Source organism: Manis javanica, chromosome Y (genome assembly GCF_040802235.1).
Source record: "Manis javanica isolate MJ-LG chromosome Y, MJ_LKY, whole genome shotgun sequence".
NCBI classification, from domain to species: Eukaryota; Metazoa; Chordata; class Mammalia; order Pholidota; family Manidae; genus Manis; species Manis javanica.
The window spans coordinates 5,171,126-5,312,500 of NC_133175.1; the positions used below are offsets into that span (position 1 = coordinate 5,171,126).

General features: G+C 38.8%; 1 long non-coding RNA gene across 1 annotated transcript; it reads right to left on the reverse strand.

Moving 5' to 3' along the window:
* Positions 1-1,786: 1,786 nt before the first annotated feature.
* On the reverse strand, positions 1,787-98,397 carry LOC140847555 (uncharacterized). Its single transcript, XR_012127618.1, has 7 exons — positions 98,110-98,397; positions 24,287-24,454; positions 23,765-23,901; positions 7,597-10,637; positions 6,280-6,433; positions 4,332-4,546; positions 1,787-3,965 (listed from the first exon to the last, which is right to left on the reverse strand). It is a non-coding gene; the product is annotated as an uncharacterized lncRNA (long non-coding RNA).
* Between the last annotated feature and the right edge of the window lie 42,978 nt (positions 98,398-141,375).

The window sequence follows — 141,375 nt, forward strand, 5'->3', positions numbered from 1 at the left end:
TCTGGTACCCCTTTTATATGAATACTGTTATGCTTAGATTGTTCACACGGTTCTCTTTCTGTGCCTCAGCTTCTCTGTTTTACTGTTCTCTAATTTCTGTTTCATTTATCATCTCCTCCACTGTATCTAATCTACTTTTAAAACCTTCCACTGTATTTTTTGTTTCTGATACTGTGTTCTGTAATGATTGGATCTCCAACCAGAATTCATTCAAGAGTTCTTGAATATTTTTCTGTACCTCCATAAACATGTTTATGATTTTCGTTTTGAATTCTTTTTATGAAAGATCGATGAGATTGCTTTCATTTGAGACTTTTTCTGGTGAACATGGGATTTTGCATTGAACCAGGATCCTTTGGTGGTTCATATTTGCAAGTGGCGCCCTCTAGTGCCCAGAAGGTCTATGCTTGGAGAAGCTCAGCCTCTGGAGCAATGTCTGGGGTCACAGGGGAGCAGTGTGGGTGCTGGGCAGTTGGAAAGAGCTGCTTCCTGCTTCCCGGCTACGATTCCTATCTCCAGTGCCAGGACCTGTGCGCTGAGCACACAGGTGTAAGCCTCTGTGCTTTGTGTTTCTGGCTGCAGTAGGCAGGGCTTCCCTCTTGTTGGCCTGATGCCAGGACAGGGTTTGCTGGTTTCGGGACCAGGTGCAGGCTGGCCTGGAGGAAGGCACAAGAGGCTGTGTATCACAGAGTGGGCCTTGGGGCTGTGTATCCAGCCAGGGAGCAGGAGAGCCTGAAGATTGTGAAAGTTCCCAACATTCTGGGCAGAGTGCCCCTGGACAATTTTGTCTACCTGTCCTTTCTCCTGAACAGTAAGCTCTGTGAAATCCTTGCCCCTTTAGCAGCCCTCTCACCATTAGGACATCTCTCAGACTGCCTGTCTTGTTTTTGTCCCAGAGCAGTGGGATATGGATCCAGTGTCCCTAAGAGGCTGGAATCTCTCTCTCCAGGTATTCTGCCTGTCTTAGCTTTCTAACTTCCCTAATCACCAAAGCATCATGCAGTATAGCTTTGTGCTCCCAGAACAGATCTCTAAGCTAGGTTTTCAGCAGTCCCAGGACTTCACTTTCTCCCCATGGTTTCTCTTCCTCATGCTGGTTTGCTGCAGTTGGGGAAAGGCTTGGGTCCTTTTGGTCATGTACTTGGAACTTCACCCTGTTCCATGAGGTCTGCTCTTTTCTCCAGGTGTATACAGTCAGGTGCAGCCTTCTTTCCTCTTCCGCTTTCAGGATAAGTTGCGTGAATTATATATTCCTATTATATGTAGTTTTAGGTGGAGGCCTCTGTCTCACCTCTCACACTGCAATCTTCAATGCCCTCTCATCTTTATGAACTGCTTTACTTAATAAAACCGTAACAAACCCCTAAGTAAACAGGGTAGAACCAAGAAACTGGAATTTTTCCTAGGGAGACACGTTGTCAATGACATGTCCCTGATAAACTTTATAATGCAATTATTTTGATGAGCAGGAATTTTAAATCGAACTTAAATTGAATCCTGAATCAATGAAGAGAAACATTTACTAAACTATATGTCTACAACAACACTTCATTCACAGTTATGAGCTCATTTGTTTTCTGACTCAGGAAAATAAAATTAAATTAGTCAAATTTCATGCTTTAAGCCTATTCTCCAAGAGTTAGAAGATGGTCACTGAGTCCCCTGATATCATTCAGGTCACACCAGAGATAATGACAGTTAGGAGTCTTTTAAACTCTAAGACATGGTAAGGTGGATTTCTCTTAACCATACACATTTCCTACCACATACACAAGTGTTGAACACATCTATGTTGAAATTTCTGTTGAGATAATTTATATGACAAAGTACTGGCTTCATACATAGGAAATATGGAAACAGAAGACTATCTCCTGCCACTGATATTATCCTGGTGTCTGAAATTCTTACCATTCAAGTGCTTCCAATATGCTTGTCATTGTCTCCAAAGGTCCCTTGTCAGAAAGCACATAATTACATGGAAAAAGTAACCATTCAGGCTCTTTGCCACCTCTAACACCACAGGACTTTAATATATTAGCTTACTCTTCTAGGCAAGTGATCATAAAGAGGGAAAGATTCAGAAAGACATACTAGATGTAATTCTAGAGTTGGGAAATCAGCATTTCTCTTTTTAAATGAATTTTTGAAGGACATACAATAAAATGAACAAATATTAATGTGTAACTTGATAAATTTTGAAATGCGCATACATATCGCATAACCATCACCAAGAGTAAGATATCATACCAGCATATCTTAATAGATCTCAGGTAATGTTAATGATGCTTGTCCCAGAATGACACTTGAGTGGCAAGGGAATACAGAATATTTAATTTAAATGTTCATTTTTAGAAAAGTGTTTTCTGTCATATTGAATGGAGAGTTCCTAAAACGCCTTTTATGACTGATAACTAGGATGTCCTGCTCCCTGGGAATCCTTACTCACTGATGGGGCACATCAAGAAAATGCTCTTATCATATGACCTGAGAACAAAGGGCATGCTGGTTTGGGTTTACTCACTTGCCCTTTAATGCAACAATGCCAATTATGCTTTTAGAATTTGACATACTGGCCACATAAGTCCACTGACATCCCTCAAGGTCCTATCTTTCTACAGTATTTAGATAACTCGACCTATCATGACCACCAACAGCCTACACTGGTCCTTGAAGGGCAGCTACACCTTAAAGGATAAAAATAGCATGTGGGCTCACCAAGGTACACCACAGATAAGCGATACTGTTTCATTCTGCAAACAACTGATGGGCTAACAATTTTATGTTTCTTAAATGGTTTTGTGTATACATGAATGATTTACTTCTCTTGATATGAAACTAAATGTGGTCTATTAATCCTAGGAAACTTTCAGCCTGTAGTTACTGTATTGTGAGAGGCTATCACTGTTGTAACGTTGAAGTCAAAGGAAGTAGTGAGATACACTTTTATGGGGTTATCATAGAAAAGGGAAGCTGATTTTTTCTGGCATAACTTCAAGGCTAGGTTTTGAATGTTAAGGGGTAGATGAGATATGATACTGTGTCTTGGATAAATTTTAGAATTGTAGGCTATCTGTAGTAGGTCTTTTGAAACCCTTCTCTTTGTTCTGGGATTTAAAAAAAGAGATTCCCATGGGATAACTAAATAGACAGGGGTTTTTGAGATTTAGTCCAGAGTTTGTTCCATTACATTCTATAAATAACCCCTCTCTAACTGCTGCTTATCTGCGCTGGGAATTCAAATAATTGGTTTAATCCAACACCTTATTCACCATCTCAGTCTCTTAGTGGTATATCCTCATCACCTCTCTTACTTCTTTAGCGATATCAAAGAGATTTTTAAAACTTGCTGTGATTTCTCCTCAAGATATGTTTTCTAAGCTATGTCAATGAATCACACTGACACGACTGAGCTGCATATTATACAGTCTATCATTTGACATAGACAACGTGTTAGATAATTTGGGGTAAACAATAGCAGACCTTGATCTTCCACTGTTTAGTTGTATACAAGTCTGTTCTTAATTGACTTACTAAGGTAATTCTTCTTTATAAACAAAGCCTAGCTTGCATAAAGATGTACTCTGTCGAATATTCAGGAGAATCAATGCTCCTCACTATTACGGAGGTTTCTATTACATCTTCCTTCAATTTATTGGAAACCTATGGCTTAAGTGTAACCTAGAGCTGTTACACAGTTTCTAAATATCCCTGCCTTGGATCTGCATCCTTAGGGCTTTTGCTGAAATACCAACTTGACATCCTGGGAAGGGTCACACTCATGTAACTAGAAATACAATGTCTCTCCATCACCATGTGCTCATTCCTCGAAACTGAGCTTAGAAAAAAATTCCTGGTGTCAGTTTATGTTCCTCAACAATGTATTCCTTCTGAAAGTTTTTGTCTCCCTTAAAGCAGACCTGGTTAAAATACCAGTAGAAAGGAGATCGGATTCACAAGTACGACATCTGAAACAAGAGAGAGTTTGACAGGGTTTTACTATTTGCTTAAACTTTTCAGCATGTTAGAGACATTTTGGCTAATGGTTTGGCTAAATCCAATAACTTGCAGCTGAATTTAATTTTTAAATATCCTTACTAAGTATACATTCTTTAGAAAAGCTAACTTTTTTTGAAGCTTAAGGTAAACTATTTATTTACTAACTGTTACCCATCATTTTGAAAAAAGTCCTATAATTGCATAGAAGAAATCCCCTTCATAAAATCTTTTCTACAGGCATAATCTTTTATCAGATTCCAATCTGGGTTATACTTTAAAAAATCTCTGCTAACAACTACACATTCTTTAGATACTATGTAACACTAAGCTCTTACCTAAGCCGTGCCTCGGTGTTGACATGGGAGTCACCACAGTCCAGCTTTTGCCAGTTGGATCAAAACATTCCATAGTATTTAAGGTTTTTAAGCTATCACTTCCTCCGTGGACACAGAGCTTACTATCAATAACTGAAACTCCAAACTGAAACCTAAGGCTACGCTACTATGTAGCCAGCTGTTGGTCCTGAGGTCATATTTTTCACTTGTAGGATCTGTTAAAACGGATATTGGACAAAGTAAAAAAACACATGGATAAAAATGTTGAATTGGCACCATTCACATTTTATTGATGTACCTAAAATTTATAGCTTAGAATCAGTGATTGCAACTCACAGTAATGTTAAGTAGGCCAGATGATTCTCCAACTTGGCAGGCAAGACAACGGGAAAATTTTTACCACTCCTCAATCCAAATTCGTGTCAGAATAAAATGGTTTATTTGCTATATATATGGCTTACATGCTCATAATGGCTTCTTTGGCTACAGTATGCTTCTGGTAATACTAACACAGGTGACAAACACAAAAAATTACCTTGGAATCTACCACTGACTTATTTACACATCCACTATGGTTTTAATTACTTAATCATTCAATATATTATACATATTATTATACCATTCTTTATATTAATTAGGGCCCTTTGAAACTTCAGCTTGGGGGTGTGTATATGCTAATCTAAAATGCAAACAACCTAAGGAACAGGAATGCAAATTCCTTTTAAATGGGTCTTTGGTGTTGATTCATAGGAAGTTTCATGATGGTGAACCTAATGATTATAATTAAGACTAAAATTATTTATTACTATTGATATTCAATATGACATTGAGTTATTACCTCCTTTATGTGTTAATAGTTAATTTTCTATTCAAGTACTGAAACACCAAGTTTTCGGCTATAGCATATTGTCATCACTGCCATAATAAATTGTCATTATGTCATAATAAGTTGTCACTTCTGTAGGCAGTACTTTTTACCAGTCATTCAGAAAGGCTGTTAAAGTGTACTAAAAGTTTCCTTTGTACAACAGGGTTGTTCCTGACTAATAACCAAGATGGAAATTGGAAAAATTATTTTTCAAATGTAAAGCATACCTAAGACAGCTTAGTGATTTCCTCTATGTTTAAAATGATCTAAAAATGAATAACTTGTCCCTTTCCATACCATCTGAGTTTATTGTTTTTAATAAATGAAAAGCTACTGATTGTGTTGTATGTACAAAAACCCAGTTTAAAAAGTTTGACTGTGATCATGCTTATGATTTTCTGATTACTTTAAATGGTAGGAGTCATATTTAGCCCCAGCCACTTGTGTGATATACATATTTAGCAACTAATTCCAAGTTACTTGCATGAGTCAGAGAGGAAATTAAAGACTGAGGAAGCACTACCTTTCCTAAACATCAGAAGGTGTAAGTACAAAAAATACCTTAAAAAGAAAGGTAATAGAAGTAACAGAGTAAGAACAGGCATATCTGCAGAAATTCTTTAAAGTTTTATGAAGGAGTGAAAATTGGTACATTCTAAAATGTAATACTCATTTATGTATATAAATGCTACCTCGGTAATATTTTTGCTATACTTAGGTATTCTCCTTTTTCCTTTTTGGTTCCTAAGTGCTCATGCCAGTTTTTCAACAGATTCTAAAACCCTCAGAGAGGGCAATCAGTTCTGCTGTTGTTGCTCTCTCTTCTGAAATAGTGGCAATATAGCAAAAAGGAACATAGGATTTGAGTGAGAATTCCATTGCTAGTCTTTCTAGGTGTTTGTCCTTGGGTTGGCTATCTAAACTGAAGAACCTTATAGTCACTTCATCTGCCAAATCAGATGATAAATCTATCTTGTAGCCTTAGTGCAAGGATTAGAAATGATGTTTGCAAAATGCAAATCAAGGATCAGATAATCAAAAAGAGTAGCTTTACTACTATATTAGTTGGCTACAACTTACCACAGGGTCTTTTATGTTTCCAGGCTGTAGGTACACAAAAAGTCTCAGAAGCTGGTTCTTGCGTCCTTCCATATAAAACTGTGGTAATGGAGTCAAGGGACGGTAGGGACACATTTTCAGAAACTGATGAGTTGTAAATACGTATTCCCATGTTCTGTAACAATAAAAAAAGAAAACAAACACAAAAACAAAACAAACACCAACAACATTTTCCACCACTCACATTGAAACGTAGGTTCTTTTTTCTAATCAGAAACTAAGAATGACTGTAACTTACATTTTCTATTTAGTACCTGTTTAATTTAAATATCAAACAAGACACCGTTCAACATACTGTTACTATTCATTCTATTCAGTAAAATGCAATAAAATAACAAGTTGTCAGACCTGAAATTAATTATAAAATTTCATTGTTTGTTGTTTTCTGAAGATTACTCGTTTTCTGAGTTTACTCTACTGCATTGGAAATAATTGTATTTGCAAGTTCTTGTTTTATAGATGTGATTAATTGGCATTAGTTCCTGTATCACCTTCAATTTCCATATTAAAGTTACAACTACACATATCAAAAGGAAGAATAAGTTCCTAGTAGCACAGAACGTTGATGTTCACATCATTTTCTACAAGGTGTCCAATGAAATTTCCACATGTGATTTGGTGACTTTTAAGTAGCTTGACTTTATTTCCTCAACAGTCAACTTCACTACAAAATCCTTGCCCCACTGTTTTGGCAAACATGGGTCTACTGAATTATATGTAAAAATATATACTGAATTATATGTAAAAAAATTATATGTAAATAGGTTCTTAGAATATTCAAAGTGATGATGGATTCAGAAATATTTCCTTATTCCCTTTGATAAAATTCTTACGTAAAATCATTACTTTATTCCAGGTTTTAACTACTGATCTTATTATCTTTACTTCAAGATCCTTTGTGACTGGCCTTTGAGTACCTAACACGAAAATGACATCAAGGTGTTGGAGGCCACTTTTCTATTTCTGACAAAAAGCTAATCTGGAGGACCTTGTCCGTTCCATTATGATAAACCTTAAATAAGTTTTCTTTGAAAAGATCTCATACTGCAGGGAAAATGCTCATATTTAAAACTTGCGCCACAAAAGTACCTGTTCAGAGAATAGCCAACACTAATAAAACATTATTTCCCATAAGGAAATTACATAAAGAAGCCTAAAATTAGGTTTAGATGCCAAGATTTTAATACAGCTTAAATACCACCCTCATAACTCAGAGGGTGTTTAGAATACATCATCTCTTTCAATTGATACTTTCAATTAATTAGCTTGTCCTGCTACCTTTCATAGGATTCATTCCTCCCACAGCATAAAGAGCTCCCACAGTGAATTTTCTAGGCATGGTCCAAGAGCTTTGCAGCATGTGCCTTCCTCTCAGGTAAGAGGTGATACTTCATAGCTTCTATCAGGGGTTTCTGGCACTCAAGTTAGCAGTAAACATGGGGCTGTCTTCAGGATCCACCAGTAACTGAAAAGCAATTATTCGCGGTATATGAAATGAGGAGCCCACTATTAGAAAGATCATATTTATTTAGAGAAATTTGGAGAAAACTCTATAGCTAATTCAAATGTAGAAATGCTGTCTTTTAATATTTTAAATTGCATAGTGACATACTTTGTGTTCACTGATGATCTGAAGTGTCTAAAGCCCTCCATGTAGTAGCTAAAGTACTCTACAGATTTGATGTATTATTCATCATTGGAATGCATACACATTCACTCTCAAGGGGTGAACGTGAAAAAGCACTCATGAAATGTGTTTCTTAAAGCATTCAAAGCGAAGGACTGTGTGCATGAACACAAAGCAAGCATCTCCCAGTCTATTGCATGTAGCTGGCTAAGTAGCCACCTGTAAGCTGGATTTAGATGAGGGAATGCAAACATGCCCAGTGAAAATGAAACAGCAGTGCCTGCAGGGTGTCACATCTTTATCATCAAATCATTTTTGTAAAGTATTCTGAAAGTAGGTGCCTTTTATCTGTACACATGTACGTGTGTACATCAGTGAAGTACATGTGTTAAGAAAAAGGCAACAGATCATCAAAAGTAGATGGCTAGTCCTTTCTGGCAAAACCATCACTGCCTGACACAGTAAGACCCTAAATGAATCGGATGTATATTAGATATAGTATTTTTCCTGAGATCAGCTGAGAAATTACATTTGTTTCAGAATTTATCAAGCATCACTTAGATTGTTCCTTGGAGTCTGGGGTTCACAGTATCACAGGACATTGAGAAGAGTATCACTTTGTTGTAATGAAGGTGCTGGTTTCACTCTCTAAAACTTACCTGAAGTTTCCTGTTCTGCACTGGTAAATCTCACCTGTTCTCACCTTACCTATAATCTCTGATGGATCCCTCTTTTCATTTGGCTGGTGAGACCCTAGGAATTTCCTAATGCATACACTGCTGAAAATAGGTCTGAAAATTGGGCTGTGTAAATTTTTTCTTCCAAAAATATTCTTCAAAAGTTTACTACCATTCTCTTCATATATTACGTTTCTAGAATATTTGTTTAAGGTCACTTTCAAAATTGCTTTGGAAAGCCTGTATTCGGTATGCCATTACCCACCACTGCCATCATCAGCAGAAGTCCCCAGGAGTCCCCATTCTAGGCTCTAAGGCCTGCTCAGTGGTGGGAGGCCAAGGTACCACTGGTTGTATGGGCTGGAAATTTACCCATCTTCTAATAATGTAAGAGAAGTCCAAACTAAGCACTTCGCTGAAAGAATGTCATATTGACTTTAAGCAGTGTAGAGTTAAATGTGTCTGAGCCTTTACACCAGTGCATCTCACATGTTTACATACCTTAGAATCATCTGGAGAACTTGCTCAAACACAAATTCCTTCTCCCTGTACCCAGGAATTGTTTCGGTATATATGTGGTGGGCGACAGAAATTTGAGTTCCTGACAAGCTTCCAGAAAAATGGCATGCAGCTGGTCCAGGGACATTTTGAGTAGCATTGCCTTAGAAAATCTATTAAATTGTATAGACCTTCTCATGAGAGTAACACACATAAGAACATTAGTGTAAAATTTCCATAGATGCTGAGCCTTGGGTCTAAGTTACATGTATATTTTAATGTTTCTCTTTTTGATGTGACTATTGCCTTGCCCCTTGAATAATTTGCTATATCCAGGAGGACAATGTTTTTTTTTCCATATGAATAGATTCTCAAGATTACTAGCATTCCATGGAATTTAACTTACACCTAAAAGTAAAAAAAAATGTAGAGTAATCATCAGCAAATCAGCATTCTTTTTCAGTATTAATATTTAATTAGTAACTTTGTTGAAAATCAATTAATTTTTGTAGTGTCTATGACACCGCTGATCCACTAGGTCCAGATAAGGTCACTCCTCCTAATGTGGATGATGTTTCAAGCCTTTAGCCAGAGGCTCTATATGAAGTGTGCAATATATTCATATGTATGATACATAAAGGATATATACTATTGATCAATTTGCAACAGAGAAAAAGTGTAGTTTTCACTAATGGTAGAATTATGTAGTGGGACTGTATTCCACCTTCCCTAAACATCACATACTAAAATTCAATATGAGACCTGTCAATCCTGAATCTCATACAAGAGTTTTTGTTTTTAGAATTATTTTTAGGGTGATCCTTCAGCATGCAAGATGAAGATGCTATTATCATGATGGTCTAGTGTATCCAACTATTACAGTATTCTTTCAATCACAGCAGCTAATTATCCATGTCAGTAGTGATCATCCAGAGTCTAACTCCTTCCTAGAGTCTCCTCTGACATGCTACTGTACCAATTATCATTGCCATGAATAGAAGGTGGGCAGAAAAAGACAGTTAACCTAGGCATTTTCCCTCGTTGTTACAAGTGCTGTCTGGTGAGAGAGGAAATGGAAGCTAATGCGTATCTTGATGTTCAGGGATTACTGGCAGAGTTTCAAAAAAAATCCTTGTTTTCTCTGTCTTCATCACAAATATTGCAAATTAAAGGCTGCATATGTCCTTCAAAAATCCTGTACACTCCAATGAAAAGAAATCCTCTGAATAAAATAAAACCAGACAACTAAGAAATGGATTAATGCCAAGTGGTAGTTCAGAACGAGAGTTTGTTCTACACGCGTAGATGTCCCTACCTGTGGTGGCAGTAAGGGCAGTCTGACGTAAGAGAGCAGCATATCCAGGTCTTGCTGCCTCCCCTGCACATCATAACCTACCCACTGCATGACAGCATTGACAATGGCTTCTTCATCAGGCACATCAATGTCATCAATGCACAGAAGATTGGACATCCCAATAGCTGGAAGCTTGGTTCTTTATTACCTTGATGAAGTGTTCCTAGAAAAGAAAGGTCTTCTACTGAAACCTTGTACTTTGGAAACTTCTTAACACAGTGAAAATATGAAAACATTTCACTTTGTTGAATTTCAGAAAAGGCCAGAGAGAGATACATATGCATTTATATTGCCTGTGACAGGAGGCATGGGCATGGGAAGGGTTGCTTGTGAGGCTGAAGAGGGATATTTACAGAATACAAGGAAAGACCGTAACTGTTTCATGGGCCACACAGTGAGCAGCTGAGTTCATTTACTTTCCTAGCTGTTGTACGTGACAACAGCCTATGACTCCAGAACTGATGTTGAGTTGGTCTCTAGTCAAAAAACCTTAAGAGAAAGGCTGAAAAATGTCAAGTTGGGTACTATGTTGAAGGCCTGGGAGGGGTAGCTCTGGCTGTGCCTTTGAGGGGAGAACATGCTGAATTCCTTTGAGATGAGGGGAAGAAATTGATGAAAAACTTTTTCCTCTATGGGAAAACATGATCTTCTATTAACCAAGGCAAAGGTTTCTTTTATAACGGACAACAATCTCTAGATTCAGGGTAATCTAAAAGTTACTCCTGTGGAATTATTTTGGGGGGACAGTGGGACTCTCAAATATTATATCTCCATTCTTCCTTCTGTCACAGTGTTACCTTGTATTTTGTCAGGTCCAAATTTCAGGCAGCTGTGTTTCATTTTGTATTTCTCAAAATACAAGTCTATTTTTTTCTGATTTATAAGATCAAACATTTTCTGTGACAGCACAATTATCATTTCCAACATGTTTCTCAGTAAGAATCTCCTTTTCAATGCGATGAAATATACTTCTGCAGTAGACATAAACATGTCTAGTTGGCAATTTATGTTGCCCACTAAATAGATATTCTGGAAGAAGCCAAAGATAGTCTCTGAATAACTGGAGGGTCTGGGTAAATCAAGACAATCAGCTCCACTCTGAGTTTGTCACTGTGCAACTGAGTTCACCTAATAGAAAAATATTTCAAGTTTGACATACCCGTTAGGAAGCTCTGATACCATTAAATCTGAGGTAACTTGCTTGTTTAGACCAAGAGCCCTTTTGTGACTGAAGCAAACAATTGACAAAGACATGATGATCTTACTGTAGCAGATGTCCCCAGAGGAAAACCCTCTCACCTATAGCAAAAGAATAGAACTGTTCCTAAAAACTCACCGTACATCACATTTGTACAGAACTGCACAATATACAGGTTTCTCTCATGAACACTGTCATCAGCAGTGGGATTTTGAGGAAGGTGGAAATCTGAGGAGAAAAAAGGCTGTGTGAACTCTTTCATCTCCTGTGTAGTGAACAGCAGGTATGGATTCAGACCTAAGCCCTCAGGTCTACTTCATTTTGTCTGATACTGAAATTGCTTTTCATAAGTGACATAATTTTTGTGAAAGGGTTAAAAAAAGATAAAGCACTGCAAACCTTGTGGTTGTAAATTACTGGTACTATATGTACACACTGAATAGTATAGTGGTGATACTATAGAAGACTCCATACTTCCTTTTCATTTGTAACCACTCTCTAATGTAATAAAAGAAAAAATGAAAGTAAATGAGATTGTGGGAGGGAGGGAGAGGAGAAAGGAAGGGAGGTGGCCAATATAGATTGTAGTACAGTCTATCCGATTGGTTCATGCATTAGAGAAAGCTAAGAAATAATTACAATGCTTTACATGAAGGGTCATATTTAGATATAACCATAAATTAGAATTTTTGATAGAATTGATTGTGGCTTCAGAGATCCTGCCTAATGAGATGGTTGAAAATTGTTTGGCAATACAGTGAATTAACCTAAATAAAACATAGTCATGAGTTGGTCTAAAATATCTATATATGGTACTGCCACACCCAGTACTATAGAGAAATATTTAGGGAGTCATGATTAATTTAAATTGCCTTATACTAGAATTATTTTGCTCCTAATTTCAAGCTAAACCCTCTCCTCCATGCCCCTTCCCAAGAGTCTTCTTTGGTATCTCTGGTTTCATATTCCTCTTTTCAAACTGACACTTAGACACTGTGGTAAAAGTTATAAAATGAATATAGCACACTTGGCTCAAGGTTTCACTGATGCTGGCTACTGCTTATATGATAATGATGCTAAATTTTATGTCCCACCTTGAGCCGTGGAGTGTCCAGACATTTGGCAAAATACTATTTTGAGTGTGTCTGTGAGGTTGTTTCTGGATAAAGCTCTCTCACATTCAGGAGGGCAATCTGGTTACTCACTACACAAATCAAGTGACTTTAATTAATTCTTGGGGTTTAACCCTTTGCTAAGACATTAAACATTTGCATTTTATACTATCAATAGTATATCACAAAAGAATTATTAAAGCAAGAACTATACTTATTTTACTAAAATAACTAGACAACAGAGATTTTTATTGGATTGAATGTGGTGGTGTGGGAGGTGAGACAGAGAACTCCTCGTAAAACCACATATATTATAAAAATACAGTTTAACAGAAGTAATATTGAAAGAGCAAAAGGAGAGAAGGCTGCACCAGAATGCATACACCTGGAGAAAAGTGTAGACCTCATGGACGAGGGTAATGTACCAAAGCTGTGATGTGGTGGGGCCCAAGCCCTTCCCATACACCAGGTCACAGGTGGGAGGAATACAGAGTGGGAGTTAGTAGAGGCCTGGGAATGCTCAACACCTAGCCCTGCGGACATGCTCTGGGATCATGAAACTACATTGCATGGTGCCCTGGTGATTTACTGAGTTCGGAAAGCAAAGACAGGTGAAATACCTGGAGAGATGGAGATTCCAGCTGCTTGTGGAAAACGGATTCATATGTGGTGGATGTAGGTGGGTAGTCTGAGAGACTTCGTAAAAGCAACAGGGCTTCTAAACGGGCAAGGATTGCAAAGAGCTTAATGCTCAGGAGGAAGAATATGTAGACAATTGTCCAGCTGCAATCTGTGAAGCAGGGTGGGAGCTTAAATGGTTTTCAGGCGCTCCAACCACCTAGCTGGCTGTGAAGATACAAGACCCACCACCAGGACATGCAGCGTGTTGTCTTCCTCCTGGCTAGCCTACACCTGACTCAGGCTTGCAAACTACCAACCCCTGCCATGGATTCAGGCCAGCTAGAAGGAAGCCCCACCTACAGCAGCTACAAACACAAAGCACAGAGGATGACACCTGTGTGCTCGGCCCACTGGTTAAGGATGTGTAGACAGGCAGAGCAACCATGGAGCAGGAAAAGCTCTTTCCTCTCCCCAGGCACAAACACCTCTACTCTGTGACCCCTGACATTGCACCAGGGACTGAGTAGCTCTGGAGAGTGGGGTTTCTGGGCACTTGAGGGCAACACAAATTATGAAATGTCAAAGGAACCTGTTTCAAAACAAAATTATGAATAAACCTGAGAAAGACTCAAATGAAATTAACTTTACGAATCTTCCTGAAAGAGATTTCAAAATAAAAATCATTAACATGCTCATGGAGGTACAGAAAAAATATTCAAGGACACAGGAACGAATTTAGGACAGAGATCCAAACTTTGAAGAACACAATGTAGGGTATTAAAAGCAGAATAGACATGGTGGAGGAGACAATATACGAGACAGAAATGAGAGAAGAGGAATACAAAGAAGCTGAGGCACAGAAAGGAAAAAGGATCTCAAAGAATGAAAGAAAACAGAACTATGTGACCAATCCAAACAGAATAATATTTGTATTATATGGGTATCAGAACAAGAGAGAGAAAGAAGAGATAGAAAGTGTCTTTGAGGAAGTAATTGTGGAAAACTTCCTCAATCTGGGGAAGGAGATAGTCTCTCCGGCCATGGAGGTCCACAGATCTCCCAAAACAAGGGACCCAAGGAAGATAACACCAAGACATATAATAATTAAAATGGCAAAGATCAAGGATAAGAAATGACAATTAAAAGCAGCCAAAGAAAGAAATCAGATCACATACAAAGTAAAATCCATCAGGATATCGTAAGACTTCTCAACAGAAAACTTACAGGACAGAAGGGAGTGACATGGTATATTTAATGCAATGAGGAGGAAGGGACTCAAACCAAGAATGCTTTTTCCAGCAAGATTATCATTTAAATTTGAAGAAGGGATTAAATCATTTCCAGATAAGCAAAAGGGGAAAGAATTTAACTCCCACAAACCATTTCTACAGTGTATTTTGGAGGAACTGCTATATGGAAGTGTTCCTAAGGTTTAATACCTGTCACCAGAGGTAAAGAAAGGAATAGACAAAGAGAACAGCATATGATACCTAATATATAAAGAATGGCACAGGGAGAAAAGGAGGGGAAAAAAGAACATTTATATCACTTTTGTAATAGCATACTAAGTGAGTTAAGTTAGTCTCTTAGATAGTACGGAAGTTACCCTTGAACCTTGGCAACCATGGATCTAAAGTCTTCAATGGCAATGAGTACATACTTCTCGGCAATCACTCTAAATGTAAATGTTCTGAATGCACCAATGAAAAGACATAAAGTAACTGAAAGGATAAAAAAATAACAAGACCCAAGAATACGCTGCCTAGAAGAGACCCACTTCAAACAGAAAGATATACAAAGATTAAAAGTGAAGGGATGGAAAAAGATATTTCACGCAACTAATGCTGAGAAAAAAGCAGGTGCTGCAGTACTTGTATAAGACAAAAAAATACTTCAAAGCAAAGAAAGTAACAAGAGACAAAGGACATTTCATAATGATAAAGGGGTCAGTCCAGCAAAAGGCTATAACCATTATACATATCTATGCACTCAATACAGGAGCACCTACCTATGTGAAACAAATACCAACAGAATTAAGAGGGGAAAGAAAATGCAATGCATTTATTCTAGCAGACTTCAACACTCCACTCACTCTGAATTCAGACAGACCAACCAGACAGAAAATAAGTAAGGAGAGAGAGGCATAGAACAACACATTAGAACTGAAGAAAATACCAGACATCTATAGAAATCTACACCCAAAAGCAGCAGGATGCATATTCTCCTAAAGTACCCATGGAACATTTTTAAGAATAGATCATATACGTGGCCACAGAAAGAGCCTCAGTAAATTTAAAAAGATTGAAATTGTACCAATAAACTTCACAGATCACAAGGGTATAAAACTAAAGATTCTTCCAAGGGTAGAAAACAAAAAGGCTCACAAACACAGGGAGGCTTAACAACATGCTCTTAAATAATCAATGGATCAATGACCAAATTAAAACAGAGATCAAGCAATATATGGAGACGAATGAAAACAACAGCATAACCCCAACCTCTGCGGGATGCAGCAAAGGACATTCTAAGAGGGAACTATAAAGCAATCCAGGGCTATTTCAAGAAGGAAGAACAATCTCAAATGAATAGTTTAAATTCACAATTATTGAAACTGCAAAAATAAGAATAAATGAACAACAAATTCAAAAGAAGGAGGGGCATAGTAAAGATCAGAGAAGAAATAAATCAGATTTAGAAGAATAAAACAATAGAAAAAAATTAATGAACCCAGGAGCTGGTTCTCTGAGAAAATAAACAAAATCATGAACCCCTAGGTAGACTTATTAAGAGAAAAAGAGAATCTGCACACATAAACAGAATCAGAAATGAGAAACAAAAAATCATGATGGACACGAGAGAAATACAAAGAATTATTAGAGAATACATTGACAATCCAAATGAAAACGAACTGGATAACCGAGAGTAAATGGACAACTTTGTAGGAAAACACAACCTTCCAAGACTGACCCAGGAAGAAAGAGAAAATCTAAACAGACAGATTACCAGTAATTAAATGGAATCTTTAAATAATAACTACACAAGAACAAAATGCCTGGACCTGACAGATTCACTGCTGAAATTTATCAGACATTTAGAGAACCCACAATATCCATTCTCCCTAAAGTTTTCCAAAAAACAGAAGAGGAGGGAATACTTCCCAATTCATTCTATGAAGATGGCATCACTGTAAAATCAAGACCATGCAAACACACCACAAACCAAGAACACTACAGACCTATATCCTTCATGAACACAGATGCAAAAATATTCAACAAAATATTAGTGAACCAAATTAAAAAATACACCGTGATCAAGTGAGCTTCATCCCAGGGGTGCAAAGTAGGTATAACGTTCGAAAGTCCACCACATCAACAAAAAGAAGGACAAAAACTACATGATCAACTGCATAGATGCTGAAAAATCATTTGATAAAATTCAACATTCATTCATTGTAAAAACTCTAAAAAATGGGTATACAGAGCAACAACCTCAACATAATCAAGGCCGTATATGACAAACCCACAGCCAACATCATACTGAACACTGAGAAGTTGAAAACTTTTCCTCTAGGATAAGGAACAAGACAAGGATGCCCACTCTCCCCACCTCTACTCAACAAAGCACTGGAGGTCATAGCCATGTCAATCAGAAAACACAAAGAAATAAAAGGCATCCATATTGGTAAGTAAGAAGGCAAACTGTCCCTGTCTGCAGAAGACATGACATTGTGCATAAAAATCTCTAAAGAATTAACTCCATAACTACCAGAACTAATATCTGAATTCAGCACACTTTCAAGACACAAAATTAATACACATAAATCTGTTGTGTTCCTATACACTAATGATGAACTATCAGAGAGAGAAATCACAAAAATAATTCCGTTCACTGCTGCATCAAAAAGAATACAATACCTAGGAATAAACCTAAACAAGAAAGTGAAAGACCTACACCCTGAAAGCTACCAGACACTTCTAAGAGAAATTAAAGAGGACACTAATAAATGGAAATTCATTCCATGCTCATGGGTAGGAAGAATTAATATTGTTAAAAATGGCATTCTACCTAAAGCAATCTATAGATCCAATGCAATCCCTATCAAAATACCAACAGCATTCTTCAATGAACTGGAACAAATAATTCTAAAAGTCATACGGAACAACAAAAGACCCCAAAGAGCCAAAGCTATCCTGAGAAGGAAGAATAATGCAGGGGGATTTTGCTTCCCAACTTCAAGGTCACGGTATTCAGTACAATCTCGTACTGATACAAGAACAGACCCATAGATAAGTTGAACAAAACAGAGAGTTCAGATATTAACCCAAGCATACATGGTCAATTTAAACATGAAACAGGAGCCAAGGCTACACAATTGGGAAATGACAGCCTCTTCCACAGCTGGTGTTGGCAAAACTGGACAGCTACATGTAAGAGAATGAAACTGGATTCCTGTCTAACCCCATACACAAAAGTAAATTCGAAATGGATCAAAGACCTGAATGTAATTTATGAAACCATAAAACTCCTAGAAGAAAATAAAGGCAAAACACTCTTGAATATAAACAGGAGCAACTTCTTCATGAGCATAGCTACAGAGGCAAGCTAAAAAGAAGCAAAAATGAATAATTGGAACTATAACTAAAAAGCTTCTGTACAGCAAATAACACAATCAGTAGAATGAAATGGCATCCTACTGTATGAAAGAATATATTCAAAAATGACATATCCGATGAAGGTTTGACATCCAAAAGATACACAAAGAGCTCATGCACCTAAATAAACAAAAATCAAATAACCCACTTAAAAAATGCGCACAGCATCTGAACAGACATTGTCCAAAGAAGAAATTCAAATGGCCAACATGCTCATGGAAAGATACTCCACACAACAAATCACCAGAGAAATGTAAAATAAAACCTCCATGAGATATCATCTCACAAAAGTTAGGATGGCCACCATCCAGAAGACAAACAACAACAGATGTTGGCAAGGATGTGGAGAAAGGGGAACTCTCCTACACTGCTGGTGGGAATATAAATTATTTAAACCATCGTGGAAAGCGGTACAGAGGTTCCTCAAAAGCTAAAGATGGAAGTACCATTTGACCCAGGAATTCTTCTCCTAGGAATTTATCCTAAGAATGCAAGATCCCAGTTTGAAAAAGACATATGCACCCCTATGTTTATTGCTGCACTATTTACAACAGCAAAGAAATGGAAGCAACCGAGGTGCTCATCAGTAGAAGAATGGATAAACAAGATGTGGAACATACACACAATGGAATATTACTCAGCCATAAGGAGAAAACAAATCCTACCATTTACAACAACATGGATGCAGCTGGAGGGTATTATGCTCAGTGAAATAAGCCAGGTGAAGAAAGACAAGCACTGAATGATTTCACTCGTCTGCAGAGTATAAGAACAAAGAAAAAACAGAAGGAACAAAACAGCAGCAGAAGCACAGAACCCAAGAATGGACTAACAGTTAACAAAGGGAAAGGGACTAGGGAGAATGGGTGCGAAGAGAAGGATGAGGGGAAAATGGGGCGTATTATGATTAGCACATGTAATGCAGAGGGAGGAACAGGGAAGGCAGTATAGCAACCACAATGTTGTTCATGTAAGTGTATATTAATAACAAAAAAAAGAAGGGGGATTTAAGGAAACCACAGTGTTGTTTCGATGCACATCCTGCACTAACACTCAGTTTCATTCATACACTATGAAAAGGAAGACAAGTTCACTTTGAGCAACAAAAATAATTCAAGCAGTTTATCAAAATTTGTTTTGTCTGCAATAGTAAGATACAAGTCTAGAAACTGTTAATACTTAGTTCAAGAATTTAGGCAATTTAACAGGGAAGTTTTCATGTTTTGTTTTTGTGTAGGATTAACCTTTGAATTATATAACTGGTGTTACTGTAGATTATATGGCATCTGTATTTAGGATACAGGAATATAAATAGCATAATTTAAAAACATGTCAAAAATGCCAGTCCAGTGTAATATGTCTCTCTACATTTCAGGAATATGTTTGAAACTTCCAAATTCTGAACAATAACCAGGGCTGGGAAGAAGAAAGAAGGTTTAGATGAAATTTTTTGAGAATTCAAATACTAGAAATTTAAACATTTTAAGGTTTTCATAAAAACTCTAGAAAATATTCTTTATTTAAATGCACCTCAAACATAAATCTGTAATGTTAAATTTATTTGTTTCTGTTTATGTGTGATTTTCTATTGTTTTCTTTATGTACTTGCCTTTTATTTTTGAATTTTAGATAACTAGCAGTGTTCTTATCTTGAAATATTTATCTTTGACTGGCTTTCACAGAAAGATCCATCTCGTGTTGTTTCCTGCTTCACAAGTTAAAACATTCGTTTCTACTTTCCTACGTATCAGGGAAATATTAGCACTAATGGTAATTTAATGTCTTTCATCCAATTTTTCTTGCCTCCCTACAGAAATCTGTATTTCATGTCACTGACATCTGAATAAACATAGCCTTATCCCATGCAAATTTCAAAGAATTAACACATAGAAATATCCAATTATTACAATTATATTAATAGTATTGAAAAAGATCGTAAGTTAGTTAAGTTAAAGGATTGAACTCAAAACTGTTTTTAACAAAAATACTTGTTTTCACTAGGATATAAGAAGCCTGTTCAATAGAACTGGCTCATTTACTAATTTTGATAGTTCTCAAGTTATTCCAGTGAATGTTGGTCCATTAATAATTGTTTTTCCTTATTGAACATTTAACTTTCATTAGCAATCAAAATTTGTGTGATTTTGTATACTAAAGTTCTAATAGTGTGAAAACATAAGGGAAACCTTATTTTCCTAATACTGTGGATTGTACTTGAAGTATGTACTTGTTTGGCAGAATTTTTGGCAGATTTTCCATTTCTCCAGGCTTTGACATTAAATTTAACCTTTTTAATTTCAAAATGAGAAACATGTTTGAGTACAGCTCAATCAAATACTTCTATATGCTATTCATTAGGTGCAGGTCATATGCAAATTATGTTTATATTGCTTTTTCATTTTATCCCAAAATAATAATCTTTACTTTAGAAAGGTTTTAGAAATATACACATATAAATTCATACATGTACAAATACACACTCACATCTATATATATGTAAACATATACACACACACATGTATATCAGTAAACAAATCAATAAGTTAGGTATTGTATTATACAAGTCAATTTGAAGCAGTTGGTTTTACCACTGTGTACTTATGGGCCACTCTCAGGAGCCCTGTGCAGCCCAGGGCATCTCCAATTGACAGAATCCCTAAGCAGTTTGAAGTATGGAGCTGCTTTATAAGAAAAGTGAGCAGACTTTAATGACTTGAGTCACCTTTAGAGAAGAAGCTGCACCCAGCAAATTTTCAATATAATATCTTCTTTCAATAGCAGAGAACCACGATATTTTGAAAAATAATGATTATAAGTCCCATGAAATAAGGCACAAATATGCTAACTAGAAATTTTTCAATTCTCTCATTAGGAGGGCTGTCTTTTCTAATGTAGAACAACCATACAGGAAATAGCTTTTTAGGCCAACATCTGCAAGGGAATGCATGTAAACATTAATAAGATGGCCGGAAGAAGCCACACTAGATTATCAAAAATAAATAGCAAATGAACAGTGAATACTGTCATTACAAAGAGCAAATTGTTATTCTTTACCATCTTAAACCTGCATCTACACCTTATTTTACAATAGTTTATAACATGACTCGCAGAGCATTATATCATATTATAAAAGGATCATACAGTTGATGAAAGGTGTAGTTGTCATTTGTGTGGAAAAACATCTTAGTAAATAAGAGCATGGAGGTTACATGTCTGTTTTTTAAAGTCTTTCTTCATTAGCTGGTAAGGACGACTCTTGTTAATATTTTGCCTGCAACTGATGCCTGGGCTGCCTCAAAAGAAAGAAAACATGCCCAGAGTCTACAAATAAACAATTCTTTATATGGTTACTTTCGTAGGTATACAAAGCATGCCTTGTTTAATAACATATGTAAAGACTATATGTAAGAATTTTAAAAAATGAGAGCAGAGCTATTTAAGCTATTTCTTTTGTAGTGATGTTCTGCAAAAAATGCATATTTATTTTTATAATAAGCAGCTATTTAAGCCATTTCCTGTGTATTCACATGCTGTATTATTTTTGGAGCAAGCACTATTGAATTATTGCAAAGATTATGTTATTTTGATAAGTTATGTTTCTGTTTGCTTTGGCTAAGCAATGTAGGTACGTTACAAAGCATGGTATTTCACATGGATTATATAAATTATAAACCCTTCCTTTATAAGATTCCCTTTAAAATGTCTTCACATAGATTCTGTATGGTTGCATAACCATAAAGAAAAGAGTAACACGTACTGCAAGATGATCTATATTTGGTTCAACCTCTAAAATAAGTTACTAGACAAATCTGTTCCATCATCACACTTTTCTGTGTTGTTTTTGTCCTGGGTTTTGAAGAGAGAGCCCTGCCCATATTTCATGAGACCCAGAGAAGTATGAACTATTCTTAAGATTCAGATCTGAAGACTCACCTGCTATAGACATTGAAACTTGGCCTAGTTACTAAGAATATTTATTGCTTAGTGGATGAAATCATAAAACTCCTATAAGAAAATAGCAAAAAAGTCCCTTAACCTTAGAATGATTTTCTGAGTAAGCTACCAAAATACAGCCAACCAAAGCTAAAACAAGTGAGGCAACATTAAACTAAAGAGCTTTTTAACACCACTGGAAATAAAAATAAATTGAAAAGAAGACCTATAAATGAGAAAAATATTTGCAGCTTAATATTCAAAATGTGTTAAGGACTAATACAAGTCAGTAGCACAAAATAAAATAATTAATTAAAAAATGGACAAAGAACCTGAATGGACATTTTCTAAAAAAGACATAGAAATAAACCAACAGGTACTTGAAAACGTGCAGGACATCACTAATCATCAGGGAAATGCAAGTCAAAACCATGAGGTGTTCTCTCACACAACTTAGGATGGCTATTATCAAAATGAGAAAAGATAAACAATGTTGGTGAAGCTTTGGAGAAAAGGGAACCGTTGAACTGAAAGTGGGAATGTAAAGTGGCATAAACATTATGGAACACAGTAGGGAGGTTCCTTAATAAAATTTGAAACAGAACTATGACATGGTCCAGCAATCCCACTCCTGGGTATATATCCAAAGGAAATGAGATCAGGCTCTTGAGATATTTTCACTGCATGTTAACTGCAGCGTTACTCACAATAGCTAAGATATGGAAATTAAATGCCCTTTGACTGACGAACGGATGAAGAAACTGGTGTGTATATGTGTGTATGTATGTGTGTGTGTGTGTGTATATATACATATGTGTGTGTGTGTGTGTGTAGATGACACACACAATGTTACATTAGTCAGTCCCGAAAAAGTTGGAAATCTCCGCATTTGTGACAACATGGATGAACCTGGAGAGCAGTGTTAGGTGAAGGAAGCCAGAAACTGAAAGACAGATAATATAGGATATCACTTGTATGTGGAATTTAATAAAAAGAGTGCCGATTTCATAGAAACACATAGATCGGTAGTTGCCAGAAGCTGGAAGGGGAAATGAAGAAATACATGTCAAAGGGTACAAACTCCAGTACAAGAATAAGTTGTGAGGATCTACTGTATAGCGGGATGTCTACAGATAATAACGTGCTATTGGTTATTGTATTCTTTAAAGTTGTTTCAGAGTATAGCTTAGCGTTCTCACCATGGAAATGAGTTAACTCTTTGCTGTTCACTACTTTTCATGATTTTCGTAAGGATTCCATAATGTATATGCATATCAAATCATTACATTGTACACTTTTAAGTATGCACAATTTTGTCAAACATTCCTCAATAAAACTGGCATGAGTGAATTAATAAAGAAATACTGTCAGCCCTAAACTCATCTTTGTTACCTTTGTTCTATAGTTTGGATAAATATGATTATTTCCAAGCAGGAGACTGACTAAAAACCTAATGTACAATTGGTATATCCCACTTTCCCTGTCATTTCTACAAATGAGAATGTACCAGCACCATGAGAGAGACATATTCTTGAATCTTTGTGTTAAAATAGTTTTATTTTCTCACAGTCAAAAATTTTTATTGCATATTATTTACTTATTTCTCTTTTATACTGCTGATTTTAAATCCTGGTTCTTCCCTTTACTACCATAGGTTACTTAACTAGTCTATCCTTCAGTTTTCTCACTGGTAGAGTAGGAATAATAGGACTGTGGGTTATATAATGCAGGGTTATTGTGAGGACTGAATCAGTTAATCATACCAAGCACTTACCTGTGTAAGCATATCGAACCTAGGAATTAAGTACATTAGGATTGATTCCTTCCATCTTGACCTCTTCTTGTCTGGCATCACACACATTGCCAGGAGACATCACAGCAAGAAAATCTGACATTGCACTGAGAAGCAACCTGGAAATAGAAATATTTCATAGGAACATAAATTAGTCCATAATTTCTTTGAAAAGCATGAAATACAGACAGCAAGCTTGTAACACTGGTAATTCTGTTTTATGCATAAATCTTTCACATTTCATTAAAGTGTTATGAAATTAGAAAGGTAAAATGAGTGGATTTTCTTTTAGAGGGTTGATGCTGTTTTTCTTCATCAATTTCTCCCTGGCTGATCTTCTAAGTATCACACAAGGCGATGGAGCAAATATGCTACTGCTTTTTCAATACAGGAAGATAAACGTCTGTTTTCCTTAGTGTTCCAATTTGTAATCAATGGACTGATTTTTGTTTATTCATACTTGGCTATACTCACCAAATGTTCTATCTGCATACAGATACTTACCGATGGGCTGGGATTCGCATGTTTCCAGCAATGAGTATCACATCACACAGTTGTTTCTATTTCAGGTAGTTCTCTATTTTATGGAGAGTTTTCTCTGCATGGTTTACAGCAATGAACTCCTCCTCAGCTCTGGTGACATTCACTTGTTCAGGATGTCGTGGATCTAATCTAGAAGGGGTGAGAGTGAGAGTATGTGAGTGCAAATGTCTGTGGAAATTTAGACACATCAACTACAAGAAATACATTGTATTAAAGTAAAACTGAAATTTGCCCTTCGATTTAAAAAAATTCACTGTGATTACTACCTAACCTTCCATCTAAGTGATATGTCATCATTAGTATTTATACCTGGAGTGGACCCATAAAGAGGTATGGTTCAGCTGCAGGGTTACTGGTAACTGCCATATGAACAAACATAAACCTCAAAATACCAGTATTTCTTTGATTTTTATTGGTATCACAGCTTTGCCATTAGGCATGAAATTGTAGGCATGATTTAAAATATTTTTCAAGTTTGAAAGGTATCAAAGTACTCATAACATATGAGCAGTATTTCTTGAAGAATCTTAAGCCTGAGAGTTTGGTTACACTACACATGTCAATCCCATTAAAAAATATACAACTTCCATCTTTTATATCTTTTTCAGCTTTAATGGGATATAATTTACATATAACACTGAATAATTTAAGGTGTACAATATGATTTGACAATGTATATATAGTAAATTGTTACAATACGTTTAGTTAGAACACCCATCACTTCACATAGTTTCTATCTTTTGTGCGGTAGGAACATGTAAGATATACTCTGTCAGCAATTTTCACCTGTCCAATACAGTATTTTTAAGTATAGTTACCATGCTGTACATTAGATCCCCAAAATTACTCATCTTCTAACTGGAAATTGTACCCTTTGACTATTTAGGCAAACCTGGTAATTATTGAATTTACAATAAGGAAGCTCTTCTTATGTCCTGTCAACATCACACAACAGCAGAACTTAAATACTAACACAAGCACACAGAGGCCTACAATCCGTAGAAACTTAAAAATTTGGTGGTTGGAGGAATACACTTAAAAATACTTTGATTATTACCTTTCTTCCAGGCATCATTTTCCATCCACCCAGTTAAGATTAATTTTAAGTTCACCCACCCCCAATTCACACTGTGTTTTTTTAAAATACAATTGGTGAGGGTGACATTTACTCTTTATTTTGTTCAAATAAATGATTCATCTCTGAATCTTCTTTGGGACTTTAAATTACTCTACTATATGAATCATCAGGATAGCATGATATGAATACCCTTAAAATCGCCTGCTACAGAATGAGCCTATTTTCATGTGTTTTGGAAAGGAACTATCCCTTGGCATCACAGACTGGAAAGCATTTAGGTTTCAGTCAACTCACTTATTGTAATCTTTACTCTGCTCACGTAATAGTTTGATTGATAATGAGTCAATCAAACATCGAATGTCTAATTATCTGAGATATCCTCACATATAGTCCACCACGTATTGGAATGGGCATATTCTAAAGGAAGAATATGTTTTGTGAAGTTCTGGCCAGGAAATAATTTTATTCTATGAATGTTCTTCAGCCTAATTTAAGGATACAAAAGTATCTTCAATTTCATCTTGTTACATAAGGAATGAAGTTAGATTTTTATTTGACATCCTTTTCCTTTCCTAATGTGAGCATTTATAACTGGAAATTATCTTCTTAGCCCTGCTTTTGCTGTATCTAGTATGTTTTGGTATGCTGAGACTTCATATTCACTGACTCAAGATATTTTCTAATTATACCTGAAATTTCATCTATGCCCTATTAATGGTTAAGCATGCCTTGTAATTTCCACATATTTGGGGATTTTCTAATTTTCCTTCTATTAATTTCTATTTTCATGCCATTGTTATCAGAAAAGGTACTTTGTATCATTTAAATTTTAATGTATTCAGTTTTGCAGTCAAAGTATGATCTAATCTTGAGACCATTCCACGTGCACTTGAGAAAAATCTGTATTTTTCTATTTGGTGGGTTGTTCTCTGTATGTCTGTTAGGTCAATTAATGTATAGTGCCGCTGAAGTCCTCTATTACTTTATTGAAGTCATGTCTGATTATCCTTTGGCTATTTTGTATTGGGTGATCAATATTACTGTAGTTTCATCTAGTATTATTGTAGCTCGTCCAATTCTCCCTACAATTCTGTCAGTGTTTGTTTCATATATTTAGGAGATCTGGCGCTTGTTGCTTCTATCTTTATAAATATGATATCTTATTGATAAATAACCCTTTTATTAGTGTAACCTCTTTTTTTTGTAATGGTTTTTTACTTATCCTATTTTTGTTTGAGATAATATGGCTACTCAGGCTCTTTTTTGGTTGCTATTTACATGAAATACATATTGCATCCTTGACATTTCTTAATCTGTAGTGAATTTCTTTTTGATAGCATAAAAGAATCTATTGAATAGCCTTTTTAAATATCTGTTATACCAATCCATGTATTTGATCAGGAAGCTTAATCCATTGATATTTAAGGTACTTACTGACAGAGAAGTTCTTAGAACTGCCATTATGTTCTTTGTTTCGTGTATCTGTTATAATAACTTTCTGCTCCTCATTCACTCCATTACTGCCTTTGTTTCTTGTTTATTTTATTATTTTTAGTAAAATGTTTTGATTCTTTCCCCATTTCCATTTGTGGTATTTTATAGGTGTTATTCTTATGGTTAACATGGAGATTACATATGAAATTTTAAAGTGATAACAATCTTGTAATCTGATGCCATCTTAATTAACTTCAGGTACATAGAGAAACTGTTATGCTCCTCCCTTTTTGTTCTAGACACCACAAATTGCATTTTAATGTATTGCATACCCATAGATTTATAACTGCTTTTATGCTCTTGACTTTTAAATACTGTAGAAGAATAAAAGGTAGAGTTACGAACCAATTTTACAATACTGTTTTTTATATTTGTCATGCATCTTCCTTTGTCTGAGAACAGTGTATTTTTGTTAGGCTTTGAGCGACTGTCCAGCATCCTTTCATTTCAACTTGAAGGACTCCATTTAACATTTCTTGTTGGACAAATCTAGTGGTAATCAAGTGTTTCAGTGTTGTTTATCTGGAAATATCTTAATTTATCCCCCACTTTTGAAGGACAGTTTTGCCAGATACAGAATTTTTAGCTGATACATTTAAACTACTGAATGGAAAAATGTGATCATCCCAGTGCTTTCTGCCCTGCAAAGTTTCTGCTGCAGGGAACCACTGATTGATGAGTCCTTGTATTGATGAGTTACTTCTTTTTTGCTGCTTTCAAGATGTTCTGTCTTTTACTTTGATGGTTTGACTACAATGTGTCTTATCTGAGTCTCTGTGTTTATCTTACTTGGAGTCATTTAGCTCCTTGCATTTTAATCCTATATCTTTCCTCAACTTTGGGTAATTTGCTGCCTTTATTTCTTCAAAGAAGCTCTATGATGCTTGTACTCTCTCTTCTCTTTCTGGGATTTCAGTTATGCATATATTGTTTTGCTTGGTGAAGCCCGATAATTCTCTAAGGATATATTAATTGTTTTTCATTATTTTTCCTTTGCATGTCTCAGATTTGATAATTTCATAAAATCTGTTCACATATTCTTCTTTTTACTGGTTCAAGTCTGTTGTTGAAGACTTCTAGTGAACTTTTCAATTCAGACTTATATTTTTCAGCTCCAGAATTTTTGTTTGCCCTCTTTTATAATTTCTATCTCTTTGTTGATATTCTTATTTTGTTTATGTATTGTTTCCCTGATTTCCTTTAGTTCTTTTCTGTGCTTTTTCCTTTAGCTCTTTGAGGATATTTAAGATAGTTGTTAAAATTCTTGATCTAAAAAGTCTGAAACCTGTGGTTCTTCAGAGTGACTTTCTGGATGTTTATTTTGCTCCTTCTTCATGAGCCCTGTTTCCACATTTCTTTGTCTGCCTGGTAAACTCTTGGAAAAATTGGGAATTGGCAAAACAGGCACATTTCCAAATCTTTACATAATGGCATTGGGTGGGAGCTCTCTTTCATTAATAAGCCCAACATGAAGGTTTAAGGACGTCTCAGGTCTTTTCTGAGTATGCGATTTTTGTGGACTTGCACGTGTGTTTTTTTATCTGTGTCTTTCATGAACATGGCTGCTTATATATGTCTTAATTTCTCTAAGTCTCACCCCTGCCTCCTGAGGCCTTAGATATTCTATTTATTCCTTTCTTCATAATCTCTTACCCCCAGGTGTCTGTAGGTCTCTGCTGCCCCTGCAGTTTCATGTGCTATGGCATCTGCCACTCCCTTCTGTGTTTTCCAACCTCAGATCCAAACTATGCTGCCATTCTCATCTAAGTTCTGAGATAGGCAATTTTGAAATCAGTTTCTTAAAGATAGCCTCGAGACAGGTCAGAATATTTCAAACCAGTTCAACTCTTGTCCTTGTATCCTGAGGGGGGAATCAAAAAAGTAAGTTGCATTCTTCCAACTATGTCATGCCACCCTGGGAAGGGGCTGGTAGAAGAGCAACACCAAGGCTATGAAACTTCCTACTGATTTGAAAGTGAATTTTTCTTGATTGGACATTTGTTTGTTTCTGCATATCTTTGCCTTGTTTCCAGAGCTCCCATAAAGCTATTTCAACCAGTCTGTAATTATTTACTTGATGTTTGCAGTGGGGAACAAGACGCTGGAGCTCCTTATTCAACCATTGTGCTGTCATAACAGAAGCTTCTCTTGCGTGTGTTTTGTTTAATTGTAAAATGTTTGAGGCTCCTTTCGGTTTTTCTGAGTAGCAGTTTTTAAAACAGACATCAGAAAAATAAACCTTTGAGACTCCATTTTCTGTAAAACTATTTTGTAACTATTTTATTATGAGAAAGAATGGAAGGCTTTATCTTCAAGAAATCAGGGTGACTGTTAATTCTGTCAGCCTATATGGAAGGCTACTTGGCAGTATACATAAAAAAATTCTGTAAAGAATTTTTGGGGAGCCTCAGAGAAGCTTCCTAGTTCAAAGCTGAAACTCTGAATATGATTATATTAGACAGTGTACCTTTTACCACAGTAAAATATTGTAGAAGTACAGAATGGGGTAGAGCTAACAGAGAGTGTATAACAATATTTAGGAATTTCTGTTCTCTTAGAGTCTCAACTCTTTTTGACATTTTTTATCAAAAGTTCATTCTATTTTTTTAAGTGAGCCATGGAGGTTAAATGGAAACTCAGCACTCTAATGGTGTGCATAAGTTTCAAAACTCATTATGGAAAGGATGATATTCTTATTGAGGGAATACAAACCTGCACCCAAAAAACTAATTTGTTTTGTTTTTGGTACATAGTGATATTTGACCATCAGAGAAACATTGCTTTCTGAAATAAAGGGTACGATCTTTTTGCTGAAATAACATTTTGTACTGACTTTTTCTTTTGCTTGATCTATGTGCTTTACTTGGAAAATACAGGCACCCAGTAAATGATGCCTGTATGATGCCTGATGAATGTATTATATTATACATTTTAATGCTACTGCAGCTTGAACTTTACTAATGAGCCATGGAAATGGACAAAATTAACCTCATAAACAAATCACAAACTTAAAAGTTTCTTCTTGCTAACATAACTGTGGTACATATCGAAAGGCTTGCCATTATGCAGATATTTTAATTCCAGGTGGCATAGATTAAGCCAACACTATGAAACCTAGAATAGAGAATTTTCTCTTAAGAAATTATGTATCTGTCCTTTTGTGTAAAATAAATATTTTAATAAATCACAGGTTATCTTATTTTAAGCTATGCTGCTATAAATGACTGAAATTATTATTTGAAAGAAATATTATATATGGTTAATATGAAGCAAGAGTACACAATGTTTCCATTCAATCCAAAGCTTATGGCCATTGATGAACGTGAGATACGGACTGTGGGTGTAAGCAGAGTAGGCTGAGGGCCTCCAGATAAAAAGCACAGCAAGATAATTACAGACAGAACAATGTAACAATATGCCAAGATGTCCCTATCGAAAGTCTGTGTTAAGCATTACACACAGTCAGAGTCAACACTCGTTCTCTAGGGTAAAGATACCAGTCTAGGAATATAGACATATTCAGTCAGATCAGTTAAAGCTCAAAAGGCCAGGAGCAATTAGGCCTAGAATGTTTGAGTGTTCTGCACATAAAGAGAAATGTCTCAGCATAACCCATGACTTCACTGTTCCAATTTTGATCATGACACTGTAAAATTTACCTTAGCCTGCTAAAAGGCCCGGCATATTTTTAATTGTACATATGTGCTGCATTTCCTTCTCTGATCCTAATTATGTAATCTGTAACCTAGTAAAAAGATGAATTTAGTAAGCAAGTGCAACTATAAACAGCCCAAGAAGTTAAGAAGTAAGTTTCTTAACATGCTTTAGCAAACAGGCAACAACCCAGCCCGCCTTGGGAGAGGGCAAGCAGTCTTAACTGACATGCTCCCAGAGGAAAACTGCTATCCTGAGAAAGAGTAAGTGCAGATAATTTCTTCTGTTACTCATCAAAATTGACCATTCTGGGACCAGTCGGCACCCCTAGCCCTTTAACCCCATTCCTAAAAATCCTAAACCACACATAAAACCCCTACACAACAAGCCAACCACGGACTCTCTTGTCTCTCCTGATGTGAGCCAGTTGGTTCGAAACTGGTGAAAGCGTTATTAGGCAGTGATCACTAAGGCTTTGTAGTTTTCAGTTGTGAGGTAAGCGAGGTATGATCCTATTCTAGAAAATACCTCGATTTTCATATAGGAAATACATTTGTAATTGTCCCCAAGATTTTTCCATTGCATACGAGTCTATTCCTATTCAAAATAATAAATTTAAGCAACCAATAAGAAATGAACAATTATAGAGTCTTCACTAATAAGTTATGAGCTCTGGTGTAATCATTTCCAAGTAATACAGCCAGGTCACTCTTTGAGTATTGGTACATGCTGGTTCAAGAGTCCTTCAGGACAGATTATCATGATTAAGGTACACTTCCCACATTTCCCATAATATACTCAATCTGCGATGTCAAGTGTTTCATTTAACATAAGCAGAATATCTGTTAATGCTTAAATAGAATGCATTGAAGTGCTTCAAATGAGAAGAGCTATTCTTGTTTGCAAAATGTTTGTAAATCGGCCGGGAATGCATGCATCTTTTTCCCTTTTTGGTATCACAGGCTATGTATTATGTGTCAAAAGACTCATTATGATATCCTCCTTTTACAAGCTTCCTTGGTATATCCTTAAAGTCGTATTAAAAAACTGAAGTTAAGGTTGATGTGTATGCAAATATGCATGTCACAGTTCTGCTCATCTTAGTGTAAGCATGCTACCATGTATTTAAGTCAATATCAAGATCAAGTCCTAGAACTAGATGTGTACCTAAAGATTAAAAAGGAAAGCATACATTCTCATTTATACCTCAAAGTAAAATCAGAGACTGTAAAAATGTATATATCTTGTGGATACATAATTAAAGATTTACATACCATCAAATAAAGACAAAAGTGTATATTTTTATGATTCTTCTCAGGAGAGTTCTGGAAAATGAAGTGTCGCTACCTAGAGTACCTTGCATTCTAAATAGTTTTTGGTCTTGCTTTCTCTTTTTAGTTTTGAAACAAAATATAATGAAAGAGATGAAGCCACAGTACAAAGCAAGCACAATTATGAGCAGTTAATTTTACTGACAATTCTGACACAAAAATGTTCATTCTCAAGTAATTGCTATTCAAGTAGTACTTGGTGCCTGCTCTCTCTTCTTTGTAAAATAGTTATTTTCTATCCATTTTATACATCTAAATGAACTACAATCAATTACTTATAGGAATAGGTTGTGTGTCATGCTAAAAAAGTTAAATGTGAGTAATGTTCAAATGTCTTCCAAATATGCGTTAAGCAAAACTAAACATCTGCAAGCTAAGTGAAGAGATTTCTTGATAAAAAGAGATTATGCTTCTGTGGGTAATATTGTAACATTTCCAGAAAATCTCGCCTGGCTTTAGTACATCTGCATATCAATGCACGTTCAGTAGTGTAAAGAACTATGGCTTTAGTGCATTTTTATAATTTCTCAGAGGTGGAGAGAGGTTCATCTCTGTATCACTGGGTAACTACCTGGGGCAAGGAGGGCTTATTTGTACCTGAGAGGTGTGAGGCAGAGGGCCAGATTAGCTTCTGCTGGAGCAGGAAAGAGAGCATGGCCTGGACGGCAGTTTGTGAGCAATGAACGCATTCAAACTTTATTTCTAACTGACTGATTTTGATTTTTACAGGTATTTTATCCCAGGATTTCCTCTCCCCAGACTTACACCTAGCCTAGTTGGCAGAATTTGTCTGAACCCAAAATCTGTTACAATGGGTGCGATCTTTGGGAGGGCCGCCCCAAGAAATGATGGGGAGAATTGGCGCTTCTGCTGAAGGACGTGTGTCTACACTCATGTGGCAGTGGAGGCCCCACCAGCACTACTGCCCACACCAATACCGGCCTGTTGCCCGAGCCTAAGGCTCCTGCTTCTGCCACTGTTGCTGCTTCTGCTGCAGCTGGAGCCTGGTCACAACTATGGAACGGAGCAGATGTGTGGGTCTTGATAGAGGAGCAACTGGCTGCTGTGTACCGCACCTTGCTGTCTATGGAGCCCATTGCTGGAAAAGCTCCAACTAGGGTAAAAACCACCTATCCCATCAAAGAGTGGGTGAGCAACTGGACCCAAAGGCCAGGGAGTGGTATGGCACAGACCCCTACAGTAGATCATGTGACTGGCCATTTGCCTTTCACATCCCCAGGGAATAATGAAGCAGACACACTGGCCCAGGTGCTCTGGCTTGAAGGAAAGCCTGCTTCTGATGTGGCCGAAAGGCTACATCAGCATTTGCTGCACGTGGGGTAAAAAACAATGTGGGCTGTAGCCTGTCGGTGGGGCTTGCCATTGACCTTTGAAGAAGTCAGCCAAGCCTGGAAGGAATGCCCTGAACATTGTGCAGATCAGCAAACCCCCATTACGGTCCTAGAGCATCTCTTTGTAGTCTACCGCAGGTTACTGCTGATTGAAATCAGCCAAGGCAGCCACTTTATTGCACATACGTTGCAAGGATGGGTGCAGCAATTAGGAATAAAATGGACATGGCCTTGGACATTTCAACTCATGGATCAGCAATGGCAAGCTCTTCTGGCACCTTGGGGAAAAGGTCTGGAAGCTGGCCTCCTGCGTATTCCTGGAATAACAGCAAATTGGCCCCCCACAATCACGGTTATTTGCTTCTACCGTCCTTGTGTCCTGGATGCACTCCATGGCGGCAGTTGCTGCAGGATAGCTGGATAGGACGAGGTTTTGACTTAATCTGCATGGGACTTTGAACCTAGCTGACTCCTTTGACATGAGAATTATCATGATTTTGTTTGTGTTGTCAAAAAAATGCTTAAAGAGAGGTTTTACTTTGTGTACTATTTGGTAAAAGTCCTGTGAGCCATCTAGCATGGTTTTTAGGAATGAGTAAACAAGTGAAGGGACATATTTTGTGCTTAGTAAGCGATTGTGCTATAAAGTACATTTACTCAGTCTGCATCGACTGAATCCTCTGCCTTGAGGATTATCAAGATTTTATTGCTGTTGCTATTGTGTTATTAGATACGTCAGAAAAGGAGGAATGAGTGAATTACAAGGTGAGATATTTGGAGGGGAGACCTGTGGGTAAAATTGTAAAATTTCCAGAATATCTCGCATTGATTATTACATCTGCATATCAATAGGAGTTCATTGGTGGGAAGAAGCATGGCTTTAGTGCATGGGCATAATTCCTCAGGGGTGGAGAGAAGTTCATTTCCATATCAATGAGTGATTACCTGGACAAGAGTGCTTATCTGTACCTGAGAGGTCCAGGGAAGGGCTACCTTTGCTTTTGGTAGGGCAGGAAAGAGAGGGGGGACCAGACTGCAGATTGGGAGCAATAAACGGATTTTAAACTATATTTCTCCCTTTGACTGATTCAGGTTTTTAGGAGTATTTTGCACCAGGATTTCCTTTCCCCAGACTTACAGCATTTTTGCATCCAAAAAAGCTTATGTCAAAATAACAAAATGAAAATTCCTTCATGAGGCTAGAGTTGGGGCTAACAGAACTGACCCTTGTTTGGTTGGGTACCAGTTATGAGTCTATTTCTCTTCAGGGTTGCTATGTATTAGAAGACACTATTTGAATAGCAGTATTCAAACTCAGTTTGAATCTAAACTCAGTTTCTAATGAACAATATACTTCATAATTTCAACTATGGTGAAAGCTCCCATGCAAATAAAAGTGTTTCCTTTCATCTACATTTACTGGAAAAGAAAGACATCCTCATATATTAACAATACAATAATGTGAGGAATAACAATAAACTATTTATTATGTGTCAGTTATGAGCCAGGCAATATACTTGATGTTTTCAAATATATTGACCAATTTAATATGCATAGTCTGTGAATTTTTCTATCCCCATTTTTCAGATATGCAAATGGGCTCAGAAAGATTTTTAAATTGCCCAGTATTACACAGCTAGTAAATGGAAAGTTGGGTTTCAAACCAAGATCTATATGATGCTAAGGCCGATTTCTTTCAAGTATTACACAATACCACTTAAGAACTTTCATTGCATTTGATATTTAACTTGTAGGATGTTAGAATGTTTATACTCTCTTCTAAACAGCTGTAATCTAGGCTGGTACAGATAAAGTATATATTTATTCTAAATAAAATCTTAGAAAAGATAAAGAGGCAGCAGTTCTATAATTTATGAAGTACAATTTCAGAAATCAACTTCTGAAAGCTTCATAGATCATTTATAGTAGTGGAAAAACATAATGATTACAAATTATTGACCTGGAAATCATATTTTCAGCTCAAGATATCTTAGGGAAAGGAAAAGAGGGTATTTGGGGATTGTTGGCTGAGATGTTATTTGAGAGGTGCATTAGTTTCCTAGGCTGACCTACTAATTTTAGCATTTTTAGAACCTCTACTTAAATAACTTGTTTCAGGAAGAGAGGACTCTTGAAGCAATGTCATTTACTGTTGTCTAAAAAAAGATCTTATCTATGGATATTTTTAAAGAAAAGACAAAGTTCTTCACTAACAGATCTCAGAGGAGCGCATGTAAGGAGGGAATGACGTTTTTCTTTGAAACACTACTTTCACCTTTATGATGAACTATTTTGATTTTGATTTATACTCTTTCGGCTTCTGTGCCAAATCACTGACTTGCAGTAAAATAGGAAATACAAGAAGAAACAAATGCTGAATAATCGGTTTCCTCAATCTAATTAATTTGGATGGCTTTATTGCTATTTGTATATATGTTTTATTTGAATACTGAAGCCATATGCAGTGTTCTTCATCCTTTTTTCAGAAAGTGATGCTATCACCAAACCCAAAGTAAAGCTGCTGAAGATGTAATGGCAGAAGTAGGAACACTGAAATGACTGCACCCACTCAGTGATCTGAGAATGCTCTGTTCAATGCTGCACAGGTGATAACACTGCTCTAGGCTCATGTTTGGTACTCGCTGACTATAACATTACTGTTTTGTTTGCTACTTACATTTTACATATTTCTATATCATTTATAAAGCATCACATGAATCTGATTACATATTTACCTCAGATGTTTAAAATATTCAGGGCCTGTGACTGTAGAATAGGATCACAAGCAGTATTTTTCAGGAGGTTATCATATGAAAGAATTGGAAGATACACTGAATTAATGCCAGGCATATAACTTTTTGAAACAACATAATAGATTATTTTAGTTCTCAAAGCCGGATTGATTGGAATCTCAAAGAACAAACTATATTTTTTAGACGGAATTGGGTCTCTGGAATTTTTTCCCCTTTCATTGTCCTTATGAATTTGCACCTAGATATCTAGGTAAGGCAATGTGTCAGGATCTAGTCAGTCAGTAGGAACTTCAGAAGAGCAAATGAAATGAGTCCCAGAAAGCTAAGAGCCAGCAACACAGACAGACAGATGAGGAGCATGTGGAAAGAGATTTATGAAACAAGAAGTCATTGTCTCAAAAGTCTGAACATGTACTGAGGAGAAACCAATGGAAAACAAGAATGTCACAATAAAGCCATCGTATAGTATTTCATATCATATTTTAAATTACATTAATTTCAATAATCCATAGAGCAAATGAATCACCTCAAACACAATGATAAAATATGTATGTCTTACTTCCCATACTCTAATGATAAGATGGTTATAATTTCCAGTTCCCAAAGGAAGTTATTAAATATCTCACTGTACATGTATTTTTTTCAAATTTCTCTTTTCCATTTTTAAGATGCATCAAATATTTCAGGACCCACTACTGGACAACAAGGAACTATGAAAGATCTAGCATTTTCCAGGTCTTCAGATGGAAAAAGTATCAAACTTAAAGTGTCAGAATCTATTATGTTAGGAACATATATTTTTTAATATTCCTATAACAGCGGGAATTTTAGTTCTGTCCTCCCTCATTTGACTGGGTTAAAAGCTAGGCTAAGAGTTTAAACAATTATCAAAATAACATGTATTATTTTTCTAATAAGCTTAGAGAATGTATTCACTTCTATATCTTCCCTGGATTGGTATATTATCCCTTTTCTAATTATTTTGCAAAAATCAAAGGAACTGACACTTAAAGAAGTAGATGAGAAAACTATTATCTTCTTCCCATTAAATTATTGGCTACATTTACTTACTTAACCTACTCATTATTATTTCATGGACCCATTACATTTTATTTTACTAAATGGAATGCCAAAATATCAGTATATTTTAATTCACATTAACTAGTATAACTGTCCTGCCAAACTTCGTTAATTTGTAATTCACTAACTTAGAATTTGTAATTCTTCATAGGCTAGAAAGATACTGTTTACAGAATTTAGCAAGCCAATCAAAAACAAAGGTAAATTCCAATTATACAGAAGATACAGTTTTAAAGTATATTAGAAACATTCATTTATAATCCAAAACTTTTACCCTAGCATGCACAGAGAAGAACAGTTCCGTTTTCATACACTCAATATAAATAATTCTTGACTACACATTGGACTCATATTCTTACGTGGCCATATGCATTTTAAATGATTTAATTTTTTTCCTAAACACTTAGTGTAGGAATCCAAATCCCATTACTATAGTAACATCCTATCATACAAGACTAATCAGGGAAAAAAAATCAAATTAGCATACTTTTCTGTACAAGAAAGCATTAGAAAGTTAATGTTCTAATCTATGGAGTGACTGAAGGGCCCCCAACCATAAGATGGCGAACTTACGGCTTCTCTTCGGGGTCCTCGGTTCCCAATGGTGCCACCTGAAGCCCAATCACCTCTATCTCCCCTCCCAATCCCAGCACCTAGCCAATAGCCACCAGCCCCATAGAAGTAACACCACAATCAGCGCATGCCCCTTCCTATATAACCCAGCACCTTTCCCTAATAAAGCGGAATTCTCCAGTGAATTGCTGCTGTATGTCGGTCCTTCCTTTCATTGGTGCCAAAACTCGGGAGACAGGACACCCCAACTGGGCCCCATCTTCCCCCCGGACACCAGCAGCAGCTTCCCCTTGTACTCTTTTTCCCGCGCTGGCTCATCACACTCACCACTCCTCTCTGGCCTTTGGGTAAGTTTTACCCCGGAGTGGGCCACTCTTCCCCAAGCTATCGCAGCACCATTGTGATCGTCCGGCAAGGCCCTGAAGCTCGGGGATGAGGAGGGAACTCTCCCCGCCTCACGCCTTCACGGCTGCGGCGGACCTTTAGGCCCCTCCACCAACAGTCATAAACGCACTCGCCGTCCCTTCCATAAGTGCCGAAACTTTTTAAGCAAAATTTCCCCGTGGTGGGCCACTCTCCCCCGAGGTACAGCAGCGCCATTGACCGTGATCGTCCAGCAAGGCCCTGAAGCTCGGGGACGAGGAGGGAACTCTCCCTGCCTCAGGCCTTCACGGCTGCGGCAGACCCTCAGGCCCCTCCTCCAACAGCCATAAATGAGATGACTCCTTTGCGGATGAGAATGCTTTTCCCCCCCCTCCTCCTTCCATTCCATCCACCGAAAATTCCTAGTACTAGGTTCCTCGTGACTCCGGCACTCTGCCTTCTTAGAGAAGTCTGGGTGAGGACCCACACTTCCTAAGAAATTCCGACTCGTATGCGAGTTTCCGCAGACCACCAAGGATGATCGGGGACGCCCTTCGTCTCTTTGCAGTCTGCTCCCAGTCTGAGGACCTCCGTTCATCTCCCACCGTTTGTCTCCTTCTCTGTCCTTTAGCCATGGGAGCCTCCTCATCCCTCCCTGAAAGTTCACCTCTTGAATGCCTGCTGAAGCATCTAACTACCCTCTCCCTGACACCTGATATAAAACCAAAACTTCTCCGTAAATACTGCACCCAAGATTAGCCGACATACCCCCTAGACAATAACAACCAATGGCCCGCAGGGGGAACTCTTGATCCTAACATCACTCGCGATCTTTTTAACTACTGCCAGTGCCTGGAAAAATGGAAGGAGATTCCCTATATCGAAGCTTTTCACCTCCTACCTCAAAATCCCAGCCTCTGCACCACCTGTTCCCCACCCCAAGTTCTCTTAGACTGCAAGCCGTCTACCTACCCTCCCCACACTCCCAGTCCTTCTTCGATTACCTTTGACCCAGCCGACGAGCCTCCACCATACATGCTTCCCCCTTCGGCCCCTCCCCCTCCTACAACCCCTCCGCCCTCTACCGCCAGAGCAGGTGCCTCCACCTCCTCCCCCGCAGAAGCCTCCTGTCCTCTCCCTTCCCCCTTCTCTCCTTCCTCCACCACCATCTCCTTCCCAACCTCACACCCTCTGCCTCCATCTCCCTCACCTTGCCCCCCTGCCACAGAAGGAGCCTGAGTCTTTCAGCCCACCTCTAACTAAGTCCCAGGAGCCTCCTCCATATTTACCCCCTCAGACTCGGTCCCGAGGGCCTCCCAAAATTATCGCGGCTTTGCTCCCATCACCTGTTTCCCACCCACAGACTGAGCCAAAACCCTTCAGTCCCTCTCAGACTCATCCCGAGGGCCTCCCAAAATTATCGCCCCCCTCTGGGAGGTAGCAGGATCCAAAGGCATCGTGCCCGTTCACGTCCCTTTCTCCTTAGGAGATTTAGCCCAACTAGAGAAATGCCTAGGTTCCTTTTCCACTGATCCCATGACATACATCAGGTATTTCAATGGGCCCTCCAGTCTTACAGCCTCACACATCATGACATTTTCATGCTCCTGGCCAATACTCTCCTCCATGAAGAGTGTAGATGAGTTTGGGACTTTGCCCAAACGCACGCTAAAGAAACCCACAGGACTGACCCCACCTATCAACCTGGCCCCACCGCTATCCCTGAACAAGACCTACACTGGGATTATAACACCACTGTGGGTCTCCGTTCACAAGATATTTGCACCTCCTGCTTAACAGCAGGTCTGAGAAAGGCAGCTCGCAAAGTAGTCAATTTTCAAAAGCTCGAAGACATAATTCAAAGGAGGGAGGAAACTCCCTCCAAGTTCTTATACAGACTCACTCAAGCCCTATTTCAGCATACCAGCCTGGACCCAGAAACGCCTGACAGAAGACATGTCCTTACGACGCAATTCATAGCTCAAGGCTACCCTGACATTAAAGCTAAACTCTAAAAGTTAGAACAGGGCCCCGCTACCTCACAGACTGAGATCCTAACAGTGGCCTTTAAAGTCTTCCATAATGCCGTAAACAAAAGGCTGATCAGGCCAATTTCCAAATGCTGGCCCAGCTGATAAAACCACAACCTGAGCGCTCCTCTACAAACAGGCCCCCGCCCCAGGAGCTTGTTTCAAGTGCGGAAAAGAAGGATATCGGTCAAGGGCGTGCCCCTCCCGCAGATCTCCTACCACCCCATGCCACAGATGCCACAAAAAGGGCCACTGGGTGTCTGACTGCCCAACCACCCGAAGGGGAGGCTGGATGAGCAACCCCCATCCTAAGCCCGCCATAGTGGGGCTGGCAGAAGAAGATTGACGGAGCCCGGGGGCTTCTCGCCCAACCATTTCCATCACCGAACAGGAGCCCAGGGTTACTTTAATAGTAGAAGGTCGCCCCATCTCCTTCCTCCTAGATACAGAAGCCACCTTCTCAGTCTTGCGAGAATACCAAGGCCCTACCATGCCTGCCATTACTCCTATAGTCGGGGTAGGAGGTAGACAGATTTTCCCATTAACCACCCCCCCCTTTTTATGCACAATCCCAGACAATCCCATACCTTTCTCCCACTCCTTCCTGGTTATAGCCCAGTGTCCCATCTCTTCATTAGGACAGGACATCCTTTCTCTCCTCCATGTTTCCATCACTATATCCACTCCCCCAGCCTCCAGTACTCCCTTTCTGATGGCCCCCATAGCCGACGACCCCCTTCTACCCAATGAAAGCTCCAGTTCTGCCCTCATACACCCTGTAAACCCCAGTTTGGGACATTACAAGCCACTCCGTGGCTCTATGTCCTCCTGCCTCTATCAAATTATGTGACCCCTCTCAGTATATCTATCAGACCCAATACCCCCTAACCACTTCGGCCCTCAAAGGCCTCCAACCCATCATTCAGGACCTTTTAAACAAAAATTACCTCAGACCCACTCAATCTCTATTTAATACCCACATATTAGCTGTTAATAAAACCAACAGATCTTTCCACCTAGTCCAAGATCTCTGCCTCATTAACATGGCTGTCGTTCCTATCCATCCCTTAGTTCCAAATCCATCCACCCTTTTATCGTGGATCCCTGCCCCGGCCTCCCACTTCTCAGTCCTCGATCTCAAGAATGCATTTTTTTTATCCCTCTGGACCCCTCCTCCCAAGATTTTTTCACCTTCACCTGGACGGACCCATACACAAGACATTCTGAAAAACTCACTTGGACAGTTTTGCCACAAGGCTTCCGAGATAGTCCCCATATTTTTGGACAGGTCCTAGCTCAGGACCTCAAACAGTTTCGTCATGGTCACTCCAAGTCCACCTTATTACACTACCTGGATGATCTTCTACTCTGCAGTCCCTCGTGGGAACAGTCTCAAGTTGACACTGCCTCCCTACTTAACCTTCTAGCTTCCAGAGGTTACTGGGTATCCCCCTTCAAAGCTCAAATCTCTTCCCCTTCTGTCACTTACCTTGGATTCCTTCTGTCTCAACAAGGAAAGTCCATTACCTTAGACAGAAAATGGCTCCTCTCTGACCTGCCCGTTGCCAAAACCAAGACAGAAATCCTTTCCTTTCTAGGCCTGGCTGGGTATTTTAGAGCATGGATCCCTAACTTCTCCCTGTTGGCAAGACCCCTATACAACCTCAGCAAGGGCCCCCCTGAAGAACCATTATCATCCTCACCCCGACACTCCTTCATTAAGCTCCATCAAGCCCTTGTGGAAGCTCCAGCTCTCCATCTCCCTGATTTGTCAAAACCCTTCTCATTATACATTCATGAGAGGTCCAGTCAAGCTCTAGGAGTCCTAGGCCAATATTATGGCCCATCCTTTGCCCCAGTAGCTTACCTCTCTAAGCAATTAGACCCCACAGTTCGGGGATCGGCCCTCTGCCTATGGGCATTAGCCGCTGGACAGCTCTTGCAGAAGGAAGCTCATAAAATGACATTCGGGGCACCCCTTACCATTCTGCCCCCCACATCACCTAAAAGATCTCCTAACCTACAAAAGTTTACAGACTCTCCCTCCTTCCAGACTCCTGAACTTACCTCTTTCCTCCAAAATCCAGACATTTCTTTCCTCCCCTGCCAGCCTCTGAATCCGGCCACTGTTCTTCCTCTACCCTACTCTCCTCATACTCCCTCGCATGATTGCCTGGAATCCCTTCACAACTTCCTTCCATGCCACTCCACGATCTCTGAAGGAGTGCTCTCACACTGCGACCTCATCTGGTCTACTGACGGGTCGTCCTTTAAACATGAGAGCACCCACTATGCAGGATATGCAGTAGTGTCCCTCGAAGACATCATTGAGGCATGATTCCTACCCCCCTATACAACCAATCAACAGTCCGAACTCAGTGCCACCACCAGAGCTTGCACTCTAGCCCGAGACACGTCTCTCACACTGTACACTGACTCCAAATACGTATTCCACTTTCTCTTGTCTCACGCGGCAGTTTGGAAAGAACATGGCCTCCTCACCACAAAAGGAAATTCGATCACTAATTCAGCCTTAATTACTAAACTTCCAGAGGCTTCACAAGTCCCACACCGACTAGGCATAGTCCACTGCAAATCACATCAAAAGGATGACTCCCCCATTGCAAGAGGTAACAACAAAGCCGACAGAATAGCCCAAGTCAGTTGCCCTATCGGAAGACACACCAGACAACAATCCGTCTGCCCCTGTGGTTTTAGCCTTATCACAAGACACCCTCTGTTCCCAGGACAAAGATTCTCTCTTCTGCTTCTTACACGATCTGATCCATTCCAGCCCCCAATCCTTGATCCATTTTTTACAATCCTTTTTTTCTCTCTCTCTCCTGAAGACAAAACCCTGCTTAACCATATAACCTGCAGGTGCACCATCTGCCAACGCACTAACCCTAATGCCCCCTCAAGGCCCGACCCTTTCCGGCTCAAGCAAGGGGTAATGTCCCCACCGCAGATTGGCAAATAGACTTCACTAACATACCCCCTGTACGGCGTACCAGATACCTACTCCTGTTAGTAGATACATTTTCTGGATGGGTTGAAGCTTTCCCCACCACTAACAAACGAGCGTCCGCAGTTGCGTCTATTCTCCTCACACAGATCTTTCCTAGGTTCGGGATGCCCACTTCCCTCCAATCAGATAACGGCCCTGAGTTCACTGCCCAAATTATCCAGAACCTCTCCAAGTCGCTCTCAGTCCACCAGCATTTACATTGTCCTTATCATCCACAGGCTTCGGGAAAAGTAGAAAGAACCAACAGGACTCTAAAGGGCATCCTGACCAAACTATCTCTAGAACTACACCTTGACTGGGTTCGCTTACTGCCCTTAGCTCCACTCCGCATATAGGCCCTCCATAAGAAACCTTCCTTCTTGTGGCCCTTTGAGATCATGTACGGCCACCCGATTCTACCCCCGGGGCTCCCTTCCCACAAAGGACCGATTTCTCCCAATATGGCTGTTCCGCTACTCTTTCTCCTCCACACCGAATTGTGGAAATATCAGGATTGCCTCCTTCCTGATCCATCTGCCTCCCAAAATCCTCCTGTCTTGCAGCCCGGCCAACTAGTGTTTTATAAGCCACCAGAGGATCAGCCCTCTCTCACCCCAAAATGGGAAGGTTCACACCCAGTTATTCTCTGCACCCCCTCGGCCATCAAGCTCTTACTGCCTGATAACTCTGTCACCCCTTGGATTCATATCTCCACATTGAAACCAAATACCCAGGACCCACCTTCGCTGGACACCCAAGACGCATCAGTCAAAATCCAGAGCCCTTCGTATACAGCCCAAGATGCTGTCTACCCTACCATGCCTCATCCCTCTGATCCCTTGAAACTCTGCATCTCCCGTTCACCCTCTTTGCCATCCATACCCGAATCATGACTTTTTCCTACTTTACTGCTCTCTCGCTTTTTTCCCTCATTCTTATTGTCTTCCCCGCCACCCCAGCCTCCTTTGTATGGTGATTCAAAGTCAGACAGACTTACATACAGCATCAAACAAAAGTTACTGCCCTCATTGCCACATCAGACACCCCTCTGAAAGGCTGCTCTGAGACTTGATACCTCCACTTTCCTCCCTCCACCGAAGTGCTCACTAGCGGCTACCTTTATTCTCCCTACCTCTGCTTCCTCTATGACCAAAAACAAGCCTATTGCAGGCGATGGCCAGACACCTACGGGGGATGTCCCTACTGGTCTTGCACGATTCACTACATGGGTAACTCCCAGTACCCACGGTATTACTCCTCCAACCGTTTCATAAAATATCCCAAAAGCTCATTCTCCTTATCAATCCCAGATCCCTGGGACTCTCGATGGGCCGCCGGGGTCACAGTCTCAGTTTACTATGGGGGGTCCTCAACCCCCCACGGTACCCTTCATATCTCTCGAGAGTATGTTCCCTCTCACTCCCAGATCTCTCAAGTTGCGTCAGATATCGGACATTCCGGAAAAGTCATTATCCAAACTCTTGATGGCGCCTCTTCATCTTCTCACCCCCGCCCCTCTTCCAATTCCTCCTAGTCTTGGTTACAGCTCCTTCAGGACACCACCATCTTTCTCAACCACACTCTTAACACCACCAATTGTTTCTTGTGCTCATCACTACAGTGCACACTGCTAGCCGCCGTGCCCCTTAACATTTCCATTTACTCCTTTCATGCAGGACAACCCTTCCACCCCCTGGCAGACATACCCCTACGGGAACCAGAATACGCAAACAATCTCACCATCCACCGCTGTGTAGGCCCAACCCCTCCCCCCTCCAGTGCACTTCATGTCTCTCTATCCACACCCCTATCTCCGGCTCTAAGACTTTTACACAGCCGGGACATTTCTTTTGTGTAATGGCAGTCTTTTTAACTCACTGCCTCCCAACTCCAGCACACCCTGCATTCTCGTCACCCTAAACCCACAGCTTACACTTCACAGCATGTCAGAATTACTTGAGCTTCAACCTCCTTTGCCCTTTTGCACAAGAAGGGCTGCTTTCCTTCCCATTATGGTCGGTATTTCCCTAGCCACCTCAGCCATTGGAGCAGGATTTTCAGGGGGAGCCTTGGTTCACTCTCTATGGGCAATTAGAGATCTCAATGCCAAACTTGAGGGGGCCCTGACATCCACTGCCGATTCCCTGGCCTCTCTCCAAAGACAGGTCACTTCGTTAGCTAAGGTCACCCTTCAAAACCGGTGGGCCCTAGATCTGCTTACAGCCGAGAAGGGCAGCACCTGCGTCTTCCTTCGAGAAGAGTGCTGCTATTACATCAATGAATCCGGCATTGTAGAAACTGACATTACCAAACTCACTGACCTTGCCTCCAGCCTCCACTCTGCTTCCAATTCCAACCCATTCTCTTCAATACTAACAAACCCCCTCCTCACCTGGCTGTGGCCCATTGCAGGCCCCATAATAATCATTCTTCTTGCCTGTCTCTTCTTGCCTTGTAAAGTTTATCAAATCCCAAGTCAGTAAAATCTCTAATCAAACATTCAACCAGCTTTTACTCAGGAACTGCCAGCTTTTAGCCACAGAAGATCCCTCGCCCTCACACAACCTCATCACCACACGCTGAGATGGACCTCTCTCCCTGCTGGAAACAGTTCCTGGGAACACTGGCCACGGACACCTGGCTTCTGGCAACCATATCCTCTTGGCACCATCGGAATCAGCAAGTCCTCGACCCATGGTTACAGGGAACCTTCACTGATTTCCAACCTGAAGAAGTCCACAACTACTCGTCCTTACTGTGGGGAGTCCTATCAACCCTTTCCTCCCAATCCTCAAGCACTCACTCCCTGCACCGCCCCCATTCAGCAGGAAGCTGTCAGAGAGAAAGCAACATCCACAACCCCATAGATGAGAAAGGGGGGAATGAAGGGCCCCAATCCATAAGATGGCGAACTTCCTGCTTCTCTTCCGGGTCCTCGGTTCCCGCCGGTGCCACCTGAAGCCCAATCACCTCTCTCCCCCCTCCCAATCCCAGCACCTAGCCAATAGCCACCAGCCCCATAGAAGTAACACCACAATCCCCTCATGCCCCTTCCTATATAACCCAGCACCTTTCCCTAATAAGGCGGAATTCTCCGGTGAATTGCTGCTGTGTGTCGCTCCTTCCTTACAGACAGTGTCAGACTGGCTTTCTCCAGAGTGGGGCCATCTAGGCTGAAGGAGGGCAAGAAACATGGGGCTCATCAGCACTTCTGTTTCTACACAGATCTCTGTCACTCTGGCATATATCCTAAATTAGTCAATAACTCTCCTCCATGTATAACCCAGGTACTTTACAAACTGCTGCCTCTGTGCTGGTTTGGAGTGAGTGATATAGAGCACTGTCCCTTTAAGAGCAGAGTCTCAGTTTCCCACAGCGCTGTGGCTCTTCCTGAGTGCTGATTTTCATAGCTCCCTGAGGTAAGCCCTGATGATTTCAAATCTCAGACGTGATGGAGTATACAGGTCCCCAGGTGGGGTGGGGCTGCTTGATGTAGCTTCATTCCTTTGCTTCTCATGGAGGACTTTCACGCCTGTGGTCTCTCTCCCCCGTGAAGGTTGCCATGCCAGGGATTTTGTTCCCAACTGCATTTCTACTTCTCCCCTTCCCTTCTTCAATGTATTTTTTGTTATATCTTTAGCATCGAAGAGCTGTTGTGGTAGTCATCAGGTTGTTTTCAGAGTTGCAGTAATGTAGTTGCAGCCTTGGTGTTTTCACAGGAGGAGGTAAGCTCAGGATCCTACTCTGCCATCTTTCCAAGCTCCTCAATAAAGGCTTTCTTTTAAAAAAGTCAATGCTACATTAACAGTAGTTTTGGTTAAGATTTACACGCATAAGATGAAGAATCCAGTCAATCTTAGTGAGATAATGTGACTATAAAAATTACTTTAGAAAAATCCTACAAAATATGCATAGTCATGTCTCCACAATTCGGTTGTCAGTTCATTACAACTAAGTAACTTTGGTAAAATATCTATTTACATTTCCTCTCTTTTAATACTAGCACAATGTTAAGTGTCTCTTAATAGTTTTATAATTTTCAAAATATGGTGGTAATTTGTAGAATCTCTTCTTGATAAAGTTTCTTTCCTGTCTTTGGAATTATATATCCAAATATATCCCCATCTCAGGTTTAAATCAAATTATTCTCTCATTTGCTTAAGTAGATTTCTGGAATGGGTCTGCTTAGAAAGTAACATATAGTATAACTTAAACAGAAGAGGGAATATGAGAAATTTTAAGAATCCATTCTGATACAGCATCAATTTATTTGGACTGTGGCAAAATTACCCTAACATATGGAAAAGAGAACCAGAGACTTGCAAATAAACATGATCCTTATTAAAATCAGTAAAGAGTAGCAAGTGTTACTTATGGCTTAAAAAAGACAATGACACTGGGGATTAAAGATGGCAGCGTGAGAAGAGACAGAGGCTTCCTCCTAAAACTGGATACAATTAGAAAATTTAATTGGCACAACTAATCCTGAGAGAGCAACAGGAAAGAGGATGGAGTCAGAATGCACACATATGGAAAAAACAGCAGACCTCAGCAAACCCGGTAACGTACCAGAGCTGTGACTCCACGGGACCCGAGCCCTTCCCCCACCCCAGCTGACCGGAGGGAGGAAGACAAACGGAGCAGGGAGGGAGGGGAAGGCTTGGGACTGCTGAATACCTAGCTCCAGAGAGCTGCTCTGGGAACACAACCCCACATTTCATGGTGCTTTCATGAGAGTCACATGACTACCATGTTGGAAAGCTAATACACGCAGAGTTCCTGGGGAGACTGTGATTCCAGATGCGTGTGGAAAGAAGGGGTCCATATCGGCAGTTCTGGGACAATAACTTATACCTGTGTGACCGGACCACTGGCTCAGGCAGTGGAGACAGGCACAGCAGCCGGGAGGCGGGGAACGGCTCTTTCCTCCCCCCAGGCACCAGTATCACTCCCCCTGCAACCCTCAACATTGCTTCAGTGGCTGAGCAGCTCCAGAATAGAGCTTCTGGACACTAGAGGGCACCATAGACAAACATGAAACACCAAGGGAACCTTGTCCAGAGTGAAACTGTTAATACAACTCCCGAGAAAGATTTAAATGATATGGGTCTCGTGACTCTTCCTGAAAGGGAGTTCACAATAGAAATCATCAACATTCTAACGGAGGTACGGAAAGACATCCAAGAACTCAGGAATGAATTCAGGTCAGAGATCCAATCGTTGGAAGAGCATGATGGAGGGTATTAAAAGCAGGTTGGATACTGTGGAGGAGACAATAAAGGAAATAGAAACTAGAGAAGAGGAATACAAAGAAGCTGAGTCACAGAGAGAAAAAATGATCTCTAAAAATGAAAGAATATTGAGAGAACTGTGTGACCAATCTAGGCGGAGCAATATTCGCATTATAGGGATACCAGAAGAAGATGAGAGAGAGAAAGGGATTGAAAGTGTCTTTGAGGAGGTAGTTGCTGAAAACTTCCCCAATCTGGGGAAGGAGATAGTCTCTCAGGCCATGGAGATCCACAGATCTCCCAACACAAGGGAACCAAGGAAGACAACACCAAGACACATAGAAATTAAAATGGGAAAGATCAAGGATAAGGAAAGACTGTTAAAAGCAGCCAGAGGCAGAAATAAGATCACATACAAAGGAAAGCACATCAGACCTCTCAGCAGAAGCCTTACATGCCAGAAGGGAGTGGCATGATGTATTTAGTGCCATGAAGCAGAAGGGCCTGGAACCAAGATTACTTTATCTGGCAAGATTATCATTTAAATTTGAAGGAGGGATTAAACAATTTCCAGATAAGCAAAAGCTGAGAGAGTTTACCTCCCACAAACCATCTCTGCAGTCTGTTTTGGAGGGACTGCTATAGATGGAAGTGTTCCTAGGGTTGGATAGCTGTCACCAGAGGTAGTAAAACCACGGTAGGGAGGGTGGAGCAGCTGATTGTGAAGCAAATGCAAAATTAAATTGACTATCCCCAAAGTCAATCAAGGGATAGACAAAAAGTACAGAATTTGATACCTAATATATAAAGAATGAAGGAGGAAGAAAAAGGAGAAATGGAAAAGAACCTTTAGATTCTGTTTGTAAGAGCATACTAAGTAAGTGAGTTAAGTTAGACTCTCAGACAGTAAGGAAAGTAACCTGGAACCTTTGGTAATCATGAATCTAAAGCCTGAAATGGCAATAAGTACATACCTATCGATAATCACCCTAAATGTAAATGGACTGAATGCACCAATCAAAAGACACAGAGTCACTGAATGGATAAAAAAAGCAAGTCCCATCTATATGCTGCTTACAAGATATTCACCTCAAACCCAAAGACATGCACAGACTAAAAGTCAATGGATGGAAAAAGATATTTCATGCAAACAATAGGGAGAAAAAAGCAGGTGTTGCAGTACTAGTATCAGACAAAATAGACTTCAAAACAAAGAAAGTAACAAGAGACAAAGGACATTACATAATGATAAAGGGCTCAGTCCAACAAGAGGATAGAACCATTATAAACATATACGCGCCCAACACAGGTGCACCAGCATATGTGAGACAAATACTAACAGAACTAAAGGAAGAAATAGACTGCAATGCATTCATTTTAGGAGACTTCAACACACGTATTCACTCCAAAGGACAGATCCACCAGACAGAAAATAAGTAAGGACACAGAGGCACTGAAAAACACACTAGAACAGATGGACCTAATAGACATCTATAGAACTCCACACCCAACAGCAACAGGATACACATTCTTCTCAAGTGCACATGGAACATTCTCCAGAATGGACCACATACTAGGCCACAAAAAGACCCTCAGTAAATTCAAAAAGATTGAAATTCTACCAGTCTTTTGTGGTCTAACTTTTCAGACCACAAAGGTATAAAACTAGAAATAAACTGTACAAAGAAAGCAAAAAGGCTCACAAACCCATGGAGGTTTAATAACACACTTCTATATAGTCAATGGATCAATGAAAAATTAAAATGGAGATCCAGCAATATATGGAAATAAATGACAACAACACAAAGCCCCAACACCTGGGGGATGCAGCAAAAGCAGTCTTAAGAGGAAAGTATATAGCAATCCAAGCACATTTGAAGAAGGAAGAACAACCCAAAATGAATACTCTAATGTCACAATTATCAAAATTGGAAGAAGAAGAACAAATGCGGCCTAAAGACAGCAGGAGGGACATAATAAAGATCAGAGAAGAAATTAACAACATTGAGAAGAATAAAACAATAGAAAAAGAATCAATGAAACCAAGAACTGGTTCTTTGAGAAAATAAACCAAATAGATAAGCCTCTAGACAGACTTATTAAGAGAAAAAGGGAATCAACACACATCAACAGAATCAGAAACGAGAAACGAAACATCACGACGGACCCAACAGAAATAAAAAAGAATTATTAGAGAATACTTGGAAAATCTATATGCTAACAAGCTGGAAAACCTAGAAGAAATGGACAACTTCCTAGAAAAATACAACCTTCCAAGACTGACCCAGAAAGAAACAGAAAATCTAAACAGACCAATTACCAGCAAAGAAATTGAAGTGATAATCAAAAAAATGACCCAAGGAGAAAAAACCCGGGCCAGATGGATTTACCTTGGAATTTTATCAGACATACAGAGAAGATATAAAACCCATTCTCCTTAAAGTTTTCCAAAAACTGAAGAGGAGGGAATACTCCCAAACTCATTCTGTGAAGCCAACATCACCCTAATAGCAAATCCAGGCAAAGACCCCACAAGAAAGAAAACTACAGACCAATATCCCTGATGAACATAGATGCAAAAATACTCAATAAAATATTAGCAAACCGAATTCAAAAATACATCAAAAGGATTGTACACCATGACCAAGTGGGATTCATCCCAGGGATGCAAGGATGGTACAATATTTGAAAATCCATCAACAGCATCCACCACATAAACAAAAAGAAAGAAACCACATGATCATCACCATAACTGCTGAAAAAGGATTCGATGAAATTCAACATCCATTCATGATGAAAACTATCAGCAAAATGGGTATAGAGGGCAAGTACCTCAACATAATAAAGGCCATATACAATAAACCCACAGCTAACATCATACTGAACAGTGAGAAGCTGAAAGCTTTTCCTCAGAGATTGGGAAAAGTCAGGGATGCCCACTCTCCCCATTGTTATTTAACATAGTACTGGAGGTCCTATCCATGGCAATCATACAAACCAAAGAAATATAAGGAATCCAGATTGGTAAAGAAGAAGTCAAACTCTCATTCTTGGCAGATAACATGAGATGTACATAGAAAACCCTGGAAGACTCCACTCCATACCTACAAGAACTGATATCGAGATATAGCAAATTTGCAGGATACAAAAATAACACACAGAAATCTGTGGCTTTCCTAAACACTAACAATGAACCAATAGAAAGAGAAATCAGGAAAACAATTCCATTCACAATTGCATCAAAAAGAATAAAATGCCTAGGAATAAACCTAACCAAAGAAGTGAAAGACCTATACCCTGAAAACTATGACACTCTTAAGATAAGAAACTTACCCCATGCTCTTGCTTAGGAAGAATTAATAGAGTCAAAATGGCCATCTTGCCCAAAGCAATATATAGATTTGATGTAATCCCTATCAAATTACCAACAACATTCTTCAACAAACTGGAAAAAATAGTTCAAAAATTCATATGGAAACACCAAAGACCCTGAAGAGCCAAAGCAATTCTGAGAAAGAAGAATAAAGTTTGAGGTGGGGGTGGGGGGGTAATCTCACTCCCCAACTTCAAGCTCTACTACAAAGCCATAGTAATCAAGACAATTCGGTGCAGCACAAGAAAAGAGCCACAGACCAGTAGAACAGATTAGAGACCCCAGACATTAACCCAAACATATATGGTCAATTAATATTCGATAAAGGAGCCATGAACATACAATGGGGAAATGACAGTCTCTTCAACAGATGGTGCTGGCAAAACTGGACAGCTACATGTAAGAGAATGAAACTGGATCACTGTCTAACCCCATACACAAAATGGGTCAAATACCTGAATGTAAGTCATGAAAGCATAAAACTGTTAGAAAAAAACATAGGGAAAAGTATCTTGGACATAAACAACAGTGACTTCTTCATGAACATATCTCCCCAGACAAGGAAAACAAAAGCAAAAATGAACAAGTGTGACTATATCAAGCTGAAAATCTTCTGTACAGCAATACACCCTTAATGTGCCTTTCTTTGTGGGTGTGATAGGAACATGCCCCAGGACCCAAACACACTTACTTGGGTTGGCTGTGGGTCAATACATGGTTTTTTTACAGAAAACAATTGGCAGTTTAGGCTGCTTGGCATGCCTTGAAGATAAATTTCTTTTCTCATTTCAATTAATTATTCTCTTCAGCATATTAGCCATTTCATCAGTGTGTTTTTTTCATTCCTTTTTAGATTTTTTATGAAATAAATGATGCTTGATATTTTGCGCAAATGAAATACAGTTTGAGGCAACCACAGAACTATAGTCTACAATAAATACATACACTAACTTAAATAAATTTTAAAAAGAGAGAAATCTAATTACAACTCTAAAGAAAACTATTAAAAATAAGAAAAGAATATAACACAGGAAGAAAGGAACAGAGAGGCGGTATAAAAACAATAGAGAATAATACAATGGCAGGAAGTACATATCTATCAATAACCATCTTAAATGAGAACTGACTGAATGAATTAATCAAAAGACACTGACTGGCAGAATGGATGAAGAAACAAGATCCCTCTCTATGCTGCCTGCAAGAGATTCATTTCTGATCCAAAGACAAAGACTAAAAGTGAAGGGATGAAAAAAGATATTCAATGTAAATAACAGGGAGAAAAAAGCGGTAGTAGCAGTACTTATATCAGACAAAACTGATTTCAAAGCCAAGAAAGTAAAAAGAGACAAAGAAGGACATTGCATAATGACAAAGGGATCAGTCCAACAAGAGAATATGACCATTATAAATATCTATGCATCCTATATAGAAGCACCTATATATGTAAAACAAAAAAATAACAGAATTAAAGAGGGAAACAGATTATAACACATTCGTTTCAAGAGACATACACACACCACTCACATCCATAGACTGATCAACCAGACAGAAAACAAATAAGCAGAACCACTCAACAATACATTGGATCAAATGGACTAAACAGACATCAACAGAACACTCCACCCAAAATCAGCAGGATACACATTTTCCTCAAGTGTACATGGAACATTCTCCATAATAGTTCACATGCTAGGCCACAGAAGACTTCAATAAATTCAAAACAACTGAAATTGAATAAAGCAGCTCCTCAGATCACAATGGTAAGGAACAAGAAATAAATTACACAAATAAAAAAAAAACACCTAAAAACACAATGAGACTAAACAACGTGCTTCTAAACAATCAGTGGATCAATTTAAAAAATTAACAGAAATCAAGCAATTTATGGAGACAAATGAAAACAAAAGCACAGAACTCCAAAATCTGTGGGAGGCAGCAAAGGAAGTTCAAAGAGGTAAGTACATACATAGCAATACAAGCTTACCTCATGAAACAAGAAGGACCACAAATAAAAAGTCTAAACTTACAATTAAAGAAACTGGAGAAAGAACAACAAATGAAGCCCAAAGTCAGTAGAATGAGGGACATAATAAAGATTAGAGAAGAAATAAATAAATTGGAGAAGAAAAAAACAATAGAAAAAAATCAGTGAAACCAGCAGCTGGTTCTTTGAGAAAATAAACAAAACAATAAACCCCTAGCCAAACTTCCAAAAAAAAGAGAGAATGTACACCCATAAACAGAATCGGAAATGAAGGGATAAACACAATGGATACCACACAAATACCAAAAATTATTAGAAAATACTATGAAAAATAATATGGCAAAAAACTGGACAACATAAAAGAAATGGAAAAATTCTTTTAAGAATACAAGTTTCCAAGACTGACCCAGGAAGAAACAAAAATCTGAACAGAACAATTAGCAGCAATGAAATCAAACTGGTAATCAAAACGTTCACAAAAACCAAACCAAAATGGCAGGTCCCCATGGCTTCACAATTTCTACCAAACATTTAACAAAGGGTTAGTATGCATCCTTCTTAAAGAGTTCCAAAAAGTGGTAAAACGGAAGAGGGAATACTTGCAATCTCACTCTATGCAGCCAGCATCACTCTAATACCAAAACCAGGCAAAGCCACCACAAAGAAAGAAAATTATTGACCAATATCCCTGATGAACATACGTGCAAACATCTGCAACAGAATATTAGCAAACAAATGCAGAACTGCATCAAGAAGGTCACCCATCATGATTAAGGGTGATTGATTCCAGGGATGTCAGGATGGTACAATATTCATAAATTAAACAACATACAGCACATAAACAACAACAAAAGGGTAATATCCACATGGTCGCATCAATAGAAGCAGAGAATGCATTTGCCAAAATTCAACATCCATTCGTGATAAAAACTCTCAATAAAATGCGTAAGTACCTCAACATAATAAACTCCATATATGACAAACCCATAGCCAACGTCATACTGGCGGGGATGCAGAGAAATAAGAACCTTCCTGCACTGTTGATGGGAAGGCAAATTGGTGCAATAGCTGTGGAGAGCATTATGGAGGTTCCTCAGAAAACTAAAGTCCAACTAGCATTTGACCCAGTATCTCCACTCCTAGGAATATAACCAAAATAAACAAAATCCTCGATTTAAAAAGATATATGCACCCCTCTGTTTACTGTTACACTATCTGCAATAGCCAAGACATGGAAGCAACCCCAGTGCCCATCAGTAGATGAATGGATAAAGAAGGTGTGGTACGTATACACGATGGAATATTACTCAGCCATAAGAAGAAAAGAAATCCTGCCATGTGCAACAACATGGATGGAGCTAGATGCTATTAGCTCAGTGAAATAAGCCAGGTGGAGAAAGACAAGTACCATATGATTTCACTTATTTTTGGAATAGGAAAACAAAGCAAAACAGCAGGAGACTCTTAGACACTGAGAAGTGACTAGTGGTTGCCGAGGGGGAGTGGTTGGGGTGGGTGCATGGAGGAGGCGGAGGTGGATAGAAGGGCACAATAATCTGTAATCACAATATAAGCTGATCACAGGGACTCTGGAACCACTGTGACGTTCATCTGAAACCAAGGTAGGAATGTATGTTAGCAATACTTGAATAAAGAAAAGAAAAGAGAAGAAAGGAAAAGAAGCGAAAGGCAAAGGAATGAGGGCGGAGTATACAGACCTACGTGAAGCTCATACTCAAAACCTGATGAATGTTCTACTGTGACAGCATTTGGGGATTTCTGTTATATTTCACCATGGTTCTCTAGCAGCTATCACAAAATAAACTCTTCCATAAAGAACTAAAATGAGTTCAAATTTTGATTTCTCAAGGTGATCAGTATGAGTAAAATTTAACAAACAGAAACTTCTAAGAATTGTTTTCTTTTAGATGTCCTAACTGTAGTAATAGTCCTCCAAAAATTGTCACTCTTTTTCATGGCAATTCCACTACCCCAACTTACGTCTTTGCTGTGCTAATTAAATTATCATACCTAGCAAAAATGACTGGGCTAAATAGTTCCTGGAAACGAATTTCAATAATCCTCATGGTTCTTACCCAGTTATAGAGGCACAATCTTTATGACATATGTTCCCGACGCATCTCTGATCTTATGATACAATCATGCCTGGAGCTCAGATTAAAATCTCCTTTTAATTCATGTTGACCTCTGTAACAGCCTCGAATCCCATGTTTGAAGGAGAACTACAGCAGGGATTCCCAGGGATTTCCATATTCCATACATCAACTCCTATCCCTATTTATCCTCTCCTAGGAAAGGAATCAAAATAGGAAAGAAAGGAAAAAAGAAAGGTAGGAAAGGGAAAAAGGGACAATCTCAGACATTGGAGAATCACAGGAACTTAGATGCTGTCGTTACCTAGCATAGAATGAGAAGCTGTAGTGAGACTTTCAATCTTTCATTTCCTACATTATTATTTCATGTTAAGTAGAGGACTGTGACTTGACAGCACACCAAACTCACAGTTAAATGCTTGCACCCATAAACATTTCCAAATGAAATATCAAATAACTGATCTGCGGGAGTTGGTTTGATTCTTAGATACTCTACAGTGATGACAAGAATCATTATGATTATGAACGTTCCTGGCCATGTGCTCCTGTTTTTCATTAAATAACAAGAATGTGATGATCAGTATTGACAAAGCTAATTAATGTGGAACATTTAAAAAATACTTAATCAGGGAAAATAGGGACATGCATGACATTTCAGCTAGTTAAGTTTAAGTGTTTCACAGTAAAACAAATGTTTTATTCATTATACCTTGAGGGATTGCATAGCTTTTTGAAACTGGACATTTTCTAGGATGTATGTGTGTGGGGGGGTGTAGGTTAAAGAGTATTATGGGACCTCTTAGATGAAGGTATGAGTCAATCCTATAATTTCTATTAAAGTTGAAAGGATTGAAAATCACGTAAGCTATAAAAATAAAATAATTTGGAGAAAACATTCTTTAGAATTCAATTTAATGTTATAAAAAATTATTTTGTGTTTTATCTTCTCAATGTAGTCAAGGGAATGTGTTTTTTAAGGGACAAAATATTCCAAGTCAATAACCTCTTGGTTCCCGCCTATCAGCTAAAGCACAACAGGTTGGGAAAGTGTCTAGATATTTTTAGTTTACTGTTCTACCCATATTGTCACTTGGTTATTTCTCAGCACTGTAGGTGTGACCTCGACCTTAATGGCTCTCTTAGAGACGTGAGCACTGTTCTTGTAAATTCCAGAGCCAGTCTTCCTTTTAGGGTGATGCAGACTAGGGAGAAGCGGAGTGATTACTCTACTAGAAGTTGTGAGTTCCATGCATTTTCTTTCAATTGATCACACACAGCATCAAAGCATGCCTTCTGGGAAATATCGCTGGATCATGGAAGAAAAGATGAGTGAATAAGATGGTTCTCAACATAAAGATATTTTACAAATGAAATAACCTAAGAAACAGGCTTGAATTCAATAAACAGTGTGTTCTGATGTCACAACGTATACCATTCTCAATGCTACTAGTAAATCACTTAATGCATAAGAGCCATCAGTGGCTTTACTAATGGTATTGCATGCATCAGAACAAAAATAAGGAAAGCCTTAAAAATACTAGAGATGCAAATAGTTTAATCATTAAAAATACTTAATAGGGCCTTAGCTTATAAGTGTTTCTTACATAGACATTCAAAATTAAGCAATTATCATTCAACCAACAAGAGCAACTCTACAGTTTCTATTTACTTATAAACAAGTATTTGTGATTGACTGCAAAAATTCACAAACTAAATATACATGTTTACAGTCTTCTAAAAACAATGATAAATCATATTTTAAAAGTGTTTGATGATCAAGCTGTATAGGAATTACTTAATCAACTAAATATACAGCTCTGTCTTAATGTAACTTCATAATGACTATCATAGTTTATTTGCTCAAAATGAAAACAATAAAACACTATGTGCTCCCTCCTACACTGCTGGTGGGAATGTAAATTAGTTCAACCATTGTGGAAAGCAGTATGGAGTCTCCTCAAAATGCTCAAAATAGAAATACCATTTGACTCAGGAATTCCACTTCAAGGAATTTACTCTTAAGAATTCAGCAGCCCAGTTTGAAAAAGACAGATGCACCCCTATGTTTATCACAGCACTGTTTACAACAGCCAGGATATAGAAGCAACCTAAGTGTCCATCAGTAGATGGATGGATGAAGAAGAGGCGGTACATATACACAATGGAATATTATTCGGCCATAAGAAGAAAATAAATCCTACCATTTGCATCAACATGGATGGAGCTAGAGGGTATTATGCTCAGTGAAATAAGTCAAGTGGATGAAGACAAGTACCAAATGATTTCACTCATCTGTGGAGTATAAGAAAAACTAAAGGAACAAAACAGCAGCAGAATCACAGAACCCAAGAAAGGACTAAAGTTACCAAAGGGAAAGGGACTGGGGAGGATGTGTGGGAAGGGAGGCATAAGGGTGGGGGGAAAGAAATGGGGCATTACGATTAGCATGTATAGTGTTGTGGGGGTGGGGGGCTACGGGGAGGGCTGTGCAACACAGAGAAGACAGGTGGTGATTATATAGCATCTTGTTACACTGATGGACAGTGACTATAGTGGGGCGTGTGGGGGGGGACTTGGCGAGGAGAGGAAGCCTGGTAAACAGTGTTCTTCATGTAATTGTAGATTAATGATAGCAAAAATAAAATAAATTAAAAGACACTATGTGCTAATTTTTCACAGTATATCCCCCACATTGGTCTTTTCCATACTTTACTTTTGTCAGATAGATGTATTAGCTAACTAATGAATAGAATCGTTCCAGTTTTGGCCATTGGGAGCTTTTTCTGTTGGCTCCTGTGACACTTTGATATGCCCCCATTACTATTTTTAGGACTTCCTTACTTTATGCACTACAAGCTGTTCCAGGTTCATCTTACTGGTTATAATTCAACTTTATTTTCTTTATTAAGGATACCGTGTTCCCCAGTCCAACACGTTGATCGCTAGATTTCATCTCTTTCAAATACAAGAATTTCACACTGATACACATATTTAAACACACACACACATACATATGTGTGATGATTGGCACATGTAAACACTGCAAATATTTTCACAAATAAAGTCATAGGAAAGACATAAAAAAGACTAGAATTAAGGAAAGATGCCTTATAAAAGTTAAAAAGAAGACATACACGTTAAGAAAAACTTTAACGTACTTAGCCACTGAACATTTAGGGAATGTATAACAAGTCAACATAGCTAACATGTTGCTTTTGAAGTCACATATTGATTAGAACCATTCATTTTGAGTCATTAATTGTTACTTCCGAATGCAAAAATAAAGTGATACCTGCTTATAAATATCTAAGATAATAATTATAGGTAACCTTACATAATACTATAGCCCTAGATCGAATGGAGCCCCAGATTTTTCAAACATTACATGTATTTTAATTAAATGCTAACTTAAATATATATGCAATACCACACTGCTAGGAATGAGACATAAGGACATAAGGACCACAGTATATCAACTCACTCTTAGGAATGAGGCTGTGAGTAGCAAGGATTCAAAATTAACCAACAGATATTCCATCTCTAAAAAGATTAGGGATCACTGAATTAAGTTTAAATTAATTATGTGTTAAAATGCTGTAAAGTTGGTAAAGCAACTAAGTAACATGCATAATTTTATATGGCCTGTTTTAAATAGGCTAAGGGGTTTAACCTTAAACTTTCTATAAATAACAATTAAATTATAGTTTGCTCCTTGTTATTTTCTTCAAAGTAATAGTTTCTACTGAGCAATGAAGTGCAAAATTAAGTGTAGTAGGCCTTGCTCTGAATTTTAGGAAACCATACTATCTGTGCCTTGTGAGAAGATAAGCAACAGCAATGATAGCTTTCCAAAAAATTAATACCCAGGGAAATATCACTTGTAGATGTGAGTACCATCTCTATATTCAGAGATATTCCTTGGAAGAATGAGAAAATATATGTAAAGCTTTTAGCGCCTGGCACATAATATGTGCCTAGAAAAGATACTTACAATTTTTAATGTTGTTTTATTATTGTCACCTATCCAAAATAGTCTCTCATCATTCGCCCACTGAGTACTCTACTCCAGGTGTATTGGCTTCCTTGTGTTTGAACCTATTGCACACACTGCCATCTCAGAGATCTTAAAATTGCTCTTATGGCTTACTGGAAAACTTTCTTTTTAAATACTCCTATTGCTTACTTCCTACTTTATGGGAAAGAATATTATACTAAGTTCCACTGTTCAGAACTTTGGATTTTTTTTTCTTTCGTTTCTTTTTCTTTTCTTTTTTTCGGTAGCATTAATCTGCAATTACATGAGTAACATTATGTTTATTAGACTCCCCCACATCACTAAGAGTAGCCCATAAACTGCATTACAGTCACTATCCATCAGTGTAGTAAGGTCCTGCAGAATCACTACTTGGCTTCTCTGTTGCACAGCCCTCCCAGTGCCCCCCACATTATACATACTAATAGTAATGCCCCCATTCTTTTTCCCCCGCATTATCCCTCACATTCTACCCATCCACCCCAGTCCCTTTCCCTTTGGTGACTGTTAGTCCATTCTTGGGTTCTGTGATTCTGCTGCTATTTTGATCCTTCAGTTTTTTCTTTGTTCTTACACTCCACATATGAATGAAATCATTTGGTACTTGTCTTTCTCCACCTGCCTTATTTCACTGAGCATAATACCCTATAGCTCCATCCATGTTGTTGCAAATGGTTGGATTTGTTCTCTTCTTATGGCTGAATAATATTCTGTTGTGTGTATGTACCACATCTTTATCCATTCATCTACTGATGGACATATAGGTTACTTCCAATTCCTGACTGTTTTAACAGTGGTGGGATAAACACAGGGGTGCATATGTCTTTTTCAAAGTGGAGTGCTGCATGCTTAGGATAAATTCCTAGAAGTGAAATTCCTATATCAAATGGTATTGCTACTTTGAGCTTTTTGAGGAACCTCCATACTGCTTTCCACAGTGATTGAACTAGTTTACATTCCCACTAGCAGTGTAAGAGGCCTCAACATGATTTGTTGTTGTTTGTCTTTTGAATGGTGGCCATCCTTACTGGTGTGAGGTGATATCTCAATGTGGTTTTAATTTGCACTTCTCTGATGACTAGCAATGTGGAGCATCTTTTCATGTTTCTGTTGCCCATCTGAATTTCTTCTTTGGAGAAGTCTCTATTCAGCTCCTGTCCCCATTTTCTAAATGGATTATTTGCTTTTTGTTTGTTGAGGTGCACAAGCTCTTTATATATTTTGGATATCAACTCTTTATCAGATCTGTCATATATGAATATATTCTCCCATGCTATAGGATACCATTTTGTTCTACTGGTGCTGTCCTTTGCTGTTCGTAAGATTTTCAGCTTGATGCAGTCCCACTTGTCCATTTTTGCTTTTGTTTCCCGTGCTCGGGGAGAAATGTTCATGAAGAATTCGCTCATCTTTATGTCCAAGAGATTTTTGCCTGTGTTTTTTTTAAGAGTTTTATGGTTTCATGACTTACATTCAGGTGTTTGATCCACTTCAAATTTACTTTTGTGTATGGGGTGAGGCAATTTTCCAGTTTCATTCTGTAACAGGTAGCTGTCCAGTTTTGCCAACACCAGGTGTTGAAGAGGCTGTCATTTCCCCATTGTACGCCAGTGGCTCTTTATCATATATTAACTGACCATATACGTTTGGGTTAATATGTGGAGTCTCTATTCTGTTCCACTGGTCTGTGGGTCTGTCCTTATGCCAGTACCAAATTGTCTTGATTACTGTGGCTTTGTAGTAGAGCTTGAAGTTGGGAAGTGAGATGACCCCTGCTTTATTCTTCCCTCTCAGGATTGCTTTGGCTATTTGGGGTCTTTTGTGGTTCCATATGAATTTTAAAACTACTTGTTCCAGTTCGTTGAAGAATGCTGTTGGTATTTTCATAGGCATTGCGTTGAATATGTGGACTGCTTAGGCAGGATGGCCATTTTGAGAATATTAATTTTTCCTAGCCAAGAGTATGGAATGAGTTTCCATTTGGTATTGTCCTCCTTAATTTCTCTTAAGAGTGTCTTGTAATTTTCAGTATATAGGTCTTTCACTTCCTTGGTTAGGTTTATTCCTAAGTATTTTATTCTTTTTTGATGCAATTGTGAATGGAATTGTTTCTCCTGATTTTTCTTTCTGCTATTTCATCATTAGTGTATAGGAAAGCAACAGACTTCTGTGTATTAATTTTGTATCCTGCAACTTTGCTGTATTCTGATATCAGTTCTAGTAGTTTTGTAGTGGAGTCTTTAGGGTTTTTTATGTACAATATCATGTCATCTGCAAATAGTGACAGTGTGACTTCTTCTTTACGAATCTGGATGCCTTGTATTTCTTTGTTTTGCCTGATTGCCATGGCTAGGACCTCCAGTACTATGTTGATTAACAGTGCGGAGAGTGGAAATCCCTCTCTTGTTCCCGAGGCTTTCAGCTTCTCTCTTTTAAGTATGATTTTGGCGGTGGGTTTGTCATATACAGTCTTTATTATGCTGAGGTACTTGCCCTGTATACCCATTTTGTTGTGAGTTTTTATCATGACTGGATGGTGAACTTTGCCGAATGCTTTTTCAGTGTGCACGCAAATGATCATGTGTTTTCTGTCCTGTTTTTGTTGATGTAGTGGGTGATATTGAAGGATTTTCGATTGTACCATCCTTGCATACCTGAAGTGAATCGCTCTTGGTCTGGGTGTATGATCTGCTTGATGTATTTTAGAATTCATTTTGCTAATATTTTTATGAGGATTTTTGCATGTATGTTCATCAAGAATATCGGTCTGTAATTTTCTTCTTTGGTGCAGTCTTTGCCTGGTTTTGGTATGAGAGTGATGCTGGCTGCATAGAATGAGTTTGGAAGTATTTCCTCCTCTTCCATTTTTTGGAAAACTTTAAGGAGAATGGGTATTATGTCTTCTCTATGTGTCTTATAAATTTCCAAGGTAAATCCATCCAGCCCAGCGGTTTTATTCTTGGGTAGATTTTTTATTAACCGAATCAATTTTTTTGCTGGTAGTTGGCCTGTTTAGATTTTCTGTTTCTTCTTTGGTCAATCTTGGAAGGTTGTATTTTTCTAGGAAGTTGTCCATTTCTCCTAGGTTTTCCAGATTGTAAGCATATAGATTTTCATAGTACTCCCTAATAAATTTTTGTATTTCTATGGGGTCCCCATCATGATTTTTCCTTTCTCATTTCTGATTCTAATGTGTGTAGAATCTCTTTTTCCCTTAATAGATCTGGCAAGGGGCTAATCTATTTTGTTTATTTTTTCAAATATCCAACTCTTGGTTTCATTGTTTTTTTCTATTGTTTTATTATTCTCAATTTTGTTTATTTCTTCTCTGGTCTTTATTATGTCCCTCCTTCTGCTGACTTTGGGCCTCATTTACTCTTTTTTTCCCCAGTTTCAAAAACTGTGACTTTAGGCTATTCATTTGGGACTGTTCTTCCTTCATTAAGTAGGCCCGGATTGCTATATACTTTCCTCTTAGAACTGCCTTTGCTGTGTCCCAGAGAAGTTTGGGCTTTATGATATCATTGTCATTGGTTTCCATATATTGCTTGATCTCTCCTTTAACTTGTCATTGATCCAGTGATTATTTAGAAGCAATTTATTAAGCCTCCATGTTTCGGGGAGCTGTTTTGTTTTCTTTGTACAATTAATTTCTAGTTTTATGCCTTTATTGTCTGACAACTTGGTTGGTAGAATTTCAAGCTTTTTGAATTTACTGAAGCTCTTTTTGTGGCCTAGTATGTGGTCCATTCTGGAAAATGTTCCATGTTTACTTGAGAAGAATGTATATCCTGTTGCTTTAGGTTGTAGAGTTCTGTAGATGTCTGTTAGGTCCATCTGTTCTAGTGTGTTGTTGAGTGCCTCTGTGTCTTTACTTATTTTCTGTCAGGTGGAGCTGTCCTTTGAAGTGAGTGGTGTGTTGATGTTCCCTAGAGTGAATGCCTTGCATTTTACTTCCCCCTCTAATTCTGTTACTATTTGTGTCACATATGTTGGTGCTCTTGTATTGGGTGCACATATATTCAAAATGGTTATATCTTCTTCTTGGACTGAGCCCTTTATCATTATGTAAAGTCCCTCTTTATCTTTTGGTACTTTCTTTGTTTTGAAGTTTATTTTATCTGATACAAGTACTGCAACACCTACTTTTTTCTTCCTACAGTTTGCATGAAATACCTTTTTCCATTCCTTGACTTTTAGTCTGTGCATGTCTTTGGGTTTGAGGTGAGTCTCTTGTAAGCAGCATATAGATGGGTCTTGCTTTTTTATCCATTCTATTACTCTGTGTCTTTTGATTGGTGCATTCAGTCCATTTACATTTGGGGTGATCATTGAAAGGTATGTACTTATTGCCATTGCAGGATTTAGATTTGTGGTTACCAAAAGGTCAAGGGTAGTTTCTTTACTATCTTGCCATCTAACTTAACTCTCCTATTAAGCTTTTATAAACAGAGTGATGATTCTTTATTTCTCTCGCTTCTTATTCCTCTTCCTCCATTCTTTATATGTTAAGTATTTTATTCTTTACTCTTTTGTGTTTCCTTTGAGTGCTTTTGTGAGTAGTTGCATTTTATTTTTTGCCTTTCGTTAGTTTTTGGTTTGTCTGCTTTTTTTGGTGTGATTTTATTTTCACTGCAGACATCTATTTATCCTTAGGAGTGCTTCTATGTAGAGCAGTCCCTTTATAATATCCTGTAGAGGTGGTTTGTGGGAGGGAAATTCCCACAACTTTTGTTTGTCTGGGAACTGTTTAATCCTTCCTTCATATTTAAGTTATAATCGTGCTGGATACTGTATTCTTGGTTCAAGGCTCTCCTGTTTCTTTACATTAAATATATCATGCTATTCTCTTCTGGCCTGTATGTTTTCTGTTTAGAAGTGTGATGACAGGCTGATGGGTTTTTCTTTGCAGGTCACCTTTTTTTCTCTTTCTGGTTGCCCTTAATATTCTGTCCTATTATTTGATCTTTGCCATTTTAATTATTATATGTCTCATTGTTGTCCTCCTTGGGTCCCTTCTGTTGGAAGTTCTGTGGGCCCTAAATGGTTTGAGAGACTATTCTCCTCCCCCCTATTTAGGGAAGTTTTCAGCAATTATTTTTTCAAAGACACTTTCTATCCTTTTCTCTCTCTTCTTCTTCTGGTACTCCCTTAATGTGAATATTGTTGGATTTGGATTTGTCACAGTTTTCTTAATGTTCTTTCTTTCCTGGAGATCTCCCATTATCTCTCTCTTCCTCAGCCTCTCTGTAATCCTGTTCTCTGATTTCTATTCCATTCACTGCCTCTTGCACCCCATTCAGTTTTCTCTTAAGAGCTTCCAGAGAGATTTTTTTTATTTCTGTAATCTCCCTACCTGCTCCTTTATCTCTTGCATATTTCTCTGCAGTTCCATCAGCATGGTTATGACCCTTATTTTGAATCATTCTTCAGGAAGATTGGTTAAATCTATCTCCTCAGGCCCTCTCTCAGGGTTCTTCAGCTAAATTTTTTAGTAGACCAAATTCTTCTGCCATTTCATGGCGAGAGAGGTAGCGGTAGGAAGCGTAGTGCATGTTTCAGCTGGGATAACAAGGTTCTTTACTGCCTGTGGGTTGTCTTACCCATCTCCACTGCCTCTGTCAATTATCTGCACACCAGGAGCATTCTCTGGATTAATTCCTTAAGCTGCCATGAGCAGGCTGCTTTCAGGGTAGCCCAGAGACCTGCGGGGAGTGGTAAGCACACCGGGTGTGTTCTCCTGTGAGAGCAGCACCCCTTTACGCCTTGCCCCAGTTTCTTATCCCTGTGTGGTACAGCTGCATGCTTGTGGTGTCCTTTGGGTCTGGCCCAGGTAGTTGGGCACCAGGAGAAGATTCTGGGTGGCAGCTGGGTGTGCAGCTATTCCCAGGCTGCTCTGCCACCACTAATCTCTGACTATTGGACCACTGTGTTAGGAGCCTTGCTGGCTGGGGAAATGACTGCCAGGCTGTTTATCAGCGTGAGGGGCTTCAGAGGGGCTTCTACCATGGGGGATGGGGCGCCTGGAGTTCCCTAGGATTCCCAGCTACTGGGATGAGTGTGCTGGCATGATTCCATCCAGCAGTGGGATATCTGTTCCTTTAAGACTTTTAAAAAGCACTTGCTTTTCTTTTGCCCCCAGGGAGCTTGTTCCAGGGAACTGCCCACAGATTTTGCTTTTCCGTTTCTCTAATATCCAACACAGCATGCTACTCTGTGTCTGTGCTTCCTGTGCGGGATGACTTGAGCTATCTGTTTGGCATTCCTAGGCTTCCCACTCCCTTCCCACTCTGAATCCTTTCCTTTCACCAGGGAGCTGGGGTGGGGGGCAGCACACGGGGTTCTGCAAGGGCTACGGTTTTGCACCCTTACACCCTTTGTGAAATGCTGAGTTTTCACAGATGTAGATGTAGTCTGACTGCTGTACTGTTAGGAATAGTTGTATTTGTTGTATTTTCAGAAATATATACTAGAACTAATTAGTCAACATTCAACAAAGTTGCAGGATACAAAATTAACACACAGAAATCGTGATTGCTTTCCCTATACACTAACAATGAACTTGACAGAGAAATAAGGAAAACAATTCCGTGCACAACTGCATCAAAAAGAATAAAATACCTAGGAATAAACCTATCCAAGGAAGTGAAAGACCTATACCCTGAAAACTACAAGACACTCTTAAGAGAAATTTAAAGAGGACACTAACAAATGGACACCCATCCCAATGCTCAAGGCTACGAAGAATTAAATATCATCAAAATGGCCATCCTGCCCAAAGCAACATACAGATTTTGATGCAATTCCTATCAAATTACCAACAGCATTATTCAACAAACTGGAACAAATAGGTCAAAAATTCATATGGAAACACCAAAGATCCCGAAATAGCCAAAACAATCCTGAGAAGGAAGAATAAAGTGGTGGTGATTTCAGCTCCCCAACTTCAAGTGCTACAAGAAAGCCACAGTAATCAAGACAATTTGGTACTGGCACAAGAACAGAGCCACAGACCAGTGGAACAGACTAGAGACTCCAGACATTAACCCAAACAAATATGGTCAATTAATATATGAGCCATGGACATACAATGAGGAAATGACAGTGTCTTCAACAGATGGTGCTGGCAGAACTGGATAGCTATAACTAAGAGAATGAAACTGGACCACTGTATAACCCCATACACAAAAATAAATTCCAAATCAATCAAAGGCCTCAACGTAAGTCATGAAACCATAAAAAACTTAGAAAAAAACATACCAAAAATCTCTTGGACATAAACGTGAGCAACTTCATGAACATATCTCCCCGGGAAAGGGAAACAAAAGCAACAATGAACAAGTGGGACTATATCAAGCTGAAAATCTTCTGTACAGCAAAGGACAGCACCAACAGAACAAAAAGTACCCTACATTATGGGAGAATATATTCATAAATGACAGTTCCAATAAAGGGTTGGCATCCAAAATATATAAAGAGCTCACGCACCTCCACAAACAAAAAGCAAATAATCCAATTAAAAAATGGGCAGAGGAGCTGAACAGACCGTTCTCCAAAGAATAAAATCAGATGGCCAACAGACACATGAAAAGATGCTCCACATCGCTAGTCATTAGAGAAATGCAAATTAAAACCACATTGAGATACCACCTCACACCAGTAAGGATCGCCACTATCCAAAAGACAAACAACAAATGTTGGCGAGGTTGTGGAGAAAGGGCAACCACACTGCTGGTGGCAATGTAAATTAGTTCAACCATGGTGGAAAGCAGTATGGAGTCTCCTCAAAATGCTCAAAATAGAAAAACCTTTTGACTCAAGAATTCCACTTCTAGGAATTTACCCTAAGAATGAAGCAGCCCAGTTTGCAAATAACAGATGAACCCCCGTGTTTATCACAGCACTATTTACAATAGCCAAGAAATGGAAGCAACCTAAGTGTCCATCAGTAGGTGAATGAATAAAGAAGATGTGGCACATATACACAATGGAATATTATTCGGCCATAAGAAGAAAAGAAATCCTACCATTTGCAACAACATGGATGCAGCTAGACGGTACTATGCTCAGTGAAATAAGCCAGGTGGAGAAAGACAAGTACCAAATGATTTCACTCATCTGTGGAGTATAACAAAGGAAAATTGAAGGAACAAAACAGCAGCAGAATCACAGAACCCAAGAATGGACTAAAAGTTACCAAAGGGAAAGAGACTGAGGAGGATGGGTGGGAAGGGAGGGATAAGGGTGGGAAAAAGAAAGGGGGCATTGCAAATAGCATGTATAATGAGTGGGGGGCATGGGAGGGGCTGTACAACACAGAGAAGACAAGTAATGATTCTACAGCATCTTACTAGGCTGATGGACAGTGACTGTAATGTGGTTTGTGGGTGGGGACTTGTTAAAGGGCAGAGCCTACTAAATATAATGTTCTTCATGTAATTGTAGATTAATGATAACAAATATGTTTTTGTTACATATATATATTTGTTGTTATTGTGTGTGTGTGTGTGTGTGTGTGTGTGTGTGTGTATATATATATATATGGTTTTCGGAGGAGATTTCCTCCACCCTACTCATGCCACCATCTTTGCTCCTCCACTTTGGATTATTCTTGTGCATAAATATTTCCCAAGCGTACTGCATACTTCAGATCGATCTGTGTTGTGGATGAAGATGTACCATGCCTTTGGCCATCTCTGAATAGGTTTGTAAGGAAAGCAAATATAACATCATGTGTCTGTTTTCATAAATGGCACAGGTCTCTGTACATGAGGATTATGGTGTGCTAGCTGAATAGACAGATCCCTAGAGGACAAAATGGCATCACAGTTACAGGATGGCTGGGAAGTCACCTCTGTGGCCATGGGACATCATGTGATCTGAAAAATCACTATAATGAACAACAGGTCGGGGCATATTTTTTAGTTCACCACTCAAGGACACTTTGGACATTAATTAGTGGACTGTATGGGGACATATGGCATTGATCTGAGGAGAAAAAGATGCATGATGGTTAAGAGCAGTGCCTCTCACTTGTTTCAAATTTTTGAGTCAGACATCTCTTTACATTGTTTAGATGTCTGCTCAAATGTTACCTCCTCAGAAAGGTCTTGCCTCTCTGAAGTAGTATCGCTTCTTCACTCTCTTTCCTCTGTTTTGTGTTCCCATTAGTTACAACCACTTATGTACTACTTTCTTGTTTTAGTTAAATTGCCTCTCTCCCCTCACTAGAATGTATACTCCCTGAAAACAGGTTTTCTTTTTGGATCTTGTTTTACTGGGTACCTAGAAGTGTGTCTGATGAAACACAATGGGTGCTTAATAATTGTGGAATGAATTATGAATAAATTCTAAGTCTTTTTCATCTAATCTTCCTTTCTTTGGAATACCACAGCATACAAAGATAGCTGCACACTTTTTTCTGGATCAACCTCTCTTAAAATTTGGAAAGGACTCAAGTGGAGAGGAAATTTGAAGTCTTGTCTAAGGAACTCTGGCAAGGATGTGCAAAATCACCTAGCATACATTTGGTAAGTTCTGCAAAACCTAAAGCCCCAACGGATAGAATGAGGACATAATCCCTCTTTCCTACCAATCCCTTAAAACTAAACAGCCCAGATTTGTACTGGGGCATGTTGCTCTGGGCCTATATACAGCTCATCAGCATTTTAATCAATGATCTAAAGTACAAAGGAGGAGTAACTTCAATGCAGTCTAAAACTTTGACATACACCTTGTTCTTTATGCAATTATTTCTTTATGAGCAGTTAAATATTGTTTTATATATATATATGATTATTATGTATACATAGTTGATAACTAAATGTCATATAAGAAGCATGATAATAATATACCGTTCAAACATTTGTTCTGATCTTTTGAGTGCTAGGAATGAGATAAAGAAAGTAAAGGGTACTGAGCAAGGTAGTTATGGGAAAGCAAAGAAGCAGAGTTAATAGGTAACTGTAACAAAAAGAAAATGGTAAGTGAGCCCAGATCTCTGATGACTGACGTACCAGTATGTGCATACTCACACTGTGGGATCATGATGTAGATCTGTTCCTAAATGAAGTACACACTTATAATTGCATAGGAATATATTTGGATTTTTAAATCCCCAAACCAACATATTAATCTAACTTTCATACCTGTTTTTGGTATAATTGAAAGTTATTCAGTTACACTGCAGTTAGTAATTTAGTCCATTCTCTATTCATTCCCTGATATATTTGTAGAGAGGAGGATGGCTTTAAAGACCTTAAATTTTCCCCTGAATGTCAGAGCCCATATAGTACTGGCATGATAAGTGTCCACACTTACCGGCATTTTCATTTGTTTGTTTGTTTGTTTGTTTGTTTGCTTAACCACAAGAGTTCAGTTGAGGCTATGGCAGGCTGCTGCCAACTTCTCAGGATCCTTCCCCCTCCCTAAACTTGTTGAAGAGAGGCATTAGAGAAGCAGGCCATAAGAGAGCTCCTTCTCAAGCTCTCCTTAATCAAGACACGACAGTTCAGAAAGGGTAATGGTACATAGGTGAATCATCATAATTCAATTAATAAGGTCCTCAATTTCCCCCTTCCCTTCTGCTTAATATATCACTAGCACCTCTATGAAACCGATTCCTATATTTATATTAAGAAAACATAACTTTCCACTGTAACCACAGGATATTTAGCAGAACATTTCAGAATGTGCAAACTGTCAAGAATAAACTAAAAATAGTAATAGATTTGTTTTAAAGTATTACTTAGGGATACTTAATGTTTTACATTTTATCTGGCATTTTCTTTTAGCAACTGATTTACTATAAATATATTCTCTTAAAAGAAAATCAATTCGGAATCCTCAAAAACTTTTGTCAGCATCTCTCAGTGCATAATTTAATTTAAATTTCTCAGTGCATAAATTTTAATTTAATTTTCTCAGTGCATAATTAAGCACAGTCAAATGTGCTTAATATTAACCTCCAAATTCAGTGGTTTTCAAAATTGTCATTCATGGTGAGGAGAGATCATTTCAAAAGATGCTAAATCTGAAAGCACGGATGGCGTATTACTTTAAAAGTCCAGTTCGTTGTACTGAACAACTAAACATAACCTTCATTCCCAACAGTTTCATAGCATTTTTGTTTGTAATTACACACAAATGCATACACACACACTTTTTTCTTAACATACCTTATGCATCCTAAACACTCTAATACTATACTTAAAGTCATTTCACAGTCTTTTGCATATTTACATTTCAGTAAGAAGACCAAGTTCCTACACAAAGAACATTTTGCACAGCTGATCTCTCTTTTGCCACAACGCTGCTATACTGATAGTATGTTTTGAATTTAGGGAAGAAAGGACCTGTCAGGCAAATATGCTGGAAAAATAGTATCTAGAAGCAAAAGTTCCAGTCCTTCTCCTCTACAGTTACATAGACACAATATACCAAACATTCATATTTCCAAAAGCATTAGCATAGCTTCCTGTTGAACTGTTATATAATTCAAAACATATCACAAATGCTTTTTGTTCTGTACTTTTTTAAAGTTTAGTTACATAGCCAAGATACTCAATCGTGTCTACACTGTGTTGGGCAAATGAAACCTGATAATGAAACATATAAAAAAAAAAACAACATAAAGACCTACAAGGTAAGTTAGGTTGGACAATACTAAAAGACAGAACATAACTCTGTCCTCCTCAAGCAATGCTAGTGGTCACAAAAATAAAGTTGAAGTCAAATATTTTATGAAGTATACTGCAAGTGCACTTTATTATTACTTCTTATTCCATTTTACTCTTCTGAAGTAGACAACATGTTCTGTTTCCTACTTTTAAGATCTCACTGCTGCAAGCAGCATTTCACTACCTGCTTTGTGCAAAATTTTTTCATGATTACAAACTATGAAACGAATGCATCCTGAAATAAATCTCAAATGCCAAAGGAAGTTGTTCTGTATTGTCACATAAAGACATAATATTTGTCAAGTGTCAATAGAGCGACCATGTACCAAGGGACAGATAAGGATGTGCTGAGCAGTCAGAGCCTTTATTTAGTCAGAAATGTCATAAGTCACCAAGTCAGAAAGAGTTCTATTTGTGTGATCACACTTACACAAAGAGTCACAGCTGTTTGAACATCCATGCCATGGAGGATATTTACAGAAATTTAGTAATTATAATAAACACCTCTTAGAAGTGAAACAGAACTCTCAATGAAATCAAAATGGAAGAGAAGTAAACTCACAATCCTAAGAAGTATGTCCCATTAATTATCAAAATGCATATATTATTACTGTTTTCCTTTATAGACAGAGGAAGGGATTTCTAGGAGATCCTGACTGAATGCACACAAGTTTGGCATTTATGACAGCCCTTTTTGTTCAACGCCAAATGAGAATTTTAGAGGAGTAATTACCCCAGGCTGTGACTTTCAGTTATACGATTGAAAACTCCTAGCTCGCTGTAGAACCCTCTGTATTGTCGTCAGCCATCACCTCCAAATCTTATGTTTCTCACAAGCTTCTTGGAACAAATTCTCCTCTGGAAATGCTTTAGGAGTATCTTCATTTGCTTGAAGATGTTCTATCAGGGTTTGCAGGTGCACGTTCTGAAGGGCTCTTTGACGGGCAGGAGCTGGTGCCCGCACTGGTGCCAGTACGCTGTGGATAGGTCTGTTGCTTTTCCTCAGTCCATCTCTGAGCCAAAAGTCGTTCTTCAACCTGCCATGTTCTGGGGCCCCTCTATGCTCAGATCCTTCCTGCTGAAGGCAATTTCCAGCGTTGGGCGAGCCCTGAGAAGGAGGGCTAAACCACCTTCAGCGTAGCCTCCGAATCTGTTTCACATCAAACTTCTTCTTGCCAGATATCGACATTGTGGCAAGAGGAAAGAAAAAAGCCTTCTCTCAGAGAAAGGAAACGGAGCCTTTGTTGTCTCTGTTTCTCTGCCTCTTCTGCACAACTAACTAAAGCACAAGTGCTGAGAGCAGTCTGTCTTGGTTCCTCCCCTCCCCCTCTGCCCCGCGGTACATGGTGAATTCTCCTAGCTTTCTAGCTGAAGCAGAAAAGGAAAGCAGCTACCACAACACACTCCAGGTGCTAGACTGCATGGTCGCAGCCCTGCCCTTCGGACTTGCAAATGTCTAACCCAGCTTTTTCCTTACCTAAATACAGTAGCTGTAGTGTAAAGGCAAGTGAGCAAAAAGAAAACCCTCCCCCTGCCGGACTCCCTTCCTAATAGCCCACTTCTAAAACTGTGCCACTTTGTCGTAGGAGAATTGGTAACAGGGCATTCATTACGATCTATTTTGGGGTTCCTGTTGTCTGGGTAGGTATCATTCCAAGGAAACTCCTTAGAGTCAAGATCTGAGTTCTGGACCTGTGTATTCCTCACTGGGCGTACAACACAATGTTGGACATAGAGAAAGCAAACTGGAAATGCCATGCAGAATGAATACCGTGTTATAACAGAGGTGAAAAACTGCGTGGTGTGTGTGTTCATTTGTCCTTTTTTTTAGCATATATATTCTACATGTAAGTGAAATCATATGGTAACTTTCTCTGTCCAAAGTATTTCACTTAGCATAATACCTTGTAGACCCATCCACTTTGTTGCAAATGGCAGGATGTCTTTTCTTTTTATGGCTGAATAATATTCTATTGTGTATATGTACCAACTCTTCTTTATCCATTCATCTACTGATGGACACTTAGGATGCTTCCATATCTTGGCTACTGTAAATGATGCTGCAATAGGCATATGGGTGTACATATCTTTTCAAATTTGTGATTTTTCTTTGGATAAATACCCAGAAGTGGAATTAGTGGGCCATATGGGTATTTCTATTTCTATGAAAAGATGCTCAACATCATTAGATTAGAAAGACAAGAAATAACAAAGTGTTGGCGAGGATGCAGAATCCTCATGCACTGTTGGTGTGAATGTAAAATGGTGCAGCCACTGGAAAATAGTTTGGAGGTTCCTTATTGTTTTCTAGTTTAAACTAAAGCCTGTTTCCTAATTTCAGAAAGAAAACTTAAAAAGAGGAACACAGCATACAATGGTGGAACAGTTTCTTTTCTTCGTGATTTTTGCATGGGTATGCATGTGTGTATGTACGTGTACATGTGATGTGCTATTTTAGACAGGATCTTTTACTTTGAAGGGTGTTTTTGGCCTCTTCGAAGCCTGCTTTCAATACTAGATACCTCATAAATAATAAGGAAACAAAGTATTATACAATTGAAGCAGGAAAAGCCTAAAACTGAATTATCTGTAATAGTTGACAGTTACAGATGAAAAGTCAAAATTTAAATTTCACAGGAATTTTAATGATATTCATTTTATAAGTACTTTAGGAAACGAGAAGGGATGCTGGGAAAAACCTGAAAGGGGATTAAGAAACTTCAATGTATCAAAAAAAAAAAAAAAAACCCAGGTTTCCAGGTACAGAACAGTATGGTATTTCATAAACACAAAGCCTGTGGTGCAGACTTCAGATGGTGTTTGTGTGTATTTGTAAAAGAAAACACAGAGGAATAGATGTACATATAATATATGCCAAATCATGTCCCATTGATGTTGAAAACTTCAAGCACTGAATTCTATGGCAAATAGTCAATAAGATAATGTTTTCATATACCCTATACAAGCACAAAGATAAACACACAGACCTTGACAAACACACACAGACATATATATATATGCTGATAATCACATACATATGTGCCCCCACACACACACACACACACACTGATGTGGCATACCTAGAAATTTTAGAAAGTGAGTAACTTTAGTGTCTACTGGAGTCTAAAAATTGAATGAACATACAAGTCAGACCTATAAAATCACAATCACAGTTATCTGTTTAGCCCCATACGCTGTAAGAAATTTCATTCACACAACACTTATGGACATATGTCCATGCACTATGTACATTCTTGTAATCATCACATAGAGACAAAAAGCTGAGAATCATGACTGATCAGAAAAATGCAAATGAAAACTAAAAGTGAAATATTTAATATCCAACAAATTGGCACAAATTAAAAGGCCTTAAGGTACCAAGAATTGGCTAGCATGAAAGGTTATGTAATAGGAGTTGCATTTAAGTGATTAGTAAAGCCTTTTTGATAGTAAAGTTGAAGATGCACACATCAAATAACCCAGGGGATTCCTCTCCTTGCTACGTGACTGAGAAACACTCTCACATACATACATGAGGAAACACGTAACAGAAATGTTCATTGCAGAATTTCTTGTAATAGAATGGAACTGAAACATAAAACAAATGCTTACCGATATAGTAAGAGAAAAATGTTTTTATATAGTCACAATAAAATGCTACATAAAATGGAAAATAAACTAGAGATAAATCAGTCATTTTGGAGATAAATTTAAAATGATACCACCAAGTAGAATAACTTGATTATTCACAATAAAGTGTGTAAGGAAGTAATAACTGGCAGGAAATTTCCCTTAAGACTGCAGTGTTTCTGATACAGAAGGATATTTGAGAGTTTGAGAGAAGAAGGCTATACAGTGAGATACGAAGGGAAAATGTTAAGACTTACTACACGACAACATTAAGCAGGACAAGTTGATATGTGTGTATACATATACATGTGCTTTGTGTACATATACTTATACATAAGTATACATATAGGTATATACCCACACCCACAGAGTTAATGACATTCTTATCAACTCCAGCAAAGATTTTTGTGGACATACACATACTTTTAAAATTTATAAAGAAAGGCACAGTTCCTATAATAACTATTATGGTGTGAATTGTTTGCACCCCCCAAAATTCATTTGTTGACACCCTGACTCCCAGTGTGATGGTCTTAGGAGATACGGCCTTTGGGAGGCGACTAGGTTGAGATGAGTTCATGGGGGTAGATGCTGCATGATGGAATTAGTGCCCTAATAGGAAGAGGAAGAGATACCTGTGTGCTCTCTTCCTCCACCATGTGAACATACAGTGAGAACGAAGCTGTCTATGTGCCAGAAAGAAAGCTGTGCTCCGACTTGACCATGCTGGCAACCTAACTGAGAACTTACCAGTCTCCTGAGATGTGATAAATAAATATCTGTTACTTAGGACACCAAGTCTGTGTTATTTTGTAATAGCAGCCCACACAGACTAAGATAGCAGCTAAAATAGTCTTGAAAAAGAATCACACTTCCCAATGCCCAACAGTAAGTCCTTCTACATGGCTGCAGCAATCCAGATTGGGTGACATTCACAGACAGAGCTATACACAGATCAGTAGAAAATGGAAAACCCAGAAATAGACACACAAAAATATGCTCAACTGATTTTTGGACAGTTGCAGAAGCAATTAAATGAGCAAGAGATAATCCTTTCAACACACATTATCAGAGAAACTGGACATCCACACTACAAAAATGAATCTTGACCTAAATATCACACTTCATGCATAAAGTAGCCCAAAATGCACCATGGACTTTTATATAAAATGTACTACTGTGTAAAAGTTTTAGAAAAAGAAAACATAGGAGGAAGTCTTAGAGATACACTGGTACAGAAAGAGCTCGTAGACTTGACACCAAAAGCATGATCCATAAAAGGAAACTTTGAAAAACTGCACTAGGTCAAAGTGACAAACTTTTGCTCTACGAAAGAGCCTCCTAAAAAAGTTCTTACATGAAAAGACAATCTACAGAGGAAATATTTGAAACCACATACCCAACCAAAGATTACAACCTAGAATATATGAAGAATTCAACACTACAAAAAAAAAATCCAATTAAAAAATGGACAAAAAGCATGAACACATTTCACCAAAATGGGTATAAATGTCAAAGAAATATATGAAAAAGATGTCCAGCATCATTAACCACTGGAAAAATGCAAATTTAAATTACAATGAGATATGACTATATATTTATCAAATTTGCTGAAAAGGAAAAGTGACAATACCAAGTGTTGGTGAGGATATGGAGAAAGATCACTCATAAGTTGCTGGTGGGCATGTAAAATGCTACAGCCATTCTGGAAAATATTTTGCCAGTTCCTTATAAAACTAAATATGTGACCACCATACTGATGCTGGGGTTCTTGTTCACGAAGCCGAAGAATGAGCTTCACAAATAGTCAAGCTAGGAGAGCAAGGTACAGGCTTTTATTTAGAGATTAAGTGAGAGGACAGAGCTCCTGGCTCATGTCAGGAAGACACAAGAAAGTCTGTGGTTGACTCATTGTCTAGAGGTTTTATGCGCAATTTGAGGATTTTCAGGAATGAGAGTAAAGGGTTACGGGTGCAGACTTGTTGAGTGGTCCCAGAATGCTCATTCTTGGTGAGTAACAGAATAAATTTTCTGCTCTGATTCTCTCTCAAGATAGCAGCCTGCCTCCAAGGTGGGCTGGGTTGTTGCCTGTTTGCTGAAGTAAGTTAAGAATCTTACTTCTTAACTTCTTGGGCTGTTTACAGTTGGGCTTGCTTACTAAATTAGTCTTTTTCCTAGCTTGCAGATGACTTGGTCAGGATCAGACAAGTAAATACAGCACATAGGTATGGTTTAAATGAGCTGGGCCTTTTAGCAGGCTAAGGTAAATTTTACAGTGTCAGGATGTAAATTGATACAGTGAAGTCACGGGTTATGCTTAGACACTTTTCTTTACCTGCAGAACACTCAAACATCCGAGGCCAAGTTGCTGCTGGCCTTTTGAGTTATAACTGATCTCACTGAAGAAGTCTATATTCCTAGTCTCGTATCTTTGCCCTAACGAATTAGTGTGACTCTGACTTTGCGTAATGCTTATTGCAGAGTTTCAATAGGGACTTCTTTGTACATTGCTACATTGTTCTGACTGTAATTATCTTTCTCTGCTTTTTCTCTGGAGGCCCTCACCTTACTCTGACTACACCCATGGTCCCTGTCTAAGTATTACTCAGCAGTTATTACTCGGGCATTTTCCTCAGAGAACATAAAACACATTTTCACACAAAACCTGTACAGATATTTAGAGCAGCTTTATTTGTAATAGCTAAAAACTAGGAACAACATAGATATATTCCAACAGGAGAATGGTTAAACAGGAATGTGTTATATCCGTAACACAGAATGTTATTCAGCAATAAAGATAATGAGTTATCGATACACAACAATCTGGATAAATCTTGAGAGAATTGTGGTGAGTGAAAAAAAGACATTCCCAAAAGTTTAAATATTGTATGATTTTATTTATATATAAAACTGGGAAGAAGCAAATTTCCCTTTACCTGAAAGTAAAAAATATACATAAATGGAGAACAGATTAAGTTCTTGCCAGGGACCAGTGACAAAGTGGAGTGAATTTTGGCTATAAAAGGATTCCACGTAGTTAAAAGAACTGTTCTTTTTATCTCCTCTGTATCCATGACAACATCCAACATCCTGGTTGTGATACTGTACTATAGTTTCGCAAGATGGTACCACTGGGGAAAAACTGAGTAAAGGGTATAGAGAATGTCTGCATTAATTATAACAAGGGCATGAAAAAGATGTATATTTTAAAAAGGGTTTAAATTATAAAAGTCACCATAATGTAGAATAACTATCGAGTCAATTCATACTTAGGGAAACCTTTCAAAACACTTAGAAAATACAACTCAATAAAATAGATTCATGTTCTCAAAGAGTAGAATGATGGTTGTTGAGGGCTGGGGAAGTGTGAAATGAGGAGTTCCTAATCAATGGACATTGAGTTTTAGGCAAGCAAGATGAATAGACTCTAGAGATCTACTGCTCAACACGGTACACTTAAAAATTTTTTTAAAAGTAAGTCTTATGTTAAGTGGGCTTATCACAAAAAGTTAAATTTCAAAAAGAAAAATACACTGGCATTTCAGGAATTATCTCTTTTACAAGTATCTGACTATTAAAGTGAATTAAATATATTGCTGCATGTATTTGTCATTTTACTAGTTGGGTGCCACAACTGTAATGAAAGAAAATCTTGAGAGAATATACCTAAAGTTTTGGTTAATAAAAATCATTGTGGACCAGGTATAGTTTGTACTTTTTTGCTGCTAGACTATCACCCGTCGTGCTGAAAGCACGACCTGTACATAAGAGCTAGGCAGACAGAATAATTACTGGATGATGTTGGCAGACCCTAGTTTGAGTTTCTATTTAATTAATATTGTATACGTTCTTTGAGAACTAACTCTGTGCAAAGCACTTTTCAAAACTCTCCAAGAATTTTAGCGTTTAGTCTATCAGAATAGTCCACTTCTAATGGTGGTAGGAGAGCTCTTATTGCAACAGCTTTCCTGCAGGTAATTACTGTAAACCTGGACAAAGCATTAAAAAGAAGTACTTAAAGGCTACTAGAGAGTGGTAAAAGCAAAGAGAAACTGGGGAGGACTTTATACTTGGAAAAAGGGAAGAGCATTGAGTAAGTTTTTCTTTTTTTAAGTTTTTGAGCCTGAGGGTAGGACACCTTACACATATGTAGGATAGCTACACCTTGGATATAAACATATCGTCTTACTGCTTTCAAGAACCAGGGAATGTGTTTCAGAGTACCCACAAAAAATGGATGGGAAGGGAGAAGAGCCTAATGAGAGACAAAGATGATCCCACAAATTCTGAGTATAAGCACTACCCAAATTTCTTGCTGAACTATACATGTGTGGTGCTCATTCTAGGACCCAGATAAGGCTAAAAGAGCTGCACAAAGTAATAAGCTGCTTCAACTGCAAGTATGACAGATTCTAAGGCCTCACTTCAGCTGGATAGATGATTACTAACAAACAGGAATAAAAATGGTACTCCGGGAAAAGATATGACAATCCAGCATCCATACAGATGAGTGACACAATGTCCAAGATAAATTCCAAAGTACCAGATATAAGAACACAAAGAAATGACCCATACTCAGGAACAAGAGAACCAATGGGGTCAACCCAGACATAAAGCAGAGGTTTGCATTAGCAGATAAGAATTGCAAAGCAGCTGTTACAACTATGTTCACGAATGTAAAGAAAAGTGGGAAACAGCAGATAAATAGAAGTCGTTAAGTAGAACCAAATGAAAAGTATGAAGCTGAAAATAATACAGTATTTAAAATTCAAAATTCTGTGGATGGGCTTAACAACAGAAAAATATAACAGAAAAAACAGGGAATGTGAATGTAGAAATCTAGGAAGTAGCCAATCTGAAGGACAGAGAGTAAAAAGAATTTAAAAGGGCTGCATTGCTCCGTGCGACAATATTAAAACATCTAATTGAAATTCAAAAGGACAGAAGGGAGTGAGTTGGGCAAAAATTTTTTTGAAGAACGATAGTCAAATATTTCCTCAATTTGAAGAAAAACATTAAGTTACACACTCAAAAGACCTACAACCCCAAGAAGAATAAATACAAGGAAACCACATTTAGGCATATTATAATTAAATTGTTGAAAAATGAAAGAGAAAATGGGGAGAGGAAATCCTGACCAATGAGCTCTTATCAAGAAAAAAACAAGAGGCCCAAAGACAGTAGAACATTATATTTAAAATGCTGAAAGATAAAATAAGTCAACACAGAGGTTTATATTTACAGGAAACATCATACCAGAATGAAGGCCTGATATATCCATTTTTAGAAAAATTAAGAGAATCTACCACCAGCAAAACTCTACTACCAGAAAGAAAAACTAAGGGATATCTTCAAGATATGGGAAAATGATACCAGATGGCAGTGGTACTCTTCAGGAAGGAATGAAGAACAGTAGAAATGGCAGATGTCTAAGTCAATATAACTTTAAATACGAATTTAATATGTTTAAGTTACATATGACTTGTCAAAGCAAAAAGGAAATCTAAATGGAGGCTATCTGGGCATTAAAGGATAAAGAAGTTTTAATATATTAGTGAAATCATTCCATGCTAAGAAAACGGAATCTGCAATTACACTACTAAGGTGAATATGATTTATCATGAGAACAGTGAGGAGATTAATGTGTTTGGTGGTATAACATACACAGGCAAGTCAGTAAGACAGGTAAGTATCTGCAACTAGTTGAATTGTAGCATATATAAAATGTTTCATCACTATGTTGTACACCTAAAACATTTATATTAAAACAACTATTCTTCAATTTTAAAAAGACTGAATGGATCAGCGTTTCACTAGAACATCTCTTGTGTGAACCAAGTCTGTCTTCTGCTCTATTTTTCCTAATAGTTTCTGTGAAAGACTTGACTGGCGGCTTAGATGGTCATTCACATATGCTGTGAAGCCGAGAGGGTTATCAAATACATTACCTGACGTACGTAACATGCAAAAATCTCTTAGCAGGTTGAAGAAAATGGACAAATCTACAGAGATTTAATATGCTTCAAATTGAACAAGTACAAAATATAGTGATATGTTTTATAAATTTGTATGAGCATTATTTCAGGATTGTATTATCAATTAATTCTCTGAGCCTCAGTGTCTCCATCTGCAAACTGAGGTGAATGGGTTAAAATATTTCAATGGATCCTTGAAAGTCTAAACTGCTATGATTATTTCTATCAATAGTTGAATGTGATTACAGAAATAACCTGTGTGATCTTAGGTAAACTAAGAAGCCTTTGACATATAGAAAAGAATGGCACACCGAATCTACTCTGCTGGCCAGACCACACTTGGGCACTTTTCTTCTAAGATCACAATGAACTGAAGTTTGTACAGATGGAATAGATTAAATGGTAAAGGATAGAAAAACTATTTTAAGTGAGATATCTTGGGATATTGTTCATCATATTTCAAAGGCTTTCCACTATACTTTGGATCAATTACAAAAAATACAAAAATTAACTGTGGCCTACAAAGTCCTACCTGGTATGGCTCATACTATCAAAGTCAAAACTAGAAATGTACTCATGGGACACCTCAACCAGTGAGGGTCCATTAAGATTATCTTCCATGGGCATATCACTAAAGAGAGAATTTTGAAATGGACTTTAATGATGTTCAGAAAAGGGAAGAATTAGGCCCCTCCAAATCCCTGCCTGGTAAATCCTGCCCTCTAGCATCACCTTGATTGACTCTACCTGTGGCTCACTGAATTTCAGCCACACTGGCTTCTGTCAGTTAAATAAACCAAATTCTTTCCAATCTCAGGGCATTCACAGGTCTGATTTCCTTTGTTTAGACAACTCTTGGCAGTTTTTCAGATGGCTGAATCCTATCCTTCAGGTTACAGTCTAAAAGTCACTTCCTCAAAGAAATCTAAGATACACCATTCTAAATCAAGTCATCTTGTTATGATCCGTTTAATTAATCATAGCACCCTTTAGTCACACTCTTTGATGTTCTTTCATAGTAGTTTATCATGAGTTATAACTGCATATTCACTGGACACTCTGAGGTCAGTAACTTGTATTTGTTTTTCGGTGGGGAGTTTTACATCTGGAATCCTTTGTTCACTGTTTACTAGAGCAACTTGAATGAGTCTTCCTAGAGCAGAAGTCCATACATAGAAAGAAGGGCAACAGGAGAGAATTGGAGAGGTAAATTGTTTGCATAACAAATTGAGGGTGGTTCTGCATTTCTAGGCACAGTCTGAGAGAGTGGGAATGAGGTGCCAGAAAAATGGAAAAACAGAGATGTAAGAAAAATGAAATTAGGTAGACAAAGACTTAGGAACCGGCTCAACAGTGGAAGAAATGGGCAATGAGAAATTCCAGGCTATATGACAAGGGCCAAGGGATTTTAAGAATAGAGGTCAACATTTTGGTGGCGAGTGAAAATGAGATGTTACCTAGAAAGTTGCATGGTTTCCTAAAATGGTCGTTTAAAGCTTGGGTTCTAATATTTCACTCTGGTGGACCTGTGCACAATGTCGATGTACCTCCTTTAAGTTACCAAGAAAAGTTAGTGTGTGTGCACCACATGCCTCCACGTGAGAAGCAGGGATGGAAGGAACGGGAAAGCATGCAAAGATGGGGAATCTAGATCATTGGCACTGTATCATACGCACCACGCAATTTCCATGTATGATACTCAGCATAATCTTCGAATGTCGCATTTTACCTTCATTCTAATGGCTGAAGAACCCAATTACCACCTGTAAATGAAACTGTCCAGAGTTTACTTAGTAAAGTGGTGGAACTGAGATACCATCCGGCTCAAGAGTCTGGGTTCTTACTCACATTTATCTGTGGTTAGGTAGTTCTTCAAAATTAAATCTGATGAGACTGAGGATGCAATGTCCAAGCACCATGGTCTTCACATGGAGAATTGGGCTGACTGATTCATGAACCGTATATAAAAACTTCTAACATAATAAACTGCAGTATGTAAAATACATAAAACATAATCAAGTGAATCATCCCCTTCTGGTTGCTAGATACCAAACTCCTTATTAATCTAAGCAATTTGTCAACTTTGTATATCCATTTTAATTCCCAAACAATCATAAGGAAAAAAGCCTTCTCTTAATTAAACTTCATTAATATTAATTATGGCAAACACTTGCATTTCTCGGGATGTTTGCTAAAACTACAAGGCACTTGCAAGCTTTCTGTTGTCATTCTTTTCACAACACACTTCCTCATAAGCACAGTATTTAAATGATTTCCCAAAACCAACCCAAAATTACAACATAGTCAAAAACAATTTCAAGTGAAATAAAAATTCATCTATGGCAGAGACCTATCCAACATTTCAAGCTTTGTGAATCCTTCTACTACATGAGAAACTGCCACTTTATAATTTTTATCTAAACTGGGTTGTTAGACTGTCTTTTTCACCTTGAGTCAACCTGCTTGCTTTCCACTTCAGTCCTTTTGAGCTATCCCGTGCTATCTTGATAGATTTCAACTAGTCTCTCAAGCTTCGGTCAACTTGTCCTTTCTTCACAAGTCTTACATTGTGTTTTCTGAACCACTCCAACCCCACTCCTCACCCCAACCCAACCAGCTTTTTTCCAGACCTTCACAAGTTAATGAAAATTTCATCTCTTTCCACCCTTCCATCCATCATTTCCCCCCTTTACGCCACCAGACGGTGTAGTGACAGAATTTTTACCTCTACATTTAACACTGCTCATGAAAATTGGTTTTGAGGGGCATCAAGAATCTGTAGAGCTGGAATGCCTATATGTTTGGAAAGAAACAGTAGAGCTCATTTATATACACCAAGATTCTTGGACTCCAGTGGGCTTCGAAACTGGCTAATGTACCAAAGGAATGTTATATATTACTGTGGATAATTTCCTTTAAATTAATAGAAATGCTAAACATGTATTAAAAAACTCAACTATGTATTCTATAGCAAAGCAGATCTTTTGAGAAAATGAATTTCTTTCACATCTGAAAATGTTATTTTAACTTCCTGCATTTCATACAAATACAATCAGAAAACTCTGACCATATCTAGGCACTTTAATTTCTGATATTTCTATAACTTTATCATAGCATGTCAACACCTTTTGTGGTGGAAATATATGTAGAAATGAATATAATAATATAGAATACAGTACATGTGTGTGTGTATATATATGTGTGTATAGGATTTGTATATGTATATGAATATATGTATGCATAAAAATTACAGTTAATATAGCATTTTATACATATAGTGTTTATATGCATATAGACATACAGGTATGCATATGAGGATACATATTTACATATATACAACTGATCTTCAATTTTCATGAATTCTACATTGATCTACTCCCTAAAATCTATCTGTAACCCCAAAAACCTATACTCACAAGGACTTTGTGATCATTTGCAAACAAGCACAGAACAGCAAAATATCTGAGTCACTCAATGCATGTGTATTTCCAGCTGAGGTCTAACACAGCACTGTTCTCTCCCTTTTGGCTAGTGTTGTTACACTGTGAGTAAGTGCCCCTTTTACAGTCTATTAAGTGCCATGATTTTAGCATTTTTGTGCTTTTTGTTGCTGATTACACTGTTTAAAATGGCCCTTAAGCATAGTGCTCAGTTGTTGTCTTGTTTTGTAAGCATAAGAAGGCCGTACTGTGCTTTAAGGAAAACCGGTGTGTGTTTTGGATAAGCTTACTTCAAGCATGACTTATACGGCTATTGACCATGAATTCAATGTTTGTGGACCGGCAACTGATATTACATAAGGTATCTTTAAAAGGAAACACACATGAAACAAAAATATGATTGATTAGCTGATCAAGTGACCAGAGGCTCTTCAGAACTCAGCTCTAAATTTCACCAAGGAGCTATGTCTCAGTATTTGCCAAGTCAGTGTTCACAGTGACTTTGCAGGACATAACTAGTGCAGATGATGAGGACTGACTCCATGGACATGTGTATGCGTGTGTCCTACAAAAAATGACAGACTGAAAATGATAACAACAATGAAAATGCCAGCAAACCATAGTTAAATAGACCTAAATATATTATTGGTCAGCCACACTAGAAGGTGAAAAAAAAAAACCTAGTATATATTTAGTAAGAAATCAGTCAGAAATTCTAAATTATGTAAAATCACCAATACAAAAAGATATAAGCACACCTACACTTATCACAGCATTACTTACAATAGCCAAAATAAGAAAACTAACCTTAACGTCCATTAACAGATGAACGGATAAATAAGATGTGGTACCTATACACAATGCAATGTTACTTGGCCGAAAATATAAATGAAATCTTGTCAATTGCGACAACATGGATGGACCAAGAGAGTATTATGCTAAGTGAAAAAAATTCAGAGAAAGACAAATACTGTATAATTTGACTTATATGTGGAATACACAAAAGAAAACAAACATACGCAAGTGACAAAGACTCATAATACAGAGAACAAACTGGCGGTTCCTAGAGGGGAAGTGGTGGGAGGATGGGTGAAGGGAAAAAAAATTTAGTAAGAATGTTTGATACATTGATATGGGTGATGGTCACAGGGGTATATACACACGTAAAAATTAATCAAATTGTGCACTAAAACTTGGGGAATTTAACTGTATGTACCTCAATTAACAAATTTTAAAAATTATGAAAAAAAAATTCTAAATTGTGAGGACTTTGAATATGGGTTTATTATATTCACTGACATTAACAAGTCTTCCTTAAGTGTATATTGTACCTTGACATATTTACTAACAAAAATACAGAATGATCAAAACTTCCAGTACATTAAAAATACATATTTTGCCTATATCTTATTCTTCTTAAATGTCTAATTATGTATATACATTTTTACTGGGTAAAAATGTATATACATAAATATGATTTATGTACATATACTTGTTTTATGATTGCATGTTCAAAATATTTTACTGACTTAATTTATTCTAAAAATTTTCTAGACTATTCTTTGACCACATAATTCCGAGTATATAGGAGCCACACACCTGCTTAGATAGTTGGAGCACATTAGAAATGAAACCTATTCCACTGTTCTACGTTATGGCAAAGAACTTTATAATTTTAAATCTTTCTAAATAGTGGTTCTGTATTATATAGAATTATCACATTTGAAGTTTGCTCATTTCACTTCTATCCATTTTTTTTAAGTTCCAATTAATCTCTAGAAAATAAGTTATTACAGATAATTTGCCAAGAGTTTGTAATCACTAATTTAGTTCAAGTATAGACTAAAAAGCAGTGTGCACTTTCTCAGCGGCAGCGAGTTCCAGAATTACTGAGGTCTCAACTGAAAAAAAAAAAAAAACCCACCATAATTCTAGTTAATGCATGTCAGCCTAAGAAGTTTCATTATAAACTTATAAAATGTCATAGGATTATAAAGATCCTACTATTAGAGTTAGTTTCATTTATTTCTCCTCCTTGCTCATTGGAAATAAGTCTCATTTTCTCATTACAGGATTTATGGAGTCTGAACTCACCACAAATATAAATTAAACCACAAATAATGGTAAGCCTTGAAATTTTCGTCTTTCTTTCCTATTTTGTGGCATAATATTTTTCTGCACACCCAAAGAAAGGAAGAAGAAAGCTATGGATATTTTCTGTACTACAAGCAAATATGAATATTATCTTTGGTAGTCATAGGATTCTTTCAGGTAGATTTAGCTCTAACTAAAGGTAGTTTGAGAATTCTGACATAGGTTAATTACAGCATTGAAGTCTTCCCTTACTTTTCCTTTTGGTTGATAACTTTGCATTTTGTATCTTCTCATACTTTCCAGCATTACCTAGATACTCTCAACCTAAGGCTTCCTTCTCTTTCGATGCACTATACTCAGTTTCCTTCACTTCCTGTATTAACCTGTCCTCGGCTAGCTGTTAGCACCTCCAAGAACTGTAATCATACAGTAAATCAATCAGTAGTAAATAAAATAATCTGAATAGAGGGTGAACACTGAAATAAAATTGATGATAAAATGTGGGTCATGTTGAAGCGTGTTTGTGTGTGTGTGTGCCTGTGCACATGTGAGGAGGGCCTTCCAGATAGCACTATGATTTCTACAAACAGAGACATACTAACAAGGAAGGCTGCTCTTGTATCTAACTCGTGGCAATTTACAAGGAATTTATCTTTAAAGGATACTCCAGGGTTCTTTAAAGAACTCAAAGGCTGACATAGTCAAGAATTTACTAATATTGATAGGCAATTTTTAACTTGGTTCAAGCCCTCATGTGAGAGTTTACTTTCATTTATTTCTCTTTATTACTCATTGGAAATACAGAATGAATGTATCTTTCATATACCGGAAGAGCCTTACTACTAAGTATTCTTCCAATCAACTAATGTAAATGAAATGACTTACGGTTTCATAAAACCAACACAGGAGAGAAAACTTAATGTAACTTAACGAATGTTGTTTCCCTTGGCATAATAATGTTACCATTCTCCACAAAGTTAGAAAAACTACAGGACTGTAATCTCTTTTCTCTCATATTGCATCGCTATGTTAGACTACTCGATCAGCCTTTCAAATAACCTCCTTTTTCTAGTCTTCACTATTTCATTGCACCCTTCAGCCTTACATCAAAAGTACACATTAAGCCATGCCCTTGTATTATGCCCAAACCTGTGATAATTTTCTACTCCCTTTGTCATACAGTTGATTCTTCTTGGCATGGGATCCATGATGTACTTTTCAACTTCATTTTAATAATTTTTAGAAAAATTTCATAGTCTATTTGGGGCAGTAAGTCACATGTACAAATCATTATAGTACACAATTATAAATTTTCATAGGCGACAAGAAGTAAAATTTAATTTACTCTCCAAACATATACTTAGGATCTAGTCCCTGTTTCCCTTGAAGATCTCTCTAATACAGCTGTAGGCTAAACAAAGAGATGTTTACCAAACCAGAATATAAAACAGAATATGATGTTTACAAAGTTTTGTAGAGTCTGTCAAAGAAAATAACTACTAATGAAAACAGAAACAGAGTGACCTTGGGAAATGGGGTATTTAAACAGGTCCTCAAGAAATGAGGTCCTTGATGATGACGGCAGAAAAGAGATTATCCACGGTACAACTCTACACATCTGTCAAATCTCATCACATTACACACTCAGAAGTAGTGAATTTTATTGTATGTCTGTTTTACTTCAGTAAAACTGATCAAATGTATTATTGCACAAAGTTAAAAACATTTTTCAAAATGCTCCACTGGTATTTTAGGTAAAAGGATAAAGGCACCTTCTCTGAGAAGTGGATGAAGTAATGGAGTTTATGCATTAGCTATATTTCCCTTTGTTTCATACATCCCATATAAGCAGGGAGAAAATGAAATGAATGAACACATAAGCATTTGTTGCTATAAAGAAGAACAAACAACTGTTTGGAAGGTGCCTGAAACATATGGAGAACAGGTCTGATGAGACTAGAGAGGGAGGTGTTGCTAACAATAAAAACATCTAGCCAGTCAGCAGCGCCCTGGGAAGGAGTCCACAGCAGCTTTCCCTCCTTCTCTCCCGCAGACCTCTAGTCAGTCAGGTCAGTTCCCACCACCTCAATTCCTCCCTCTGTACAGTTCTCTCCACTCCCATTATGTCTGTCCGTTCTCAGACCCTCACAGTCTGATAGCCAGAACTGCTTCACCAGGACTATTGGTAAAATAACATTGAGGGGGTTGTTTGAATTAAAAAATTATTAAGTCGTCTTTTATTTTCTACATAGAAGTTAAAAATCACCAGTCACATTACCACCTAGAGATCAGGACTGTTAACACACTCTTGGTTATCTTTCCTATCTGTTAAATACAATGTTATATGGGCTTAACATTCAGTCAACACATACAGAGCAAGCAGGCACCCCAAACCGAAAGGTAACAAAGGGAATTCCAAAGGCAACAAAATACACAATCCTTGCCTTCAAAGAGTGCTTAATACTAAAATGAAAAAATATAAACTTCAAGAAAGGAATTTGTGACCATGGTATCAGTGGGAAAAACTCAGTCCTGACATCATTTAAATAAAAATGTACTCAGGAGTGGATTTAGCAGAAAGGCCTTCAGAGGCTATTTGTCTCCAAAACTATTGGTATAATACTATACTTGTACCTTTTTTATACTTTAATACAGTGTGCACATTTTTCCATGTAGTAAACAATTCTTTTTCCTAAACCATTGCAATGGGTCTTCCTGCCTCTGTCTCACCTCCCTCCCAACCATCTTTATATATAATGTTCTTTCATCAACCATTCAGACTGCCAGCAAAAACAGGCACTCTTTTTGGTTAACGGTGTGAAAAATATGCACTTCTTGCTTCAAAAAAGTTGAAAGCCTTCCCAGTGCCATATTTCCACGCCCCAAATACAGAGACATTAATTAAGGTCTGGAATATAGACCAGTATTCCAGTATTGTAAAAATCTGCACTTTTACAATCACCTCTGGTACTATTAATGCAGATGGTCTGTAGTAGTCTACCATAGAGATACAATATGAGAGAAAAGAGATTATCTTGAGAAGTGCTGCCTTGAAGTATAAGCTCCAAACTACTGACCCTAGCACTGGTGGCTCTCCCATGACCTGGTCCACAGCCTGCCCTCTGACTTTTTTCTCCCTACTTCCTTTGCTTGCTCCATGCTCCACACTGACTGAACTGCCTTCTAACTCTGCCTTGATCACAATTTTTTCACTACCAGGAACTAACCCTTCACCCCAGGCATTTCTTCCTCAGCAACTATTCAGACTTCAAATGCCAACTCACTCTATCTTCGCCAGCCCAGCTAGAAATAAAACTGAATGTCTATAACATCATATCTATACTTCCTAGGACACATACTCTCTTACTTGTAGTAAGTTTTAGATACTCTTCCCTACAGAGCAACTCCTAAGAACCACAACCAAATCCTAGTTAACTCTGCATCCTCAAGGGCCTGACAATTCATGGCCCACAACAAGTACTCAGATTAATATTGGGAAATCAAATGGAGACACCTATTGTTAACCAAACACCTTGTTCTTATGTTAGTATTCCCTTTCATCTCTACCTTACCCTTACTCGTTAGTGTCTTCCTTTGCTAATGTCATCTTAAACTTAACAGTGATTGTCTGAGGATGACAGGACATGCTACATGGCATGTCTGAGGATGACAGGACAAATCTACATGGATTCTTATAAACAGCGAAAAAAACAGAAGAATTATTTTAACACCAACATGACTGAGAAAGTGTAGCAGTGGGACTTGGGGAAGTGCTAACCTTTTACTCTCAATAGTCTTTTCCTCTTTCTCAAGCTGACCGTGAGAAACAGAACATCCACAAAAAGCCTATCTTCTCAAAAGCTCAAGGAAACCACCAAGTCTTGCCCTGTCAGTCCACCAAGCCCCATACACATACCAACACAGCATCCTGAAAAGCATCACCAATGTTACTGCAGGCCTTTTATGTGCACTCACATGCCATTATGACAAAGATAAACATATCACGACTCTGTCATGAGTGAAGCAACACCCTGTGCACAGTACACAGGGCACAGCTCCAAATGTCCTCCAGTTAAATGCTACATAAAATGAGCAACTAAGAAATGTTTGTAAGAAAACAGGGTAACTTACTGTAACCTCTCCATGCACTAAAATACTCATCTTATATTTAATTAAGTTTGAATACATTATTTGAATACATAAAAAAACAGAAACAGAAAATTACTGCATACCTGTGGATTTTCCAAATGTTTTAAATATTCTTCAAATGACCCTTCTATAAACTGAAGGAAAAAAAATTAGCCTCTGCATTGCTGCACAAACCTTGGATGCATCAAGTTATATACACACACAAAAAAATCTCATTATGAAAATATATACAAATCATTAAGTAAAGATCGTAAACATAAAAAATACTCTGAATAAGGAAACAACGTTAGAAAGTTTTCCTAGACAGGACATGGATGGGCCCAGGGATCATGCAGCAGCAAGAGGCAGTGACAGCACTGTGTTGGGAAGACAGGAGCGATCTGGCCAGCAGGGCAACTTGGCAGAGCAGGAACTCAACTGGACACCTGTCTGCAGAGGGCCTCGAGCCAGGACTTCCAGACTGAGGGACAAGGCGATTCAAGATCTCGGCAGGTGACTTTATGAACAGAGAAATTACATGATAAATGCAGCACTTTAGGATTAATTTAGTAATGGCCAAGGCATAGAAGAGAAAGACAGAAAGCACTAGCTAAAAAATACTTGTTTATTAATACACATAAATATTTGAATATATTCACTGCCTGTTAAGGTCAGTTACACTATAATGCTGAAGATACTTGGAAGAATCAAGATTTTTCTAATACAGCTTGCTTCATTGTTAGTTTAACATAAAACCGGAGATTAGTCAAGCTATGTGATGGTTTTTGTTTTTCTCATAGAGAATGCTCTAACTGAGAAATGCTCTAAAAGACAGTTGTCCAAAACACCAAATTCAACTTTATTTAAATGACAGTCACAGCCAGTTTTACAAAGTGATACACTTAAAAACATTAAAGTACACCCCGCCCCAGTCTATAAAAATCTTTTAAACACCCATGGACTTTTTAAGATCGAAATTACTTCTTCTACAAATCATACACTGTCAAATTCGCAAAAGTTACCTTAAGTTTCCACACAAAATAACTACATATTTTAAATACCCACCAATCAGAAGCTGTTGTTCTGTATTTGCAGACTTAAAAGAGAGTCTGTAAATGATTATTTAAAAGTGCAATAAATATAGGTGATTATTTACAGACTTTAAAAAAAAAACCCACAATATCACTTAAAGTTGGAAGACACCTAAATGTTGTTCTGACACAAACCTGCATCCAATCTGAGATTCTCCTTTATAATCAGAAAGTATCCAGCTAGGCAGGCCCTGACTACATGTGAGTAACAAGTTACACCCCTAACTCCCATGACAGCCTTTTCCAGTTCTGCCCAAGGAAAACTATTAAAAGGTCCTTATTGTAAGGAAAATGGAACTTTCCCCCTTAGAACTTTCAACCTCTGATCATACCTCCTAAGAATGTAAGGGTTAAGTAAATACATGCAAAGCACTTAAACAAAGACTGGCACATAGTAAACACTCAACTGATGTTGGAAATTTCCACTACTGTCAACACAAATGAATTTCCACAACTGGGGCCATCAATAGTGATTAATTTACTTTTAAGTTCTTCAAATACTTATAGACTGCTCCACCTCTCCTCCCCCTCCTCTACCACCTACCTACCACCACACCCTAATACTCTCTCATCTAGCTTCCACACTACCAATTTTGTTTTGTTTTTTTATAAAACAAGTTCTCGAATTTCCTAATCAAGCAGGTAACTCTCCTTCCTGGAATAAATTACATGTCCATAATATAACATGGCACCCAAGAAAACATTACCAGTAATAATATTTCACTTGAATATAGCAGCAATACCAACTCAAGAGCATATTCAAACTAAGATCTATTTGCAAATATGTCAATTATAACATTTGACAGGTGACGTGCCAATGTTCTTTTGGCATTCAGTGGGGGGAAATACCATCATTGGAAGTTGTCATATTCATATGACATAATTCTGGGTCATAGCACCAACCAGTAAATCCTATAAGGCTTGAGGTGAAATGAAAATAGACCACTGTGGCATCTTATTTCACAGCCTACTACGTAGTACAAAGAAAATTAGAGAAGTTGTTATACAATGCCTTATTAACTATTAATCATTATTTACATAAGTACAGTGTTCTGACATGTGACTCACGATGATGAACCTCAAAAATTAGAAACCTGTATGTGCCTTCTGATACAGGTTCAGTATTAGCTGTATGCAGCAAGTTTTTTATACTCCAAGTCTGAAGGTTTTTAAATTCATAGGCGGGATAACAATCACAGAAAACTATTAGCACCAACACCCAATTCCCTGACCATGTCAGACAAAGCACACTCTTTGTATGTAAGGATCCTGCCCAAGTTATCCTTCCATCCTCCACAGCGCGGTGTCTCTCATCTGTCATATGATTTCTAAATGTCTGAATAAATGAATACCACAAAATGGACTAAAAACAAATCACAAATGAATATAACTGGATTTGAATTCAATAAAACAGTTCTTTTTTTATAAGGGTTATTTTCATAACCTACAGTAAGAGCCAGCCTGTGCAATTCCCACCAGACCACTTATAAAAGCTGAAATGTAAGTGCAAGTCAAGACACCATTGTATGTTTAAAATTACAAACTACCTCTTCAAATTTCTCTCTGTTCTCTTGAAGATAGTGAACACAGGTCATTCTGACATTAACATGGTGAGACTGAGAGTGCAATACCTAAGAAAAAGAATAGTTATTAAGCATTTCGGTAAATGAGGACCTGAGTTACAACCCAGTGTCTTCTTTCACACCCAAGACAACCTCACAACCAACGGACATCAGTCTCCACTACCCTTTCCATAATTTCTAGATCTTTACATTCCCAACTCTTCCTCTAACTACAGAAATAATGTAACATATACGAACAGTAGTACTTCTTAAGTCAGATGTCATTCTGTAACAGCTTATTACCATTTCTCCTTCAGGTCACTACATCACTCCCTTTAAGGAAACCTTTGTCAACTTAAGACACTTTCTAGGCCAGCCCTCTGCGGTAAGTCTGCTCTTCACAAAGCAGGGCTAGCAGAATCCCTGTTACACAGTGCTTAGCATCGTCCTATGCTGGATGGAAAAGAGAAGAGGCAACTTCAACAGGAAATCTCTTTGATTCTTTAAGCCTGTAAGATTCCTTTTTCCCAGGAATTTTGAATTACTTGCCTGATGTAGAAATTTAAGTCCACTGCGGTTTCACAAAAATTAATCCTTGTATTCTTAAATCCTCAGTTGTCAGACTTCAGTGAATCTTGAAAGAACATCCAAATAGGCAGCACATAGGATACAAACATGTTGCTGTGTGTTGTCATCCCAATAGCCTTGAAACTGGCACTTACGCCCAAAATCTTTTCTTAAAGCACTACCCAAACTAAGTCACACTACAATGATGATCCAAATTCTCTCACTTTGTAGACTCTGTATTCTTTCGTTAAACTAGTTCAACAAAAGGATAACTTACTGGCATTCTGTCTCTGAATTCCAAAGTTTTGGTTTAAAACTGTCAGGAGTCCTCTGGCTGGCCTCCAATATTTTCAACTGCCATGCTTAAAAGAGGAGATTAAACTAATTTCCTATTACTAGGTATCTCCAGTGAAGGTGTACCTGATACCACTAAAGGGTCATGGTGGGAGTGAAAAAAGAAAACAAACCTGGGGCATTTAAAATAACCACATCTCAAACTACTAAAAAGGATCCTTGGGATTTTACATTAATATCAAGTAACTTTAAAAGTTACAGCTCCAGTTGAGTGACTCAACCTTATGTTCAGGGTAAGCAGAGAAAAGGGGATCTCTGACTGCTGGTCGTCCACAGCCAAGGCTCATTTACACCCACAGAACCAACGGCACAACTCTCTTGACAGCCAGTTATGTCCCTTTCCATTGAGATATACGGAAGACGCGCTAGCTGAGGTTTGCAATGAGTTCGTTTTCAATATACTAGCTGGCTTTCAACCTGGATGTAGCCCCATCCTATCTTGGGAACAATGAAAAAGCATCCTGCACTTGAAGGGCTCTCCCCATGTAAAAATAACCACCACACAATTTTTTTTTTTTGCCAATTCAAAAAATAACGTTTAGCAACACCTTCTTTCACAGAAGATATGTTAGACATACCTAGACTATATGAATCAGGGTATTATTAGTTGGAGTAAACCACAGGGTCATCTGATAGGGCTTTCCTACCATTAGCAAGGGAAGCTGGTCTTAAAGCCATCTACGTAGCAACAGGTGGCAGGCAGAAGTGAAGAAGGCTTATTTCCCGTCAAAAACAATGACAGGCCTATCTCATCTTTTCTCCACTTTTAACGAAGATGTTATTTGCACATGAAATACGAACCTTTTACTCAGAAGCAAAGCTCTCAAAAACCTCCATGAAGAATGGGGGGCTAGTGCTTTACAAAGCCAAGCACTACAACAGAAGCAAGGTTACATGACAACTGTTTAAAACGTCTGGCACTGCAAAGTTCAAGGACACTCACGAAGAATGCAAATGGAATGAAAAATATATTTGCAAATTTTTATATACTTGAAAATAACCTAGAGGTAGGAGACTTTCCAGTCTTTACTTTCAACAAGATAGCGATAAAGCACTGGGAAAGGCTGAGAGACACTGCTTTAGCAAATCCCTAAGTGTGTCCTATTTTTAGCTCCATGGCCACAGAGCTGATTCAGGTCAGGCCTCCTGCAGAGTGTAAAAAGGGAAGGGCCTAACTAAATCAAGTAATTTGGGGGTAAAGACTACCCCTAATTCCAGTCTCCTCTCCCCAACCAAGACTGTCTTTCAGATTGCTCATTCTGACTCTTCGTTAGACACAATAAATTATTTTGATGCTGGAGAAATTGTTGGCAGAAAAGTAAAGCCTTTGTACTTATTTTGAAAGGGCAGCCTGAGGTTGCTGTTACCCCCTCGCCCACACATGCGCAAACACATACCTTGCCTTTGACGGTGAGGGCTATACACACAGTCCTCATCTACAGAGGAGGTGTCCTGCCCCAGAATTTATGGTATTGAGCTTTCTAAACTCAGTATACAAAAACATCAAGAGTGGCTTAAATTGGAGGAGGTATTCTCTTGCACCTAACTTAAATCCACCCACAAGATAACAATAAAATGTGTTATCTGATGTTGAGTGCTTAGTGTTAACGAGCTCTTGCCTCTCTACTTAAAAACAGAGATCCCACTACAGTAACAGAGGCTTCCGCTTAATCAAGTTCACCAATTATCTACAGCTAGTAATACTGAAATCAGACACAGGTGGACCTGGTAATTTGCAATTCCAGATATTTCTATTCCTTTCTACCTCCTTACCACTCTTGCTACAGCTAATAGTCTGTATAAACGGGGAATTTACTCTGCTTCTAAAGGTGCTGGGGCCAGGCAGCCTGACGCTGAGGAAACAGCACAGAAAATTCACAAATGGAACAGACTGTTTATCTACTAATAGTAAAGAGTCGGGTGGGTGTGTGAACATATCCCACAAGAACACTGGAACATCCTTAATTTCTAAACATGAGAGAAATCTAATGAACTGAAAAAGCTCAATTTGGGGAGCTTTATAATATTTGAATGGTAATGCCTGTAACATAATGCAAAGGTTTGTACCAACTGAATCAACTCCTGGTTTGAAAAAAGGAAAAATTATCCAGGGATGTGAAAACATTGGCTGGACTTCTGATGTCGAAAAAAAATGAGAATAGACTGGGTCTACAGATGTTAAGTAAAACATTTACTCACAAACACAAAACTTCAAAGCTAATTAGGCTTCAAAAAAGGTGAGAAAAACAGAAACATAAAAACTCTACGGGAGGGGAGAAAAGGGGTGTATCTTAAGCCAAAGAAGGGCGAACTGTGAAAGGTAGGTATGCAATACACACCAGGGCAGTAACGTGAAACTTTTACCCTCCTATTTAATTTCAGCAGCTATTTTTCAATATAGGATCAGCTTGTTTTTTGTTTGTTTGTTTTTTCTGTATACCTACCAACTGCACAGTGTTACGTAACACGGAATAAGCTCTCTTACAAACAAAAATCAAAAACACGTCCCGAGCAACCGTGTTAGAATGTGATTCTAACCATCCTGTAGGAAAAACTCGGTCAAGAAAGGCCCAGGGAACACCCGTATATACTTTGTCCCCTACCAACAAGCCAAAACAGTAAATTGCTCTTACTACACCTGTATACTGCCTTACGGAGAAAAATAAAGTGTGGGCTCTATTCAAAGACAACTCTTTTAATACATTCTGAATGTTTACAAGGCTAGCTTTACCAACTGCACATTTATCCCCTCCTGATTCAAGGGGACCTCGGCAAGCTTGACTACCCGACACTCCAAAGTGCAGTATGAGAAAAAAATTAAGTTCTGCGAGTGAAGTCTGGTGCACTGCCGCCTCTAGTAGACATTTGATTTACTGGTGTGAACGCCGACGGTGAATGCGGAAGAGAATGGGGAAATATCTCGTCAAGTCCCCAGCAATCCACGAACTGCAGAAGTCCTGAACAGGCCTCACAGGTTGCCCTCATTACCTCTTCACCAGGAGGGACGCCACCCAGTTAATTTACTGGTTTTTAAGTTTTTTAAGTTTCGATTTTCAGCTTCCAGACCCAGGGCAGAGTCCCGATCCGGCGCTACCGTGCGCCGCTGTGACGACAGCGGGGCCACGCGCAGCGCCGGACGTGCGTGGCCGGACAGCGGCCCGCCGCCGCCTTCCCACCCGGCCCCGCCGCTCACCTCACAGGCCCTCCTTGCCCCGTTACCTGCTCCGCCACGGCCAGGAACAGGCACGACCCGTCCTTGGAGACCATTTTCCCATACAAGCCCGGTTTCCGCAGATAGGCGTCCATGGACGTCGCGTCCTCGCGGCACCCCGCGGCGCCCTGGTCCCCGCCGTCTCGGGTGCTGACGGCCGCCTCCATGTTGTGGGTCCTGCTGCAGGCCGGGCGCGGCGCGGGCTGGCCCCACGTGGCGGCGCCGCGGGCTCCTCGAGCCCCGGCCTCGGGCTGGCGGCGGTCCGCGCTCTCCCCGCGCACAGGGCAGGCCTGCCTAATGCATGGCTGGGAGCATGCGGCCGTCCGCCGCGGCGCCACGGGCCCAGGGAGAACCGGGGGAAAATTTTGAGACCCCGAGAGTGCGGTCACTTCCCGGTGGCCTCGCTGCCCGGCTCAGGAACAGGCCCGGCCGGGGGTCGTCGCACACACGTTTCCTCGACCCGACTGGTGTGAGGTGAGGAGACACGCGCGACTCTCGAGCGCCGGGCTGACTCAGGTAAAGCGAGGTCTACGTTCCCCCGCGCGCTCCTCCCATTGGGAGCCGATGAAGCCCCAAGAGAAAGACGCGGCTTTCGTTTCCCTACCTCGCAGGAGGACGCAGGAGGGGCGGGGAGCGGGCTGCGGCACCCTGCGGAGGGCAGCACCCTCGCAGCCCACAATTTGTTTCCGCTTCAGGCTCGACAGCGGAGAGGATGGCGGGAGGTGTAGTTTCGGCAGCGGCAGGAAGTCGGCGGAGAAGCGCAGACCCGCCTACCTGGGGAAGGCGCCGGGAGGCACGCGGACTACAAGTCCCTACAGCGCGGGCGGCGCCAGCCCACAGACCACCTCGCGCTGCCTCGGCACCGCGTCCGCCAGGAGGCCGAGGGTCTCCGCGAACCGACTCTCGGCGCTCTGCGCGCGCCTCCCGCACGGCCCCTCCCTCTGGGCCGCCGCCCGCCCCGCGAGTCCGCGAGGAGTGCGCACGCGTGCGTGGAGTTGCCAGGGACGCAGCGGCGGCTAGGTCGGCCCTTGGTGTCCTCCCGAACAGAGGGCGCACCTGTCTGCTCCCCTCCCCGCAGCCCCTCCTGGCGTTTCCATGGAGGAAGCTTATGGCTTAAGCAGAAAACAGAGCTAATTGACGAAGGCTCCTGGAACTGGCACCGTGCAGGACGACACAGACTGTCCATAAATCACCCGTGTACTGCTGAATCCTACTAGAAATTATAGACGTACAGCTCGCGCACGATGGCCAGGTGATGCCCCTCCACATTTTTTATCACCGTGCCACTGTGCGCATCCCAGCACAAAGAGATGTCAGTGGTCAGAAAAAGTTAGATTTTTGTTTTTCTTGAAAAAGTTATCATATAATTACTTGATAACTCGCTGGATCGACTAGGGGTTCAGCAGCACTTGAGGCTTCTAGCTCAACTTCCCACACATGCGTTAGAGCCCAGAATGTGTTCAGCACGTTTTGGTGACACCACAATTTTATTTTGCCAAAATACAACAGCATGTGATGTCCTAATTATTTAAATACGTGGATAATAATAAAATCTACTGGCGTCTTGCGGCCATAGTGTATGTGGGGGTGGGCGTGGGGGGTGGGGGTGGAGTGGAGTGTAACTGTAGGTTTAGACAGTCAAATAAACTCTTTGGAATGGGGGCAAGGCAAGTACCAGATATTAAAGGTCCAACGCAAATTCCTGAAAACTCCTGTTTTAGAAATTTGTTTTCACTATTTTTGGTTTAATCACTCCTGTGCTAACACTTTCCTTGTAGCTTCTAAATTTGATTTTTTAATGTTTTAAAGATTCTACCTCCAACTGAGCTGTTCTTCAGAAATACGAGTTTTTGTGGTCTAAATTAACTTTCTTGTCCCTGTATTAAATTTTGTACATTTTGTAGAGAAATAAACACTTGTAAATCACTTTTAAAAATCTAGTTTAAAGTCAAGCCTGTTGCTTTTCTTTCCCTAAAAATTCATACATCGCATGTGCTTCTCATTTCACTAAAAAAAAAAAAAAATTACTGAGTATTGCCAGTATAACATGGCTTGCCTTTTTCATTTAAAGACTTGCTTGAAACCCACAGAGGAATTCAAAGTAAAGTAATATCTAAATTGTAGAATTTAAATATTGATTTCCTAAAATAGGAAGACTCTACAGTATTAATTTTAAAAACAAAAGGCTTTCTCATATGCCAAAAGAAAACCATGCCTTTCCTAACCTTTAATATCCTTCAATAAGAATTTCTGAAACTAATCCCATATTCACTATGTGTTTGTAGGAAATCTTTACATACCATGCTAGTTTTATTGCTGAGTATATTGAAAATACATTAGAAATTTCTATTTCCAGAGACTTTACATTTTAGAAATGTATCAACACTTGTTTTGTTATTGAAATGTTCCTGATTACATTGCTTTAGTTGTTTTAAAAGTTATTCAAATAAAAAGCTTTGCCCACTTTTATATGCACAATAATTTCATTTGGGGTGACTGCGTTTGAAACGTATTTTCTATTTTAAGGTTTATCCGTATTTTAATATTTAAATGTGCTAACATATATAATTGTTAGTGAAGTAATATCACCATTTCTGAAGCCCCCAAACACCTTTGAAATGCTTTAAAAAGAAAAGGAAACCCAATGCATCATTACTTCTACAATCTTTATTTTCTGTAGCAAAAATTTTAATTCACTGACAACAGTATAAGCAAAGTACGAATGGGTCATTCAAATAAGTATTCTAGTATAGAACCTAACACTGCAGAGTCCAATTGCAATATTCATAACTGAATTATGAAATATGAAGAACACAGAGGCCTTTATCAGAATTCATCAAAATTCTATGTTATCTTGTAAATGTGATTTGTTATCGGAAGTACTAGAAGAATAACACATTTCTGGCCTTTTCTACACTTGAGAAAAGTGTAGTCTTGGCAGAATTATTCATTGCCTCACTCTTGAAGAATGAGTGCAGAACAGCCTCACTCTGAACTGGCTACTTCTAATTCCAAAATTAGAAGTGAAAAAGCTGTTGCATCTGACCCTGGGTCTGTATAAGGAAAAGGTATTTTGAGACTAATCCAAGATAGACCCTCTGTATACCAACTCCCAAAATATAGTCTGCAATGTTGAAAGATCCTATGACTTTAAACTGGACCCAAATTCACAGAAACTCACTTTCCAAGGACCTTGTTAACTTTCACTTCTGAAACTTCTCAAGAAACCATGTCTGAGTACGTTCTCACTGAGGAAGCCATTTATGACCAGCAAAAGAGAAGATCTCTTTAAAATGACATTTTAAGCAACTAAAACCTGAAAGATTCAATGCTCCTGAGAGCCTCATGAAATGTATTAAATTCATCTTACGCAGATATGTTAACTGATTTTTTCTTGTGCACGGCAAATACCTCAAGCCCATTTGTTTACTCTGACAAACTTTGGAGCTAACAGTTGTTCTGGTGGAGTTCTTTTGTTCTAAAGAGTGATAGCTTTTCTGGAGTTTTTCCAATAAAAGTTTCAGTACTGTGGAAGCCAACCTCTAAGATGGCCCCCAATGTTCCCTCCCTCTGGTATTCACACTCTTGTGTACTTGCCCACACGGTGTACCAGGGTAAGTCGGCATAATCAATGGAATAGAGTAAAAGTGATGGTGTCTAACCTCTCATAAGAGACAGTTTTATCATTTTGGTTGTCTCTTGCACTTCCTCTTTTGTCAGTGACTCGGTCTGGTGAAGGCTGGTTGCTATGAGTCCTGAGCAGATTTCCAAAGAGGTGCTTTTGTTAGGGAACTAGAGCCTCCCATCAACAGCCATGTGTGTCAGCCTCGGAGCAAATCCTCCAGCCTAGTCATGCTTTCAAACGATTGCAACTCTGCCACAAATCTTGACAGCAACCTCATGAGGAATCCCAAGCCAGGCCATCCAGTTAAACTCTGGGATTCTGAAATTCTTGACTATAAACTATGTGAGAATAATAAATATTGTATTAAGCTCCTATTGGAATAATTTGTTACTTAGCAATCAGTAAGTAATACAGATATAGTGCCGCATTGTTTGTCTTTATTGTTTGTCTGTATTTCAGTGATTCATTACAATTGCCACTAATTTAATATCCTTAGTGGTTTTACTAGTTCTCTAGTAAACTAGCCAGCCAGTAGAATTTTTTCTAATTTATAAATTCCATTACAAAAATAGAGTGATCTAAGAATGGTCTTTATTGCCACATAGCATATTTGTGTTCTATAAGAATTCAAGTAATTGAATTCTATGAAAACCAGTTTACAAAGAAAGACCAATTTCCTTCCAATCCTGTGTGCTGAAGACCACTAATGGTCCTCCATTTCCCATTTTATTTCTCCTGAACATTAGTTGGGCGCACGGCCACCAGTTTGGGATCACATTTCCCAACCTAGCTTAATGTGACCTGAATGTGACTATTTCAGGCCTCTGTGGCGCGAACACAGTTGATGAGTTTAACTTCCAGGTCATCTCCTGAAAGATGAAGCCACCTTCCCTCTACTGCCTTCCCTTCTTCCCATGACTTGGTTTGAAAACCTGATCGAAGCTAGGGCAGCCTTGATCATACAAAGCCACCACCCTAAGAGAACTCAAAGCATGGGGATGAGGAAAAGCATCCCCAAATGTTTCACGGAACATAAGGCTTGGACTGCTCACCGGCAGATTCTTTTGTGGAGAAAAATAGACTTACTTAACCGATCATTTTTTGTTGTGCTTGTTGCAATTACCTAGTCTATGTAGTCTGGCATATTTTTTTCTTCCAGTATTAAATACAGAGCAGTGTATGGGGCCGAATAAAATTGATTTACAACAGTTACTTTACTGAGTTGTTTTTTTTCCTCAAAAGTTCAGAAATTTTCATTCTGAAAGTTTGGGAATCCTGAATGTTGAAGGATTTCCAGAAAGGTTTTTCCTATGTTATTTCAACAAATTCTTCATCACTAATCCGCATTCTTCTTCAGCTCCTGCATTTGACGATGTTGACCACCTCCTCATTTTGAAACTGACTCTGCCTCTCCTCTGTGAGTATAACTGTCTCATTATAGCTATGCGCTACGTCTCCTTTGCTGATTCTTTTTCTTTGCCTTCCTCCCCACCATCTTCTAGATGTAGAGACTTCCCAAGGCTCAAGCTTCAACATTATTTAGTCCTATTCTCTTTTCAAGATTGAATCCCTATCTCCCGACCACACTAGGCACGTTGAACTAAAACTCATTTCTGAAAGTAAACTATTCTTCTCCTTAAAACCAATCACTCCAAGGGCTCTAATACCAAGCATTTTGGGTTTCCATAGTAGGTACTCAAAAAACATGATGAATACTTATCAAATGACTTAATGAAACATCATTTACTGTGGTAGATAACCCCTTATTTTCGCTTGATCATCATTCATTCTCTGTGCACTAGATGAGAAACATTAAGGAATCATACTGTAGTCAAAATAAATTGATAAAGCCAATTTTTTGAGAGATAATTTAAATGCTCCAGAAAAGTAGGAAAAGATATGTGTGATGGGGGTACATTCTCAACTTATATTTAATGGAACTATCACTCAGAAGAAGACCTTTTTTACAGTTTAATGATAGAGTAATATGTGAAAAAAACATATAACTTACATGTTTCATTTACAGACTCTGCACAGGAAGACTTGTGATTGAGTGAGGCCAAATCCCAGTGCTCAGACTGTAGTCCTGATGCCTGATTACCAATATGATTGAAGAAGTCAAAGTATGGTTTAGTTTCTTATCCTAGCTGTCACTTCATTGTGGGGTAAACACATTGCCATGCCCGAACTGGAAAGACTAATAAACCTCACAGTAGACTGAGGCTCTTACACGACCACCTAGTCAGAGTCTGTCATCTCTACAAACAAACCCTTACATAGTTTCAGCCTCTCCTTCCACTACCACCTCTCAATTCCTGCTCCAATCAAAGGAAACTCACAAATCACATTATAAAGAATTTACTTTAGATCACCAGTGGAATCATAAATTCATCGTGGGCTTGTGCAATTTAAGATTACTTTGTATTTTCCAAGTGTCTGATGCTGTGTTGTTCTTGCATATTCAGAGGAAGAACAATCCAATAAATACTCACTAAATATCTCATGTACCCAAATAAATCAATGAAGAAAATATGTAGACTGAAATTCTATAATTATGAAACCTGTACATGATACATGAAGCCTAAATACTCAGTCAAGATTATGTGTTCAGTTATACATCATATCCTTCTTCATAAATAAAGAATTAAAGGTAGTCTAAATGTTCAATAGTATAAAATTGCTTAATGCTTTATCATTTGTCCATGCAATTAGAATATATTGAATCTTTTAATGATGTGTGTGTGTGTGTGTGTGTGTGTGTGTGTGTGTGTTTATCATCACAATCACTCGGAGAATTTTTTAAACCACACATCACTGAAATTGAAGCTAGAGGATAGGAATGAATAAAGGGAGAGGATGGGGAATGATTGGACCATGAGATAATCATTATTGAAATTAGGTGATGAGTACATGGGTGTTTATTATACTATCCCTTCTACTTGGCACATGTTTGAAATTTTCTGTAATAAAGAAGGTTCAAAGCAAGGTTTTTGAATTCTACTCCAGGTTTCTTGAGTCAGAATTAGAAGAGATGGGGCCCAGGAACCTGTTTCATCACGTTTATTCCAGGTGATTCTGAAGATAAGCCAATGTGTCTGGGAACATCTGAAAATTGGGATGGTGCTGGGTGGGGGTGGAGGGGTAATGCACACCACCCAAGAAAAGGAAATTATGGATTTTTAAATTAATGTGAGAGAAGGAACTAGGTAACCCATTTCCCAAATCATAATCTCTGCTCTAGATCATGAAAAACTCTTAGATTCCAATCTTTTTATTATACACATTGTTTTATATGTATCATCAGATATCTAAAACGAAAACTGTATTTGTTAAAATGGCAGCAAAATGTAATACCAGTATTTTTAAATAAAAGTGATAATATGCAGTAAGACATTTTTAAAAAATGCAAAATGTACTGTAACGGAGGATGCAATTAACACACAATAAACTGTACATAGTTAACATACAATCTGACAAGTCTTGGTATAGGTATATACCCATGAAACCATCTCAACAATCAAAATAATGAACGTATCCATTATCTCTCTAAATCTGACCTATTAATTTTATTTCCAGTTTTGACTGTTAAAAATAAGGTTGCTATACATGCTTCATTTCTCTCCGGCAAATTGCCTAGGAGTGTAATGGTTGGGTTATGTGGTAGGTGTGTACAGCCTTTATGAGAAACTGATATTGTGATCCATAATAAATATGCACTTGGTCTTTGCCCTCCTCAGTTCCTGGTACAGAACTCCCAAAACCCTTGGAATTTCCTATGAAGAGAAAGGTGTCCTTGTTACGTTAGTGAAGTAGCTTTGGAAGGCCCCTAAGTAACCTAAAGGCAAGCTGGTTGCCAGGGGAACCAATCATGAATGGAGGATTGGAACTTTCAGCCCACCGCAACCTCAGTGGAGAGGGGCTGAAGATTGAGTTCAATCAGAGCGGCCAGTGATTTAATCAATCATATCTCTGTAATGACACCTCCATAAAATCCTAAAGGGACGGGGTTGGGAGTGTTTCTGGGTTGGTGAACACGGCCATTTGGGGAGAGTGGAGTGCGCCAAGGGTGTGGAAGCTTCACCACTTTGCCCATACCTTGCCCTGTGCAACATTTCCACCCGACTGTTCCTGAGCGAACCTTTTATAATAAACCGGTCATTCTAGGAAGTAAAATGTTTCTCTGAATTCTTGAAGCTGCTCTAGCAAATTAATGGAACCCAGGGAGAGGGTCCTTAGAACCTTCGATCTATAGCCAGTTGCTCATAAACATGGATAAGTGGTCTTGTGATTGTGTCAGAAGTGAGATTGGAGGGGGGGATTGGGAGACAGTCTTACAGGACTGAGCCCTTAACCTATGGGATCTGATACTATTTCCTGGTGCATGTGTCAGAACTGAGTTCACTTCCATAGGACACCGAGTTGGTGGCCGAGGACTGTTTGGTGGTGTGAGCTAAATAAAGTCCTCATTATTCCATCTGTGCTGGAAGCAGAAGTCTGAAGTCTGAAGTGATAATTCAAAAACAAATACAGAATAACACAGTAAGTATTTCTATTTTTATAGACTTTTCAGTGTGGGCCAGAAAATAAGTCTAGATTTCCTGATTTTGACATCAGGTCAGCTGCATTGTCTCAGATCCTACTGGAAGTTCTCTGAGTCTAATCATTTGTGCATCTGCATCTGTCAGGTCTTGTTGAGGTTTCCAATCTATCTCTTAAAAACTGTCCTGTGCCTTCTTCCCACCACGTAGCAATGCATAAACACAAATTGAGGTATACAAAGATCATCCTTCATAAACTTTCTAAGTTTGAGACTTTGCATCATTAATTTTATATTTTGATCTATATTTTTTAATCTGCCTGTGTGAATATACTTTCATTGAAGATTTGCTCAGCAAATTTTTGCAGCGACCTAATCCACAAGTTACATAGATATAGTGGTAAGAGAAGCAAGAGTTTAAACAAAAGCTGACAATAGAGTTAGATATGGAGAGAGAAGGTTTTCCAAAAAGTGAAGGCAGTCCATATATGAGACACATGACAAAGATATATTTTCACTCTGAAAATAAAATGGAATCTACCAGAAAACTTTAATTGGTTAATAATTTTCATAACACTGCAGGATACAAGATCAATGCAGAAATCAGTTGTGTTTCTACAGAGTAGCAATGAACAACATAAAAATGATGTTAAGAAAACAATTTGATTTACAACAGCATCAAAAAGAATAAAATGTCAGTAGTGAATTAGCAAAAGGATTTCAAGACTTGTACAAATCTACAAATACCATTGAAAGAAATTAAAGACACGTCCATATCAAAACTTTTGCATGAATATCCAGAGCAGCGTGATTCACAATAGCCAAAAAGTGAAAAAAAAATCCGAATGCCCAACAACTGATGAATGAAAAAATAAAATGTGGCATATCTCTATCACAGAATATTATTCAACAATAAAAAACAAGGAGGTACTGAGTCATGATACAAGGTTGATAAACCTTAAAAAGATTGTGAGAAGGGGAAGAAGTCGGTCACAAAAGACCATATCTTATATAATTTAAGGAAGTCTCCCAAATAGATAAACCTACAGAGACAGAAAGTTGATTAGAATTTGCCTCAGGCTTGAAGGGAGAGGATGAGGAAAAGCGGAAACTAAGTGCTAATGTGCAGGCGGTTTCTTCTGAGAATGATCGATATGTTGTCTAATTATGGTGAGAGTTTTTTTCTTTTTTTCTACCTGATGCTATGGTTCCAGGACCAGGACCGCAAACGCAGGTTCCAGAAGCAGGCGAGATTCCTAGAGAAGGATTCTTGCAAGTCATGGAGTTGTAGTTTAAGTTGGTGCATTACATAGTGTGTGGATTATTTCTCAATAAAACCATTGAAAATTTTTAAAAAAGAAATGAAAGAAGATACAAATACAGTGGAAGACATCGCATGGACATGGATCAGAAAATTTAATATTAAGATGGCAATACTCCATAAACCGATCTTCCGATGCAACACCATCTCTGTTTGTTTCTCCAAAAAGATACACAGAATGGCCAGTAAGTGCATGAAAAGATGCTCATTACTCATCATGAATATGTAAATCAAAACCACAGTGAGAAACCGCTTCCTACGCACTAGGACAGTTACAATGATAGGTAAGAGTTGGGGTGAGGCTGTGGACAAATTGGAACCCTCATACGTTGCTGTAGGGACTTTTGTAAAATGGTACAGCTACTTTGGAAAAACAGCTGCCAGTTTCTCAAAATATTCAGCTAGAGTTATGCAATCTAGCAATTCTACCCTAAGATACATATTCAAGAAAATATAAAACATATGTTCACATTAAAACTTGTACACTCATGTCAAGTGGATTACATTGGACTGAAGCCAGTAGCCCCTGGGAGATATAAATGGGTCCTAACTCCAATAGACACTTACTCTGGACTGCGCTTCACATACCTGGTGGTAGATGCAAATGCACAAAATACTGTTAAAGGATGGGAACAGAAGAGACTGTACTAATTTGGATGACCAAGTTACATCTCTTCAGACAAAGAGACACACTTTATAGCCCATGGTGTCCAACAGTGGTCCAAGAAATATCACATCAGATATACCGTGTTGCATCTCATCCTCAGAGCAGTGGTTTAATGGAAAATTGGAATGGGTAGTTGAAATATGTGCTGTCTAAAATCGGAGAAGTTAAAGGCTTGAGGGGCTGGCTTATGTACCTTCAAGAGTGTGTGCTCACACTCAGCCTGAGAGGGGCTAAGACAGCGTCCCCACTGGATAGATTCCTCCACTTCTCCGGGGAATCTGGGGAATAGCGGGGGGGAGGATGGTGGTGCGACCGTACAGTTCTTCCCCACATCACAGCAACTTTCTTTTTTCCGAGGGCTACAACTGCCAGTGCCAGAAGCAGGAAAGATTACCGAGGAAGAAACCGTAACCTTACCCTTAAGTCTTTAAGTCAAAATTCCTCAGGACCTGATTGGGTGGATTGTGCGTTTACCCCATGTGGCCAGGTTGGGGCTGACAGTGATCTCAGCTGTGCCGTCTGGTGGCCGGGACAGCCCGCTGGTTCTGCACCCGTGTAACCCCTACGTTACATGAGAGGGAGTGGACTGTGAGGAAGGCACTTGCTACACTGGTACTGCTGCCAGCAGTCTGCACCAGCACAGTAGCCAAACTTACTGTCCCTTCCACAGGGGGGAAGATCTGGGTAAAGATCAATGACAAATGGAGAGAAGGAGAAATGGTAGAATGAGGGTAAAGGGATGAGTATGTGGGTGATGCAACATGGCAGATCCAACATTTTATTCATACCGTAAGAGAGGCTCAAAGCAAGAGAGTAGTAATATCGTCGTCTCTCAACAAAAGCATACCAGATGCCCGGCAGGGTGAAGCTAGACATTTGCCAAGATCACCTCTGTGTTTGGAACCTGACAAGGTATAGCAGCGTGCAAACTGGAGTTACATCTGGGAGAAACTCTGGTCATAAGGTATGTTGACAAACTGGCAATATAAAAATGTTTGTAATGACTTCATAGGACAATGAGTTGTTGTTTTAAATCTGTCCCCGTCCCACACTGGCTTCTTCAAACGTTAGGCCTGTTTGCATTGGTACTACTGTTGTATCTGTTGTATAAATGCTGCACCAGATATAAGTGGTGTGACTGGTATGATCATTTTTCTGTAAGGAGTCTGTGTTTGAAGACCAGGGCGTGGACTGCAATGTAATGAATTATAAGAAATACATACTTGGTCATTCAGATGACCAAATACATATCTCCAAGGTGTATTGGTCTTCACGCACAGTTCCTGAAAACACTTCAGAGCCTTAAAGGTGAACTGGGTATCTTTTCAGGTTAACGAGAAGCTTTGACCACACCCAAGGGTGGGGACTGGAGGTTGGATCAGCCAATGACTATTGATTCAGTCAGTCATGACTATGCAGTGAAGCCCTCAAAGAAACCCTGCGAGAAGAAAAAAGGCCTCTCTTGTGTTTTGCTTCTCTGTTGGGGAGAGTTCCCGCGCCCTGGGAACCAGAACGTGTCCACGTGCCACTGAGTCAGGCTCAAAGCTCCACAAGGAGGGAAGCCTCTTTATTTGTTGCAGGTATTTTTTGTTGTTTTTATTTTTGTTTCTTAGAAGCTCCTTTATTTGGGACCTTGACTTACTTATCTATTCATCTGGATGTTAACTTGTTGTATCCTTAACGGTATTCTTCATTAAACTGGTAAAGGTAAGTGCTTTCCTAAATTCCGTGAGCTGCTATATCAAATTAATCGAACCTAAGGGGGAGATCCTGGAAACCTCGAATCTGTAACCGTCTGGTCAGAAGCACAAGGAACTGCCGCGGCTTGCAACCGACATCTCTAATAGGGGGTGGAGGGCAGTCTTGTAGGATGAAGTCCTTAACCTGGGAAATATGGTCCTGTCTATGGCAGACAGCATCAGAATTGAGTTCAGTTCTCAGACATTCTTCTGGTGTTCAAGAATTCCTTGTTTCTGTGTGTGGGAAGATCCCCACTCACACACATACACACACACACACACACACACACACACACACACACACACACACACACACACACACACTGGAATCGGGTTCAAAAGGAGTTGTACTGCTGTGTATCACACTACAGTGAGGATGTGTAGAAATTGGAACCCGCATACTTTGCTGAAGGGATTGTAAAAAGATACGGCTACTTTGGAAAAAGTGTTGCTGGTTTCTCAAAGCATTCACCATAGAGTTACCATACAATCTTGCAATTCTACTCTAAAATGCACATTCAAGAAAATTTATAGTATGTTCACACAAAACTTGTACACTCATGTTCATAGCAACATTACTCATAGTAGTCAAAAACAGAAACAACTCAAATGCTAGATGGGTCAGTAAGAAATGTATATCCCTTTAATGGAATATCATTCAGCAATTAAAATGAAAGAACTACTGATACACACCACAAAAATGACTGTACCTTGAAAACATTATGTTACATGAAGGAAACCTGTCACAAAAGTCCACATAATATGATTCCGTTTATATGAAATGTCCAGAATAGGCAGATCTATGAAGACAGAAAATAGATTTGTGGTTGCCACAGTCTATGGGGTGGAAAGAATGGGGAGTGACTGCTAACAGGTATGATTTGGGAGAGAAGATGAAGATGTTCTAAAATTAGATAATGGTGATGGGTGCACAACTCTATGACTATCCTAAAAAAACACGAAATTCTGTACTTTAAAAGGGTGAATTTTATGGTATGTGAATTATATTTCAGTATACCTGTTACAACAATAAATAAATAAATGGAGTATAAATGGAGTATACCTGTTACAAACAATAAATAAAATGGAGTATAAGTATTTAAAATACACTTAAACTGCCAAAAATGAATGCATTTTACTTTTTGCCTTTAGGTCTATCATAAGGTTCAGTTTTATAAAGGGAATGGCATTTTCTTGTGCCCAGATGTGCTGTTTTCAATCAATGTAATTAGTATTGGTTTTATTTCCCTCAATTAGTAAAAACAGTTAAAATGTTCAGTCTGATTAGTTTGGTAATATAATAATTACCTGGTATTATTCTTCTAGGATAAATATCTATAGCTTTACTAATAACACATTCAGTCCTCTAATTATCCACTTTTATAAATCCTTACCCATAGGTAATTTAAGATGTAGAAGTGGAAAACAAAATGCAGAAGTAAACAAATAAAACAATAATACCAGTAGAATGAGAAATATGTAGCAGGGTATGAACTTCCTATTTGTTTTAATAAGTTTTCTTCCCAAGTTTTCTTTACTTGCAATGTTCTAGGGACAAAGGCACTCACATTGTCACTCCTGACAACAGAATTAACAATATATTTCTGTTACCTGTGTAAACACTGCCCACTAGCCAGCAAGGCTATTGATGTAAGCATAGGTTTCAATAGGCCATCAAGATCTGTTGTAAAAGAAATTTAGGAACAGGACATTTGATTTGTGTAACTATATGTATAAAAATGTATAGGGCAGAAAGCATGAGGAAGGTAGGATGAGGTAAGATAGGAACTGGTGCTTGGGATATAAAGGTAGGAAGTGGGAGCCTAGTGATCAAGAAGTGCCAGATGAATGGACTAAGGATTCCTGTGAGTGTTACCAGCCAGCCAGCCCTTAGCCTTCACACAGGTAAACTCCAGGCCCCTACACACACTGATTTCCTTGACTGGCATGGTGGCAGGCACCCAGTTTAACAGCTGGTTGCCAGCTGAGTGTACAGATTTCCCTCAATGGCTTAAGTCTAGTCAAGGTCCAAGGAAGGCCTCGGACAACTAGCAGAGTAAGGAGGGTGCTGAATGATGAAAAAGCCATATTCCCTCCTCCACTGCGACATGTAGTGATGTCCACTGTTTCCCTTACTAAAATATGAAGAGACAGGGAAAAAAAGAAGAAAATTCTTAAATGGTGCCCCTTAACTTGCTTACTCGATAGATTGTCCATCATTTTTAACTCTAAATTGTCCCTTTCATAGTTTCTGTATTGACTCTAGGACTAGGGCTTTGCAAACTACATTTCCCAGACTCCTTTGCCAGCTGGCTGCCAATAGGAGGCAGTGGAGGGAGGTTAGAATGTCGGGGGGAGGACAGCAGAGACTTCCCCTGACTTTTTTGTTGTTCTTGACTGCGTAGCCCTGGCTCCTCCCACCCCCTAGCTTCATTGTCCCCTCAGACGTCACCAGGTAGCGTGTTCTTCGCAGAGGCCTGGTGCACCGCTCCAAAGGGCCCTTCCTCCGAGGTGAGCTCTTGCTTTCCCAGACCTAGATGTTAGCTCTTACTTCTGTTTGCTCTGCATCACCACGGTGCTCTAGTTTTATTCTCAGTCCTACAACTTTTGAGTTGCCAATTCTCTGTATAAATTCTAGTATTAACGTACCCAGTATTTCCCTTTTTCTTTTGCCTTTTTTTCTTTTTTCCGACTGGACTCTGATAACAACTTGTAGAGACAACCACCTCTACTTTTATAAAGGAAAAACTGACCCAAAAAGGAAAAAAATTGCTAAGCTTGTTCCTCAGTTCAACCCATGACATTTTTCTGATTAAATCTGTTAATTCATCTCAGTTTGAACATATTATACTTGTTTTTCAACATGCCTAAACAGAATCCCTATGCCATGAATGAATTCCCATATAAAACAAGAAATTGTATTTCTTTTTCTTAGGGGATGTAACACATTTTTATAAAAGTTAAAATTTACTTTAGATGTGATTTCCATTGCATATGTAGAGCTGACGGTCACCTAGTAATATATTTCCATGCCACTCCCTAGATCAAACAGATGACCAAAATTTCATCTTCAGTCATCTATTCTGAAGCAAAAATGTTTTTCTAGTGGGGAAATTGTCAACCCTGCCTTTTGAGTGTTTTCACCTCTAAAATTTGCACAGCCTCCAAAGGCACAATATTGTCCTCCTTCTCTGATTGAGTTGTATTTAAATATAGCAGAATAAGGCTAATGGATGGTATTTCTTCACGACGAGTTTTTAAGAAAATGCCATAAATACTTTGCGCCAGTCACTACTTTATTATGGCCTCTATGCTCCAAAGCCACCTGTCGTTGTGTGCTGTATGGTAATGAAGCCGGACTTTCTCCTCTGCCAGTTGGCATGCTGTGAATCTTTGCAAGTAGAGCCAGTAGAGGACTCTGGAGGAGAAAATTTTCTCTTCCTGGTTTCCTTGTGCTCTTCTCCTTAGGCTCCGGCAGCACTCTGGACCGTCAGCATGGAGCACCTTCTTATACACAGTTTCTCACGGTACCCCTTCGGTGGCTTTGCAGCAGAGTACTGGGAGCAAGGCATTTCCCCAGAAACAGTTTTCCCCAGTACCCCAGGGATTGATTTCCAGCAAGTTTCACCAGTGTGGCACCTCAGCAAACTTTGGTATCTAGTGAGCTAAAGCCATGTTATTTCCACTGTCAGCACTAAGGGGCCCCTTCTTTGCTGCGGTATTTCAACCCTTTGTGTAGTGGCTGCTCCTTAAATTTGGTATTCATGTAAGAGCTCTCTTTACTAGTAAATCCCTCATAACTCCAATCCGCTGTTAAGTCAATAATTCTTCAGTTTAAGCTTTCCCTGTTCAAATTACTCTGTGTTTTATCGCTCCTAACTGCACCCTGATGAGATACCTGATCATTTGCTGTATTTGCCTCATCCCGTCTGTTACCAGTACAAAACATGAAGCCCAGTATAAATGTACACTAGAGGGGGAAGGAAAGTTTTTAAAAGGTTTACTCATATTAAATTTAGCATGGTGAGCATTTTGTATTGTATCTAATTGTCAAGTGACTGTGTTGTATACTTGACACTGATATAATAGTCAACTATACTTTAATAAAATTTTTTAAAAAATAAAAGTATTTTACATTGAGTTCTTTAAAAAAAATCAAAGGTTTATTCATGTTAGAGTAGGTTTTTACCTTTTCTCCTATCCTATTCCTGCTTTCAACTAGACCACAATGGACTCACCTAGTTTTCAAACCTTAGCTTTGGGGTCACACAGCAGTTGTACAGCCTGTCCTGTACCGCTGCTCTCTCATTTGGGGAAGTGCCATTCCTTTGGCAGGTCTACTCCTCTCTCTTCCCCACCCATTCTTCTAAATGTGTGGTTTTATTTAAAGCTGCCATTAACACATCCCATTTCAGGATTGGGCACAGGACTCGAGTGTGGCCAGTGGGAAACTTTGCTTAGGGTTTTTCTGAATTAGATGTTAAAGACGCAAGTCATTTCTTCTCTGACCAGGTTAGGAAGAGGTGGACTGGATGCTAGCAGAACTATGTTTCCAGTCTTGTGGAAAGTCTGTCTTTCTTCAAAACAATGAAGTTAATACATGAAGAAAATTAGAAAAAAATGGGGGAAAGAGAAAAACATTTTTCATGGAGTTAGAGCACTTGGTTTCTGTATTAGAGGCATAAATGTGGCCCTTACCTTTCCACACGTTAGTTAGTGGAACCAATCCATTCTTCTTTCCTAAGCTACTTTGAGTTAGGTTTCTGTAACTTATAATTAAGAGTCCCAGCATATTATCTTTCCTGAGGACCCCTAACTAAATTCTTTCAGCACAGTTTACCTGTACTAAACATTTGTTACTTCATCCTGTGCTTTCTCCTTAACTGCCCACATGGCACCACTGAAAATTTAGCTAATAGTAAATAACTCCATACTTCTATATATAAAGTTTGTTTTAACCTATTAAATGGTAATCTTCACATCTATTACAGTGTCATGCACATGGTTTGCTGATTAACTGATAGATGGGGAATCCATGGAGCTCCAACTGTGGTTATGCATTTCCCTTTTGGGGTCTTATTTCAGTAAATGGGGCCTAACAAATATTTAAGTAGCATACTGTAATGACAATACCCTCTATTTATGAAGGCTTTGTTATATTTAAGGAACTATGCTTTGTATACCTTATCATATTTAATTCTAACATTATGAAGTATTAATATTTCCACTTTAAACATGAGACTACTGAAGTTAAATCAACTTGACAGAATTTGAACCAAGGCTTAACTGACTCCAGGGTTCATCCATTACAGTATGCTGCTCCAACTGTAATATATACATGTTTTATTTTTTAAAAGGAAGACCTCTTGAGGTGCAGTGTATGTACTTCTACCTTTAGCTATAGGAAATGGTTTAGGAAGAATAATTAGGTGGAGCTCCAAGGATCCAAATAATTATTACTAATAGGTAGATATCATTTTTTTTTTCCTGAAAAGTTCTGAATCTACTCAAGATGGGGATCATCTTTACCTGCCTGTTTAATGGTGCACACACAATGAGGTGGGGGCAGTGTTCATTCACTGCAATGTGGCTGGACCTAGAGGGTATCAATGCTAAGTGATATAGGACAGGTGCAGAAAGACAAATACCATGTGATTTCACTTATATGTGGACTCTAAAAACAAAACAAAACAAAATGAACAAACAGCACTATAGACTCATAGACACTGGAAAGTGACTGGTCATTACCATGGCAGAGGGATTGGAGTGGGTGAGTGGGGAAGGTGAGGGGGCTGAAGGGGCACAAAAATCTCTGTCATAATATAAATTGGTCACAGGGATGGAAGTGCAGCATGGAGAATATAGGCAGTGGTTCTGAAACATCCTCCTATGTTGACTGATAGTAACTGCAGTATTGTGGGTGAGAATTCAATAATGTGTGTAACTATTGAACCACTGTGTTGTATACTTGAAACCAATATAATGTTGTATATCAACTGTACTACAATAAAATACTTTTTTAAAAGGAGATGGGGGCAGTGTTAAGAATGTAGTCCCGTTTGCCTAATTTGTCTTTGACATTGCTCTATTTTACAGCAAAGAGACGCCCTGGACATAGCTTGAAATAAAACCAGTGACCACTTAAATCTAGCTCTATTTTTCTGACAAAAAAACGTAAAACATATACTTGCAAGTACACCTGGTAGTTGTTCTTGTCTTAACATCCCTTGACCAAATTGCCTTCTCTTATTTTTGTTCAAATTTTGCTTGATACATAAATGGATTTCAGTTTTTATATCCCATAAGTTCATACTCTGATTTAAAAAGGATGCACAGAGAAGCATTTTCTCAATAATTACCACCTTTGGGTGTGGTGTATGGGAGCTAGGTCGTAAGTCAAAATTACTTTTAATTTTGAGGGACCTCTTTGGTTAGTTGAGCCAGTTAATCCTATTTTTTCCTAAGCTACTTTGAACAATTATCCATAAAATTTTTAAAAATGTATCCATAAAAATGTATTTAAAATGTAAAATTATTTAACAAGACTATCATTGATGTAAGTAAAGCAATTGCAATTCATTTGCTGTGGTTGACATTTCAGCTCTACCTCTCTGTTTGGAGAGAAGCTTGAAAAGATTGGTGCGGCCATGGTCACTCCTTGCAGTCAGAACATTTCAGTAGCTGTACTTAGTATGTCAAAACAGATAGAAGAAAAGCAAAACATTTGTATGTCAATCAAGATTTTGTTCTCAAGTATGGCAAATAACCAATTTGAGTTATTATCAGACAATAGACTAAGTTTTGCTTTTATTCTTCCCCTTGTTCTAACTGAAATCACATGTCACTCAGAATTCAAAGACATTTGTACCAATGAAGACACAGCAAGGATAAACAAAAATCTTTCCTCTGAAAAGCATCACAAAGCTGGACCAATCAAATGAAGCCTCATTTCATGTTGAGTTTGAGTTTGGAATCCACATTATAAAAAGATATTCTAGTAAGAGCTTAAACACATAGAGTTTTGTTTTAAAGACCTTCCTATGGTTTGGCCCACATGCAGGAGACAGTTTATTTGCAGATAGGGACACACATTCACAAATGGACTGACAGCTCAGTGTTGCAAACATATACATTCACAGCCAATTGAGTTCTGTCTGCAAATGGGCACATTGTCACATATGAACCCCAAGTGAAAGAAACACACATATACATACTTCTCTGATGTTTTTGAAGGACTTCTTAGAGGGTCTTAATTTCCTACATGTGTGTTAATTGTAATTGTGTATTTATATTGTGTATGTTTTTACTTCTGTGAGATTTTTCCTGTAGTTCAGTTGAGTTCTTTTTGTCTGATTACTATTAAAATGAAAAGGAAAAATTAGGGAAGGAGAAACATTTTTGTTCTTGGAAAACACTGTTTCTTACAATCTTAACTTTTATAGCAGAAAAGGGAATTAGAACACATTTAAGTCATCAAGGGCCACACCAGAAAATAGCAAAATTCTTTACTTAGTGGGGCTGAAAATTAAGTGCAAATCCAAATTGTCCCACTACCACCCTGCCCTCTCTCCATGCTTTGTGAAGAAACAGATTTGTAAAGAAACAAATTTTGTAAAGAAATCAAATTAGAGTCTCTTTTCTCAAAAGCCAGAGGGCAAAACTGAAGACAGCTTTGAAGAGCAGAAAAATCACACCCCCAATACATACCAAGAATATGCCTAGACTGAAAAATCCCCAGGCCTATGAAGCAGTGTGTGTACCACTATTTGCACATGTGGATTGTTCTTCTTTCTTCCTATTTAAAACATGAGTGGGCAGAATGTTTTAACCCAGAGGTTTCATTATTAGAACCTAGGAACAATAATTCGAGGCTTCAAAATAGGTAAGTATCACCATGGAGACAAAAAGAAATATCTCTGAGAAACTCTTCACTTGTAAAGGGATGTGAAGCTTAAAGTATATGCAGATTGACACATGGACTGTGGAGGTAGCTGCATCTTTGGTCCGCACCAGTCCTGAAAAAGTATTTTTGAATGTCTGCTTACATTACTAGTTGGTACTTAAAAAGGTGCATCTTGTATGGGGAACAATTTGCAAATGATCATACAAATGACAAAGACACATACTCTTTGACCCAGCAAGTCTGGGAATTCATGTTGCAGATACACAAAACTTATTCTACAGAAACATATATTGCATATATGATTTGTTGTAACATTATTTGCAATAGCAAAAGCCTGGAAACAACCTAAATTTCTATTAACATGAAACTATTAATTTCTATTAGTAGGGTTAAAAAGTATGGAATACTGTACAGTCTTATTGATATGGAATGATATACAAGAGATACTGTGAAGCAAAAATCGCATGTAAGAACAAGTGAAGTGCACTTCATGCTGCCATTTGTATATAAGGGGGGGATCATACCTGTATTTCTGTGTATATGCATGACACACCTTTGAATGGATTCACCAAAGGGTGATAACATGGGCTTCCTCATAGGAGTGGAACTGGGAATGGAGTGCAAGGATGGGGGTACTCCTTTCCTTGTATATCTTGGGGTACTTTTTGAATTTTGAACCATGTAGATGTACTATGTGAAAAACAAATAAGTTTAAGCAAAGAAAAACAAATGTATATACAGGTGAACAAAACTGTTCACCAACTCCTAAAACTTTCATTGGTTTTATCCACATTTTCGAATGTCTTGTCTCTTTTCACCTTGTATAAAAATGTTGTCTTTTTCTTTTTTATTAATTAAACATTCTCACTAGTTTTTCCCCCTTCACCTATTTCACCTATCCTTCCACCCACCTCCCTCCCCTATGACAGCTAGTCTGTATTCTTTGTTTTCTAATACGGAAAAAGTATGTCCTGGGAAATGTAATAGCTAATTGGCCATATGCTATATGCCAGACAGTCTACGCAGCTCTTCACATATATTTTCTCATTTAGTTTTCACAACTCCATGAGGCACCTACTACTCTTATCTTCCTGTTACAGAGGAAGATGCACACTTCAGTGTTACTGACTCAAAAGCTGTGTTTCAGCCCTCTGCCATACTGTTGGTCTTGTCTTCTTTCAATATGCTTAAATTCATGAGAGACCTTTGGCTGTATGCCACCTCACTACAACTGAATAAATGGGAATAAATGTATGGGCATTAGTTGGCAAGTGGTTATCTCATTTGATCAGTAAAAAAACACCATTTCAGAATAGAGGCCAAATACGTTGGCTGCATTCTTACAAGCAAATTCGGAGTAATCTGGAAGCCATCTGGTCAAAATTGTAAGTCATGAAATATAATTTGTGGTTGAATAGAAACCTTCAACAAACAATAGCAAAATTAACAATCAAGCAAAACAAAACACTCTTCCTTGATGGCTTGCTATCAAGATCCAGATGTAAAAACCTCAGTTAGCTTTGGCGTTGTGCAAACTTAAAATATCTTAAGTTTATTGGATTTCGTTGGCAGTACTCTAGTCTGGTCTTCAAAGGATAAAGATATCTGAAAAGCGTCATGGTCCTTCAAATGTTTTGTACCAAACGATGTTGAACATTCAAGTATAAACAAATAAGTAACATCTGGATTATTTGCAACTTCACATGCAGTTTTAAAGAGCGAAAATAAAATGTCTGGAAGAATATATTTAAGTGATGTGATCATGCTTCATGAAGCCGCTTATGTCAGGTCTCCAATATGGAGTTGCTTATGTCAAGCTTGCCTGCTTTAGCGCCGACTGCCTCTGTAGACATGCCCAACACTGAAAGGCGTGCTGGTAAACGCCCAAACCAGGTAACTCCATACATCAGGCGTGATGGTGAATGCCTGAGCTGGATAACACCACACGTGGACTGTCCGTCTCATCTTCGACCTCCGAATGGATGGACTGGGCTATACGGGGGGCTGGACACAGAGCTCCTGTGGCAAGCTCATCCCAGAGGTCCCTGACACCGGACCACAGACGTGTGCGCTGAGGCTTGCTCCTGCTCATCTGCCTGCGCTCCTGCTCCGTCACTGATGCACCACTCCACTGGAGCTGTCTCTGCTGCATCGTTTTCTCTTGGGACACACGAGAGGCTGATTGGGACAGACTGACACGGAACCATCCTTTGTGACCGGTATGAGATGTATTGATCTGTGACGTGCGATTTAGATATGCTTAATCCCCCTGATAGGAGACCCAAATTCCTATCAGCCATTGTGTACATTTCACGGTTCTCCAGATGGTCTGCGAGCCTCCCTGGACATGGCTGCTAATGGTCCTGGGGAATGACTAACTCAGTTGTGAAATTAAGCACTACCAATTCTCATTCAAGAATTCAACATGGTGTGTGTGAAAAGAAATTGCAAAATAAACCATGTGATTTGTGCAACTGTAAGGGTGTTAAGTTCATCACTCCATCACCCTGCGGATCCATACTTCCTGATCCACTCACGTCATTAAGTCTTGGTCAAATATAAAATTCAGGAAATAGAAATAGACTTCTTTGGGTAGGGTTGTGGAATGCCATTCATCAGAAGTTTATCTACATTTGTTGTGTAGATTCAGACTTAAACTTAAAAGACCATTTCTTTGCCCTTTTACAAGAAAAATACTCAATATTCATGTAAAAAATAAGACTATCTTACATTAAAGTGTATTGTAGTTCTAGAAAATGAAACTTTTACATTTCATAAAATTAATAACTATGACTTTTAAAAAAGATGATTGTGATAAAACTTCAAGTACTTAGGTGATTTTAATATCTTCTATTTTAAAAAATAGTTTGAGGTAGTTTATAATGAGATATACATATTGTTGCTTTTAGGGTATAGGCAAAAAAACAAGCCACTCAAGATCTTTCACAAGAGGGGATTTCAATTCAGACAATTAGATGGTCACAAACAGTGACAGAGAAGCTGAGAAGGCCAGCATATGACATTGAGGAAATCCAGGGATTAGCACCGCAGAGCAGAAAGATAACCAGAGGAAGTGAACTTAAACATGGTAAGTCTGAAAAATGCCCTCGAGTGGGGGACCTGTTCCCACTGAGCTAGGACAGGTTGGGCTACTTGGCAGGAACCGAAATCAAGAAGGTGACGCAAATACTTCTGCAGGGGCTGCCTGAAGCAGAGTAATGTACCTTCTCGCCTGCTGTGCTCCGATCTTCTGCCAGTGCTCTCTCTGGCTGAACCTACATGAAAGATGTTCTTCCCTCTGACCTAGAGCAGAGCACAGGAGGGCAGAGAACGGATTTGCCTGTCTGCCGTTTGGCTACTCAGCTTCCCTTCTTACACGTAGCCCAACACAAGGGCAACTTCATGATTCTGCCTAATAGGAAGCGAGTATCCATATGCAAACAAAGTTAGTGTCATCTTCCCCTCAAGGGGAGACACAAACTCCTGTCAGCCATTGTGTCCATTTCAAGGTTCTCCAGATGGTATGCGAGCCTCCCTGGACATGGCTGCTTATGGTCCTGGGGACTGACTAACTCAATTGTAAAATTAAGCACTACCAACTCCCATTCAAGAATTCAACATGATGGGTGGGGAAGAGAAAGAGGAAAAATCTGAAAGAAAAATTTGGTGTACGTATACATGTTGTGTGTGTGTGTGCATATTTTTTGGTATAATTAATCTACTGTTGCATGAGGAACATTATGTTTGCTAGACTCCCCCTTTTACCAAGTCCCTGCAACAAGCCCCATTACAGTCACTGTCCATCAGAATAGAAAGATGCTGTAGAATGACTACTTGTCTTCTCTGTGTTGCACAGCTCTCCCCATGCCCGCCCCCACATTATATGTGCTGCACATGCTAATCGCAATGCCCCCTTTCATCCTCCCACCCCTTATCCCTCCCTTCCCACCCATCCTCTCCAGTCCCTTTCCCTTTGGTAACCGTTAGTTCTTCTTGGGTTCTGTGAATCTGCTGTTGTTATGTTCCCTCAGTTTTTTCTTTGTTCTTACACTCCACATATGAGGGAAATCATTTAGCATTTGTCTTTCTCTGCCTGGCTTATTTCACTGAGGATAATACCCTCTAGCTCCATCCATGTTGTTGCAAACGGTAGGATTTGTTTTCTTCTTAAGGCTGAATAATATTCCATTGTGTATACGTACCACATCTTCTTCATACATACGTCTACTAATGGACACTTAGGTTGCTTCCATTTCTTGGCTATTGTAAATAGTGCTGTGATAAACATAGGGGTGCATCTGTCTATTTCAAACTGGGCAGCTGCATTCTTACGGTAAATTCCTAGAAGTGGAATTCCTGGACCAAATCGTATTTCCATTTTGAGCTTTTTAGAAACCCCATACTGCCTTCAACAGTGGTTGAACTAGTTCACATTCCAGCAGCAGTGTAGGAGGGTTCCCGTTTCTCCACAGCGTCTCCAACATTTGTTGCTGTTTGTCTTTTGGATGGTGGCAGTCCTTACTGGTGTGAGATGGCACCTCATTGTGGTTTTAATTTGCGTTTCTCTGATGACTAGCAATGCGAAGCATCTTTTCACGTGTCTGCTGGCCATCTGAATTTCTTCTTTGGAGAAGTCTCTGTTCAGCTCCTCTGCCCATTTATTAATTGGATTATTTGTTTTTGTTTGTTGAGGTTCATGAGCTCTTTATATATTTTGGATGTCAACCCTTTATTGGATCTGTCATTTGTGAATATATTCTCCCATACTGTAGGATTTCATTTGGTTCTATTGGTGGTGTCCTTTGCTGTACAGAAGGTTTTCAGTTTGATATAGTCCCACTTGTTCATTTTTGCTTTTGTTTCCCTTGCCCAGGGAGATATGTTCATGAAGAGGTCACTCATGCTTATGTCCAAGAGATTTTTGCCTATGTATTTTTCTAATAGTTTAATGGTTTAATGACTTACATTCAGGTCTTTGATCCATTTCGAATTTACTTTTGTGTATGGGGTTACACAATGATCCAGTTTCACTCTCTTACATGTAGCCGTCCAGTTTTGTCAACACCAACTGCTGAAGAGGCTCTCATTTTCCCGTTGTATGTCCATGGCTCATATATTAATTGACCATATATGTTTGGGTTATTGTCTGGAGTCTCTATTCTGTTCCACTGGTCAGTGGTTCTGCTCTTGTGCCAGCACCAAATTGTCATGACCACTGTGGCTTTGTGGTAGAGCTTGATGTCGGGGAGCTAGTTCCTCCCCCACTTTATTCTTCCTTCTCTGCTTGCTTTAGCTATTTAGGGTTTTTGGTGGTTCCATATGAATTTTTGAACTATTTGCTCCCGGTCGTTGAAGAATGCTGTTGGTAATTTGATACTGATTGCATTGAATCTGTAGATTGCTTTGGGCAGGATGGCCATTTTGATTATTTTAATTCTTCCTAGCCAGGAAAGAGCAAGGGATGAGTTTCCATTTCTAAGAGTCCTCTTTAATTTCTCTTAAGAGTGTCTTGCAGTTTTCAGGGAATAGGTCTTTCACTTCCTTGGTTAGGTTTATTCCTAAGTACTTTATTATTTTTGATGAAATTGTGAATGGAATTATTTTCCTGATTTCTCTTTCTGTTAATTCATTTTTAGTGCATAGGAAAGCCACAGATTTCTGTGTATTAATTTGTATCATTCAAATTTGCTGAATTCCGATATTAGTTCTAGTAGTTTTGGAGTGGAGTCTGTAGGGTTTCCTATGTACAATATCACGTTATCTGCAAATAGTGAGAGCTTGACTTCTTCTTTACCAATCTGAATTCCTTGTATTTCTTTGTTTTGTCTAATTGCCGTGGCTAGGACCTCCAGTACTATGTTGAATAACAGTGGGGAGAGTGGGCATCCCTGTCTTGTTCCCAATCTCAGAGGGAAAGCTTTCAGCTTCTCGCTGTTCAGTATGATGTTGGCTGTGGGTTTGTCATATATGGCCTTTATTATGTTTAGGTATTTACCCTCTATGCCCATTTAGTTGAGGGTTTTGATAGTGAATGGATGGTAAATTTCGTCGAATGCTTTTTCAGGGTCTATGCAGATAATCATGTTAGTTTTGTCCTTCTTTTTGTTTATGTGGTGGATAATGTCGATGGGTTTTCGAATGCTGTACCATCCTCGCATCCCAGAGATGAATCCCACTTGAGCATGGTGTATGATCCTCTTGATGTACTTTTGAATTCGGTTTGCCAATATTTTGATGAGTATTTCTGCGTTTCTGTTCATCAGGGATATTGGTCTGTAATTTTCTTTTTTGGTGGGGTCTTTGCCTGATTTGGTATTAGAGTGATGCTGGCTTCATAGAATGAGTTTGGAAGTATTCCCTCCTATTCTATTTTTTGGAAAACTGTAAGGAGAATGGGTATAATGTCTTCTCTATATGTCTGATAAAATTCACTTGTGAGTCCATCTGGTCCAAGGGTTTTGTTCTTGGGTAGTTTTTTGATTACCACTTCAGTTTCTTTGCTGGTAATTGGTCTCTTTAGATTTTCTCTTCCTTCCTTGGTCAGTCTTGAAAGGTTGTATTTTTATAGGAAGTTGTCCATTTCTTCAAGGTTTTGTGGCTTGTGAGCTTATAGATTTTTCATAGTGTTCTCTAACCATATTTTTTTGTATTTCTGTGGGGTCGTCGTGACTTTTCCTTTCTCATATTTCATTCTGTTGGTATGTGTAGACTCTCTTTTTCTCCTAATAAGTCTGGCTATGGGTTTATCTATTTTGTTTATTTTCTCAAAGAACCAGCTCTTGGTTTCATTGATTTTTTTCTATTATTTTATTGTTCTCAATTTCACTTATTTATTCTCTGATCTTTATTATGTCCCTCCTTCTGCTGACTTTGGGCTTCATTTGTTTTTCTTTTCCCAGTTGCAATAATTGTGACTTTCAACTATTTACTTGGGAATGTTCTTCCTTCTTTAGATAGGCCTGGATTGCTATGTACTTTCCTCTTAGAACTGTCTGCATTGCATCCCGCAGAAGATTGGGCTTTATGCTGTCAGTGTCATTTGTCTCCATATATAGCTTGATCTCTGTTTTAATTTGGTCATTGATCCATTGGTTATTTAGAATCATGTTGTTAAGCTCCCATGTGTTTGTGAGCCATTTTGTTCTCCTCGTACAGTTAATTTCTAGTTGTATGCCTTTGTGGTCTGAGAAGTTGTTTGGTAGAACTTCAATCTTTTTGAATTTACTGAGGCTCTTTCTGTGGCCTAGTATGTGATCTATTCTGGAGAATGTTCCATGTGCACTTGAAAAGAATGTGTATCCTTCTGCTTTTGGTGTAGGGTTCTGTAGATGTCTGTTAGGTCCATCTGTTCTAGTGTGTAGTTCAGTGCCTCCGTGTCCTTACTTATTTTCTGTCTGGGGGATCTGTCTGTTGGAGTGAGTGGTGTGCTGAAATCTCCTAGAACGAATGCATTGCATTTTATTTCCTCCTTTATTACTGTTAGTATTTGTTTCACATATGTTGGTGCTCCTGTATTGGGTGTATATATATTTATAGTGGTTATATATTTTTGTTGGGCTGACCCCTTTATCATTATGTAATGTCCTACTTTATTTCTTGTTACTTTCTTTGTTTTGAAGTCTATTTTGTGTGATAGCAGTATGGAAACACCTGCCTTTCTCTGCCAGACGTTTGCATGAAATATATTTGTCCATCCCTTGACTTTTAGTCTCTGTATGTCTTTGGGTTTCAGGTGAGTCTCCTCTAAGCAGCATATAGATGGGTCTTGCTTTTTTATACATATTGTTACTCTGTGTCTTTTGATTGGTGCATTCAGTCCGTTTACATTTAGGGTGATTATTGAGAGATATGTACTTATTGCCATTGCAGGCTTTAGATTCACAGTTACCACAGGTTCAGCGTTAGCTTCTTTACTATCTAACTGTCTAACATAATTCGCTTACTAAGCTGTTGTAGGCACAGTCTGATGATTATGACTCTTTCCATCCCTTCTTGTTTCTCCTCCTCCAATCATTAAATGTTAGGTGTTTTATTCTATGTCCATTTGTGTATCCTTTGACTCCTTTTGTGAATAGTTATCTTATTTTTTTTTTTTTTTTTTTGCCTTTAGGTAGCATTTGTTTGATCTGCTTTCTTTGCTGTGATTTTATTTTCTCTGATGACATCTATTTACCCTTAGGAGGACTTTCCATCTAGAGCAGTCCCTCTAAAATACCCTTTAGAGTTCATTTGTGGGAGGCAAATTTCCTCAGCTTTTGCTTGTCTGGGAATTGTTTAATCCCTCCTTCATATTTAAATGATAATCATGCTGGATTCAGTATTTTTGGTTCACGGCCCAAGGCCCTTCTGTTTCATTGCATTAAATATATCATGCCATTGTCTTCTGGCCTGTAAGGTTTCTGTTGAGAAGTCTGATGACAACCTGATGGGTTTTCCTTTGTAGGTGACCTTTTTTCTCTCTCCGGCTGTCTTTAATACTCTGTCCTTGTCCGTGATCTTTGCATTTTAATTATTATGTTTCTTGGTGTTGTCCTCCTTGGGTCCCTGTGTTGGGAGTTCAGCCCCCATGGTCTGAGGGACTGTTTCCTCTCCCAGTTCGGGGACGTTTTCAGCAATTATTTCTTCATAGACACTTTCTGTCCCTTTTTCTGTCTCTTCTTCTTCTGATACCCCTATGATGCGAATATTGTTCCATTTGGATTGGTCACACAGTTCTCTTAATATTCTTTCACTCCTAGAGATCCTTTTATCTCTGTGTGTCAGCTTCTCTGCATTCCTGTTCTCTGATTTCCATTCCATTAACAGCCTCTTGCACCTCATCCAGTCTGCTCTTATGTCCTTCCCGAGATTGTTTTATTTCTGTAGTCTCCCTCTGTGCTTGCTCCTTTAGCTCTTGCATATTGCTCTGCAGATCCATCAGATCCATCAGCATGGCTTTGACCTTTATTTTGAATTCTTTTTCAGGGAGATTGGTTAATTCTATCTCCCAGGACCTCTCTCAGGGGTTGTCTGGGTAATTTTGGACTGGGACCAATTCTTCTACCTTTTCATGGTGATAGAGGTAGCTGTTGGCAGGTAGCGTGTGTGTCAGCTGGGAGAACAAAGCCCTCTCCTGCTTGCTGGTCACCTTGCCCTTTCTCCGTTACCTGTGTCAGTTACCCGCACTCCTTGAGCAGCCTCTGGGTTATTCCCCTAAGCTGCTGTGAGCGGGGTCTTCGTCATTGTGGTGCAGAGCCCTGCAGGGAGTGGCAGGCACACTGGGTATGCTCTCCTGCAAAAGTGGCACCTCTGCCAGGCAGTTGTGTGCTGGCTGTGGCCATCAGGTCTGGAACGGGTGGCTGTGCACCGGGCTGAAATTCTGAGCGGCTCCTGGAGTCTCGGCTACTCCTGGGCCACTCCTTTGCTGCCACTGCCGGTTACTGTGGGCTGCTCCTAGTCCTCTGATGCCACCACCACTGGCACGCACGGGCTGCTCCCAGGTCTCTTGGTCGCAGCCGACTCGGGCTCACTTGGGCCCCTCCCAGACCCCTCTGGCACCGCCGCCCCTGGCTCATGTGGGCCTCCCCTGGGCCTCTCTGATGCCAGCACTTCCCACCCTCGCAGCCGCTCTCCTGCTACTGGGGCAGTGTGTCAGGGTCTGAACCAATTAGGGGAACGACCGGCAGGCTGCTTATCACCGTGAGGGTCTTCAGAGCTGCACTGCCACGCAGGGGGTTAGGTGGCATAGAGTTCCTCAGGATTCCAAGGTGCTGGACTGAGTGTGCTGGGACAACCTCATCCAGTTGTGAGGTCCCTGTCCCTTTAAGACTTGAGGAAAGCACTTGCTTTTCTTTTGTCACAGGGGAGCCGGTTGTGGGGACCCGCTCGCAGGTTTTCCTTTACTGTTTCTCTAATATCCAGCACACCATGCACCGTGTGTCTGTGCTCCCAGTGCAGACTACAAGAGCTGGTTGTTTAGCAGTCCTGGGCCTTCACTCCCTCCCCACTCTGACTCCTCTCCTCCCGCCAGAGAACTGGGGAAGGGAGTTGCTCGGTTCCCGCCAGGCTGTGGCTTGTATCTTAGCCCCTTCTTGTGATGCTGAGTTCTCGCAGATGTAGATGTAGCCTGGCTGTAGTACTGTATCCACTAGTGTCTCTTTTAGGAATAGTTGTATTTGTTGAATTTTCAAAATACATATGTTTTTGGGATGAGATTTCCACTGAAGTGCTCGTGCCACGTTCTTGGCTCCTCCTCCGTGTGTGTATATTTTTTAAAAAGGGCGTAGCTGCTACCGTCCTTATCTTTATATCCTTATTTCTTATTTCTCTTTCTATAACTATTACAAGGTCTAAGGTGATATTTATTACTTTCATAATGCTCTTGTCCTCATCCATCACCATGACTGATTGGGATCTTTTACCACTGATTGGGTGACTTCAAACTTTATTCTGAAGAACCTGAACCCATAATAACCCATCCATGATTGGATTACTTTGTTTTTGCATAGAGTTGTCCCCTCCTCTGGCAGAAATTGTAATTCTCCCCCTGGGGCATGCTGGCATCTGACTCTAGTTGTGAGCCTGGAAACAATGGTAGGTGAAAGATAGACAAAACTGGTCATCAAGCCATCCAGAATGGCCCTTCCTCTTTTCAGCAAGCATGGGGCACCCTGGCATTGGGCGAGACTTGAGAGCAAGGTCCTAGGTGCTATTCAGCCTTTACTCTGCACCACAGAACTACAGCCACAAATGCTGTAGTTTCACATCCCATAGTGGGTAATGTGTGCCTCTCAGGCTGTTCTCACAAATGGCCTCCTCTGTGTACTGAGTACACATTACCTGTACATTGTGTACATCTGTGCCAGGTCATTCTTAATCACCTCATGTCACCTACAAAGTCAATGACCAACCTCACTGCCCGTGTGGTTGCAACAGAGTGTTTATAGAGGAAGCTATGACACATAGAGGTCGATCTTGGGGATAAGAAATGTTGGGGGAAACACAAAGAGGTGAAGGTTAACTTGTATGGGACTGATCCACTTGTAGGATGGTCTCCCACGAAAGGGTTGGCTTTCTGCAAAGTGCCATGGAAACTTATCACAGCCCAGTGCCTAAAGTAGTGACAATGCTGGAACAGTTTCTCCAATCCCAATCGTCCCAGGGAATGGATCAGTGCTCCCCCAGCTGTGAATGTTAAGCTACTGACTCAGGAACCAGCTTACCATATTGTATAACTTCAAGCACCCCACACCTCATTTCATGCTGGGAGATAAGGGAACAATTCTGAACTGGTAGGATAGAGCTAGACCCAGATTTATTCCCAATAGTCAAATGGCTATTATGTCCCAGGCTCTGATCATGCCTGGTGGTGGGTTGGGGTTGATTCTTCCCTAATAATGCAGCTTGAAATCCTTACAGCCCAGGGTTGAGTTTCCTGTATTGTAGGTTGATTCAGCCAGAAATCTCTGCACTGTTCCAAAATGTGTGGACAATGGGAAGATCTGTACTCCTGAGACTTCTGTTTCCAAAGGTCTTCCCTTCCACTCTGCATATGCAACTATACATGTGTGCTGCATGGTCATTGTGCCACATTTACTCAACACCCATTTTGAGGTCTCTGTTCTGATTTACATATTGCTTGGTTAGAACTATTTCTCAAGTGTTTCTCTAAGTGAATACCAGGGCTATATATTCTCTGAATCTCTGATTATAGCCTTCCCAGTTGGCCAGTTGTTTTTTAAAATCTATGTAAAGTATCCTAGAGCTTGGTTCTTCTCACAATAATGTATGGTTGTTATTCTACTAATTGCTAGCTTCTGATTTACAGATTTGAAGTCAGATGACAGTTTGTCTTTCTTCCTTTGTAAGTAAAATTTTTTCTGACTGGAAGCTTTTATGATTGTCTCAATATCACTGGAGTTTCAAGTTTACCAGCATATGCCTCAGAATGTTCTGATAAGAACTATTTGGACTTTAATAAGCCTTTTTAGTCTGTATGTCTTTCTTCAACTCAAGGAAATTTTCTTCTGCTATGTTTAAGTAATGCCTTTTTTCCATTATTGTTATTATTTTTATATCCCTGGAACTTGCCTATTATTCATATGTTGGGTCTTCTGGACCTATCAATTGAATGTCTTATCATTTCCCTAATGATGCCCACCTCTGTATTTTTGTTCCATGCTGAGATTTCTTTCACTTGATATTCAGGCCAGTAATCTGAGGCACAACTTTAAACATCCTTTCTTTGAATTAGTATCATGTATTCCTAGTCTATTTGTGCTGTTCTTAAACTCCTTTAAAGTTCTTGTTAAACTTTTAATTCTCTTCCAGAAGTCCCCTTTTAATAAGTAGTTCTTCTGAGTATTTTGTTTATTCATCCCCTCCTGGGCTGTTAGACCTAGTGTACTAACCTTCCTCTCAGGGTTTACCTTTCTTGGAGAACAACAATTTCCACAGGAGCTATGGGTGTCATATGCTATCATTGGCATTCTTAGCATTAGGCCTTAGACTCTCATCTGACTCAGGAAGAAAAAGGACCTGCTGCAGCTCCCTCCTAACCAGGAGCTGTGCTCGTTATTGGTTCTACTTCTGCACCCTTCCAATATCCATGCACCTGTAATTTTGCAGCACCTTCCCATTCTAGGTGAGATTTTCTGCTGATTTCAGCCATGTAATTTCATTTGACCAATGGGATGTTTTCAAGCAAAGACTTGAAAATGTGCATGTACATTTCTACTCACTATCTGGCTCCTTGGCCTTCACCATTGAAACATCTCTGAGCCAGCCTGTAGAGGATGATGCACATGGAGCAGAGATGTGTCATCCAACTGCCTTTTCAAATGACCTCTTATGTCATTTTAGGGTGTTCACAAAGCCTGAAAATAAGCTAGTGCATATAATGCTATCAAGCACACTTTCAAGTAAAATGCCCTTCACCTTTTACCCAGATATCCATCTGGATGTACTACTGCCTGAATTCCTTCATAGCATCTCCTCAAAGTTACCTTTCCTCATCACCCAGTCTACTCCCCTCCAACACTCTCTGTCTCTTTTTCTGTTTTATTTTTCTCCATGGCACATATCATCATCTAACATACTTTAAAGTTTACTTTTTTGTTTGGGTTGTTCTCTCCCTTCCTCACCAGACTGTAAAATCTATGAGGGCAGGGATTTTTGTCCATTTTATTTACTGCTCTATCTCCAATGTCTAGACAGTACTTAGTAAATAAATACTTACTGAATTGAATAAAACAATATTTTAAAACATTATCTTTGACATAGAGCCAAATACTTATTTTATTTGTTGTAACATAAAAAGCATTCTGTTCATCCAGAAGTTGCATTATGTCAGTTTAAGTTTAAGAGAAATCTAATGGGGGCTGAAGGGAGATGGTGGTTAAGAAATAAATTATTTCATCTGTTAAGGGGCTACTAAACTTCACTCAGAATCATAGTGGCAGATACTATGTGAATTTTTAATAGATTAGAATATCCACATAATTTTTTCTTTGAAATGAGGGCTAATTACATCTCAAGAGCCTTAAAAATTCCTAAACATTCTCAATAGATTTATTTTGTTAACTTCTTTTTTGGTTTGTTTTCTCAATAGCTTTCTTATTAAGTTAAAACAGAATATACTTTTGGCCATTAGTATAATGTGACATGAATTATTCTGAGACTTTGTTTAGATAAAATAGCATCATAATGTATTTCAAATAGAGAATTCAACTCTTTCACCAGGTCACACATTGTTTTTACACACACACATGCATTTTTTCCAATTAACAGTGAGCAATACAGTAGGACGTTTGTTAAATGCTCAACAGAAAAAAGTCAAGAATCCCCCTTTTTCCACTGAATTCTCCATGTCATTAAATATTCTTCATAAACATGATTAAATAGCAGCACACCCATCTATGTAGGTCCTCTATTGCTATCTTTTTCCCTGTTATAGAACCTATAAACTGTTTCCTATTTTTCTCTATTATAATTAGGTTTTGTTGATCATCCTTGTATATAATTCTTTAAGTATATCTTTATAATATATAATTTGGGTTGAGCCCTGTACAGAGAATTAATAAATCAGGGGATATAAACACTTAAGAATTTCTTGCTATGTACTGCCACATTATTTTCCAGAAATAATGCATCATTTTTTAATTCCATCAACAGCTTGTTAGTGCATCTCATCCCTCTCACAGCAGCATTGCATTTTTTTATGGGGGGAAAGTATGCTTTACATGAAATTCACCATTTTAACCATGTTTAAGTATATAATGCTGTGGCATTAAATGTATTCACATCGTTTTGCATCCACCAACCCTATCCATTTTCAGAACCTTTTCATCTTTGCAAACTGAAACTCCATACCCATTAAACACAAACTCCTTTTTTCTTCTCTTCTCAACCTTTACTGCCATTCTACTTTCTACCTCTGAATTTTACTATTCCAGGTAGCTCATGTAAGTGGAAGCATACAATACTTGTCCTTTTGGAACTGATTTATTTCACTTAGCATAATGTCTTCCAAGTTCATCCATGCTGTAGCATGTGTCAGAATTTCTTCCCTTTCTGAAGTGGTATAACACTCCATTGTGACTATATACCACATTTTGTTTATCCATTCATCTCTCAAGGAACACTTGGGGTGCTTCTACCTTTTGGCTAGCCAGCATTGAATTTTGAAAAGACTTTTCCCTATGTAGTTTTAATTACATTTATTTAAACTTTTTAAATGCTGAACACTCACATACATGCATACACACACAGACACACACACACACATACATTTTTTTTCAGTCCTTATTAGTTATTTGTATATTTAGTTTGCTTAGGCTGTATTTCTAGATTAAAGTTTCACTTGTTTTAATAGGTATTAAATGCAATCAGTTCAGGAACATATCGAGCTAAGAACATCTCATGTATATTAGAATCCAGAGTGAAACGTTTTCATTTTCAGCCACTGCTGCCTTTAGTCGGCATTAGATCCCTGGGTATGTGTCCCGACCTGCAGGACTATCAACGGGGGTCGATGACGTGGAGGAGAGAATTGAAAAAAAAAAAAAAGAATGGGCAAGGGACACAAAGAACGACCAGCAAGACAGGATGTCTGATCAAGCTGGCACAGTTTATTGTTTGCAGGCTCAAATTATACAGGTAGCAAGTAAGGGGTGGGTCAGGAGATAATTGGACCTTAGGTGGCGCCGGCGGGGAGGTGTAGAAGGGTGATTGGGTCTTGGTTGGCGCCGGCAGGAACGGAGGACCCGGAAGAGAAGCGGGGAGTTCGCCATTTTGTGGGTGGGGGCGCTTGGGAGGGAGGTTTTAAGGGAGGGGCTTTCCCCTGGGGCAGAGGGTGTTTCTTGCTTAACAAAGGACAGAAAAGGCACATGCTGCAAGGTAGCCTAACCACTAGCTCTAACCTAGGAGTTCACTAAATGCACTTCTTGGTGATAAAGGAAAACTTGTTTCTAACGCGTGGATGGGTTCATTGTTGCTAACTTTACAGGAAAGATTTTTACTCAAACGTTGCTGTTGTCTTAAGGCTTTTGTGACCGAGTCTGCCTAAAGGCCCACAGGTTTGCTCCCAACAGATATGTGTTGTAGAGACTTTGGGATATCGCATGTTGTACATGTATGTTTTTACAGCTTGATAGATTTAAAACCCGATCCAAATGTTAGTTGGGTCTTAGAATGCAGGATAAACCAGTACAGAAGCTCAGCATCTGGAGACCTCTTTCAGGATGAAAGATATTTTCTGAACTAATTCTGTTCCTTCTGCTTTTCCAACAGCAAAGGCTCTCCCGTCTTTGCACTGAATTAGATAGTTTTAAGAAATCTTAGAAGTGCTCTGAACTCACCTGTGAGGTCCTAAGCAAAATAGAGACGTATCTTCTCTCCCATGCATGGTAAAAATTTGGATGAAAGGGAGTTCATTACACTCGTTTACTTTTCTAAATTAACACTTCAGACATCAGGATATACAGCTCTAGTAGGCATAATGGATGCTTAACCCAAATCCCTAGCCATAAAGGATGTGGAGAATTTCCATTTCCATGATTCTGATATTTGGATTTTCATATGAAAAATAACATTTGTATTCTCATTATTTATGCTACTGCATTTAGAGTTCATATTGCTGAAAGAAAGATACATCTTCTTTTTTTTTTCTTCTCAAGCTGCTTTGGCCGCTTTAAAAGATGCTTTTTTCTCCAGAAATGGGACCCTGACTATAGCACATCTCATTCCATTGTCACGGGTTTGCCTGGGCCTCAGGGACGTGAAGGGCTTTGCCAGGAGGTTCAGCGTTGGTGGCTTTGTGGCTAGCCTTCCCTGCACAGCACCCGAATCAGCTGGCTCCAAGGGCTTTGTTCTGTCCAGCCACCAGACCATGCTGCCTTTCACACGAGACCAGAATTCTACTGAGCCGGGAGGAAACTCTTTAATTCACTGGACTGTTTGTGTAAAGACTTCTTGTAGGGTGAGGACGGACACAATAAGTATAGCCTTCGTCATAAGCAAGTGATTTGTATCAATTCTACCTCGCGTAAGGATTTTTGGAGGCGTGCACAGCATACCTTAAGTGGCCACATTTTTTGGCAGGCACCTAAGTGGCCAAATTTTTTATTGCTCAGTGAATTTGTAAAATAATAGGATGTATATAAATTTGAGTTCTGGTGCCAAAGGACTTTCGAGCTAATGGGTCTCAACCTGTAGTGAAGAAATAAACAACCTACGGGCCAGTACAAAGTCCATCCTTGACTTATTTGTGTACCAGTCTATTTCAAGGAACCAGAAGTACGTAATTGTTTGGGAACAGACAATAGGTTTTGATCGTAGAAAGTATCTAATTCAACTAAACTAATAGTTCATGAATTCAATCATATTACCTTTTATGGTTTTGTTTATCTATACTCGTATCACAACAAACATTGTTTGTGATAAGGGGATGTAAGTAACGTTACCTCCACATATAGTTTTATTTCAAAGAATCGTATTATAACTTCATATTCTCAGATACTATGATATCCTTTGTAACATAGTCAAAGTTCTCTGCCTCCTGCTAGAAGCACCTAAAGATGTACGTTGAACTGCTTCTTATCCAGTTATCGAAGAATTATATAAACATTGATGAGAAGTCCAATAAAACCCTAAACTCCCCATTCCTCTTGTAGATGCCTATATATCTGTCTTTAGGTTGTAAGGGTAATTCATATATATATATATGAAATTCATATATATAATTCATGTATATATATATATGAAAATATGAAAGCCATAGTGCAAAGTCGTTTGCCTTGTGTTGTCTCCATGTTTAATTTGCTTTAATCAGATATAACTGACATATAATAAGCTGCATATGTTAAGTATACACTATGATAAGTTTTGATATATCTCGTCACCACAATCAAGATAGTGAAAATGGCTGTCACCTTCCAATCTTTCCTGGTGCACCTTGATAATCTCTTTTGCCTTTCCCTCCTGCCGAACAGTCTGCTTTCCGTCACTATATGTTATTTTATATTTTGTAAAGTTTTCAGTAAATGGAAACATATCGTATATTCTCATTTTTTTCTGGCTACTTTGGCTAATCACTTTATACATCCATGTTGCTGCATTTATCAATAATTCATTCCTTTTTATCACTGAGTAATATCTCATTGTATGGATATAGTATGATTTGTTTATTCGCTCATCTGTTGATAGACTTTGAATCCCTTCCAGTTTTCGGTTATTTCAAAACCTTCTATGAACATCTGTGTATAAGTCTTTGTATGGACATGTGCTTTCATTTCTTTTGAGTAAGTAAGAGTGGGATGTCTGGATCACAGGGCAGGGGTGTGTTAAATTCTTCAGAAACTATCAAACCGTTTTCCAAAGTGAGTGTACCATTTTACATTCCATCAGCAGTGTGTGAGAGTTCCAGTCTTCAAATCCTGGCCCACACTTGGTATGGACTGTGTTTTAATTGTAACCATTCTAATAAGCATGAGGTGGTATCTCATTGAGGTTTTCATTTCCATTTCCCTAATTACTAATGTCATTGAGCATCTTTTCATATGCTTATTTGCCACCCATACCCGTTAAAATCTTCTACTCATTAAAAAAATATTGGTTCCTGTCTTTTTAAAAATAATATAATAATAATATTGGTTAGCATATGCAAACAAAAAGATCTGGAAGATCATTCCTCCAACCATGAAGTGGATATCTATGAATATTAGAATTAAAGGGAAATTTAAATTTCTATGTTATGCACTTACAAAATATTTGAAAAAGGATTTTTTTGGCAATGAGCATATGTTACTTTCCTTATTAGAAAGAGATTCGTCCTTCCTTCTTTAGCAAAATATGCATTGAAGACAATCTTTCCAGACTTGATGACTTTGTGTAGAGGGTCCAGAGGATTACTTTGGAATAATGGGAATTGAATTACATGTAGCTACTACTACCTTCTTTCAGCATGACAAGGATGCTACCTGAGAACAGAAAAATTGGGGACGTCTTGAGGCAGGAGGGTAGTGTTAGAACAGTGGTTTGACTGGTCTCTGTTGTGCTAAGCAAACACGTGGTGGGTGGCGAGAAAGAAGCTGAGCCAAGTGTCTGGAAGCACAGGTGAGCTCCGAAGCGGGATGAGAGGATGAGAAGGCTGACCTGAGGAGGGACTTTGGGAAAGAAATGTCAAAGGAGGAGAACTTAGGGGAAACTGCTCTCTGAAAGGTGATATATCTCTCATATACATCTGCCCAGGAAAGCATCTTTCAAATTGATATTATTCAATGATGCTTTTTGGAGCTCTGTGTGTATTTCCTAGGTGTCTCCAGGTTGCTATGGAGATGTAGCAGGTAGGCCCATAGAGGAAATCTTGTGGAGGGGAAATATGGTTGTTTCCGAAATGGTGGTTGATTGGAGTACATGGTCAATAATTAGAGGTACCCACCGCTGTTACCATGCACAAGTGTGTGTTTATATAGCAGCTTGTAAACACGCAGAAGAGTGATAGAGCATTGAGACATGTATCACTGGACTACAGTCAAAATCTTGGTTAACTTACAGCTCTTGTAGTAATAACAATAATGGTAACAATGCTTTGTGTATGGTTTGTACTGAACTTTTCTGAATACTTTCATATCCAATATATGATTTAATTCTTACAACATTCCTGGAAAGATATGCAGGAAAAGCATCATTATTACTATTCTCATGAAAAGGAAAGGAGGCACAGACTTGTTCCACATTCCCTAGCAATCTCAGAAACACCAACAGCTCCAACGATGTTTATGTGTGGGCACTCTGAGCAGTGGCTTCAGCTACGGTAGAGTGTGACCTCCTTTCCCTTAGTGAAGTAGAGAATACAGCATACCAGTCTGGTCCTCACTGGGAAACAAATGAAATGGTCAAATTGGATACTTTGGGGTGATTTTAATAAAGGGTCTACTTAGTAAAGAGTTCTCAGGGTGCAGGGAAACCACAAGACGTGCAGCAGTTCTCTAGCTTCCATCAGTGAGGAGTCACTTCCACATGCAATCTGCGAGGAGTTTGTGGCTGTTAGATCAGAAGAGAAAGGCCTGTGCAGAGACGTCCTGACAACAGCTCTGGCCTTTGGCCAAGGGACACAGTCAGCCTGCTGTGACCCCACGAGGAGGGGTCCAGCAAAATAAATACCTTGACATTACTCCACTCCCTCCTTCTCTCTGATCATGTGCTGGGGCTTTCTATTGGTCAAATCCAAATGAAAGTCAGAGGCAAGGGTACCCACCAGCGGAGTGAAAATAGTTCAGCCTCCTGAGGCACAGAACAGGGAGCAAAGGGTAGAGTGAATCTGGAGAAGCAAATAGAAAAAATTCTGCACATGAGGTTTTCTCCTAGCGAAGGCCACTCTCAAGAGTGTACAGTAAGACTTCAGCTGGTTTGAAATGATTAAACAGTAAAAGGGAGTTACTAGACAGTCTTCCGATGCAGTCAAATCAGGAAGCTGGCTCTCTCTGTGGGTATGAGATCTATGAGATCTGTCCTGCTCAATGTGCCACCAGCGTATTCAGGCTGCCTTACTGCATGGTGGCAAAATGACTGCAAAAGTCCCTGGTGTTGCATCTGTATACCACACTGACTGAAGAAAGAGGGACTACGTTTCAGAACGCCAAGCAAAAGTCCTGAGACTCCCTCTGACTGGACTTTCTTGGGTCATAGGCACTGTAAGCCAAACTTTATAGTGAGAATATGGAATACACCAAATGGCTTAGCCTAAGTTAAGTGTTTCACGTAGATGCAGGAATAGAATGGCTCTCCATAAACTGCATAGATTCTGGGACAGAAGTTGGAGCTTGTGTGATGACTGGAGAGGCCACTAAGAAATACCCACTCAAGCAGGACTTCAGACCTGCCACTGCTAGGAAAGGGAGGAGCCAGCTGGCCTAAGGAGTGCTTCAGTCCACAGTGTAATCAAACAACAGCAGCCTAATGTGGATTATATAGACAGGTATGTATTTATTTCACTCAATGAAGTGACAATGGATAGGCCATCAAACGTTGGTAGAGTGTCTCAATGATGCCCTTTGAAACTCAGATTTCTTTCTAATGATTATTATCTCATGGTCAAAAGATGGCTGCTACACTTCCAGACCTCTCATCTGAGTTCAAGGGAGAAAAAGGAAAAGGGGCAAATGAAGGTCTGAAGGGAATACATGCTCCCCTATAAAGCTATTACCTTTCTATTTGCAGAGGGAAATCCTTTACTGCATTGGCCAAAACTATAGAGTTTGGCATCCTTAGCTGCAAAGGAGGCTAGGAAGTAGGGAATTCTTACTTTTTAGCCCAAACTGAAGATGAAGATAAGGGAGAAGGGGATTGAACATTGTTTTGGAAAGCTCATGTGAGTTCCCTGCCACAGGAATGATTCCCTAGCAGCACGGAAGACCCAGCTGAGGCTGGAAATCAGAAATCTGTGGTGGAGCCCATCAGCAAAGAATCACCCACTTGACAATAAAATTGGTTAACTGGGAAAAATGACAGCTTTATAGTAAATTTCACTGATTCTGCTAACTCGGGAGAACTCCAGGCCAAATTTTCCTAGCAAAGAGGGCAGCAAAGCCACCAAACAGACGATTCAGGAAAATCACTGGAACAATGCTGGTATCTCATTTCCTGAAAAATTGAGGGCCCTTCTCAATAAGTTTATAAACTAGAGCCCCTAGTCTGTAGCATACACCAACAGTGATGCTGGTTATTTTCCCAGAGAAGCACATCTTTCTAGGAAGGGCCTTTCCACCTAGTTTTAAAGGCTACTAACAGGTTTCAATATTTCTCAAGATAAATCTTAAAAGAACAAAAAAGTTCATACTGTATCTAGGAAGATCCTTAAAAGATATCCCTGAGATTTCATGTTCTCAACTTTATTGCATTCTCAATTGAAACACAAGTATTTTTTTATAAAAGGATCTGTAACACATTTATATACAAATGTGTATTAAACTAAATGTAGCTTCATTAGATTAATTTTGTCTGTGTGATTATATAACCCAAATTGCATTGCTCTGATCTTAGGACCCAAAGTAAACAACCAAAGTATTTACAAATTCAACTCTAAGAGCTTTTTAGAAAAGTAAGCTTTTTACAGATATTCTCAAGGACTGATTAAGAGATTTTATCCCCACATGATACGTCACAATATTTCCTTGTTTCCATATCACCTAGCAGCTGCTGTCGCCACAATTTTCTTTTTATGTCTCCTGCTGTTCCAGAAAATACATCCCATAACCCTAATTTACTTAGCTCCTCTCATCCGCTTTCTAGGCTCCCTCAGGTCTGAAGTTCGGCACATTTCTCCATTAGGACGTCCAAGGCTCCCTCCATCTTCTCAAGCAGGAAAGAACCTTCCTTCTTAAACAAAAGAAAAGGGAGAAAGACTGACAAAGGTCAAATCTTAACACCACCAAATTCTAGGCGGGTGCTTACTATAGCTCCACAGGAAGTGCCCAGCAACTTCCCACCTTTAATAAATAATTAAAGTGTTGAAGGTAAAACATACTGACAGTTTATTTTCACATGGCACATATGGCAAAAATAATGAACACCACAGATTTCACAGATCTTCAATATGAACAGAATGCATAAAGGAAATGAGGAGGATAATGCTTAAAAAGATGGGAAGCAAGAGCAGTAGTTACATTTTCTTTAGCAGACCACGTGTAACTGTAAATCTGAATTTCAAATGCTTGAATAAAAGAAGAATGTGTTCTATTTAAAAATTAAATGGCTCCCACTGTAAATGAATAAGAAAAATTATGTTTCATAGAGTATGTGAACTAATGAAATTACTTTGTGGTTTGCTCTGATTTATGAATAACCAAGGAAAATAAAATCATTTCTATATCAAAACAAAGAAATGATTAGTGAAATTATTAAGCTAACCAACAATTCCATTAATGACTGCTTTCAATCTCTATGATACTGATTGACAACCATGAGCAAAAACAAAGGCCTGTATTCTAGCTGGGGCTCTTGAGTTTATAAGCCATGCGATTTTGGTCCAGTCATTAAACGTTTCTCTATGTCTCTGCTTCTTCATCTTTTTAACTAAGAAGATTAAATTTGTTCTAGACCTACTTCTCCAGGTGCAGTGAGGATCAATCTAAATAATGCTTATGCCAACATTTTTAGAATTGTGCAGGACTATCAAACCCAGAGTATTGCGGTAGGTGCTATTGACTGTCCACTAAGCACCTAACAAGATGATGTTAAGTGCACTGGATACATAGTAAAATGTATGATGTTTACTCTAAAATATTTAGCTTTTAGTATCACTGTCTAGGACAGTATAATACACACCTTGGGATGTTAATTAGTAGATAATAATAACAGCTACCATTTAGTGAGCAATTAGGAGGCACTAATCTAATCTCTTTAAGTACCTTATATCATGCAATGCTCACAAGAGCCAGATGAGGGAAGGTAGTATTATCATCATTTCTATTTTACAGAAGAGGAAACTTGACTCAAAGAATTTAAGTAGCTCATGCAGTCCCAATTCACAACTATACTGAGTAGAACTTGGACTGGAATACAGGTGATAGAACTGACATGCCATGACATTTCCTTGTGGCTAAACCAGTGATACGTAACAGTGCACAGGAAACAAATATGTGTGGACTGACTGAATGAACACATGTAGCTCCCTATATGTTAAATAGTTGGAACATTACCATATTGCCAAGGCATATATTCTTTTTTTAAGTGAGGAAAGAGAAAATAAATTTTCTCATACCTCGAGTAACTATCATCATCAAGAAATGAGCCTTCAAGAGCAAACTTCCAGACTGACTCCTAGCTCTTAAAACAATAGGATATACTTTTAATTTATTTTGAAAAATTTCTAAAATATATTGAATCCTTTTGAAGGCCAATGGTCTGGGAATGACTATTTGATCCCCCACCACCATCAAGAGCTATGTTGGTCTATTTTCTAAATTATCCTTCCCACTTTCTGAGTATTTTCTGCTCATTATACCTGCTTCAAACATAGGCAACAGTGACATATCTTTACTTCTTTCTTCTTTTTTTTTCTCTCTCTTTGCTCTTATTTCCTCAGAAATCATCTATTTCCTCATTTCTCTACACTTTCTTTTAAAAGCTCTAGCTTTTTAAAAGACAGACACACCTTTTCCCTCAACAATCTAAGTAAATAATCACAATGTATTGAACTTGTTCCTGATATTTATTTGTCTTTTCACTCAATTTTCTTGTTGCCCCATGCCAACCAAGGACTTGTCCCATTGGCAACAAATACTTTTTTGGGGAGTGGAGAGGGTGTCTAAATCCTAGCTGGACCAAAGTAGACCACCAGCACTTCTTGGCAATCCTTCCATTGTCATTAATTTACTTTCCTGCTGTCTAAAAGGACTGTTGCACCTTATCCTTTCTCCTCATTCAACACTTCTTCTTCCATCTCAGCTGATGATCTCACTGCTAATTTTACTGAGAAAATAGAAGTAATACAAAGATCCTTGTCTGATAGCCCGCCACCAAGTGCACTGACCTGTCGGTACTCATACACATATGACTTCTCTATGCTGTGTTCTGGGTTATTCTATTTTATGATCTTCC